General features: G+C 51.2%; 4 protein-coding genes across 6 annotated transcripts; 2 read left to right on the plus strand and 2 right to left on the minus strand.

Annotated features, from left to right (window-relative positions):
* The first annotated feature begins 385 nt into the window (after positions 1-385).
* MBTD1 (mbt domain containing 1) lies at positions 386-22,869 on the plus strand. Of its 2 annotated transcripts, XM_054393677.1 has the most exons (16): positions 386-403; positions 5,612-5,813; positions 6,770-6,909; positions 7,724-7,838; positions 7,929-8,011; positions 12,783-12,900; positions 13,402-13,536; positions 14,006-14,094; positions 15,466-15,700; positions 16,653-16,708; positions 16,944-17,048; positions 17,832-17,979; positions 20,275-20,357; positions 20,782-21,016; positions 21,614-21,691; positions 22,649-22,869. In XM_054393677.1, exons 2-16 carry the CDS (start codon positions 5,660-5,662, stop codon positions 22,765-22,767), a joined length of 1,893 nt encoding a protein of 630 aa, XP_054249652.1. In that variant the 5' UTR covers positions 386-403; positions 5,612-5,659; the 3' UTR covers positions 22,768-22,869. The 2 variants fall into 2 exon arrangements, with proteins under 2 accessions (XP_054249652.1, XP_054249653.1); XM_054393678.1 differs by lacking the exon at positions 386-403 and having other exon boundaries at positions 5,621-5,813; positions 6,770-6,903.
* Positions 22,870-27,151: 4,282 nt separating this feature from the next.
* On the minus strand, positions 27,152-29,528 carry LOC128976506 (nucleoside diphosphate kinase). The gene is made up of 5 exons (XM_054393783.1): positions 29,481-29,528; positions 29,012-29,144; positions 28,473-28,574; positions 27,704-27,816; positions 27,152-27,374 (listed from the first exon to the last, which is right to left on the minus strand). Exons 2-5 carry the CDS (start codon positions 29,138-29,140, stop codon positions 27,257-27,259), a joined length of 462 nt encoding a protein of 153 aa, XP_054249758.1. The 5' UTR covers positions 29,141-29,144; positions 29,481-29,528; the 3' UTR covers positions 27,152-27,256.
* Positions 29,529-31,027: 1,499 nt separating this feature from the next.
* Positions 31,028-32,948, minus strand: LOC128976505 (nucleoside diphosphate kinase-like). The gene is made up of 4 exons (XM_054393782.1): positions 32,820-32,948; positions 32,210-32,311; positions 31,468-31,580; positions 31,028-31,145 (listed from the first exon to the last, which is right to left on the minus strand). Exons 1-4 carry the CDS (start codon positions 32,946-32,948, stop codon positions 31,028-31,030), a joined length of 462 nt encoding a protein of 153 aa, XP_054249757.1.
* A 5,091-nt stretch (positions 32,949-38,039) lies between these two features.
* SPAG9 (sperm associated antigen 9) lies at positions 38,040-89,625 on the plus strand. 2 transcript variants are annotated; one of them, XM_054393839.1, is made up of 29 exons: positions 38,040-38,345; positions 44,366-44,486; positions 52,217-52,287; positions 57,773-57,867; positions 62,287-62,440; positions 65,241-65,451; positions 65,865-65,964; positions 66,989-67,110; positions 69,975-70,032; positions 70,534-70,686; positions 70,767-70,818; positions 71,181-71,311; positions 71,473-71,529; positions 72,388-72,561; positions 73,177-73,306; positions 73,531-73,623; positions 73,921-74,088; positions 74,746-74,917; positions 75,959-76,186; positions 76,736-76,931; positions 77,687-77,809; positions 78,339-78,419; positions 78,878-78,945; positions 80,118-80,266; positions 81,283-81,454; positions 82,376-82,489; positions 85,053-85,223; positions 85,940-86,077; positions 86,228-89,625. In XM_054393839.1, the coding sequence occupies exons 1-29, from the start codon at positions 38,040-38,042 to the stop codon at positions 86,341-86,343; spliced, it is 3,924 nt and encodes a 1,307-aa protein (XP_054249814.1). In that variant the 3' UTR covers positions 86,344-89,625. The 2 variants fall into 2 exon arrangements, with proteins under 2 accessions (XP_054249814.1, XP_054249815.1); XM_054393840.1 differs by lacking the exons at positions 38,040-38,345; positions 44,366-44,486; positions 52,217-52,287; positions 57,773-57,867 and adding exons at positions 58,530-58,690; positions 84,172-84,210.
* The last annotated feature ends 47,791 nt before the right edge of the window (positions 89,626-137,416 follow it).

Genomic DNA, 137,416 nt, shown 5'->3' on the forward strand with positions numbered 1-137,416 from the left:
GTGTTGGAGACTTGGGGTTGGTGGTGTGTTTGGGGGGGTTGTGTTGAACTTGTGGGGGTGTTTGCCTCTTGCAGATGTTCCTGTAGGGGCTTTGTAGAAGCACAATGGAGTTTGTAGCAGATGTTGGTTTTGCTGGGCACTTGGCTGTTTCAGGTGTTAATCATCACCCCCTGTCCAGAACTGCCTGCTAATTTGATATATTTTTTTGTGAAAGAGTCTCCCCTCTTGTGTGAAACCCCCTGGGAAAGAGGCTATGGACAAAACCATTGGCAAACAGCAGAAACTGGCTTCAGACAAAATGCTGTCAGACATAGCAAATGAGGAGACAGGAAAACACGTTTCTGTAATTTTCCAGCAGAAATTTTGCTTCTAATAGGAGTGGAAAGTACATTCCCAGAGAGAGGTGAGTTGCTTCTGTACAAAAGTAAGTGTGGCTGGTTCTGATTTCCAGGAATCCCAAGATGTTTGGCTTTGGGTTTCCCTGTTTGTTTGTTTCTAATGAAAGCTGAAAGCATGTTTTCTTTAAATTGGTACCACCTTTTGAGTTTCTTTTTTTGTCTTGCTCTGAGGCACAATTAGACTGCAGCCCCACAGAGCCAAGCAGGCATTGCTGTACCACATTCTTTTGGCCAGCTTACATTCAGAAGAGTTGCAATAAATTAGTCCCATCCTCTCATTTCCTTAATGCTGACATCCAGAGCTAAAACTGAGCTTGAAGCATTAAACATTAATGAGCTTCTGAAAACAAAAGCTGTGCCTCACATTGAATACCACTTGGAAATGCACAGGCTGTGAGGAGATGTGATTCAAGCTCTTGCCACAGACCCTTGGCTTGGAGGTTGTGCTGACCTCCTTGGTGATCTTGGCCTCCAATACCATCTGCCTGTCCTTCTGTCCTGTTTCAGGGGGTTTCCAGCCTGTCTGTAGAGGTGCTGCTCAGCCTTTGTTAAGCCACAGCTCTTGCACTCTCAGCTCTGAGTGGCTGCCTTTGGAAATTCAGTTGGCTCAGGAGCAACAGCAGCCATTTGGAAGCTTTTCTGTGACTGTTTTGGACCTTCCTGCTTTGGCCGGGGTGGCTTACTTGGGGCCACTTTGTTGCACTTTTGTCACTTAATGGGATATTTTCTGTAGCAAGTTTTCACCTTCAAAATGCTTTCTCATGAGTTTGGCCAACACTTGAGCACAGCCCTCATCAAGACCCTAAAGCAATTTCCTGAGTGAGCATTTGATGTCTAATTAACACGAAATGGTTTTATTTGGTATTTTGGCCCTGCATTGTTCTCTGTTCAGGACCGATTTTTTTATGCTGCAGGAGGAGTTCCTGGTGCTCCCAGACTGCATGCTGTCATGTGCTGACCAGGTTCAAGCAGATATGTCTATGGGGCTATGTTGGGAGCCAGAAATGAGCTCCTCTCCGTCTTTGTTCAGTTGCTTTCCTGCTCTCACCGGTTTCCTTAAGCCTATTCTTTTGTCCTACCATTTGCCTTCTGTAATGGTTAATTAGGAGTATTTCTTCAAAACACATTGTTGCCAAGTATTTGCAGGGAGGAGAGAGGGAGAACAGGAAAATGTGAAGCTGGGCAGCGTAAGAAAGCAGTTCTTAAGAGTTCCTTTCCCCACCCATCCCTTCAATAAAGAAAAGTATGCAAGAAAAGCCCCAAGCAAACCAGCGCAGGGGCTTCTTTGCCAGCCCTGCTTCCCACAGGCTTGGGATTGCTCTGAAGATCTTCCCTGTCAGGAACCAGTAATCTCATTAGGAAAATAAGCCTGAAAGTCTGTCCTGTCCTTTTGTTTGTGCATTGCTCTTGCTTCATGTGCTAGGAGACTCCCTGTTAGTGCTGGAGTTACTTAAGCTGCTGCTCTTGTGGTATGAAGCAGCTGCTAGGTTCTGCCCTTTGTAGTGAGCAGGCTCCTGCTCAAAGCATACTTTGCAGAGAGGCAGGATGCAGTTCCCTCATTTGTTAGCAGGTGAAGAGCACTAATCTGTTTCAGCTTTGAGGACAAGGCAACCTTCTCAGTGTGAATTTTAGTGCTAAATCCAGCTTCTAAGGGTAGGCAAGTTTTTTTCCCTGTGTGCCTGTGTTACAAAACATGGATTGGGTTTTCCAGGGCTGGCATTGTTAGACTGAGGCACTACTGCTGGGAGCCTGAAAGCCCTTTGGAGGGAAGGACTGGGCTCTCATGGACAGTGTCTCAGTGCAGTGGGGACACCTTGCAGGGTGATAAGCTGTTCTTTGAGGCTCCCATCCCATAGCTGCCATGGTTGTGCAGCATGGTTGTGCATGGTTGTGCTTCTCTGTCAGACAAGATTTGCTGGTCAGCTCATGGCACACTGCTGCTCATGGCTGGCAGGAGACTGGCAGGGATTGCAGGCTGCTGCTGTAACTGAGGCAGCTGCTTCATCTTGGTTGTGGCTCTGCTTCAGGCATATCTTGTCCTTTTTGTGAGGATGCCAGTATTGACCTTTGAGTGCAGAGCTGTGCCCTGGGTTTTGTCTGTCTCAAATGCTGGAGGTCCTGTTCTTTTGCAGACTCCATCCAAGCTCTGCAGGAAGGGTTGTTGGAGATTGCCTGTGTTGTTCACTGCTTTCTACAAGTCCTGTGTTTCAACATGGGTTCAAAAGAACCTTTTTGGTGTTTATTATCAAAACATAAATGTTTTGATCTGCTCCAGCAGAATTCCAGCACAGGTATTTGCATACCAATCTTCCCTAATTCCACTGCCTTCTGACACAAGGTGCTTGGTAGAATTTTTGTTGCACCGCTCTTACCTTTTCCACATCTCACAAAACATATTTTGAGCCAGATAAGAACTACAAATTACAGAAAGTCCTGCATAGATTATCTGGCAAAAAGCATCCTCTGGCAAAAGGCTGGAGAAAAATGTTACCAAACCTCCAGAATGCTTTGAAAAGCAGAAGCAAAACATAACCTGAACTGGGACTGCTTGGCCCAAGATGAAGTAAATGCAAAGGTGAGCCCTGACACTCATTTTGACAGTGCAGTTCAACTTAGCAGCAAGTTTGCTTCTTAGGAACTTACACTGTGCTGAAGAAAGATTTTCATAGTAGAGGGCCCAGCTTTCCATCTAGGAAGTAAAAATGTTTTCTTTCTCAGCTCTGGATATTTTGGCAAAGAGGGCTTGGCAGTAATATTGAGGTTCTAAATATATGTGATGCAAAAGAAGAATAAGAGCCAACTGTGCTATTGTGGGAGCTGTGATTGTGATCTTGCTCCATGCTTCAGCCTGCCTGGAGCAGCCTGGCTTCCCTTCTGTGCCACTGAGCCTTCAGCTTGCCTCCACCTACCCTCCCAGTAGGGGCAGTGCTGGGGACAATGCTGGCTGTAGCGTTGCTCTGCCATAGCACCGGGAGCTGGAGGGACTGGCAGTGGGCTGCACATCTGCCCTCTGAGTGCCACAGCGCTTCAGCCCTCAGCCAGCAAAGCCTGGGCAAAGCAGAGCTCTCCCAGGGCTACCTTCTCTTGGCCTCCACTGAAGGTAGAGTCCCCTTTCTGTGGGATGAGGCCTTGATCTCCTGGGGAAATCAGATCAGCTGACTTGGGGAGGATGAGAGAATGAGGAAGGAGATCTGCCCATGTGCTCTGCACTACCACTGAGACCTGCCCAGTGTTCTGGTGGCATTGGTGGCAGTGTTCAGTCCAGTACCACATTTTGTCTTAGCAGAGACTGTCAGGGGCAGGCACAGCTGGGGAGGCAGTGAGGAGCTGCTGAGATCCTGAGGAGTTGACTGCTCTGGGTGTTCTGTTGCTTGCTGGCAGTGTTGGCAGAGCGCTGTATCCATGGCAACGTTGTGCTCAGCTCCTGCCTGGCTCTGCACACACGTGCACACACAAACAAGCACTGCTTGGGCCCCTCCTGCCTGCTGGCACCGGGGGTGGCACACAGGGAAGGCTCAGCAGTGCAGCCAAGGCTCAGGCTCCTCTGAGAGCTGTGCTGTTACCCTGGCTGCTGCAGGCAGATGGCAGTTCCTTCAGGGAGCTGCAAGTTCTGCCCTGTCCTGAGTTTTGATGGGCTTTGAGATAGTTTCAGATTGCTGGCTGAGGAATGAGTGTCTGATGAGTGTCAGCCTGGCTTTGAGGCTGCTTTCTGTCAGAGCTGCTTTAAGGCATTCCCATCTGTTTACCTTCCTGCATTCCCTCTTGTACCGACTGCCTTTTGTTTGTTGGGCTTTTTCTGTTGGATGCTAGGATGGGGTCAGTGTGGAAAGCAGTTTTCCCTTGTAACTGTGAGGAAATCCTTCCGCAATAGGCTTTAGTCAGACTATAAAGGGGATCAGAGGATATTTTAATAAGGGGGTAGCATGGCAGGAAAATGCTCGGATGAAAGCCAGCAGGGAAGATGTTCAGACTCACACTCTCTAGGAAAGGGATTTGGGGAATTACTGTGATGAAATCTTAAAGCCACAACTCCAAATGCAACTTCAGAAGGAAGTCTGATTGTGTCTTGTTGTTATTATTTATTACTGGGTTTCAGTCTGCAATGACTGCAGTAAAATTAGCTCTTGGAGGAGGAAGTAGAGGCAAAGGCTTTATTAATGCTTTCTCTGTGCTTTTGGCTGCACTCCCTTCTCCTAACTTCTGCTTTTGCTAGAGGTTTTTCCTTTGTCCTCTCTCTATCTGCTTTTCCTCTCAAACAGCAGAGACTGTTAAGGGAAATGGAAATACTTGGAAATGATTTAATTTTTGTTGTAGTTCAATGAAGGCAGCTCACGTGGGAGTAGCCTTGTTTCAGCACAGCTGAGCAAGGCATTAGTAAAGTGGAAGTTGTCAGTGCTAAAGCCATGCACTGGGTGTCAGTCAGCCAGCAGCCAGCACTGCATCTGTGCTGGAAGTATAATGGCTTTGGAAACTGCTCCCAAAGTACAGTGATCTGACCTCAGGGCTTTGGTTTTAGGAAAACTTATGTAACAAGTTTGTGTGTGACAGTGGCAAATTAGTCACCTTTCTATCTTTCAGCATTCACACAGCCCCATTGCCATAGTAACTGAGCTCCTCATCACTGCTAATGGATTAATCCTCAGAGCATCCCTGGGAGGTGGAGAGGTGTTCCTGACGCACACGTGGGGCTCTGAATCCCAGCAAGCCAGGGGCTTTATTGATAGCCCCAGGAGTCAAGGAGAGCAGAGGGATGCTGTCAGCTCTGCTGCTCTGCCAGCAGTGCCCTCTTGGCTGAACTGGCTTTTCTCTGCCCAGCTTCCTCAGCTGAATGAATCTCAGTGCAGCTGACTGCATCCATCTGGAATGTGCTCATTTGCATCTAAGATCTGTGGCTGTCGTTACTCAGCACATCAGGTTTAATGAACTCTGGAGGTACCAAGCAAAAGCAGTGCATGGGCTGCTGCTGTGCATTCAGCTGGTCAGGAAAGATTTTGAACTCCTGTGCACCCCAGTATCAAAAATTGACTGCTTGTGGTTGCAGCAAGAGCCAGTGGCAATACCTGGCTCGTGCCTCTGTGCCAATGGAGCAGGCTCTTAGTTCATCTGCTTTGGAGGGCTGACTTTGAAACTTTTTAAGCTTGAGCTTGAAATCCTTGGGTTCAGGATGCTGAGCTGTTCTCTGGGGGTGGTGGTGGTGGTGTTCTTGCTTTCAGAGAGAGCAAACTTCGTGAGCAGAAAGAAGAAGCTGCGACTCGTCCGGGATGTTTGACGGCTATGATAGTTGTAGTGAGGACACCAGCAGCAGCTCCAGCTCAGATGAGAGTGAAGAGGAGGTTGCTCCTTTGCCATCCAGCCTCCCCATTATAAAGAACAATGGACAGGTCTATACGTACCCAGATGGCAAGTCTGGCATGGGTAAGTACCATGGAGCCTGCAGGGGTTGGGCCCTGATGCGCTTCAGCCTGTGCCGTGGGTCCTGAAGGTGGACCAGAACTGCTGAAGGACTGGGGCTGGTTTGTTTGGGAGGGAGCAGCTGTTTAGGTTTTGCTAAACTGAAATGCAAAAGGTTTGAATCCTGCTGTCAGGATTGTGTGGGAGCATCCACCCTCCCTTCAGCTGTGTGCTGTGTAGGTAGCTGTGCAGGTGTCTGTCTGTGTGTTCTCACAGACGTGGTTCTTGTCCCCTGAGGGACATGCAGTGTGTGCTCTGTGCCTGGGCATGTGCTCTTCCTTTCCTGGATTACATAGAAAATGTATTCAGATGTTTCTACCTCTCCGAAGAAAGCTTCATGGGTGCTGCTGTATGAAGTGTGCAAAGCTCTTTGGGTAGAATCTTAGTATTGTCTCATTGACCCAAATTGGTTGCAAGCCCTTATTCCTCATGGAACAGCTCTGTGGGTGATGCTGTCAGCCTCTGCAGCACCTGTTTCCAGCTTAGAAGATCATATTGGTGGGCTGGAGTCCTTTAGGTGTGCTGATGTGTGATTCCAAACGAGATCTGGTGTTATCTCAGGTCAGAAGTATTCCACATATAGGGGAAATGCAGACTGGCAAGCCCAGAGTCAGAGCAGGTTTCCCTGAGAGCCAGGAGCACTCCCAGCTTGGTGTTAGCTGCTGTAGCTGGACCCTTCGCTTCCACCGGGGGTGACATGAGCAGGGAGCAGGGAGCAGAGAGGCAGCCCCATTTCAGCCATGACTTGGAGGTTCTTTGTGTCTCACTGCCACTGGTGCTGATACTTGTCTCCAGGCTCAAGGCCCAAGAAGGTGTTTGGTGGTGCCACATGTGGGAGCTTCCTTACGTAGCCTTTGTTCTGCAGCTTCCCTGAGGTCTCTGTTGCACTCCTGACCCTGGTCCTTCCCTCTCTCCTGCAGCCACCTGTGAGATGTGTGGGATGGTTGGTGTCCGGGACGCCTTCTACTCCAAAACCAAACGCTTCTGCAGCGTCTCCTGCTCCAGGAGCTACTCCTCCAACTCCAAGAAGGCCAGCATTCTGGCCAGGCTTCAGGTAGCGGTACAGACACCTGTTTCTTTATCTACTTCTTGTCTCTGTGTGTCCACCTTGCACGATGCCTTCAGGTAATGTGTGAAGGAACCTTTCACCTAAGGGACTTTGTGAGCCAGAACTCCAGACTGCATCAGTAAGGACCAAACTGCCTTGCTCAGAGAGCAAATCACAGAGTGTGCAAGCTTCTGGTTCAGTTCTGATGCAGTGGCCTCTGCAAGAAGCAGATCGGGGAAATCTCCACTCTCCATCTGTAGTGCCCTGAAATTGCATGGCCTCTCCTGGCAAGGTGCTTCCTGGCTTTAGAGCCTGTCAAAGGTTAGAATTGCTGTGCTGTGGCTTGGTTTGGAAGGGTTTCCTAATTAGAGAGGCTTGCAAAGTGGGGCTTGGTCTGTTCACCTTCAGTATCAGCTCCCAAATCACAAAGGGGCATTTGTGCCATCCAAGCAGAGGTACAGAGAGCTGCACAAGCATCATCACACCTGGCTGAGGTGGACTGCAGCAAAAGCCAGGAGATTGCACTGGTGTGAGTGGGGCCACAAGCTATGAGCTGCTGGTAAAAGCTATCTGTTTTGCAGGTAAAGCACAAAGTCTGTGGTGCTGCTCCAGGTGGAATGCCAGCACAAAAGGCATCTTTCGGACATTCTTTGCTGCTGGTTTTTTACTTTATTTAATATTATGTGTGGGTTTGTGAAACTTGGTCACCCTTGGTGCTGTGGTGGTCTGATTTCAGTCAAATGTGGCAGAGAGATGCTACAGACCTATGGTACTTTCCTGATGGGAGTTTGGGATGACTTTATTTACTGGGGTGTTTGTGTTGTAGGGGAAACCTCCGACCAAGAAAGCTAAAGTCCTGCAGAAACAACCACTGGTGGCTAAGTTAGCAGCTTATGCTCAGTACCAAGCAACCCTGCAAAACCAGGCAAAGACTAAAGCAGGTAATGGCACAGCAACAGACTGAACTCCTTGGTATTCAAGACGTGGGGCTCACTAGCAGCTTCCTAAACCAAATCACTTTCTCTTAGCAGCTGTCCCTGTGGAAGGTTTCAGCTGGGGTAACTACATCAACAGCAATAGCTTCACAGCAGCTCCTGTCACCTGCTTTAGACACGTGAGTACTGCCCAGGACCTGCTCTCCTCTGTGTGTGCAGGACAGAGGCAGTGCTGTGCTGCTGCCTCCGCTCAGCTTGGCCAAGCATTCCAATTCAAATCTGGTTTGTGGCCTGGGTCTATGAAACTTGTCAGCTGTGTGAGTGTGACTGCTATCAGCTGGCTGTGCTTGGGGTTATCTGCCCTGTAAGCTCTTGTGGACACTCAGTTCCTCTCACCATGAATGGTGCCAAACAATGAACAAGGCACAAGGAAGGCTCTGCAGCACTTGGGAAGTTCCCTTTCTCATATTCAAAGGGCAGGATCATCAAAAGCACCAAACCAACCAGCTCAGTATGAGAAGGAGCTCTGAGAGGCTGTTTAGACTGAGCCAGGCTTGCTCCAGAGTGCTGAACCTGTCTCTAGGTTACATGTTTGCATTGAACTGAGGATTCTTTTCCTTAGTGTTCAGTCAGATTCTCCCTGTCAGTAGTGCAGAAATAGAGGAAAAGTGAGGCTTAATCCCAAGAGGTTGTCTTTCTTTGTACCAGGGTTACAAAGCTTTCACAGTCCTCAGTCGCTGCAATGTAATTAGAGTCAGAAAAATATTTACCAGCATGTGTCTTTAATGTGCTTATTCAGTTCCAGTCCTTAGCTCTGGTTAAATTCCCATCACTAGGTCTTGTGTAAGATCCTGTTAGTGCTTTCTGTCTCTTAAGCACAAACTTTGTGACAGAAAGTGCTTTCTCAGCTGTCTCTGTACATGTGGGAAGTGTTCCATCTCCTTACAAAAGCTTTCTTTTGCTTAGAGTTATCTGATGAAAATTGCAATCAAAACAAACATTTGTTTGGTGGGAGTCCTCCCCAAGGGGAAGGAGAAGGCTGTTTTCTGTCCAGCTCTGGGATTCATGCTGAGCCCTGTCAGCTCATAACTCAGCAGGAGCTGAGGGCTGTTGGCAGTTGGCACTCTCTGAATAGCATCCTTCATGCTCACGGGCCTTGAGTGCTGCCCAGACAGAGCCTTGCATCAGCACAGCTTCGTGACTCTGTATGGAACTCCACAGCTAAGGGAGCAAGCTGGCACTCTGCTGTCAGTTCTGTAGGTGCTGGAAGAAGGGATTTCAGGAGTGTGTACCAGAGCTGCTGCTAGGGTGGCTGTGCTGCTCTGACAGCACAAACTGTGGTGCACAGCATCCTTGGCTAGGAAGCAGCTGCAGCAGCCAGCTCACTTGGGAGCTCTGCTGGAACTTCCCATGCCAAGAGGAGCTGCATCTTCTTTCTTGCTGATTCATTCCTAGGGCTGCACTGGACCCCAGGCACCATCCCAACCTTCATCCTTCACCTCAAGCACTCCCACAGGCTGCATGGCAACAGCTCTGCTAAGCCTGAATGTTGCTTCCTTTCTGTCCCCCCTTTTCCTTGTTCAGAGAGGTAAAATTCAACTCCTGCAGTCTCCTGGGGAGACTTCTGCTCCTGGTGGATGTCAGTGTTACAGGAGTGTGATCTGCAGTTAGTGTTGCTGTAGTTATTTCTGAAAAATCCACTGCTTAAATCAGTCAGGCTCTGAAAAGGCCTCAGTGCCCCTGCTAGGTGCTTCCCCCTCTGTCACTCTTAAGAGCAGCACTCTGTGTCTGTCCAGAGAGGTTATTGCTCCTGGGAACTGCACTGCTTTGGTGTGCAGCAGTTTGTGCTGGCTGATGTCTGTCTACTAGCTGTAGTATGGCTGCCACACACACCTGTGAGAAAGAACATCTGAGGCTTGTTCTGGCCAAACAGAAGTGTTGCACTGACAGCAAAATCATGAGACATCTGCCCTTAGGTTTGTCACTAGGTAAAATCTGCATCTGGCTGTGCCGGGTGGGTCTGTGTGGGTATCTGGCAGGGAGCATTGGGACCAATCACAAAGAAACTGAGGGAATGAGAAGGTCTAGGATTTAGCTCTTTGATTGTGTTTTTATAACCTGGCATGCTTCAGTATTCCAGGTCTGATGTGATTTTCTGTCTTCCAGCTGAGTTTTTGTCCTGAACTGTTTTCATTCTCTTGGTCTCTCTTGCTGTTGGCTGCATTGCTGCAGGGAGCGTTCCCAGATGGCACAGGAGGTGGCAGTGCTTGCCTTGGAACTGCTCATTTTAGCCCCTTCTGGACATTGGCTTCTCTGGCATTGCCTTTTGTGGGGGGACTGCTCATGCACTAGGGCTCAGCATAGGAGCTGGTAGCATCACACTGCCATCAAAGTCCTGATTCCAGCTGCAGGTCCTAGGCCCTGGCGGTGTAGCTGCCATCCTGAAGCTGTGGGAGCTGCAGAAGTCAGGAGAGCCCTGAGCTCCTCTAACCCAGGAGGCGTGTGCCCAGCTCAGTGTGGGGACACTTAGCTTATAAGGGCTGCTGTCAAACAGGACCTTCCTGACTGAACCTTACCTTGCAGAGAAGCAGCTGCTGCTCACAGATAACCCTCCCTAGCCATGTCCTGGAGCAGGAAGCAGTGAACCAGCTCTTCCTTGTTGGGGAGTGACATGAAGTGGATCTCTCCGCCCCAGACCCAAGAGGTACATTTGTTCTTACCTGTCCATGATGGTTCTGCTAGTTCTCACTGTGCCAGTCCAGGCTCCAGTTACCCTTCAACCAGCAGCCAAACCAGGCCTAATGCTTGCAGAGTGCTTGCAGGGTTTCCCAGAGCACTGTGCAAATGTTGGGTGATGCAGCAGACGGAGGAGAAGAGCTGAAGGCAGGTGACTGTTACAGCCCTGCTCAACTCAGAACCTCCCCAGGGAGGGTACAAGGAGATGGCTCAATGCTCAGGTGTGCTGGGAGCCCTCAGGACAGCCACCTTCTCTGGCACTGCAGTAGTGATGCTACACAGGATGGCCTCCTTCTGGAGGGTGAGCCATCTGGATTGGTGTAGGAGAACTAGCAGAGCCATTCTTTCCACAGACAAGGACAAATTTACCTTTCTGCTATTTTCCTCTATACCAATCCACATCTGGAATGCAGATTTGGAACATTTCTGCTCCTTGCTGTGAGGAGAGCTGTTGGGATGTACTTTTGTCTCTGAATCCACTGAGATGAGCAGGCAGTAAAGCACTGCAATGGGGTGCAGCTGAGTTATGAAACAATTCAGTGCTGCTGGTCTCTCATCTGTGTCTCTGTGCAAGGTGACAAGGTTCACTCCAGTGTGCGCTTGGGAAGGCTGATTTCTCCAATCAGTTCCCAAAGCCGCAGGTGTCAGTGTGGAGGTGACAGCAAAGGCGGAGCAGGACTTGACTGAGGAGCTGTAGCTGCATATTCTGTGGGTGAAACTAAGCCAGCATATTTCAAGTTGTGTTCTCTGTCTGCCTGATGGGTAGCCAAGAGCTCTGAGACTAGCTGGGTGTAGATGGGACAGAACATGCAGAGCAGGCTTCAGGAGCAGCAAGCTGGCAGCCCTGCAGCAGCTTGGGTTTTCCCTTAATAGTTAAAACTAGTTTTTAAGTTCTGCATGCCCAGCCTCCAAGATTTCTGCTAGTGAAGGGTGTCCCCTGTTAAGATGAGTTTGGCTTTTAGTGCTGCTAGCCAGTTGCCAGCAGAATTCCAGTATTGTGATTTGCAGTCATCCAGGATTCATCCAGATTTCTTCCCTTGTGGCTCTCGGCCAGGGTTCTGTGAAGCTGGAGGCAATGCCTGCTGGATTTGTGTTTGCAGAGAGCTTGGTAAGTGAGAGACAGGCTTAGAGCAATGGCTGCCCACTGCAGGACAGGTCTGGAGGATCTCTTCGTCTGTCCCTGTGGTCTCTGGATGCTCTCTGAACTAAGAATTCCTTATTCTCAGAACACCTTAGAATTGCTCTGGTGGTGTTCTAAAACACCCCAAAGCTGAATCTTCCCTTTCTTGGTAGACCAAAGCTTAGTATGGGCTGTGTCCCTTTTATTTCCTTAGCAGTGTAACTTCAGCTGAGTGACTTGTGAGGCTTTGGCTTCTTCAGCACTGTGCATTTCTGGTGGCTCTGCAGCACCAGCCTTGCCTGCCTGTTCCTGGTGCTCTGCTCAACAAAGTGTTCTCCCTGAGAGAGCAAACTGAAGGTCATTTCTACCTCTGGCTTCCCCAGGCCCCTAGCAGTTCAACAAGCATGGCTTTGATTACCAAGACAGGAGGCTGAGCCTCAGGACAGTGTGGGGCACCTTGCTGTGCACCTCCCTCTGAGAGCCATGAAGAAGGTGCCTCTCAGCCTCCTGTTCCTCCTGCTTGCTTGAAGAAATTCTCCCTTGCAGGCGATGTGCAAGCCTGTTCTTCTGAGGGGCTATGAGCCAGTGGGTGACAGACCCCTTCATGAGTCACAGGAGTAGATCCAAGGCAGAGCTTGGGCATTTTTCAGGAGTGTTTTTAGTTGGTAGAGTTGAGAGGTTTCAGTGTCAGTGGTACAGGGGTGGATTTCCAGGTCCACAATTAATCCTCTTGCAAGTGGAGTTGCAGAGGAATTGCAGCATTCCCACTAAAATCAGAAGCCTGCACCCAACTGAAAGTCAGCAGAGCACAGCTGGCCTGTGAGTGTGTGTGACTGGTGCTTGTGCTTCCCAGAGCATGGGGCTTGGAATCCTACAGCCTGTGGGAGACAGTAACAACTGGGGCCAGAGTAACAACAACAACTGGTGCCCTGCACAGCTGCCTCGGGCCAAAGCCAGGCACAGAGAGAATGCTGATGTCTTGTCATGGGTAGTGATGGGTTTGTCTCTCTAAGTCACTCACAAAACCCAGGTAGGACAAAAAGTAATTCTTGTCTGTGGTGAACTGGTGCTTTTCCCCCCACTTTAAATGCCAGGCACCCATGGGGACCTGCTGGGGTGACATCTCGGAAGGAGTGCGAGTGGAGGTTCCAAACACTGACTGCAGCCTGCCTACCAAAGTCTTCTGGATAGCTGGGATTGTGAAACTAGCAGGTAAAGAGATTCAAGTGGCAGCTCCTGGAAACAACCAAGGGGACTGAAGGGAGCTGGTCATTTAGGCAGTGGGCACCTGGGCAATGTGATGTTGTCAGAGCTGTGCACAGAGGCAATGTTGTAGCACTTCAGTGACAGTTGAGAGTGCCTGAGACACATCACTGATTGTGGGTCAAAGTGAAAATGACAAGGTCACAGTGCCAAGATGTGCAAAGCAGCTGCTATGGATAATCAGTGGTAACCTCCTCCCCAAAGCCTGCAGGGGGTTGTAGTTCAGGAATTTCAGTGGCAGTGTGACCTACCTGGGAGCACACAGACCTTTATCTGAGTGTTCTGTGCTGTAACCACCTGCAGAAATGTGCCCTGAGAATAATGGCCTGTGGAAAATTATGGTCTTGAAAGCCCAGTGGAACCTGCCTCCTGCCTGCTGAAGAAATGGGAATCTGTGGGTTACAATCTTGTTTAATGTTTGTCTTTTCTCCCTGGATTGCTTTCTTTCAGGCTACAATGCCCTGCTGAGATATGAAGGCTTTGAAAATGATTCAAGTCTTGACTTCTGGTGCAACGTTTGTGGGTCTGACATCCACCCAGTTGGTTGGTGTGCAACCAGTGGGAAGCCCCTGGTCCCTCCTCGAAGTATGTAACCGGTGGCCTTGCTGATTGCTATCAAAGTCTGTCTGTATTGAACTGCATCTGATACTTGCCCTGAGAGCAAAGTGGTTTTTACCATAGCAACTCTGTCAGCAGTTAGGAATAAATCCTTTTAGCGTTTGGAAGGATAAGGACTTGACTGGGTGCTGAAAGTGCTTTCGGAGTAGCCCAGCTGGTGCAGCTGTGAGGCAAGGTGGAGGCAGGTGGCTGGTCAGTGCTGTGGACATGCACTGCTTTGGTTTGTAGCTGGTCAGTGCCCTCTCTGCCCTAGCAAACCCCTACCCTTAGCCCCAAGTAGCATTCATTCTCTAAAGAGCTTTTTGTCATTGTTGTCATCCAGGATTTTTAGCAGTCACCTGGGATCTCTGCTTTACGTGTTCCAAACTCTCATACTGTCTCTAATGGACACAATTACAAATCAGAGGCTGATTTTTTTCCCCTTCATTTGCAACAGCCATCCAACACAAATACGCAAACTGGAAAGCTTTTCTAGTGAAACGACTCACTGGTGCCAAAACACTTCCTCCTGACTTTTCTCAGAAGGTAAGGCTGATGCAATGTCAATCATGTTCTTTAAAGCAGGTTGCAGCAGTGTGCAGGGATGAAGTGCCTTGAAGTGGCACACTAGCTCCTCCTGCCCTGGCCATGGTACTGTGGTTTCTCCTCTCAAACAGTTTCCCTTGGAGTCTCTTCTCCATGTATGTGCACTCTTGCCATTGTCTGTGTGGCAGACTCTTTCCTCCAGCAGAGGCATTTTCTGTACAGCTGGCTAATCTGTGTTAATTCTGAAGCACCCCAATTCAGAACAGTCCCAAGAAGCTGCCCTGTGGTATGAAAGAAAAATGAAACCTGATTCTCCTACTGCAGGAAAGGTTTTTTGTCATGCTCTACTTCAAGAAATTGCCACAGAGGTGTTACTGTAGCACAAACCCAGACACAGCAAATAGACCCTCGGGAGCGTTCCTGCTGTGCCTTCCTGCTGCACTAGGGGGTTGTGCTGGGTTTGAGCCTTGTCTTGGTGGCAGCTGCCCCTGCAGCGTGCTGTGGATGTGCTTCCAGCTGCTGTGCCGTGGTGCCTGGCTTCCAGCAGGAACCCGAGGCTTGCTTGTTGGCTTGCACTGCAGCCAGGGGTAGAGAAACCACAAACAATAGAGTTTCTGCAGTCAGTCATTTCTGTCTACAAATCTAGTTTGGCTGGGAGCCAAATTAAACAACCTGGCAAGATCTCAGCTCTTTGGGGAGTTCCTAGTGTCAAGTGAGAGGCAGTGGTGGCAGTGGACTGTCACTAGGCAGAGGTACAGCTCTTCCCATTCTCTTCCTTTCTTTTGGGGATGTTATGAAGAAATAGTTGTGAGTAAACCAGCTTTAATTGTCTTGAAGGTGTTTTTTTTCCCATGCGTTTTATGATAAGCTGTTGTCATCCTGTTCCTCAAGTGTGTTTTGAGTGGATGGCAAAGAACAAACCAATCTTGATCCAACTGAAGAAACTTTCCTTAAGTCAATGGACAGCTGCTGTGAGCTGTGTGAGAATCATGAGGGGCTCTGCTCGATGCGGTTAAAGCATCAGGTTGCTCAGGGAGGTGGTGGAAGCCTCATCCCTGGAGGTTTTTGAGGCCAGGCTGGATGTGGCTCTGAGCAACCTGATCAAGTGTGAGGTGTCCCTGCCCATGGCAGTGGGGTTGGAACTGGGTGATCCTTGAGGTCCCTTCCAGCCTTGACAATTCTATGATTCTAAAGCACTGCAGGACCCCTTCTGCATAGTTCTCTGGACCCCTTCGCTCTCCCCTGCTGTGCTTTGCAGGTTGGTTAAGCAGAGCCTGAGCTCAGAGCGCAGTGAGCTGCGTTGCAGCAGCCAGAAGGTGCCCAAGGGAGGGCAGAGTGTGCTCACAGCAGGCTTTCCCCTGTCGCTCCAAGGTGTCGGAGAGCATGCAGTACCCCTTCAAGACGTCCATGAGGGTGGAGGTGGTGGACAAGACGCACCTGTGCCGCACCAGGGTGGCCGTGGTGGACAGCGTGATCGGGGGCCGCCTGCGGCTGGTGTACGAGGAGAGTGAGGACAAGAGCGACGACTTCTGGTGCCACATGTACAGCCCTCTGATCCACCACGTCGGCTGGTCCCGCGCCATCGGACACCGCTTCAAGCGCGCTGGTGAGCCGCCGGCCTGCAGGGGGTGCTGTGGCCGGCGCCGGGGGCAGCCCTGCTGGCGCCGGGGGCAACTGATGAACTCAGTTACAGGAGTGATCTTTACAGACGCGTGGAGAGGAGCTCAGGCTTGAGAAGGTTCTCCAGCAGTAGGACGAGGGGCAGTGGTTTGGAACTGGACTGGGTGGGTTTAGGTTAGACATCAGGAAGAAGTTCTGCACAGTGAGGGTGGGGAGACGCTGGAACAGGCTGCTCAGGGCTGTGGTGGAGGCCTCATCCCTGGAGACATTCAAAATCAGCCTTGATGTGTCCCTGGGCAGCCTGAGTTAGTGGGAGATGTCCCTGCTGCCTGCAGGGGGGTTGGACAAGATGACCTTTGAGGGTCCCTTCCAACCAATGCAATCTGTGACTTTTACCAATTCTGTAGCATTCAGGAGTTTGTTACCAGTAAAATTTGTGTATTGTGCAGCATTGGAGAAACAAAAATAAATTCTAGATTAATCTGCAGTGTGTCAGTACCTGGGAAGAGTCACTGATGAGCAGTGGCTAACAACCTGCCTAGGCAGGAAGGCCTTGAGCTGCAACACCCAAGCATGGCACTTTTCCTGCTGGTGTCTGGAGTGGCACAGCCCTGCTTCACCAGCTCCTGATTTCTCCCTGTCAGTCTCCTGCACAATGCAGCAGGGACCAGTAGAATCTGTGTTGTATCTCTAACTTGCAAGCTGAATATTTGTATAGTGCCAGATTTCCCCCTTTCAGAGGGAACTGGGAGGTGGGCGGGGAAGGTGAAGTGGCAGAGGTATGTCAGGCAGAAGTCAGTGAGGAAAAGGGATGGGTAATACCCTCCAGATGTGGGTGGTGGTCTTGGGCCTCCCACAGTTCTGCTTGCAGTGTGCTGCTCAGAAGCTGTGGCTGCTTTGTAACACCTGTGAGTAACTTGTGCCATGATCCCTTGCAGACCTGACAAAGAAACAGGATGGACATTTTGATGCTCCCCCCCACTTGTTTCTGAAGGTGAGTTTGCTGGCAGCAGCAGTTGTGTTCTCAGTTTCTGGTGTGTGTAAGCCAGGCCTGAAGCTCTGCTGAAGCCTAACACAAGCATTTTACCTTTCTTACTGAATCATTTAGCTGATTTGGCCTCCCTGGCATGAGCAGAGCTGACAGAGGTGCTCTGGTCTGGTGCTCTGTCAGTGTGGGGCTGTTTTCTTCCAGGCTTGTTAGAGTCTGAGTTCCTGGTGCTGTTCTGTAGGTAAAAGAGGTGGACTTAGCTGGAGAATGGTTTAAAGAAGGAATGAAGTTGGAAGCTATAGACCCCTTAAACCTTTCAGCAATATGTGTGGCAACTATTAGAAAGGTAAGAAAATAAACCTGTGTCTGGGAAGGTAGCTGGGAATCCTCCTGTCCTCCACCTTTATGCAGGCTCAGAACCAAACTAAAGGCCAAGGGGAGCTGCTGGGGAGCATTAACTGCTCACATCGGTGGGCAGCAGTGTACTCAGTTCAGCTTTTCTTTGGGCTTCAGTCTCTGGAAATTCAGTCCTACTTTTAATTGGGATATAATATGTTGGTGAGATTAATTTGTGCTAATTACTCCCAGTGTTTGCAGCTATTCAAAGGCTGTTCAAAGCTCCTCTTGCTTCCTTGCAGAAGCCTGTGAAAAGATTTTAAGGCTGTGCTTCTTTCCTGGCTTGGCTGGAAGGGAGCCCATCCATGTAAAACCTCTTCTAACAGAGGAACAAAATGTACAGAGTAGCTTAGGGGAATTGCTCACCCCAGCAGTGAGCAGGGTGGTGATGAGTTTGAGTCTTACTCGTGATGTGCAGAATGTGCCTGCAAGCCAAAGAACAAACTGAACATAAAGCTGTAGAAGTGGAGCTGATGTTCATGAGAACCGAAGCAGGGCTCCAAGGCAGGAACTGCTCATCTCCTGACTCTGCAGCCTGCAAGGTGCTGTGTGCCAGCAGTGCACACCTGGAGACAGCTGTGATCTGGGGCTTGTTGTGATAACTGAATGTCCTTTCTCTGTGCTTCCATTGTTGTTGAGTCACTGTCACCCTTCCCAACCTGGCATGCTTTCTCTCTAGCCTCCTCACCCAGCTGAAGGTACTTAATGTCCAATTTTGTTTTTCTTTACAAAGGTTTTAGCAGATGGCTATCTTATGATTGGGATTGATGGCTCAGAAGCAGCAGATGGGTCTGATTGGTTTTGTTACCATGCCACTTCCCCTTCTATTTTCCCTGTTGGTTTCTGTGAAATTAACATGATTGAACTAACTCCACCCAGAGGTACATAAAGCATTCTGACCACCTTTTGCTTTCAGTATTTTCAGTGATATTGTATGTGCCATGTGCTTTGTTTCTTAGCTCAGGCTGCAAAAGTCATCTCACTTTTTAGCACTTGAGTCCCAAGTCTGAAGCAAAGACAGCAGCATAACTTCAAAATAACCTAAACCACAACAAATTCTCGTTTAGGAAAAGTCAATTTGATCATCTGAGTGATTCTCTGGCTAAAGCTTGCTTTTGCTGTGAGAACTGAGGATAGCCACCGAGCTGGGAGCTGTGGTAGTCACCCAAAGGCCTGCTGAGAAGGTGGCATTGCCACCAAAAGGGTCAACAAACACTGTCAAAGGGTCTCATGCTGGGATAGGTGTCAGCAGTGCCAGCTGATCTTGTGAGGAATGTGCACAGAGAGCATGAGCTTTGCCCTGGGGGCTGTGGGCTGCTCAGCCCTTCTGTGAGGAGAAGCCCCTGAGCTGCAGCAGTCTGTGCTGCCTTCACCTTCCCCCTGGCTGCTGCTGGGCTGCAGCCAGCTGTGTCCCAGCAGCCAGCCGTGGCTTGCTGTGGATTTTCCCCCGCCCTCATTCTTGCAGGCTTCTGCTTGTATTTATTGAACTCTTTTCCTGGGTGATAACCACAAAGGCAGTGTTATGCCACATGAAGAAAACCATTTCCTACCACTGCCATTATTGCACTCTAATGAGCCTGCAGGCAGTGCAGCTGGGCATGCTTGGTGGTGTTTGCAGTCAGTTCATGTAGTCCATTTATTGCCCGGAGACTCATGAGCATGATCAGCCCTCAAAGGTGCAGAGCAAGAGGGCTTGCAATGGGAAGGGTTTTGTGGGAGGAAGCAGCATGCAGATGAGTGCGCAGCCATCCACTGCCCATGGGGACGTGGAAGTGGTGAGACAGAATGGGGAAAACCTCCCTTCTGGGAGGAAACTTTTCCACTTGGCTCTTCAGAGATCACTTCCACAGCACTGTGTGAGCTCTGGGAACACACTGGTGATGGGCTGTGTTCCTCTGACCCTGGCAGCCTCACTCTCTGTGCGTTCTCCCCCTGATGGCAGTTCCTCCCTGACGCTGCTGTATCATCACTCAGGTCACAAATCCCTCCTGCAGTGGTTCAAAAGCCATTTCAGAGAGGAATTAGCAGGAGTACCACACAGAGCATGATCCAATGGGATCAGAGCTCCTGGGGGGGGTTGTTACTTTCCAAATTGGGGGCTTTCTTTGTTGTGCCTGCTGCAGCAGGGCCCAGGTGTCTGCTGTGTGTGCTGAGGAGCTAAGCAAAGGAGCTGGCTGCAGGTGCAGTGGTGTGGCAGAGCAAAGCAGGGAGACGCAGAGCTGCTGCCCTCATGAGCTGTTAGGTGTGCAGCCCCAGCTGTTGGTGCAGCTGTGATGTACCTGGCCTGAGCACTCTGCCAAAGTACACTGAGACATATGGAAAGCTTTCAGCTGTTGTGAAGTCATTGGATTTTGTGTTCACAAACCCATTCTTTACCAACATCTTCACCTCTTGCTGAAGTCAGCAGAAGATGAAGATGCTCAGATTGAGGATTGCCTTCTGGGCTGTGTTAGTCACCTGAGGCTGGCCCTGCCGTCCTGGCTCCTGGGTGCTCTCTAAGCCTGCTGAGATGAGATCCAGCAGTTCCCATAGCTCTCCAGCACTGTGTGCCACTACAAAGACATCTTCCAAGCTGTTACTGCTCCAGCTAGAAACTGAAGCTTGCTGGTAAAGCAGCTGGAGAAGGTTCCCAGACCAGTCCTGTGTGGTTTATGCATATTCAGTGGATGACCAACAGCTAAATACATTGGAGAGATTTTCTGCCTTTTCTAATAGCTTTTGAAACTGAAAAAGAAAAAAGAAAAATGCCCTCATTTTCCATATTCTTGCTTATTTCAGCCTGATGAAACATCCCTTCTTGTTCCTAACACCTGGAGTGTTGCAGCAGTGGAGCTCTTCCCCACAGGACAGACACTGCTAGTGCTCAATGCCATGATCCATTCTGGGGCTTTGTAGAGACAAAGGATCTGTGCGGGCAGAGCCTCGAGTATGAATGATTGATCTTGGCATGCAGTGGCACTTGCTGTGTCGTCCAGAGCTTCATTCACCTCCTTTGGTGCAAGTGGGCAGTGTCCAGGTGGCTGGCTGCCCCCTTAGACCAAAGCTCAGGGAGTTTCTGATGTTAGTGTTTTGCCCCTTTGTTATCCTCTTGGCCACAACTCAGTGCCAGGAGATTGTTGTTGTTCTTAGCCTGAGGCCTGCAGTCCATGTATGAAAGTGTTGTTTAAACTTCACAGGTTATGCAAAACTCCCTTTTAAATGGTTTGACTACCTCAGGGAAACTGACTCCATAGCAGCACCTGTCAAGCTCTTCAACAAGGTAAGGAAGGGGCAGGTGTTTGTTCCAGCTGGGGCTTGGCCTCGCTCTGCCTCTCTGTCTGCATGCCCCACGGGGAGAGCCATTTCTGCACTGAGAGAGAGAGGCCAGGGCTTGGCACAGGCTGCCCAGGGAGGGGGCAGTTTTCAGGAGAGGTGTGGCCATGGTGACCTTAGGCTGACAGCTGGACTCGATCTTAGAGGTCTCTTCCAACCCAGACAATTGAGTGATGTCATGAACACAGCTGTGCAGATCTGGGAGAGCAGAGGCTGTCAGGAATGAGAACCATTGGAGTGCTTCTGAGGTGCCAAAGCTGCAGGAAGCTTCAGAGATGTTCTCTGATGTCTGCCTGCCTGGCACTGGCCCAAGCACTCATTTCAACCTTCCTGATGAACACTTCCCCTCTGCTGGCTGGCTGCTCCTGCAGGAGGTTCCCAACCACGGGTTCCACGTGGGGATGAAGCTGGAGGCCGTGGACCTGATGGAGCCGCGGCTGGTGTGCGTGGCCACGGTGACACGGATCATCCACCGCCTGCTGCGCATCCACTTCGACGGCTGGGAGGAGGAGTACGATCAGTGGGTGGACTGCGAGTCCCCAGACCTCTACCCGGTGGGCTGGTGCCAGCTAACTGGGTACCAGCTGCAGCCTCCAGCACCACAGTGTGAGTCTTGCTCTGTAAGCCCTTGCTCACTGCTCCCTACTGGTTCCTGGGGCTGATTTTTATCTCCATGTTCAGCTACCAGAACAAATTCCTGCCCGTACTCAGAGGGATGCAGTTCTGCTCTCTTCCACCTCGACCTCTGAAGCACTTCTGGGTGTTTCTGAGGCTGTTTAGCTATTGTAGTACCAGAGGATACTGGTTTAATCCAAGGAGAGCCTGGTGCTTAGCTTGTAGGCTCTGGATGGGATCACTGAGAGCTAGCACTGCCTCACTGGAGCCGAGGGAGCTCAGCCTGTGCATTGCTGGTCATGTGCAGAGGGTGTCTGTGAGAAGAGCTCAGTGCACTGAGGCACTGCCAGACCAGTCTATCATCATTGCTAACTGTGTTTGCAGAGCTGCTGGCTGTGCAGAGGCAGCATTAGTAGCTGCTGCTGGCAGTTCAGTGGGAGGCTTTCCCTGGGAGAGGTGCTCTGCCTTCATCCACTCACTGAGGGGGAATCCTCTGGCTGTGCAGCTGCTCTGACACATCCTGAAGGCTTTTTTCAAAGGACTAAACTTTAGGTTTGAATCCTAATTTGATTTTGTTTGCTTTTGCAGCCTCAAGAGACAGCCAATCAAGTTCATCCAAACAGAAGAAGAAAGCTAAATCACAGCAGTACAAAGGACACAAGAAAAGTGGGTGACAAAGTGGTGCTTGCACTTGTCCTGTTGGTCTGAGTTTGTGGCCTCTCCCTAAGCCCCAGTTCTAGTTGGAGATGTGACATACCCTGAAGAGGAAATTCCCCTTACCTAGTGTCATAAGGAGGAGATTGGTTCTGGTGGAGTGTGTTCTGCTCACTAACCTGAAGGGCACAGAGCAGGACCCTCTGCTGGGTTCTTCTGTTTACTTAGTGCTACGAAATCCATTTCATCATCCAAAGGGGATGAGGGACCAAGGTCAGGAAAAGTTAGAGCTGGCTGCCTCCTACATGCTTATTTGTCATAGATGGTGGCAGCAGAAGTGCTGAGGCACAGGAAATATTGGTAAGGAATTGGCTTCTGGAGCCTCTCATTGTTCAGCACTCCAAAATAAACAGAGCCTTAAAGAAGGGTTCAGTCAGAGCTGAGCAGTGCAGGGCTCTCATGGTAAGGTCACTACAGCTCAGTTACTTACCTTCACCTGGAGTCTTTTCAGCGCAGAGGGGTCTTGGCTCCCTGTGTTCCCACAGCACAATCCAGATGCCTTGGAGTCATTCTGCTGCTGTCAGGGTGCAGATCCCTAACATGGTGCTTTACCTCCTGACTGGCTCTGTTGAGAAGCCAGCAGCAGAACTGTGCAGAGTGAGCCCTGCTGTGATGGGGTCAGGTCAAGAGGAGACAGTCAGGCTCCCTGTGCCACTGCAGAAACTCCTCCAGCAGCAGAGCCCGCAGGGAGCACTGTTTAAGGGGCAGCTTCCCAAGCACTGCACCCAGCCCTGATGGGTTCTCAGCAGCAGAGCCAGCTGGGGTCAGTCTCTCTGGAACAAGTGATAGGACAAGAGGAGACAGCCTTCCCCAGAAGGGTTCTCAAGCCCTGGAACAGGCTGCCCAGTGCAGTGGTGAAGTCCCTGCTTGGGATTTTGCAGCTCTTCAATGTTGATCTTTCCCTTCCAGTGATGTCCCTGCAGCTGAAGGAGGAGTTGCTGGATGGGGAGGAGTATGGCTTCTTCCAGGGAGCATCCGACCAGGAGAGCAACGGCTCTGCCAGTTACTACATCAAGCAGGAGCCCTGAGGCAGCAGGGAGGAGCAGGGGCAGAGTGTTGGTGATGGGAGCAGAGCCTCTCTCCAGGACTGGCTGGCTCTGTCCCTCCTGGGCTGGGGCAGTTGTGCTGCTGTCCCTGGGGCACTCTGCTGACTGCAGCCAGGGCAGGCTCGGTTCAGACTTTTTATGGAAGGGAGGGGAAACTATTTTAGTGAAAAAAGATTTTTTCAATTTATTACAGACAAAAATGGACACTTTTGTGTTGTATTTGAAGCTTTTGAAAGAATTTTGTAATATTTTCCAGTTCAGATTTATTGTGCATTGTTAACTAGAACTGAAATTCTAATTTTTTGGTAAGATTAAAGTTTAATCAGCATGGTGGTGGGAAGCAGCTGGAGGAGGGCAGGGCTGCAACTCCAAATGAAGCTTATGGGTACAAGTTGGGAGACTTCTAGACTCTTGTCAGCTGCACTGGTCATGTCTCTGGTTTTTACTGGCAGAAGGCGGCTTTCAAGCCCTAATTTGGAGGCATCAATTGTTTGTGGCAGATAGTCCTGGACAGCTCTACTCAGTGAGTAGCCCCAGTGGCAGTGGAGCCGTTGCCCAGGGAACGCTGGGACTCTGGGAGATGTTCTTTAGTTTCAAATACTTTGGGTATGTGGGAGATTTTTTTTTTTTTAAAGGTTCCTTAGGGTCTGATTCAGTGCCCATCAACATCAGTAGCCTTGCATCCATTGACCACAGCAGGCAGTGTACTGGGACTGTAAAGCTCTTGTCTGTACATCCATGTCTGTAGTCTTGGAGCACTTCAGCAGATGTTTACAGAGCCCTCTGCCAAACTGGAACTTCAGACACCTCCTCCTTTGGAGGGTCTCAGCTATGACTTTTGACTGAAGAGGAAGCTTAGTAACTCAAGCCTTGGGAGTGGGAAGCAGCTTCTGAGTGTTCTTCTGATTTGTTTTTTTTCCATTCATAAGGACCCAGCTATTCCCTTCCCATCTGAATGACTTACTTGTGAAGGTTCAAAGCTGATGTTCCATGGTTTCAGGTGAGCCAAAAGGAGCCATAGATGGAGGGTTAACACTGAGTTCAGTTCTGCACAGCTGCAGTGGTGCCATGTGTGGAGGCTGAGACTCAAACCAGCCTGTAAGTCACACTAGAGGAGGATTCCTGACCTGGATTTGTTCATTGCCTGGAATCCTTCAGTCTCAGCAGCCCATTAGCCCCACCTGCTTCACTGTCCAGATTTTGGAAGGCCAGGCTGTGTGGAAGGGTACAGTGACTGCCAGGGAAGTGGGAAAGATTTTGGTGTCAGCTCATAGTCACCTGGATGTTCTCTTTCCAAACTTGAAATCTCTGTAGGTGTGTGAATGATCTGGGCCATGGAGTTGCTCAGCAAGAGGGTGAAGGAGCCCTGCAGAGCTGTGACTGAACAACTGCACCAAGAGCTTCAGCTTTTCCCAGTGAGGTTCATTAACTAAACTCTCAGGAATTCACCACGTGTTCTAGAAGTGCTTCTGGGGCTCAGCAGGTCCCCACCAGAGCAGTACAATGAGCAGTGACTCCTGACCATCAGTTAGGGCTTCATCACAGCTGTGACCCTCTGTGTTCCTGCAGCCTGAGACATGCTTTAAGGGCACCACCCCCCAGAGCCCCAGAAGACCTTTTTTGTACATTGTTGTCTGAGCTTCAAACAGTGCATAGAAAGTTGAAAACCAGCAACTTGAGTCTTTTCTAACTCCTGCTCTACCTTTGGGTACGTGGTGTGGGTGATATGCACAGGTTTACCTCATTCTATGCAAGAGGGGTTTGTTGTGTAAGGTTTTGTATTTGCTACTGGAAGTCAGCAGTGTCCTGTGTAGTGTAGGAATGTCTGCAACTCTCTTCTCCCTTATTGCTAAAGTTCCTTAGACAGTGACCCCTTGTTAACAAAAGCTTCTGGTTTTCAGACTGTAGGGATCTGTAATTTCAGGTGGCAAAGACATTGTAGCTCTCTGGAATAGCCATAAAAAGGACTCTTGTCAGGCTTGGGAGACTTCAGATACTTCCTCTGGGATTCTGACCCACCCATGATGTTTCTTCTGAACAGCCTGGATTGGAGAAGTAGGAGTAGAGGCCATTGCAATGGCACTTTGAGCCTTGAGTATTCTTTGTTCTCTGTTCTCAACCTGCTGAAAATTGCAGCTCTGGAGCTTTGGCTGGGTTTGGTAAGTACCTCTCCTTGGTTTGTTCTTAATGCAGCCACTTGCAGGTTGTCCCAGTCAGCTGGAGCAGGGCTGGCACAAGCTTGCTCTCTTCTCTCCTCCACAGCCTCTGGCTCCAGCAGGGGAAGCTTTTGCATTGAGTTGTGTTCTGTGATGTGCAGGCTGGGGCTGGTAACCAGCACATCTCTGAGCCCTCCTCCCTGCAGTCTGAGTTAGTCTTGAGGTGTCAAGAGGAAAGAGGAGCTCTGAACTCCTCCCTTTCTCCAGTGCAGGGAGTTCTGTTTGAGGTCTGTCAGTCCTGGATGTCGTCAAAGCAGCTCTTTCATTCATTAAACACTAAGCTGTGTCAAGTGCCACTGGCACACACCTGGCTCCAGAAGGAGCCCTGGCTCTGAATCCAAAATCCCTGAAGTGTCTGCCAAAGGCAGGGGATCTGGGAATGGCTCCTGCTTAGGAGAGGCTACAGGAACACCTGAGCCACACCAGCAGGCACTGGCAGAGTGGGCAGGCTGCTGGCTGTGGTGCCCACGGGGTGGGCTTCAATGTGCTTGGCACAGCTGTAGAGAGCTTCATCTTCACTCCGAACTCTGTGACTTGGCTAGAGAGCAGCAAAGTGTTTGTTGGACATCTGAAACCTCCCCCGGGGCCAGGCTCCCTGCAGCAGTGGCACAGCAGGTTTGTAGCTGCGGGGAGCGCGGGTTCTGCACCCTGCTTACTGCTGAGAGCCCTTCCCTGGCCTCGGGCTTTTAACTACAACCCTTTAACCCTTTCCTTGCCGCCTGAGGGAAGCGACAGCAGTGACCAGTTCCTTGCCCTACGGCTACTAACACGGGTCTCAGTGTGTGTTTGTTTCTGGTGTCTGTGATGTGAATGCCCTCTCCCATCGGTCTCTGTACCATGGTGCTAATACATTTGGTAACAATCCTCTACTGGGAAGGGATCTTGGAAAAACTGTGATTTCAATGATTTTTTTCTTCCTTTTGCTTTTCATATTTAAAAGAAAAAGCCACAGCCATTTATACAGAGGAGGCATCAGCTCTGGCCCCTGGGGAAGCATAGGGGCAGGAATCAAGGTGAAACAAAAACAAAAAAGGGTTTTTACATCATTTCTGTCTGTATTTGATAGAGATCAGCATCTGTACAAATGGAGTCTCTGATTTCCTTGGTAATTGGTGTGCTGGGTGAGAGGGTGTTCAGAGCTCTCTCATGCAATGTACATAACCAAGTGCAAAATGCTTTTGGAGAAATTAATGTTCCTTTCCTTTTTACAAGACTGCAGATTTTCAGCATGGATGTGGAAAGCATTAAAATTATAACTTTGTGTACAAGATGAAGATAATTCACTAAATCTGCCTTTTTTTACACAAAATAAAAATGATTAAAAGTCTGTCTGAGCCATGGGTGCTTTGGTTAGGTGCTCCTCAACCTCTCACAGACACAGGCTGCAGGTCAACTCTTGAGATTAAAACCTCTGTCTGTGAACCCCAGAGGAAGGCAGCTGGGGCTGCTGGGTTGAGTATGACCACAGCAGGAGGTCTGAGCAGGCCTTGGGTGGAAAGGAGCTTTAGGGAGCCATGGAATCATCCAGGCCACCAAACTGTCCTGAAGTGGCCCAGCTACAGCTTCTTGAGCACTCCTAGGGCTGGTGACAAAGGCTCCTTTGAACACAAGGATCCCCAATGCATGGGGCTGGCTGAGTCACCCCTGGCACCCCCTTTTAGGGGTGCTTACTGCTACTGCATGGAGCAGAAAAGGGGCTCTGCTGCTTGACAAGCTCCTGTCTGCTGCCTTTGCCTCCACCAGTTTTTCATTCCCTGATACTCAACCTTTCCCACCTTTTGCAGCTCTGCCCCCCAGCTGAGCAGATCAATTGAAGCATTCAGAGCATGCTTGGGGCTGTGTCAGTCAGTATTGGGGAGGGAGTTTTGTTATGGGGCAGTGTCCCTTCAGCTCTGTGGTGGAAGGAGCTCAAGCTCAGGTTCAGCTCTCCCTCTGCAACTGGCTTTGCAGCTGTAGCACTTCTGTGGCCTTCAAGGCCTTCTGCCATGACCAAAAGTCCCCAAATACTCATTCTGGATAAACATGGAAGATTATGGCAGAATTGCTGTGGTTGGAAGAGACCTCTGAGGTCTTGTGTGGTGGACTGGGGGCCCATCCCTCTCTCTGTGCAGCTGCTCTACAGTGAAGGCACCACAAAAGATAAGTTCACATCCATTTATTTAACAGAGCTGAAATGACCCTGGGGAGGGCTGCTCCCAGGGCAGCAGCTGGAACGAGATGTGTGGAGAAGGCACAATTCCTTGTGGAGGCTCCTTTCACTCATAGATCCAGTCGTGTGCACAGGACCTGTAGTCAACCAGCTCTGCAGGCTTGAACCAGAGGCTGATCTCCTTCTGCGCACTCTCCACGGAGTCGCTGCCATGGATGATGTTCCTGTGGGAAGCAGAGGCCACACTGCTGCAAGGGCAGACACTCGCAGAAGCACCTACAGATGCAGACTGCCAGGTACCTACCCCCTGGGAACTAAGGGGACCTGGCAGGGTGAGGAGGTCACTGTCAGCAGCTGACCTTACATGGTGCCAGAGGAGCTGCATTTCAAAACAGCTCAGCTCTGGACCAAGCCATTTACTTAAGCAGCACTTGGGGAATGTGACCTGCAAACAAAATGCCATCAGGCTGGGGGCTCTGCCAACACTTCTGACCCTCTAGAGTAAAACATCAACACTGAGGGGCTTCATCTCCATCACAAACTGAGCACGAACCTTCCTACTTGAATGCAGAAGTCACCACGGATGGTGCCAGGCTTGGAGTCTGCAGGGTTTGTTTCCCCCAGCATGACTCTCCCAGTTTTAACTACGTTGAGTCCTTCCCATACCTTAAAGAAAAAAAGACAAATCCTGTTAGGCTGTGCGTAGAAATCAAGGGTTAAGCTTGGCCAGGAATAGACTCTGAAAAGAAGAGGGCTCCAGCACTGAGCTTCATGCAGCCCAGATTCTCCTAGGCCTGGAACAAAGAGTAGGGAAGGGCATGTGAATGGAAAACACTTAAGAAAAGGGCCTTAAGGTCACTCCAGTCAAGCAGATGCTTTACCAGGCCTTGGGAGTCCACTGATGAATGAGGTCAACCTCATACTTCTTCTGCTGAGACAGCTGGGGGCACCCCAGCTGCTGCACAAACAGGGGAGAGGCTACTCAGGCAAGTGACTGTTTTGGAGGGGTACAAAAAAGAATGACTCAGAAAGGGGTTTCTGTGGGACAGCCCTGACCCAGCGCAGCTCAGAAGATTCTTTGGTGCATGAGATTGGCTCTCCGGAGTTCTGCTCAATCCAGGCCAAGCATTTTTATCTGCACTTCACAGATGTACCCTTTCCTTCTTGCTAAGGAACAGTTAACTTGATTTTAGTTTTATTTTGCCACTGTCACAACTGGTTAGTTAGAAAAAAAAATGTTTCTGTTAATCTGAGTATTTTAAATAACTTCCAGAGCAAGACAAATAGTCAGGAAAGTCTTGGGGTAAAATCAAGCCACTTACCATGGCCACAACGGGTCCAGAGTTCATGTATTTAACCAGCCCAGGGTAGAATGGTCGGTCCTTGAGGTCAATGTAGTGTTGTTTGAGAAGGTCTTCAGAGGCCTTTGAAAGGATGGGACAGGAGATGGCACTTTCAAACCACCCTACCCCAAAGGCTGTCGCTGTGCAGCGGGAGCATGGCCGACACCAGTCGAGATCACTGCAGCAGCTGCTGGGAGCGTTCCGGATTTCAGGGGAAGCTCCCAGGGCGCAAGGCACAGCAGCGCTGTACTGGCGCTCAGGGCGAGCCGTACAGCTCCTTCCTTGCAGCAGCCATCCCCAGCAGCACGGGGAGCACAGCTCGGCTGCACGCAGCCACCCGAGCGAACGTCTCCCTAGGGAACCGGAGAGGCCTGCGGCACGGCGCCGCGCTGCCAGCCGCCAGGAAACCCCCGCGCCAGTGCCCACCGCGCTGCGAGAACGCCGCATGGGGAGGGGTCTGCGGATCTATGGACTGGGGACAGAGGGAGCGCGGAGGCCCTGCCCGCGCAGGCACTTACGTGCAGGAACTTCATGGCCACCAGTCTGAAGCCCTTCTGCTCGAAGCGCTTGATGATGTCCCCCACCAGCCCCCGCTGCACGCCGTCGGGCTTGATGGCGATGAAGGTGCGCTCGCAGTTGGCAGCCATCGCGCTGCGGGGCAGAGACAGGCGCAGGGGTCAGGCTCGGCCCCGCCGCCGCCTCAAGGTCGGAGGGAGCCGGCGCCCGCTCCGCCATGGCTGCTGCGGCCCGGCCGGGCCCACGTGGCGCTGGGCCCCCGTTCTGCGCCCCCGCTCCGGGCCCCGCGCCACCGGCCCGGCCGCGCCCAGCCCACGGGGCCCCCCTCTCGCCCCGCCGCGACGAGAACCGCAGCCTGCCGCCGCCGTGCCCGGAGCTGCATTGTCCCCTCCGCCGTGACGAGCCTGGCGCGGCCCTCGGCCTCCTCTCACAGAGCGAACCGGAGCGCAGCGGGCCCGGGCCTAGTCTCACCTCGCCGGAGTCGCCGCTACCACCCCTACCGCAGCCGCCGAAGAGAAAGGAGGAGCAAGCAGGCGGCCGCCGGATCCGCCCTGCGCGGAGGAGGAGCTGCCGCCCCGCTTGCGGCGCTTGGGGGCGGGCCCGGCGGGGCTGGGGGCTCGCTGCGGCGCCCGCCCACCGACACCCGCCAGGGCGGGCCCGGCGGGACTGCTGGGACCAGCGGCGTCTGCGCTCCTGAGGGCCCGGCGGGCGCGGGCCGGCTGTCTCCGGGCCCCTCGGCGCTGGCAGCTGGCCCGGGGCAGCTGTCGGCCGGGCCGCGCCCAGCGGCACCTGTCGTCCTCGCTCCTTCGGCGGCCGCCAGGAAGGGCTCTCGCGGCCGGTGCGGGGCAGCCGCGGCGCGCAGCCCACTCCGCAGGGGTTTTACTTCATTCAGGCGACAGTAAGAGCTGTTTCGTTGGTACCACCTCTTCAGGAGCCTGATACCTTCACACAGCACCACAAGTACTGAGCTCAGCATGTATTGCACAGCTTCCTGTGTGAAACAAGAACTCGCTGCAGGAAAGCAACCCAGGAGTTTGAACAAGCAACTTCATGCAGCTCTTGTCTTTAATGGATTCAGCACTGCACGTAAAGAAGCACAGAACAGATCCCAACACCTTTCTTGCTCCCCGTCCAGTAGAGTTTTCTCTGACAGCAGCAGACACCTCTGCTGAAGTGCTGACACAGCATCATTCTGTATTTCCTTACATCCATTTAAAAGCCAGAGCTAAAGTAACTTCAGAACCACCTTATCCCAGAGCAGCTTGCTTTGGAGTTATCTAGGGAAAGACAGAAACAAGGACCTGGGTGAATTCCCAGCTGCTCAGCAAACAGTGCTCAGTTGCTGCTCTCTGCAGTCAGGACTGCTACAGCCAAGTGGCTGAGGGTGGATCTCCCTCATCCATCCTCACATTAATCTTCTTTTCACATAAAAGGGCATTTCAGAAAGCCTGGCCTAGTAATCCTTCCTTAGAATGCTAAATAAATCCTGTGTGGGGAAAAAAGCAAGCCGAAACAGTGTCAGTCTGGAGGAAGTGCTAGTTGGGCTGAAAGCTGTGCACAGGGGAACACAGAAGCTCTGCTGAAGCCACCTGGGGCTGGCAGCAGGCTCAGGCCCCCACACTTGGGCACACATTCACAAAGCACCAGTCATGTCCTCACCTTTGGACAGAATCAGCCTTGGACACTGTGCCACTTGCAGTTGTTTACCAAATATATTCTTACCATTTTTTTCCTAGTTACCAAAATATCCTCTTTGACTACAGAGTGTTTCAGGAAACTATCTGCATTCTCTGCTCTGTGTTTAGTCTTCTCTCCCTCACCTCCAGAAGTGTGATTCTACCTCTAACCTGGCAGCTCTTCACCCAAGCAGCAGCAGAGGCTGACTGCATTTAACATTCACACCAGAGCCATCTCAGCTTCCTGGGGTAGGTTTCTACCAGTGTGTAGGGAGGGCTTTGCCACAACTAGAGTCTAGCAGCTGTCTACAGGCAGGAGACACCAGAAGGTACAGGGAAGCTTTAGTCATAGATCCATTCATGAGCACAGCTCCTGTAATCAACGAGTTCCTCAGGAGTGAACCACAAATTGATCTCTGTCTCAGCACTTTCTACGGAGTCACTTCCATGGATGATGTTCCTGGGAAAAGAAAAAGTGGACACAGAATGCATACAAGCCTCAGACTGAAAGCAAGGCTGGCTGCTCCTTTTGAGTGTTCTCCTTTTGGAGAGAGGCTCTAAGCAGCTGTGCAGCAGCGGTGGGCACAGAGCAGGCAGCCCCAGCTCTGCTCATGATTCTGTCAGTAGGGAGCCCACAGCTGGATTTCCATCTGCAGATGGCATGGGCACAGCGAATGGCAACTCCCTGCACATGGCAGAGAAGGATGGAGCACAGCTCCTGTGTCCTAACACCTACTGTGACACAGCTCTGGGCACTGGATGTCGTTAGATGGCATCAGTACCTTCCCACTTGAACGCAGAAGTCCCCACGGATCGTGCCAGGCTTGGAGTCAAAGGGATTCGTTTCCCCCAGCATCACTCTTCCAGTCTTCACCACGTTGAGACCCTCCCACACCTGGAAACAAAACCCCACGGAGGTGATTAATTGTTAGTGGTCGATGAAGGAGTGAGCATTGATCACACCTTCCAGGTGGCACAGTGCATCCTGGCACCCATCACCACCCAAGCAGTCACAGGAGCAGGACAGGTTTGATCTCCAGTTCTTCTGTCAGGTCCTGGGAGTGTTTGTTGGAGTTTTCACCTCACCTCACCAGGGAGAGCAACATCACAGGATGTGACCAGCCCCGCTGAGCTGTCTGCTGGCTGAGCAGCTGTACCTCCAGTCAGCTATTTGGTACAGATGCGTTGCCAGGGGAAAGAGGAAATCCCTTCTACTGAAGGCAGAGAGGTCTGCAGTGATTATAGTTTGGAGCACTGCAAACACATCCCCACCACTGCCTTCCAGCTTGCTTAGTGAATGGCATCGCATAGTGGGGGGTTGTGCAGCTTCACTGCTTCCCAAGGTCACAGCTTTGGTTCCCCCATTACCTTCAGCACCCTGATCCTGATTATGGTCATGAACAGCACATCTCCCACTGACAATATTCCAGTCTGGGGCTTTAAGGTCTTTTAAAAGCAAGCTGGAGTTCAGTGAGGAAGAAATTTACTGCAGCCAGAACAATGAATCCTTAGCTGAGAACTCACCATGGCCACAACCGGCCCAGAGTGCATGTACTGCACCAGGCCCTCATAGAAGGGCCGGTCCTGGAGGTCAATGTAGTGTTCTCTCAGCAGGTCTTCAGAGGCCTGTGACAAAAAGCAACCCCAAAAAATCTTACTGTGAGAACTTGAGAGCATGCTGCAACTGCACAGCTTAAGCACAGAGCTATTCACTCTGGAACTTGCACACACTTGGAAATTCAGCATTTCCAGGGCCTTCCTCGGGGCGCTTCTGCTGGATGGGACTTTGAATCCCTGGCTCTCACCTGAGCTGACCTTGAGAGCTGCCTTTTGCCACACTGCCAGCTGGTGCCAGCTGGGCTTCCTACCAGGCATTTAGAGATACCATTAGGTATAAGATGCACCCAAATGAATATTCCCTTCAGACTAAGGACATCAGCTTGCTAAACATAGCATGCTTAGCACGTCTAAAGCAGTTAGCCAGAGCTGGGAACTGGAACTTCTCCAGAAATGGCCAGAAACATTCCAAGGCTTCTCAAAACCTCAGGTTTAATTGTTCTGGAGGCTGCATCCATGCTCACAGCACACTGCTCCGAGGCTGCAGTGTGTAAGAAGTGCAAGAAGGACAGCTCACGTGAATTAATTTCATGGCCACCAGTTTGAAGCCCTTCTGCTCGAAGCGCTTGATGATGTCCCCCACCAGCCCCCGCTGCACCCCGTCGGGCTTGATGGCGATGAAGGTGCGCTCGGCGCTGGAGGCCATGATCCTGCCGGGGAGCAAAGCTGTTACCGCGGAGCGGGCAGCACTGTCACCCGGTGCCACCTGCCGTGCCGGCCGCTGCTGACACCGAAGTGGCTCCGCCTGAGCGGTGCTCGATCGCAGGTTCCGCAGCTGCTGCGGAGTTTACAGCAGTGACTGTGCCCGAGCCGGCGAATGCTTCGATCGGAGACGTTGAAGAGGAGCAGGAGGTGAGCACTGCCCCGGGTGGCCGCCGCCGCAGCTCGGAGCAAAGCAGGCAGGACAGATCCCCGTGGATCACTGCCACCGGCAGCCGGTAGCGCCGCCCGGGCCCCGACCGCGCTCCGCGACGGTGTGTACAGGGACAGGGGCCTGCCGCTACCGCACAGCCGCGAGCAGACGCCAGCGGAAGCCCGCCGAGCGCCGTTTCGGTGCGGCACAGAAGCGCTGAAACGGGCCGGGGTCCCCTCCTGCCGCCCCGTCCCCCGCCAAGGTGGGGGAATCCCCCGCCCAGCAGCGCCCCGCTCCCCCTCACCAGCCCGCTTCGGGACCCCTGGACCGCCCCGAACCCCACCCTCGCCGCCCCGCCTGGGGAGCGCCGAACCGACCGCTCTTCACCGTCCGTCTCACCGGCTGCCGGTCCCCGCTGCTCTGAGACCCGGGCGGCAGCTGCCGGACGAGACCCGGCTTAGCCCGGGCCGCCCCCTCGGGGCGAGTGTTGCCATGGCGACGGCGGAGCCTCCGGGCCGGCAGGGAGCGCCTGGCTGAGCCGCGCTGCCGGTCCCGGTACGGACCCGATACCCGGCTCCGTCTGCCCGGTCCGTCTCCCGCCGCCTCCCGGACCGGCCTCCGGCCGCCTCGCCTTTGTTAAGCGTTTCAGTCTCAGCTGCTGAAGCTTATTTTGTATTTAACAAGAATCTCATCATCATTCTGTCCTGGTGCAGCCTCCTCCTTAACGAAGGCGATTTTCTTTTAATTTTCTTTTCCTTGCTATACAGTTGTAGATCTGTTCGGCCTTGAACATTTTGTTCCCTTAGAGATCTAAAGATAACACAGCTCCCCAGATAACACATCTGTCCAATAACACATCTGTCCAGCAACACACCTGTCCAGTAACACATCTGCATGCCCAGGCTCCTGCATTCTCAGCGTCCCATTTTTCTTTCCCAAACCAGGACGAACTTCCTGGCTCTACTCCTTGACTCCTCCTGCAAGCAAAACACTGTGGCTTTCCCCTTCCTCCAGGCAGGATTTGGCTGCTGTGTAACAGGGCTAAATTCAGCTGTTTGATGCTGTGGGTTTCCTTACTTGGGATCTCTCTTTTCTGCTACAAGCCATCACCCCCCATGTTCTGTTGGGAGAATCTGGATGGGACACAGCATCTCTTCAGCCACCCCCTGCACTAGTGCTCAGGGGTCTGTTTTCCAGGGGGGATCACACTGTGCTATGATGTCCCAGGGTCTCTGATTCAGTGACCACAGAGCACTGCAGGCTGTTGTGAGCCCCCTTGAAGTTATTGCAGACATGGAACCTCTGAGCGCTCTCCTGACGAGGTCAATCCCCTACACTCTGCTGTTTCAGTGCACATTTAAGAGAGAAGGCTTCATGATGTGATGCTGTAATCCCCACTAAGGCAAAATAACATTTAAAAATAGAAAAAACATCTCTAGAAACAGGATGTTTAGGAAAATGCTTAAAAGCAGGCACAGGAGAGCTATTTCCAGCCCTGCTAAGGCTGGCATTTAACGATTAGGCTTAGGATGCACCAGAAGGTGGGCAAGCTCTGTCTGCAGCTTTACCACAGCTCTGCTCTGTGATCTTTGCCAAGTCTTTTAACCTTATTAAATAAGGGTCACCTGTGTCACTTTGGGCATTAATCCATGGCCAGCAGAGCACCTTGTGCCTGATGGAGTCCATGACAAACCACAGCAGCCTGCTTCCTCTTTACTTTTACTGCCTCAGAGGCTTTTCTGCTGGCTGAAAACTACCAGAATCACTAAATTGTGCTGAAAATTAGCAGGGCTACCTGAAGCACAAAGGAGCAGAGTCCAGACAAACAATTCCCTAAAAACAAGCTAATCACAGGAAGAGGAAGTCATGATCTCCAAAGCCCTCAAGTGAGTGAACCAAGTCTGATTACTGAGCCCACGCCATTTGCACATTACTTAAACCCAGCAGAGAGTTTAAACCCAGGCCTGAGGCAAAAGCTTGACAGCAAACATCTCCAACTTTTGGGAGAATTTGAACACAGCTCACAGCTGGGCTGTACCCTGTGTCTGTACCACGCAGAAACTGGAGGGGTTCTCATCAGGACTCACATTTGTGTTGTGCACCTCCTGCCCCTTAGAGCCAGGATCCTAAGGCTGAGATGTTTTGTTTCTGGTGGCCATGCTCCTCCTCACCTAGCCAGATACTGCTATCACTCCTCTGCTTTTACCTTGATTTCTGTTGTGCTTCAAGATATAAAGCACCACATTGCCTTTACAATGATTTCTTCCTCTGGCTAAAGTCCCAGTTAAGCACTTCTCATCCCATACCCATTCCAGGGCTAATTTTCTTCCCTGGTAAACTGCAAATCAATTTCCTTCCAAACAAACTTATTTATAGTAATAGAGAATAGAAGTTTTCTTATTATCCAGATAGCTGATTTCTTGTTTCAGGCAGTTCTTTCCCCAGGAAGCTGAAGTGCATTTTACTCCAGCAGTTAGCACAGCCAGCCACTGCTTCCCAGATACACAGACAACAGTGTCAGGGCTCCTAGTGCTGGGTTCCTGGTGCTGTTTCATGTGCTTGATTAGTCTGCTAAATTGAAAAGCCATCAAGGTCCCTTAAGCCCCTGGCAAGCAACTAGGAAATAATTCCATAATGTGTTCTACTTTTAATCCACCTCTGAATTTCTGATCTCATGCAGACTGCAAGGTGCACACCATCAGATGTGAACACAGTGGTAAGACTGTCAGTAAGGTGCCTTTTTCCACCCCTCAGACTTGGCTCCCAGTTTGTTCTTTGCCTTTTTAAATGTCCATTCCCCAATGTCAGAACCCTGACCAAGCAAACAGAAACAAAGCATGAGCACAAATGGCCTCTTCTACCTGTACCTCCCAGCCTGTCTGTTCACTGCTAGCCCAGCTCCAGCACAGAAGCTCCATCTCTCCATTGTGCTGACAGCAACAGGGCAAGAACAGCCTGTCCTCAGAGACCCCTGCCCTGAGCATCTGTCAGCAGTCACCTTGCCCCACTTTTGCTGTCTGCAGAACGTCTGCCTCTTGAGCTACTCCCTCTACCAGGACAAAGGCAGAACCACAAAACCCTGGGCAGAGGAAGGGCTCTGCTGCAGCTCAGGATGGCTGAGTTTACCCTCACGACCTGCAGCCCCTCCGAGCTGACCCCACACACACAGGGTCACACAGGGATTACCTGCTGAGCTCGGGGTTCAAAGTGCACTGCAAGCAGCCATGGCCTAGCTGTCAGCTACCTCACCCTCTCGCTGCTACAAGCCTCCCTACCACATCTGGTCAGGCTCAGAACCCCCCAGTTCACTACTCCCACCCCACAGGCTCTCAGTGTCCTCTGCCATGCCAGCAACCAAGGCCAATGCATGAGCTGAGGGGAGGGAGAAGTTCTGGAAGACAGCTTCCAGTTTCCCTCAGCAACATGCATCCCCTGAGGATTTTAATCCATGGCCAGCACCAGGCAAACACACAGGGGCTACAGTTCTGCTCAGTGGGCAACTGCTAATGAGAAATATGGAAAAAGAATCTTTTCATGGGAATTGTTTCCAGTAATCTAAACAAAAGATTCACTTGAGGAGATGTGAGCAGTAACGTAGACATTGTGGGCTTTTACAAAGTAGTTTTAGCTACAGTTAAGTCCTTTTTTTGGACATAATTAAAAAGCAAATAGCTTCTATTTCCGTTTGCTGTGTTTGTCATTCAATTTCTACTTTAACTGTGCCCTGGCCACACTAATTAGCTTAGGACGATGAGCTGAAGAGAACTCACACGAAATCCAAATCCAGTGCTCTGGGCTGAAGTCTCCTCCTGTCATCCCTTCACACACAGACCCCAGCAGAGGCTCTCAGAACCAGTGCCACAGGAGCACAGCAGTGCACCCCTGTGCTGCTCTCAGGGGGAGACCACTGCAGCCCTCTGGGAAGCCTGCACCGCCGATCAGCTCCTGCCCTTTCGGCACACTCCTTGGCTGCCTTGTCAGAGACAGCGATTTCCCAGATGTGGTTATGGGTCACACCCACGGAGGGTGGCAGCTCTGAAGCTGTTCGGTCTCAGCTGTGTTCGGATTCCCCACGGATGTCCGCAGCAGCTCAAGTCATTGCCGTGACAAACCCTTGATCCAGAAGGGATTCACTGCTATAGGTCTCAGGGCTCCCGATTCCTCCCCGTGTGAGGGCTGCTTCCCGAGGCTGCTGCAGGCCCGGCGGCCGCTGTCGGTTTATCTGGAGATGTGATGGGAAGCCAAAGGTCTTTCGGCTGCCAGCGATCAGCCAACGCCACACTCGTCGCCAAGCCCCCGGGTCCAGCTGCGGCTCCGCCACTCATCTCTGAACGGCCTAAGCCTGTCCCGGGAGTAGGAGCCGTCTGAGGTGCACTCACGGCCCCTCGCAGAGCCCTTCCTGCCGCCTCCCGTTCAGAATAACGGAGCGCGGCCTCGGCCCCCCGCCCTGGCCCCTCGGCTGGCCTCTGCCCATGGCCCTCAGAGATGCGACTCTCCCGGTGCGACGGGACCCGCTCTTCTCCGGCCCTGCCCCGGTACCGACGCGGTCTGGCCCTGTCCCAGTTCTCGTGAACATCCGCCCGACCTCAGCACTCCACTAGGATCCACACGAGGCGGTGGCCCCACGCTTCCCGGACACACCGGCAGGGGGCACCCGGCCCCCGCCCGACTCCGCCCCTCGCGCCGCCGCCTCGCCCCTACCGCATGACGTGCAGCCCCGCCCCGGCGCGGCGGTGACGTCAGTGCCGCGCGCCAGCGCCGCGCTCCGCCCCGCTGCCCGCGCCGCAGCTGAGGCCCCGCCGCAGAGCGAGGAGGAGGCGCCAGGAGCGCCCTGAGCCGCTGCTGCCGCGTCGGGCCCCCGAGGGAAGACGCACGCCGGCAGCCATGGAGCTGGCGGACGGCGTGGTGTATCAGGAGGACCCGGGCGGCCCCGGCCCCGCCATGATGTCGGAGCGGGTGTCGGGGCTGGCAGGCTCCATCTACCGCGAGTTCGAGCGGCTCATCGGGCGGTACGACGAGGAGGTGGTGGCCGAGCTGATGCCGCTGGTGGTGGCCGTCCTGGAGAACCTGGACTCGGTGTGCGCACACAGCCAGGAGACCAGCGTGGAGCTGGAGCTGCTGCGGGACGACAACGAGCAGCTGCTCACGCAGTACGAGCGGGAGAAGGCACTGCGCAAGCAGGCCGAGGAGGTGAGGCCGGGCGCCGGGCCCTGGGGCTGCGGCGGAGCCGGTGAAGGGCGGAGGCCCGTTCCCGAGGCGGGCGGCGGCTCCGGGCTTCCTCCCGTGGACGTGGGGGGACTTCCTGGCCAAGGTGGCGGCCGGGCCGCCTCCAGCGGAGCCGGCAGGGGCGGGGTGCTTGCGGAACCTGGGCCCGGGGTGCCCGGCGGTGGTTGCTGCCGGCTCCCACGCAGAGGCCCCGGCGAGTGGCCCGGTCTGAAGGGAGCCAGCGGGTGACGAGCTCAGGCAGCGACGTGTGCCTGGGAGGCGGGGAGCGCTCCCCCTCTGCCGGCTCCGCTCTCGGTCTCCAGCGCCTCGGAGGGGCCGGTGCGCGCCTCTCCGGGCAGTGCCGTGCGGTAGCAGAGCCCTGGCGCCGGTGCCCGCCAGCCCGCTGCTCAGCATGACGCTTCCCGGAGGGCTCCGCTTTCGCACCCCAGAGCTCAGGTCTCCCGGGCACCGGCTCCGTAGGGCAAGAGCAGCGCTGCAAACACGGACCCGGGCACTGCCCGTTCCGCGCTGTCGCTGCCCCTCTGGAGTATCGCCGTGTCGGGAGGGGCATTTCCCATCTGGGATCGGTTACCGAGGGTGGTTGCAAACGGGAATGCTTGGTGAAAAACACGAAAATAGGAGCTGTGAGGCTGAGGTTCCTCAGAGCTGGAACATAAAATCTGAACTCAGTAACAGGTGGTGCAGACCATCCATGACACGAGCTCTGACTATGGATGTTGCTACAAAAATTGCAATAAAAACGTCCAAGAGTGGTTTCAGCACAAATCAGCTGGTTGGAGCCTGGTTCCCTATGAGGTTAGAAAGCAGTGCAACAGAGACCAGCTGTGCAGGGCAGCTTCCTTCAGCTCTGTGCCTGGCCAAAGTGCTGTAGGAAATTGGATTGCCAGCATTATCTGTAATGGGACAAGCCATCTTACAGGGCTATTTCCAGACTTTGTGTAGTCTGCTTATGTTTGGGGTGGTGCTTTATCTTCTGAATTTTCTCCAGCCAGAAGAATGGCAGCCCTGAGTGTGGGTCCTGTATTGACAAGGAACACTGGATGGGAAACATGAGCCCGTGACAAATATTTTTATGTTGTGGTTATAAACGACTGCAAAATGTTGTCTCAAAGTTGTTCCAGGACTGGATTCGTTTGTCACAAAGTGCTGTGGTGTGGGAGGTGTCCCCCAGCTCTCACATCATTCATCCTGCTTGTCAGACCTGTCCTTGTTTTATGATGCCCTGTGGACTTTGGCCAGGGGACTGCTGCTGGAAGGACTCAGTCACTCGTTCTGGCACGAGCTGGATGTAGATGATGTAGATGATGTCTTTGGAAGGCAGATTTTATTTTCATTAAGAGACTGAGAGGAAGGGAGTTATAAATATTTTGTGAACTGATTGATGACAAAGTCAGGCTTGAAGCAGCAGCATTTGCCAGACTGGGAGCAGCAGGCCCTGGGCAGCAGAACAGAAACCATAACCAAGTGGTGACACAGGAGGGGCTGTGGCCCTTCAGGAGCTGCTGTGGGCAGGGTACTTCATTGCCATCTCCGTTCCTTGGTGCCATGCTGAACTACCTGGAGAGGCTGAGCATTCTGCAGTCTGAACAGCAGTGCCCATGCTGGCAGGCAGCTTTGGTGGTGCTTTCCAGAGGGCAGTGGGACCTCAGACTGTGATCTGCTTTGGAAGGGCAAAGGGCAGTGTGTTGTGGTGTGCTGGACATGGGTGAAAGTGACTCAGAGCTGCATCTTTGGACCTTCAGCAGAGGCACATGTTGTGCTCAGAGCTGACTGTGACAGCTGATTTTGTCACTGCTGACATAGTCTGATGGGTGCAAATGAAAGGGAACATGAGCAGAGCACTGCCTTGGACAAGTTATTGGCCTGCTGAGTTTCTTTCCCTTTCCTTGTGGAGGTTCAGCTGGTGTCAGCTGATAGCAGAATGGGGAGTTGTGAAGTTTGGTATTCCATGTCTCCTGTTCTGGCTGTCCCAAACAACTATCAGGCTTCTTTTATGAGCTGCTGTTATCAGTGCCCTGATGAGTTTGATAGTTTGCTATTAGAGTTGGAATCTCCTTCCACCATTGTGCTCATTCACCTCTGTTATTTCCTGTGCTTAAAAAATGCAACTAAAGGAACCTCAGGAAGGGTCTTGCCTGTGGACTTCTGTTAAGGTGACTTTGAAAACAAACCATTTGCTTTCAGAAGTTCTGGGCCTCCTCAGTCCTCGAGGTAATTGTGAAGGCCCTTGTGTGACTACTGACACTGTGTTCTGTGACGCAGACACAGGAACCAGCTCTCCTGCTGTGCTGCTTGCAGTTCTGCATAGCTTAGCTCCCTGCTTACGGTGCTGGGAGCCTGCCCTGTCACAGAGAAGTGGAAGAGGAAGAAGGGTTTGGGGTGCCCTGCTGAGTTACACTGCCACAGAAGTACACGGCTCCATACCTGGGCAGTGTGCCTAGCAGAAGGGGCTGGAGGGGACTTGGAAAGAGGACAAAATCTGCTCCTCTTAGCCCTGTCCAGATGCCTGATAAATCTTTCAGCTTTTCTGCTGCTGATGGGATTAAGCTGTTCTTGCAGTCTGATGTTCAGTGCATGGTTGCTACTTGTGCCACCATGAAAAAGGCTTTGCCAGCATGAGAATTAGTTTAAGAAGCAGCATGAGCTTGATGCTTGCTTTTTCCTCCTGTTCCCAGGGTTCTCTTTGTCCTTTGGGACTGTACATTGAGCAGACACTGCAGTCCAAGCTCGGGTGTTCCTGCTTGATGAGAGCAGAACTGGGCTCCATGCTAGAGACCCTTGCTGGAATAGTGTGCCAGGTCCTGGGCTGTTCTCACTCACATGCATTCTTCTCCCCCCTCCCCTCCAGTCCAGCTGATCTGGGAGCTGGCTTGGTTGTTAATTGTCTCTGCCTGCCCCAGGAAGCAGCAGCAGCTGGCTGAGGACCTGGCTCACTGTAATCAAGGTAGTGAGGGCCTGTCAATGGGTGCCACAGGCTGCCAAGTAGGAGGAACTCTGACATCAGATATGCTCAGGGTTGCACCTGGATCGTGTGACAGAAAACAAGTTGGGATAGAAGCAAACAGAGGATGGCATAAACAGAGAAGATGATGTTGGGCTGGCTCTGTGCTGCCAAGGGCTGGGATGGCTTTGTGAGTGAAGGAGGGCCCAGACCTGTCTGCCCTGCTCCTGCCTTGGCTGGGCTGAGATCAGGTTGATTGCTGTAAGCTTTGGGTGGATTCAGAGCTGGTTCCATAAAGACTTCTGGGTGTTACTTGTGAGGTGCCTTTTCATACTTCCCATTGGAGGGCTTTAAGAACAGGTTGGACAGATGGCTGTTGAAATGACAGAGGTGATACTGCCTGGAGAACATAGAAGGATTAAATGGGAGTTGCCAAACATAGTTTGTGGAGGTATCACAGGCTTGGGTTTCAGCAGGAGGCACGGGCAGGAGGTGTGCATCACATCCTGTGCTCTCAGCTCTTCGTGTCCTCAGCAGCACTGGCAGCCAGACAGCAGCACCAAGCACCAGGGCCTTGAAACAAGGTAGCCTTTTAAGGACCACTCTAGCCATATCTAGATGACATTGCATAGCTGGTCCTGGGTCCAGCCCTGTTGGTGTCCTTCAGCTTGTTCTGGAAAAAGAACCAGAGAAGTCTCACTTCTTGCTGGGGGTGTGTGAGGGCTCTGTGGCCTGGACAGGCTGTCACTTCAGGTAAGGAAGGCTTGGCTGTGGTCTGCCTCAGCAGCTCAGGTTGAAATCAGAGGCTGCCTGGTGTCCATGCAGGAAGTGGCCACCATGTTCCTCCTCTTGCTGCTGCACTGAGGTGCAGAACACTCAGGGATGTGCAGTGTTTGAATGTTTCCAGTCAGTTTAATAACTGAAAGGTGTTTTGGTGTGGGTGCTGCTGGGGGAGCTGATCTGGCCAGTCCTGCCACCAGAGCTGTGCAGGCTTAGTCAAGACAAGATCAGCTGCTCCAGCTTTGCCGGTGTCATCAGCAGGAGAGCTGCACCCAACCCAAGTCCAAAGTACTTAGGCCATGGTTTGATCAGGCACAGTTTTCATCAGAGGGGGAAAATGGCCCAGCTCTAATTACAGAAATGCTCTGAAGGATGAAACTTCAATTCAGACCTCACCAAAGTGAGGGCTGAGCAGTGAAGGTAGCACAACCTTGTAATCCAAGCCCAGCTGTAGTGCCTGCAGTAGGAGAACCTGGGAGGGAGCACAGGGTGATGCCTATCTTTAGGCTGATGAGTAGCAATGACATTGATGGCTCTGGACAGCTGTTTGTGCAGAAGCAGGGCTGTCCCTGGCCCCTTGCAAACTGTCAGACACTTCTGACTCAGGGAGATCCTTAGAGGAGCAACTGAACAAAGCTGTTCCAGTCTTGCAGTTCCTCCCTCGTGTGTTGCCATGTTGAATGTAACAAACCATGGTGGTCTTTAGCCCCAGTGCCACATTAGCGTCCAGTTTGGCACCCCCTTTAGAGAAGGAAGCCTGCCAAGAGCAAGCAGGTCATGACTTGAGTCTTTTCAAGGGGCAGGGCTCTGGGCTAATTTACCACAAGGGAGACATGACACAAGTTTGGAGCTCGACTTTCTCAGTGTTACACTGCCCAGTGAATGTTCCCAGAGGCTGAGGGGAGAAGGACTTTCACACATCTGCCTCTGGAGCAGCAGAACTCATTTCAAAGAGTAGGGCCCACAGCAGTGTTACCTGGGCTGGTGTCAGCTGCTTCCCAGTTGTTCCGTGGTGTAGCTCCAAGCACAGTCAGCTGAGCACCATGCCCAGTCCTGTGATAGCCATGGAGAGCCTGGCTGAAAGGAGCTCTTGTTCCACTTCATAGATTTTGATGCTTCTATATCTGAAGTGATTTTTAGTAAAGCTGCTTCTGATGCCTCTGTGAAACTGAAGCTCTTTGTGTAGAGTTGGGAGGTGCTGCTCTTGTAAGAGTTCTGAAACGGTGACCAAAGCTTGCAGTAGCTTGCTAGAAGCTGCTGTGTGAGCATCTGCAGTACTTCCTCCTGAGCTGCCCCAGCAGTACCTAGGGTGCAGTCATGTTCCATCACCTCTAACCATGCTGCTTGGAGGTCGCTGCCTTCTCTGTCACTCTTCCCTGTGGTCCCCAGGTGCAGCTCACTTCCTGGCCCTTGAGTTGTCTTTCAGGGTTTGTTCTGCAAAGGTTTCTGGTGGTTGAGAGCCCTCTGGAGCTTGTGCTGGTGGCCTTGCCCTCTGTCCACAGCAGAGAGCTGTGTGACCAGAGACATCTGTGGCTGTTAGAACTGTCCCTCCTGCTGCCAGCACACACTCCAGTTCTGAAGGGTTTGGTTGAGATAAAAAGCAAACCCCAACCTTTTAAAACTGCTGTGATGCTGAATAGGTAACTTTAATGTTACAAAATGGAACCACTGATCTCTGAACCTCAGAGCTCTGTGAACTGGTAAAGCAGGGCAGCAAGTGATGGTCAGCAGGGTCAGAGTGCCCACAGTGAGTTGTCTGTGCACGTGGCAGCTTGCAGGAGATGGTTGTTGGAGGAAGGCTCTGGAGCATTTGATGGCCTACCAGATGATCACAGCAATGGGGAGGGAATGAAAAGGCAGTGTGGAGCTCTGCTTAGCACTGCTGCAGAGACTGTAGCCCCATGGCTCACAGGGGAGGGAAGGCTGTGAGCTAGGGGAGAGTTCAATCAGTCCCAGGCAGGCTGCTCTGAAGTAGCTGGCACTCAGTGGAGAGTGACTGCACAGAGCAGCCCAGGTAAGTCAGTGAGCTGCTGGACACCAGGCTGCAAGAGTGTCCTTCATGTCCAAGTGTGGGCTGTGGACCTGCTCTGTGTTTTGGGAACTGCCTGCACCCCTCTGTGCTGTGAGGGGCTGCTGCATCCTGCCTATTGCTTGAGCTGAGAGCCTTTTAGAAACATCTCTGGCAGTGGCTATGGGTCTTGCCCAAGGCTTTAGAGACTGATCTGTAAGCCATTGCTGAGTCTAACTTAACTTTTCTCTTCAGAAATTCATCGAGTTTGAAGATTCCCAAGAACAAGAGAAGAAGGACTTGCAGACCAGAGTGGAAGCTTTAGAGTCCCAGACTCGGCAGCTTGAACTGAAAGCCAAGAACTACGCTGACCAAAGTAAGTGCCATGTGTCCCTGAAGTGACACCAGTGCCTCCTGTGCTGTCAGGGACCAGCTCAGCTGTGGCATCTCCTTGCTGTGCTTTGGCAGACAACTGGATTGAACTCTCGTGCAGCTTTGTTTTCTTTGGAATTAGGGCAGACGAGTTACATACAAGCTTGGGACTTGGAGTCTGAGTCTTCTGATGTCTTCCTGGGTTGGTTTACTTTCAGCCCAGGCTGTCCTTGTGCTCAGCAGCTTCTTCAGGAGGCAGTTAGAACTTATTCCCTTGCTAGCAGTCATAAAAGAAGGGAATTTTCTTCTCATTAAACTGTTGTTTGTGCTAAAAATAAATGTCACCTCTGGGGTTAGGAAGCACTGCTGGGATGGGAATGCCATTGGTGCTGCTGCTCATTAGCTCTTGGGTAGTTTTTACTGCTTTGTTTATGAGGCATTTAGTTTTCACAGGAAGAGTTCAGGAAGAGCCCTTCTGCTTCCAGAGGTGTTCTGTGTAATTCCTGAACACTTGGGTGAGTTCTGGAGAAAGAAGAAGACTCAGTTTTCCTGCACTGCTGAGTGACAGCCCTTTTGCTGGCCTCTCCTCCCCAGCTGTGTCCTCATGGAGCGAAACACCAGCTCCAGTGTTTCTGCTTCTGGTGGAACAAAGGGCAGAGGAAACAAAATCCTGAAACCCAAAGAATCATCCCTGCTGATTTCATCCCCCCTGCCTTGCAGTCCTCAGCTGAAGACCCCTCCTGCTGGTGATACATCAGTGGGGGTTTGGCTGTGAACGAAGGTTGTGGTTCCTGCTTTCATTGAACCTTTCTAGCAGAGTGCAGAAGTAATGATAAATATGAATTAATGTGGATGTTTTGCTGAGTTCCTGGCTGCTTGTGCCAGTGAGTGTAAAGCTTTTGTTGCTGGGCCATGCAGCTGTGTAAGGTGAGACTGTCCCCAGCCTGATAAGGCTGAGATAAGATCAGGCTCTCAAAGCAGAGTGCCAGCTGTCAAACAGGTCCTTTTCACTCTGCTTTCTCCCTTTGTTTCTGCTGCCCATAGCACAAGTTAGGGTTCTCTTCTTCAGCTTGCTGTGTAATAATCTGTCAGGTGTGATTTTCAGTGGCACAGGTGAGGCTGTAGCAGGGCAGAAGTGCAGGGCACTGCTGGCAAGATGAACATAAATACATGCAGGGCTGAAACGGTGATGGGTTGGAGTGCTGTTGGCAAATTGTAGGGGCAGGGACTTCCTTGGGCCCATTGCAGGCTCTGCACAGACAGTGATGGAGGAACACCCCAGCCAGGCCCCTAGTGAGAACCAGGCTCACTGCTCCCCAGGAATCCATCTTTATAGATCAGGACAAGCTGCAATGGGTAGTCACAGAGCATGGTGTAGGGACTGGCCTCAGAAATGCTTTGGTCCTTGTGAGTGGAAATGTGTTTAAAAACAGCAGAAGAGGGAAAAGAAAACACTGGAGCAAGAGCTGAGTGCTCTGCTTTGGTAATGATGGGCACTGCTTGCAGAGTGCCTCTGCTCTGAGCCCACAGCCCAAACAGCTGGCACCAAGGGCATGGCACCAGAGTTGCCATTGCTTGTTCTGTTAGTGCAGTGCAGAGTACCAGGGAGCAGCCCACAAAGGAGCCCTGCTGGCTGCTGACATCCCACACAGGCTGCCCCCACCACATCCTCTGGGTGTGCCACCCTTGGTGCTGCCTGTGGGTCTGCTCCTGTGTGACTGGGGCTTTGCTCTGGAGAGTAAGGCTTCTGTAAACTCCCAGTCCCATTGTGTGTCTGTAGATAGAAAAAGAGAAGTGTTTGCACGAGAAACTCAGTTGTTGCAGGAGCACCACCAAGTGTTGTCTGGAGCTGCTGCTTCTGTAAGCAGAGGTGGTGTTGGACCAGTGACTCCTGAGCAGCTCCACAACCTTTTTATTGGAGGAAAACCTCTTGTGATGGCAAAAATGAAACTGTGGAGGAAAAAGGCTGTGTTGGAAACTGAGTTGTGCTGATCTGGGTTGGTGAGTTGTCTGGGGCAACATGAAAGACTGCTGAGAGAGATCCGACGCACTGCTGATGCAGAGCAACATCAAAGGCCACAGGCACAGCTGCTCAACACCTAAGGAATTATGCAAGTGAGCTGTTTAGTGCTTCAGTTCCTGGACTGTGAGAACTGCACTGGTGTGGATACTCCTGAAGCAGCCCAGCTGCTGCACCACATTGCCTTCTGTTCTGTGGTCAAGGGCATTGGTGTGGCTGTGAGCACAGGCACCAAGGTGTCACTGGCTGCAGCTGCAGGTCTATCAGATTCCTTCTTCCATTTCCTGTGCTGCTGCCTGTGCATCCCAGTGAGTCTGTGGGGTTCTGACTGGTACCACACCAGCATTCCAAGCAGTGGGAAAGTTACCACTGAGCATGGCATTGCAGCTGGCCTGCACAGAGCGAGGGAGCAGACAGAACCTGGCTGCTGCTCTGTGTCAGCTGGCAGCAGAAGCTTGTGCCATGGTTAGGAGCTCAGAGCAGAAAACAGGTAAGCCATGGCCCCAGGCAGTATCTGAGCTACAGGACTTCTTGGAGGCTGCTTCCTGTCCCACAGATGTCCTTCCTCAACTAAGGTCTGTGAGGAGAAATTCTGTCCTGAAAGTTCAGCTCGTTCTGCTGAGCTTTCCATGAAGAGCTGGAAGAGGACAGCTCCTGAGTTCCCTGGCAGGCTCAGTGTGTGTGCCTGATCTTGCCTGCCACTGAGAATCTCCTGGGAAGCCATGGTTCATCTCCTGAATTCTGAGTGCTTGGCTATGCAGTCTCAGCAGCCTTCACACTAAAGAGAAAAAGAAATCTTTCCTGGCACTGAGATGTGTGATGCTGGAGGACATCCACAGCCACACACTCAGCTGACTAGGCTGGAGCAGGTCTGCTGTTGGATAGGGAGGGAAATCAGCTCCCACTGTCAGCTAGTCAGGGCAGCTCTGGGGTTCAGTTCTGACTCCCTTGGGTTACAAACTTACGCAGTTGGTGAGTGAGACACCCAGCTCCTGGCTTTGTAAGAGGAGGTGGCAGGGCAGAGAGGTGGCAGCGTGACCTGGTGGCACTGCTGGGGTCGTGAGCCACAGGAGATGATGAAATCCTCAACAGCTGGACAGATGCAGGCTGAGTTTCCACTCCTGCGTTGTGTCCAGCACTCAGCCCTGGTTCTTGGTGGCTTGTGCCCAAAAAATGTTGTGTCCTGGGGTGCTTAAAGGAGAGCAGAGGGGTAAGGACTTGGACTTGTCTGGGTGCAGGACCATGCTGCAGTGGTGTGGCTCCTCTGTCCCTGGTCCATCTCCCAGTCTCCCTTTGCACTGCTGCTCTCTGTCGCTGCCCTGCTTTGCCTCTGCCCTCCTGACTGAGGCCAGGCAGTGCCTGTGCTCACAGTGCCTGGCCTGGGGAGCTCCAGGCAAAGGAAATGTCACAGAGCTCTTGGAGGGCTGTTTAGGGCTGATGTTGGCACAGACAGAGGTTTTAGAAGCTCTTGCTGTTGGTCTTATGAGCAAATGGGAAAATAATGGAACAGATTGTTTTGGGGGCAATCACTGCACACCTGAAGGATGGCCAAGGAATCAGGCCCAGCCAACATGGATTTAGGAAGGGCAGGTCCTGCCTCACCAACCTGATCTCCTTCTATGATCAGGTGGCCAGCCTGGTGGACGTGGGAAAGGCTGTGGATGTAGTCTACCTGGACTTCAGCAAGGCCTTTGACACTGTCCCCCACAGCAAACTCTGGGCCAAACTGGCAGCTTGTGGCTTGGACAGCAGCACTCTGCTGGGTTAGGAACTGGCTGGAGGGCTGAGCCCAGAGAGTGGTGGTGAATGGTGCCACATCCAGCTGGCAGCCTGTCACTAGTGGTGTCCCCCAGGGATCAGTGCTGGGCCCCATCCTGTTCAATATCTTTATTGATGATCTGGATGAGGGGATTGAGTCCATCATCAGTAAATTTGCAGATGACACCAAGCTGGGAGCAGGTGTTGATCTGTTAGAAGGTAGAAGGGCTCTGCAGAGGGCCCTTGCCAGGCTGGACAGATGGGCAGAGTCCAACAGGATGGCATTCAACAAGTCCAAGTGCTGGGTGCTGCACTTCGGCCACAACAACCCCATGCAGAGCTACAGGCTGGGGTCAGAGTGGCTGGAGAGCAGCCAGGTGGAAAGGGACCTGGGGGTACTGGTTGACAGCTGCCTGAACATGAGCCAGCAGTGTGCCCAGGTGGCCAAGAGAGCCAATGGCATCCTGGCCTGCATCAGGCATGGTGTGGCCAGCAGGAGCAGGGAGGTCATTGTACCCCTGTACACAGCACTGGTTAGGCCACACCTTGAGTACTGTGTCCAGTTCTGGGCCCCTCAGTTTAGGAAAGATGTTGAATTGCTGGAGCATGTCCAGAGAAGGGCAACGAGGCTGGGGAGAGGCCTTGAGCACAAGCCCTATGAGGAGAGGCTGAGGGAGCTGGGGGTGTTTCCTCTGGAGAAGAGGAGGCTCAGGGGTGACCTCATTGCTGTCTACAACTACCTGAAGGGAGGTTGTAGCCAGGAGGGGGTTGGTCTCTTCTCCCAGGCAACCAGCAGCAGAACAAGAGGACACAGTCTCAAGCTGCACCAGGGGAGGTTTAGGCTGGAGGTGAGGAGAAAGTTCTTCCCAGAGAGAGTGGTTGGCCATTGGAATGGGCTGCCCAGGGAGGTGGTGGAGTCACCATCCCTGGAGGTGTTCAAGAGGGAATTGGACGTGGCACTTGGTGCCATGGTTTAGATAGTCATGAGGTTTAGGATGACAGGTTGGACTCGATGATCTTTGAGGTCTCTTCCAGCCTTCTTGATTCTATTCTATGATAAATGTTGTGTGGTTCCTGGCTTAACTGCACTTTGCTGGATGGTTTCTTGCATTGCCCAATAGCAGAGGGCACCTCTGGATGCACCAAGTGCGGCCATGCCAGCTCCAGAACAGACATGTTTGGCACTCAGTTCCTGTCTTCTCCTTCCCTTCTACTTCAGTGATGTGTCTGAGGCATACCCCAGCTTTGTGCCCTCTCAGACATCCCTGAGAAGAGCTTGGATGTGTCTCACTGCTGCAGGGCTTGGCTGTGGGGCGACCCCAGCCTCTGTCAGGGATCTGCAGCATCAGAGGGTCTCAGATTTCAGCCTCGAATGTGGACCACCAGACATCTGGAGCTGTGAAACCTGTAGCAGCAGTCTGTAGCTCCCTTGTCCAGCAGAGCTCCAGGAGGGCACATGATGCTGCTCTGGACACTGCCCGCTCTGCGGTTACCTCTGGTGCTGGAGTGATGTCCCCTCTGGAGGGTCCATTCATTGCTCTTCTCCCTCTTTGGCAGTGTCAGTTCTTTTTGTGCACTACAGGCTGGTAATTCATTTTTTTTGGAGCAAAAGGCAGCTGTAGGGTGTCCTGACTTAGGAGGGGAGTGGAGCAGCTTGGGAGGTTGCTCTCTGGAGCAGCCATTCTCAGGGTAACTGATTCAGCATAGCATCTGTGCAACCCTGTCTGGGTGAGGTGCTCTCAGGTGGAGGTGGCAGGCTGTGGGAGTTGGAGAGCTTGGTTGCTTTTCTGGGACTGCCTGGTGCTAGCATACAGCCAAGATAACAGCCAGCTTTGACAGGCCAGCCAGGCACAGGCAGCTCCACACCTCAGGTTATCAAACCTCAGCTGTGTCACTCCTGCTCCAGTCCGATGATGTTTAGAGAGGACTGCACATGGAAATCAACAAGAACCCAAACAGCTCCCACCCTAAACACCAGCCACCAGGAAGGTCCAAACAAACCAGCTAACAGCTCCTGATCTCCAGAGCTGCAAAGGCTGTGCCACAGCTGCTGGCCTGCTCAGGTTTCCCCTGTCAAATGCCATCTGCAGCACCCTGGGTTGTATCTGGGGTATGAGACAAACGCTTTGGCAGATGACCTGAAAACATCCAGGTCTGATTTCCCTGGAAGCCAGCAGAGCTGTCACTGGCCTCAAGAGAAGGTGCCAGAGCAGGCTCTGTTGTGAGCATTCTGCAGATGTTTCTTGATTTCACTTCAGCTCTGTAGATAGCAGCACTGCTGCCCTGTGCAGCCAGGGAGACAATCTCTGGATGGCTCCTCTGAGGCACCCAGCACTGAGATCCAGCTGCACAGAGCTGCAGCAGCAGCTCAGCATGGACCTAGTGGTAAACAGGGAGGCTCTGGTGGGAACTTTCAGCTGTGAAGCTGCAAAGGGGTTTGACATCTGACTTGTAAGTTGTCTGTGCACGTGAGGATGTGAATAACTAAGCTAGCATGCAGTTGGTCCGTTGGTGAAGCTGTTCCTGGGCAGGGCTTGACTATCCTGTTCACTCCAAGGGATACAGGGGAGCTTTGCAGTGCATCCCTGTCACAAGTGGCAAAGTTAAAGCTTGTTCAGTGGGGGCCTGAGAGCAGCAGAACGCATCTGGTGTCAAACAAAGGAGCAGAGCAGCCCAACTTCTTGCTGAGCAGATGTGGAGTTCACTGTTGCCACCTCTCTCTGGGTGAGCTGTTTGTCACCTGTGCTGCTTTGTTTGCATCCCTTGGCTCTCATTGAATCCAAAGCACCTTCCTCCAAGGGCAGCAGGAGCATCAGTGTACCCTAGAGGGAATGTCTGTGTCTGGTAGAGCATCTCTGTTCCTTTCCTGGCTGTGCTGTGGAGTTCAGGAGCAGCTGGTGGTGGGACTCGGTGCCACTAGATGGAGCAGAGGGCACAGCAGCTCTGCAGAGTGCTCCTGCTGCAGGGATCAGTAAAATGGAGTAGAAAAGGAGAGCAGCCCCTGGCCTGCTTCAAACTTGTTTTTTAACAGAGCTGAACAAAAGTGGAGAGGAGGCTGGGATCCACCAGCGCTTCACTAAGTGCTGCTGTAGCTCTTTGAGGCAGTGTGGTGCTGGGGTTTAAGAGGCTGGAGGTGGTTGTTACAGCAATTCTCTTGCTGTGGATGTTGCAGTGATGGAGCAAATAGCTTGAAATGCCTTTTGGAGTCTTACAGTCTTGAGTTGTCTCTGGGTGTCTGCCTTGAAAGCCAAATCCAGTCTGCTGTATCTTCACTGCTCAGGCTGGGTTTTCTCAGGAGGTTCCTTGCCTCAGTGGCCAGGTGGCTGAAGGAAGCATCTCACAGCCCTTCCATCAGAGCTTCTCCTGGTGGCACACTGCTTGGACCAGCCTCTGGGTGAGAAGTTGGTGCTGGGCCCAAAGGATTTTCAGCTGGGTACTGGGTAGAAGCTGGCTGTAAATGGTCATGCTCGTTTGGAGGCCAGCCTGCACAGGATCACAGGGTGTCAGGGGCTGGAAGGGACCTCCAAAGATCATCCAGTCCAACCCCCTGCAGAGCAGCACCACCTACAGCAGAACCCTGGTGGGGTCTTTCCTTGTGTGGCTGTCTGTACACAACAGACATGGCACAAGGCTGAAGGAGATTCTTGATGTCTGACAGAGCTTTGGGATGAATTGCAGTGGGTTTGTGGGTCTGAGACGCATACTCCAGCAGTGCAGGAGTGCCAGGGCTGAGGCCGTGCAGCTGTGTACTATCAGCAGAGCATCCTTGGTAGCTGCATTGCCTGGGCCCAAAGTTGTCTGCTGTGCTGAGGAGCTGAGCTGATCCCTTGCTTTACAAACCACTTTCCTGTGCTGCTGATGTCCATGCCTTGGCTCTTCAGGCTGTATGTGGTAGCCTCAGTGTCTGGCTTCCTTCATTCAGCTTCATTGTTTTTGTAACATTTTTCTTTTTCCAGTTAGCAGACTTGAGGAGAGGGAAGCAGAGCTGAAGAAAGAATACAATGCACTTCATTCAAGACATACAGAGGTAGGTTGTGATGCCAAGCTGTCAAAAGAGAGCTCTTTGGAAAACTGTTGTGAGCAGCTAGGGAAATCTGGGAGATCTTGGGCTGGTGACTGCTGGCTGGGGGTTGTGAGGCTGATGCTAGCTGCAGCCAGGCTTTGGCTTGGGTCTCTGCCCAGCTTGGTTTGCTGACACATTTGTCAACAGGACAGCTTTGCCAGATCTTGGCAAGCTCTGAGAGAGGAGGAATTTGCTTTTTGTTCTTTCAAAGACATCTCTTCAGGGCGCACCAACAAACTAGAAATGGCATTGCAATCTCAGACTCTTTCCAGCAGTTGTCTGTTGGTTTCACTTGTCCCACTGAAGGAACAAATTACTGAGGCTGATGATTAAAAGAAGTCCTGCCATACCCTGATAACTGCTGCAACCAGCATGGGCTGGTGAAGAGGGACCAAGTTTGACTTTGCTAAAGGAAATAAAAGCCCCACTTGTACAGCTGGTTCTAGAGCCTGGGGGCCAGTGCCAGGCTTTGGCTTCTCAGCAGCAGCTCTGTCCTGTGCAGTGTGCTTGGGCTGCTGAGGAAATCACTGGTTCTCTGCACAGTTCTGATTCGTCTGGAGTCCCATCACTGAGTACAGTTCTCCTTCCTCTGATTGCTCTGCCCTTGTTTGAAAGGTCAGACAGTTCATTTTAGCTCACCTCTGACAGAGGGGATGCAGTGCTGCCTGCTCTTCAAGAGACCACACATGGGAAGGGAAGAGCAAACAGAGATGCTGGGTTTGGTTACCTTCCATGCTTCCTTAGCTGTCTGGAGGTGAGGGGTGATACTACTCACAGCTAAAAGCAGCCTGGAAACACAACCAGCATGGAGCTCTGGAGCACTGCATGTGACCAGATTACTGCAGCTCCTGCAAAGGAATGTTGCTGTGCTTGCTGAAATCCTATCTTTAAGGTCCTCTCTGGCACTAGATAGTGACTGGAGAATGCTGCACTGTTGCAAACTGGAAATGGTAGCAAAGTGAGAGGTGACAAAGCTTAATGCTGCCCAGTTCAGTCTTCCATGCTGCTGAAGTGATCCAGAGTGCTGTGTGCTTGCAGAGCTGCAGTCAGTGCTGGTCAGGAGCTCTGGGTGCTGCCACAGGTGGTTCTGTGGTGGGCAGCACTCCCCACTGCCCTGCTAATGTTCTCAATGTCTTTTTGCATAGGTTTTGCTCCAAAATGGACAACAGCCTCTGCTGGTTTGGTTCCAATTTGTTACATGGTTTTGCACCTAAATTCTCTTTCTAGGGAGAGGTGCTTCCTTGGGCTTTCTTGTTGCTGAGGTGACTGTGTCCTTTCTCCATACAGCAACTCACTGCCATGCATTACAGGCTGGTTGAGCCTCTGTGCTGCTGGGGGCAGGTCCCAGCTCTCGTGACCCACCTTCCTTTCAGCAGGGTTTTTCTTGCTTCGTTTCCCAGGCTCAGCATTTTTATTTTTCTCCCTTCTGTGCATTTCACCTCTCTCCCTTTAGGCTACAGAGCTTCATGACATGAAAGCCTTTCCCCCTTCATTCCTTAAGGCACAGCTTGTGTTTCAGACTTGGTTGTCTCTCTTCCAGCTCTTGACTTCTCTGAGGCTCTGTAACTGTGTCCCTGCTGAGTACCTTCCTGGCTGCCTCTGCAGAGATCCTTGCCCAGCAGCTCATGGGCATTGCACCTGACCACTTGCAGCCAGGATTGAAGCCCTATTTAAATTGCCAGGATGGACCAAGCCCCATTTAAATTGCTCAGGCATGGGCAGTAGAGCAGAGAACCAAATCCTGACCCAGCATGTGTTGTGCTGAGCCCTGGAATCTCCTTAGAGTTCAGCCTGCTGGAGCCAGGGCTCTGCATTGCAGCTCCTTCCTGCCCTAGCAACAAGGTGTCTGCAGCTGCAGCTGCAGGGCTGCCTGGCTGTGTGCAGTGCTGGGAGCAAGCTTCAGCCTCCTCACCCTTCTGAGGAATTCTTGGTGCTGCTCTCTGCAGGGTGGGAGATGAGCTCCTGGGTGCAGTGGAATGTTCCTCCCTGAGCTTCCTGCCCCAGTGGGGCTGTGCTCCAGCTAACTGTGATTTTAACTGGATTAGGGCATGGTAACCTGAGCAGCTGAGCTGGCAGGCTGGCTGGTAGAGTGTGGTTGGACACTGGTAGCAGGTACTGAAGAGGATAAAGTGTTCGGTGTGCTGCCTGAAAGTATCCTTATATCCATGTCATCATCTCTGCTCCCTTGTCTTCCCTCCACTTGCAGCCACTTCTGGTCTTGCACTGCTCTGCCTCTGATGCCCAGAGCAGAGTTAAGCACTCTGCTGGAATTCCTGAAGCTGAACTTCTGGAACCTCACCAAGCCAGGTCTCGTTTCCACCTTTCTCTGGCTGTAAAGAACCAGATGCAGGAGTCATACCCATGGCACCGGCTGGTGCCATGTGAGGCCTGGTGAAGGCTGCTTTGCATTTGTTACCCAGCTGGGAAACTGAGGCAAGGCAAAGCAGCACCAGAGCATCAGCATCAGCTCTGCACAGACCTCCCAGGTCACTGGTTTTTGTTCAAGGGTGTGATTCTGTGCTCTGGGAAACACCAGGGCAAAGTATTGGAGATCTCTTTCCCTGACACACCGAATATGGGCTCAGTTTAATGAAGCATAATTGGGCCCTGGCAGCTCCTCAGCACTGTGCACTGATGGGATGTGACAGTAGAGCTCTGGCACTGCCAGGGTGCTTTGGCAGCTTGGGAGAAACAGGCACCCCCAGCATGGCCCCTGCAGGGACAGGGCCACAGAGGGCAAGGTGGAGGTGCCTGGGTGCAGTTGTCCAGGTGGGGAGATGCCTTGGTCCAGCATGATGGGCAGCAGGCACAGAGATTTTGAGGTTACATTTTAGATAATGTTCCAACCAAGAGTTGTTCTACAGCCTTGTGCCATACAGTGACAGCTTGGTGTGTGAAGCTTGGATTGAATCCTTACCTGCTGCTGTGTCTGCCAGCCACAGCACCTGGCATGGGGTAAAGAGACAGCAGCCACAACACCTGGCATGGGCTAAAGAGGCATCAAGGCCAGCAGGGGGAATGCTGCTGTCCCATAGGGGACAAGCTCACTGTGAAAGGTGTTTACAGGGAAGTGTCGGGGGACTTGTGTACTGAATCAAGTTGATTCTGGAAGTGTCTTTTGGGTTAATAAATCTCACTTAGGTGGGACACAGAAGGATCTATATATACCCAGCTGGTCACACGTTCCCGAGGGGAGCAGCCACTCGTGCCACACGGATGGGATCTGGGGATGAGCGCTGAGCCTGCTCCGGACCTGTCTGGGGGAGCTCAAGCTGGGACACAGATGGGGGCAGGAGCAGCAGAGAAGGGGAGGTGTGAGGGAGATGTTCCCAGCCTTGTTAAGGAACAGGTTGGGTAGCAGTACCCACACATGTTGCATACACATCGGTGTGTGACAGAGAAGGGTCAGGCTTGTGTCCCTCAGCAGTGCTCCTCCTGTAAGGGTAGGAGTGGAACTGGTGAGAGGCTTTTGGTTGTGTGTGGGTTTTACTGACCCTGCTCTCTTCATCCCATGTGTCAGTTGCTCCCTGGACAGGTACTGGGTGCTCAGCTGAACAGCTCCACAGATGTATTTAAAATCTTCCTCTGAGGAGCCAGTTGGGGTGCTGCAAACTGGGGTGCTTGCAGGTAGCTCAGCTTCTGCTCCACATTGTCTCCCTTCCGTGATGAGGGCATGGACAGGATAAAGAGTGGTCCAGTGTGCGTTTCAAAGCTGTGAATTATCCTTTTCCTGGGATTTCTGCTTTCATTTTGATTGCAATAAGCTTGCTGTGCAAAGTGAAGCACAGGAGCCCCTGGAACACCGAATTTTGGCTGCTTGGTGCAAACAAAACCCAAGAAATGTGGATGGTTGAAGGTGGAGCTTTCAATTCTTTTGGTTGCTTCTGTGTATGAGCAAGCATTAAACAACTTCAGGAGGCAAATGCCATGGTCGTGGTAGAGTTCTGCATTTGTCAGCTTGGTGGAGGATGGATTTTGTAAGCTTTAGGCAGCAGTTAAAGTGTATTATGTAATGTTGCTCTAAAAATAGCCTGGTTTGGTTTCTTTCTGGTCTGAATTCCATTAATTAGCTCAGGTGAATGCTGGGGAAAGCAGGGCCTGTACAGAACCAGTGCTAACCACATCAGTGAGTGGTGCCTGGAAGATGCAGCAGGCAGGGGGTCTGAAGCCAGGCCACCCCAGTAGAAGGAGCTCAGGCTAAGGATGTGCCCTGATGTGCAGCTGGTGCTGACAGGCAGTGTCTGTGCTGAGGCTGGCACTAACTCAGTGCATCCCAGTGTACCAGCCTGGGACACACAGCCCTGGCTTGGCAGTGCCACGCAGGTGACAATTCCTGACTCCAGTCCTGCTGTGTGCAGCTGCCCCAGAGCACAAGGCCCTGCCCTGCCTGTTAGCAGCACTCCACAGGTGTCTGTGCCCTTCCTAGGGGTTCAGCAGCAGTGGCAGCTTCACAGAACAGGGACTTTTGTCTAGAGGAGGCCTTTGAGATGTGACCTGAATGTATCTGAGAAAAGTGCACTAAATGCTTCTGCAGCACACCTGAGGTTATTCCCTTGTCTTGTGTCCAGAACCCCACTCCTCTGTGCACACAAGGGAAGTGCTAACAGTATCCAGTGTCCTGCACCTTTCTCCTGAGACTTTCCTGGGTTTCACTTCCAACCGAATCTTTTAGAGTACAGTGATCCCTGTTCCTTCTTTCCATGCCTGTCCTGGATCAGTTACATGCTGAGCAGCCCCATCCCTTGCCAGGTGGAGTCAGGATGCATTAAATAAGTCATGAGTGCAAGAGTCACTGCCTTGGCCTGCAGCTGGATCTCTTCAGAGGCACAGAGCAGGGCAGCAGAGCTCCTCCTGAGCACTGGAATCCTCAGGGCATGCAGGCTTTCCAGAGGTGGCAGTCTAGGTAACTGAAAACCAAGCTCCACTCCTGCAAAAGACAGAGAGCTTCAGTGTGTTTGAAGGCACAGCAGAGAGATGTTGCCTTGCTCTGCCTGCAGAAGGATCTGGTTTGTGTTGGACTCTCGAGGTGCACACAGCCTGACCCTTGCTGCCCTTCCCCCCAGGCTGCAGGGACAGGGGTTGTGACACATGAGAAACTCCAACACCTACTGGACATGAGGTCTGAGACAGCCTTCCAAATGGCCTTGAACCTCGTTCCTGAGGCCAGACCTCTGTAATGTCAGGTGCAGCTTGTGTGCCCTTGGGATGTTCCCAGTGCAGGAATGCACAAGGTCTCCAGTTCTGTTTGGTGTGGGCTCCTCTGCTGGGTGCTGGGTTTACACACCATGTGTTGTTTCTCTTTCTTTGTCGGTTTCTTTAATGTTTCTGAAGGCTTTGGCTATTTTTAGCATTCCAGGGGGAAATTATAATGTACTGGCCAAGAATGCTGCAGCTGTAGTAAAAGCAAACATTATTAAATCCTGCTTCTGTTTCTCTGTCCTCTAAACAGATGATTCACAATTACATGGAGCACTTGGAAAGAACCAAACTTCATCAGCTGTCGGGGGGTGATCAGCTAGAATCCACCACGCACAGCAGGATTAGGTAAGCTGTGCATTATCCTCTTGTCCTGAAAGGAAAGAAAGGACAAATCCACTGGTTTGTGTGTGCAAGACTTTGTGCTTTAATCCCACAACAACGGTTCAGCTGAATCCAAAAGATTCACTGAGTGCTTGGAATGTGGCAGGGGAACAGAGTGGGAATCGGCAGAGAGAGGCTGTGCTGAGGCAGACTTGGTGTGGCAGCCTGGCAGGATGTCGTCTCCAGCCTGGGAGGGTCTCAGCTTCCTTGGCTTTGGGTTGGGCAAGGAAATGCCAGCGGCTGTCCCCAGAGCAGGGCTACCTTGCAGTGGTTTTATGCAGGGCTCGTGGAAAGTGTGTAGCTGGACCCCGTTTGTGCTCAGGCTGCTGTGAGTAGATTATGCAGATCGTGAAGCTTCCCAGCCTATGAACGGTGCAGGAGGAGGGAAGATAACTCCGGGGCTGGCCGGGTCCCTGCCTTGCTGCATAGATGCTGCGAGGAGCTCCGGCGAGGGGGAGGAGAGCGGTGATGTCATTGCTCCGGAGCTGCTGCAGGAGCGCGGCAGGCTGCCGCTGCCGGCATTGTGTTTGTGGCAGCGGCCGGATGCCAGGCAGTGCCTCGGCAGCGCCAGGCTGGGCCCCCGCGTAGCCGCCGCGGCCCCGGCGCCACCATGCCCGCGCAGCGCCATGAGCCCCAGCTGCATGCTGCTCTTCGTCTTCGGCTTCGTGGGCGGCGCCGTGGTGGTGAACTCGGCCATCCTGGTGTCGCTCTCGGTGCTGCTGCTCGTCCACTTCTCCATCTCGGCCGGGGTGCCGGTGCTGACGCAGAACCTCCCCAGGATTCTCAGGTACCTGCTGGGCCTGCGCCGCTGTGCTTCCTCGGCCTTGTCCCTCTCGGCAGAGCGAGAGGGAGCTAGGCATGGGCGTCAGAAATTCTGCAGACCTGGCGCCTGTGGGGTGGGAGATGGCAAAATGGGTTTGTGGTGTTTAGCAAGTGCCAGGCAGCTTGTGGCTTGTGCCCAGGCTTCTCTGGAAAGCTGTTGCATTGCTGCATTCTGAGCTGCAAAAGGAGCTGCAGGGACAGTGGGATGGATAAAGCTGGTGGTCAGGGCATAGCCAGGCACCTGCCTGAGCTGTAGGGGCCAGGAGTGTGTGCGGTCTGAGGCCTCACACTACTCGATTTCACTTTCCTGAACCAGGAGAGCTGTGTGGGATGAGTGAATTGATCATCTCCCAGCCACAGCCATTAGCTGTAGCATCATTGGTGAAAAATATGATTATTATTTGGTGGGGGGGGAAACAATCCTCCATGATTTCAGCATTAGAGCTGTTCCAGCCTGTTCACCATTGTTCAGCCCAGTGTTGTCCTCTCCTTTTGCTGTGCTTGTATGGCAAGCTGCCAGCCCTGTCTGACCCCTCCAGCTACCTCTGTGTGTCCTACTTGCCTGGAACAACAGTGGAGATGTTAGAATATTGTGACCAAAAGTAATCTTGACACACTTTGGTACCATAATTACGAGTGGAAAAGAGCTGGAAAAGTTCTGAAGTATAGCTTTCTGACCTGAAAACTTGACACAGTTTGGCTGTGGTTGTAAATGGAATAGTGAAGGATTCGAAAAGGGAAAAAGGCTGGTAAACTGCTCCCTGAGAAAGCTGTGGGACAACGTCTCCTTAATGCGTGGTGGAGGGAGACTCTGGGTAGGACTTGGTAGGGTTTTTAACTGGAGTCTCTGAGCACAGAAGGCAATCCACAGATGAAAGGAGTAGCAGCTCTCAGGAGCTGATGGCAGATGTGAGTTTACAGGAGCAGCCTGAAGTGTAGCTGGAGGCAGAGCTGGTCAGTAAGGCTGTTTCAGCAGGCAGGGAAGAATCAAGCCCGAGCAAATAACCCCCAACTCCAAAACAGCCAAAGTGTCTTCAGGAACTTGTAACAGATTTTGGTATTTATTTGAGCAGTCAGATGGTTGAAGAACAGTTATTTTGTGAAGTGCTTTTGCTGCCCTGCAGAATGTTGCAGGGATTTGAGGGGGTAGGAAGCTTTTTCCCCCCCACAGGAATTTGGTTTAGGATTTACAGGAATTGGAGCTCAGTTCCTTCAATCTTTTATCCATTTATAAAAGATAAAAACACAGGATGGAGCAATCTAACTGGAGAAGAGTTGTTTGTGTTTTCTCACACCAGTTGGGTTTTAGAGCAGAGCATCTACTGCTCATCCTAAAGGTTGCGGAGGATGCTTCTGCAGCGCTTCAGGATGTTGGTTCTGGCTGCTGGAACGTGCACCTGCCCCCTGCTCACTCTGCCCTGCTATTTCTGTGCACTGGGGCAGTCACAGGGGACTCTGCTCAACAGCCAGTGGGGCAAGTTGAGGTTGCTTCAGTCTAGTTGGGTAACTTTAGCTGCAGCCATGCACCCCAGCTGCCCCTGCCCAAACCCGGGGCTGTGCAGGCTTGCAGAGCCCTGAGCTGGGTTTAGCACATCCAAACATGCTCAGGATAAAATGTCTTTAGAACTGTCCTGCCCCAAAGCAAATGTGAACGCTGGTTGGTACTCGGTTTAAGTTCTCCTTCCTGAAGGCTGGAAAGAGCAGCTCTGGGCACCTCCTGCAAGCAGCAGATCTGTGAGTTGGCACCCAGGGGGCGTGGGGCCCCTCACAAAGCTGCTTTATCACCACTGCCCCTTCACCCAGGGCAGCCTCCCTGCCTTTTTTTTTTGCTGGACTCCTTAACCAATAAAACAGGCTCAGTCTGTCTTCTGACATAGTCTGAGCTGATGTGGGCAGCCCTTTGTTCCCCACACAGTGGTGGGAAATCCGAAGCACAGCAGCGTGCGGCATAATAGCAGCAGGCGTGGGACTCAGTCAGTCCGGGGCTCTTTCTCAGGAGGGCTTTGCTGCACATGCTGGGGCAGGATCTGGTGCTTTTTGTTCTGTGACTGATTTTGCTGTGTCTGCCTTGCTGTACTAAACTCTGTCCAAAGTAAGGACCTGCCTGTAATGTTTCTGGCCAGCCAGGCTCCTGCTAGCTAAAGCTGTTTGCTGCTCAGACACTGAGTTTTGGCCATGTAAAATTTACCCAAAGGAATTTACTGTTTCATTGTAAAATACAATCCCTCCTTGACCACCTTTTCTTCTAGGCAAACAAAACCCAGCACCACCCAAACCCACATAGGTGCTTTGATTCTCTTCCTGCTGGTCAACACCCACCGACGCATTTCTCATGTGGCTTAGATGCTGGTGCCTGTTCTCACAGAACTCTGCCTGGCTCCTGCTGAGTTTGTGAACAGCCTTGCAAAAGGAGGGAGACGTGGTTGGACTTCTTATAAAGCCAAAATGTGACATCTCTCCAATCTCCCTGCTCTGTCTGGGCTGTCCCTGCAGGGCTGCTTGCAGGAAGTCTTTGCTCTCACTGAGCCTCACTTTCTGCCTTCTCTTGTGCAGGCTTTTCCCTCCTGCCTGCAGCACCCCTGGAGCTGGGCTAGTTGATTGCAGGACTTTTGCTGCATGTCATTGTTCTGGCTGAACAAATGCTTTGCTTTATCTCAGTTCTATGCCTGGCTGATATTTTTCCTTTTCAGGGCTGGCCGTAGCATCCTGTGAGTTGCATTCTGCAGGAGGTTTTTGTCTCTGGCTAGCAGGAAGAATTGCTCTTTTGTCCCCTGATCACAGCTGATGGCAAGATTGACTTGGGGATTTTGTGTTGGATTGTTTTTTTGGATGTTTTTTGAGGGTCAGTACAGGAAGCTCTGGAATTTTCAAACATTGTTTGCTGTAGGGAAACAACAAAGACAGTGGAGATGGTGAGGAACTGTGATGGAGTAATTTTACCTCACTGGCACAAGCTTTGTGCAGCTTTTGGGTGAATGAAGCAGGGCATTGAACTACTCTTGGTTAAACCTCCCAGATTTTGGCTGGGCTGCTTTCAATGTGGGTAATTCCTTCACCCAGCTGTTTGCAGTTCTCCAAACCCAAGTAATTCCTGGGAGGATCCCATACATTGAGAAGAGTTGGACTGAAGCTGGTTGTTTCAGTGCACCAGTTAATGGTGTGGCTGTTGTAGGAGTTACTCGGAGCTGTACCGTGCAAGATGCTCTTCACAGAGTGGCTGCTGAAGGCTGTGATTTGGTCTGAAATGAGGAAATGTTTTTATCTTGTCCTTCTGTTTGTCTTCTATTTCTGTAAGCATTTTGGTTTTGATGGATTAGCATCAGGGCAATCAATAACTGCTGTCTAAAGCCATGGAGTAGCCTGTTTGCAATAGCGATGTGAGAGGAGGAAATGATGGGATGCTGTACCCCAGACTCTGTGCTGCGGTGTGTTTGGTGGAGCACAGCTACGGACGTGTGGAGCTGCCGCTGTGTGACTTCCCTGCCAAGCTCAGAGGCCTACAGGGAAGCAAACAGTGTGGCAGCTGGCATGGCTGATGGGCCCTGTCTCTCTCCCATGCAGAAAGGAGCGCCCCATATCTCTGGGCATCTTCCCCTTGCCTCCAGGAGATGTCCTGCTGACCCCTGAGGCCCAGCGTGAGGCGGGGGAAACGCCCGGGTCGGAGCACTGGAAGTTCCAGGAGCTGAGCCAGCCACGCTCCCACACCAGCCTGAAGGTGAGCACCCAGCTGGCTGCCCCTGTGCAGGGCAGGCTCCCCTGGCCACAGCAGACCTCCTCGATGGGGAGGAAAGGCAAAGAGAGGAGGCAGAGCCCTCAGTCATCTCTGTGAGCCCAGCGTGGTGCTGACCCTGGATAGCCTTGAGGAACACTGCTGGCTGGCAGAGGCAGAATCTGGGTTGCATTTTCCAGATGAGTGCTGCTCAGGGCAGGAGTGGGGTTTCCTTTCTCACTAAGGACCCTTTGCCAGGTCAGTCACCTGTTCTTTATGCACTGGATATGTAATTGCAGAGTGCAGCAGGACTGCTGGTTTAACAGTGTGAGAGGGGAGCTTTGGGTGCTAGAGGCAGTACTCTGCACACAGCCCCTGCCTGCTCCCGAGCATAGGTGCACGGCAGAGCTGAGCGTGACCCAGGCTGCCCAGATTAGCCTGGGATTGATTTCCCTTGGCTGTAGCTTCTGCCCTTGTTCTGTGCTCCAGCAGTGAGGGTGGCAGAGAGCAAGCTGCAGAGATGGAAAATGGGGGAGTGGTGCCTCTGGCAGCCAGGACTGGGGGGCACTGCCAGGACAGCAGGAGGGACCCAGGGTGCAGAGTTGTGGAGTGGTAAAGTTCCCTGCATGTTTATTCAAATACTTTTAACATCAGCTACAAGGCACAAGCAAGACTCTGGTGCTTTCAGGCATCTGCTGTCCCTTCAGGCATGAACATTTCATGTTGGGCAGAGTTTCCTCTCCAAGGGTCTCAAAGGGCAGATGCTGGGAGAAACCCAGAGCAGAGCCTGGCCGTGATGTACCTTGCCCAGGACTGATGCTGGGTATCATTGCAACACAGCACACAGCTACCTGTCACTCATTCTCTGCCTCCCATTTCTGCAAAGCGTTGCAGATGAGCTGCTACTTCAGGTTTAATTATCTAATCTTCAAACTGAGTTGCCTTTTTTCAGGAAAAGTCTTTTGGCAGCATTTCCAAAAAGTCAAATTTGCCAAGTTAGCATGGCACAGACTTTGAAATGCTCAGGCTCTGAGATCTCAGTTAATTCATCGCCACTTAATGGAACTGCATTTCATTTCCAGCAGCTCCAGAACAAACATTCATGAGAGTTTAATCAGCATAGCCTCCAAGAGCTGTCTGCAGCCAGTACAGGAGATAATCCAGTCAGAAGTGGGATTGCTTGCAGTTCTTGAAGGCAGGGACCGTTCCCATTCCTGCTCTCAAGCTGGATGTGTGAACGTTGGTGCCTGCACCAGCCAGTGGATGCTGCTGGAATACAAAGCTGAGGTTTTATTGCTTGTTTGTGTGACCCCTGGGTTCCCTTGGTGCAGGGCTGCCACTTCCTCCCGTCTGTGTCTGCTCACTGAAGGATGTATCCTTAGCCAGTGGCTGAAACTCCCCAGTTCAAAAGGCAGTTGAGTAAATTGGGCAGCTTTGCTTTGGCCCTTTCCTTTCTTCTTCCATGGAGCACACTGCCGTGCTGGGTCTCTTGCCCAGCATAGCCATGGACACAAGTTCTGTTCCTCTGAGATGGGGCTGGTAGTTGCCTGTGTTGCTGAACAATGTTGCCAGAATATCAACTACTAATAATTGATTCTTCTGGAATTTACTAAAACAGGGTGAAAACTGGAAATAATTGATAGACATTTGCTGACTTTTGTTTCCAGGGTTTGCAAACTCCATGTGGGGATGTCAGTGTAGGATGCAAGCTTGACATTTATGCTGATGTCCATAAGTGTGTTTTCCTCCCTGCCCCCACAAATGGAGACCTTACCTTCCTGGGAAGTGCCAAACATTTGAAATTACAGGTCTGCAGTGGGTACAGAGGAGGAAATGTCTCTGCACGTCTCTTCTGGGTTGCACAAATCCCCTTACGAGGCACCTGCACTCCCTTCTCTAGAAAAGGTGCTGAGCAGTACAAGAATTTTCAGGAGACCCAAGCCAGCTCCATCCCTGACAGGTTTGGCTTTCCTGAGCTAACAGAGCCCTGCTCTGAAATGTCACAGAGCTGGCCTGGAGCCTTGCTTTCACCTTGTAATCCAAACTTCCCCTCCTGCCTTCATTTTGCATGGCCTAGCCTCTGTTTCACCTTGATTTTTCCCAAGGAGAATCCCTTCACACTCAGCTCCAGAAAACACTGGCCTGAGTGGGTCAGTGTTTGATCTGCAGTGAGCTCTTGTGCTCTGCTACCTGCTCTGTGAGTCACAGTTAAAGTACCTGAATGCTGGCACAGCTCTGATCAGAAGTGAGGGGTTGGATGTGCAGGGAATGGGTGCAGTGATGGCCTGGGAGGGTTACCCAGGAGCAGCCTCATCAAACATAGAGTCCCTGCCCTCTGAGACACTGCCTGCTGCAGCCCTGAGTATTGATCATCATCCTGGCTCCAGCAATCCTGTTGGGAGCCAGCCCTGGGCTCTTGGTGTGGTGTCACTGGGAGGTACAGGAGCTGCTGGCTGGTGCTGTGTTAGAGCTCTGAGCTCTAACTGGCCAGGTTCAGTGTCTCACTTCCAGAGTCATCCAGGGCCTGCAGAAAAGCACCCTGGGGTTGTCACTGTAACCATCAGCTGAGATCAGGCATTGGCATTAGAAATAAGGACATGTTTTGGGTAGCTGTGACCTCCTTAAGAGAAGTAAAGCAGCCACAGTCTAAAGCCGGAGTTGGCAGGGGCCTGCAGTGCCATTTCCAGTCCTGTCTGTTTGCCCCTTCAGTACCACGCAGCAGTGTGGGATGGGTCTGTGGTGTGTGCTGAGCTCTTCTGATGCTTCAGTTCCTGCTGATGTTCTTAATGGGAATGTTTAACCTTAGGATGAGCTCTCTGACGTTAGCCAAGCAGGCTCAAAGTCTACCACTCCAGCATCCGCAGCCCCTGCAGACGTCCCTGTGCTGCCTGCCGAGACACCTCCCAGGGAGGATGTTGAAGGGCCTGCAAAGAACACAGAAGTGCTGAGCGAGAGGCTGGACGAAGGCAAGAACATTGAGGTGCAGGTAGCTCAAGAGACAAGGAATGTATCCACGGGTGAGCTGCTTTCCCTTCTCCCTACACACCTCCTGGTTCATCTCTTAGGACGTTTCTTTCATTGTTGAGCAATAAATACGACGCATCATTTAGTTATGATGATCTTTGGGAGTGCAGAACACTGCTAGGAGGTACAAGTCTGGAAGTGCCTCTTGGCCTTGTCTGGAATCAGCATTTGTGACACTTCCTTGTGAACAGAAGTGCCATAGATCACAGGAGGAGCTGGACCGTCTGCTGGGAGTGGGGATCACTGCTGTTGGGTGACTTCAGTTAAAGGCAGGAAAGACTTGCACTAGAGTGTCAGAATCCCTTGGGCTTCTTGGTGCCTTGCCCAGTCTGAGTGCCAATTGTGGGTAGGTGATGCCCTATCCCACAGTGCTGCTTATGCAGATGTGCCACCTGCTCTTCCCTAGGTGGAAATGAAAACGAAGAAAAATCTGAAGTTCAGGCAATCATTGAGTCAACTCCAGAGCTGGATATGGATAAAGACCTCAGTGGGTATAAGGGCTCCAGGTAAGTTGGGTGTTGTGCTTGGAGCAGGCAGAACAGTTTTGGAAGGTACCAGACTTGAGCTCAAGACTTGTCAGGAATTTGACCAGACTGAGCTCATGCATTATGTAATAGATCTTCTACTGCTGTGACCTTGCTCAGGAGGCTTGGACTGCAGCAGCAGTCTTCATTCTGTGTTCAGGGGTCTTCCTGTTATAGCAGATGCAGGAATGCTTAAATATTCTTCCCATGTTTCAAGCAAATGTCTCCATACCCAGAGGCCTTTTCTCCCTAGACCGGGGTTCAAGGTGTTAGCATTTTCCAAGCTGGGCCCTTGTTTTTTCATCCATGTCTTTAAAATGTGGACTTCTGACTGATCTTGCAAGTGTTGCAGCATTTCTTTATTGGCCTCTGCTGGTGGGATCTCAGTGCTAGCAGAAAGCTTTTGCCTGAGTCTGCTTCCTTGCAGGCCTCTGCTTCCAGAAGCTCCAAAGCTCCATAGAAAACTGCTCTGGGAGCAGGAGGAGTGCCTGATCTTCTAGGCAAGCCCTGAAAAACTGAGGGTCTAGCCACAAGTCCTTCAAATATGTTGTGTCTTGGGTTTCATTCTTGGGATGGGATGGAACGAATGACCCTGGATGGTGAACATCAGAGGTGTGAGAGGATCTCCTTTTCTGATCGTTGACTGATTGGTTCTCCTACCTTCTCCTGCTGGTAAATGACTTCCAGTTTGGCTGAGCTCTGTTCTTCAGGGCTGACTGAGTCCTGTCAGGGCTGGTTTCTAAGCACCAAGGCTTGATATGCTTTCATTGTTGCTTTAAATCACACCCAGGTCAGCATCAGTAGCTCCCTCAGGGCTGAGATTTGATGCCAAAATATTATTTGAAGGTAGAATTGAGGACTCTAAGCCAACTGAAAGCTTCTGAAAATTTTAATGTTGGGTTGTTTTGGGTAACAAATGAACTCTGCTAGAGCCATGGAGAACTTTCTCCAGTGTGGGAATGTTGTCCTTCTGCCTTTTCATGCCCTGTTTTAATTCCTTGCCTAGCACTCCTACCAAAGGCATAGAGAACAAAGCCTTTGACCGTAACACAGAGTCACTCTTTGAGGAGCTGTCATCTGCTGGTTCTGGCCTAATTGGAGATGTGGATGAAGGTGCAGATTTACTGGGTAAGAAAGGTCATTTGAAAAGGAACTTTCCTTGTTAGTGGAGTGCTTAATTATCCTTGCTGCATTTACAGTGAGGATTCATTTGCATTTAAATGTTTTAAGTCTCATCCCAAGGTGCTTCTTGGAAAGCAAAACCCAGGAGGAAGTGTTTGCTCTTCCTTTCAACATAAGCATTCATGTTTTGGGGCCCTTATTTCACTCTTCCCTATTCCAGTTTCCCCTGCATGTTCTCTGACACAAAGATTTTTTATTTTGAGCTGTGCCTGGTCTGTGATAGCCTGGCTGTGTCACCTCTGTGCAGCTGCCCATGCAGGAGAGGACTGCAGCAGAATGCAGTGGTTGTAATGTCAGAATCCAATCAGTACCTGGAAGGGGCAGACACGTTTCCCCTAGAGCAGTTTGCTCTTGGTGTGCTGACTGAGCAGAGTGTAGGCTTTGGGAACATGAGTTACCAGGAACAGAAAGGTTGTTAAAAGAAGGATCTTTCTGTAAACAAGGAATATCTTGGTTTGTAACAAGGCATTTGGGGACACAGCAGAGTTCTGGAAGCTGGTGCTGTGGAATGTGTAAAATGCAGCTGAATCTCTGCATGTCTTGGGAATGTTTTGTATCTAGAAACCGTCAGTTTGCTGCTGTCTGGCCTGGAAAAGTGCAGATTGCCAGCAGGATTGGTTAGAGCTGTTGTGAGTGCAGTCTGCAGCTCTGATGTGCTTAGTGTTCCACCAGAGACTTACTTCACCTCCAGCAGGTGACACTACACAGAGTTTTCCTCAGCAAGGCTTACAGGCCTGTCTCCAGTCTGGAACGTGGTTTCTTTGTTGTCACTCTGCTGCTGTGAATCTTGAGCAGTGAGGGCCACCACGTCCCTGCTGGGGATGACTGCATCCCAAAGCCTCGTGCTGTCGTCACAGGGACAGCTGGTGACACATTCTGCATGCAAACAGATACAGGAGAAGTGTCAATACCTGACAGCTCCATCTCTCAGCTGCAATCCATTGGTTAAAGCAATCCAGTTACTGCCAGCAGTCCCTGGGAGCAGCTGCTTTGTTTTCCACTTTGCAGTGTCTTTAGTGTCTCATCAGGGACTTCACTGCCACTGGGTGTGTGCAGGAGGAACACATGGCTCTAACTGAACTGCCTTTGAGTGCAGAAGGTGCTGGGCTGAGGCTTTACCAGGCAATCATCATCTCACTGAGCACAGCCACAGGCCAGGTTGCTCTGTGGTATTTGAAAGCATCCAGTGTGGTGTGGGGTGTTTGAAGCCTTGGGATCTGTTCTCAGCAAGATTGACCTTCAGTGTGGAGTTCTGGCAAAGCAGTTAATTGGGACTCTCTAATCTGTTTTCTCCCGGGCTGCATACGCAGGGGAGTATTCTGGTGTGTATGCTTCTCTTTTACCAACACTGCTTTGAAAGCTGTTGCTGCTGCAGTTGGGTGTTCTTGACTGCTGCTCACATCAAGACATTCTCTGCATTTTTTTTTCCCTGCTTGGTATATTTTGTTCATCTTTGTTGCCTTTGCATTCTTGGCTTTCTGATTTTTTTGTTCTTGCATTACAAAGGATCCTGAAAGCTGTTGGAAGTGTATCTGTGAACCCTGACCATGTATCAAAAGCAGTAGCCCCTTGGGTAAAACCTCTCACTGGCTGCAGTGCAGGGGCTTCTCCAGAGAGTGACAGTGGAACAAGAGCTGCTCTGAGTTCCTTCACTAGCAAACATCCTCTGCTTTTAACCCAACTCCCAGAGAGGAGATTCAAGCCAGGGAGCTTTGCCTTGCATGTCTGGTTTTAGATACTCTTTAATTGCTATCCAGATGTCTTTTAAGTCTTCTGCTACAAAGTTGCTTGGAAGATTGTGCTCATTGATTGTCCTGAAAGGCCTCCACCATTAAGATCTCAGTAACTGGTTGTGCTCCCCCTGGATTAGCATCATGTCTGCCGTTAGTGTGGAATTACCTTGCTGTGCCAGATGAAAAGCAATTATTTTCTGCCTGGAAGATTTCTCTTTCACAAATCAGAGTATCGTAGGCATGCAAACAGTAGGGTGAGAAATTGATTTCCAGAAATGTAAACAGTATTGAAGTAGGGACAGGAAAAGTTAAGTTCACCTTGGTCCAGAGCAGCACATCCATCTGAAAGTTTGCCTGGATGATTTAGTATTTCTTCTAAATCATTCCACAGCAGATGAGATACGTGAGGGTAGTGATTTTCATAGGAGGTCTGACCAACAGAGGTGATTCTCAAACCTTCATAGTAGTCCTGCTCCTGAGGGCATCACATTCCACTTCAGACTGGTGGGTGGTGGCTTGATTTTAATTCATTCTAACTTCATAAGTCTAAATATTTTTATGCTCCTCATTCATACTACACTTCACATGAACTGTTTCTTGTTTTTGTTTTTGCTCTACATGGAATGCATGGGCTTTACAGACCACAATTTCTTTGGTAAGGCACCATTTGCTCTAGGGAGGTCTGCAGGATGCTCGCAGGCTGAGCTTCGTTGCTCACCATGCCTTGTGTGCCTCTGTACCCAACCTGCTGTGCAAGAGCAGTTTCAGCTTTGGACAATATCATCCCCCAGTAGGCTGCCTTTGGATTCTGTCTGAGTGGTGCTGTAACCTGTCCAGAACAGAGCAGGTGGAGGTAGCACCTAGTCAGGACTGCCATTGGGCTTTAATTCCAGTCAGCGTGGGCAGGAGGTGGAGCGGAAAGCTAAATGTCTATAGAAGATAGGTTGGTCCTGAACTTCAGATAGCTCACAGTTTGTCATCCTTAAACTCAGCTGTTCTTAGACCATGGCAGAAGTTGGGTATTGTGAAAGCAGCCATTTCATCTGCTAACTGGGTGTGTTTGTTTGCTTTGGAAAGGAATGGGGCGTGAGGTTGAAAACCTGATCTTGGAGAACACTCAGCTGCTGGAGACAAAGTAAGTGACAATGTTTGTCAAAAATATTTTGTAAGCTCTCCATCCACAGACAACTGTAATGACAAGAGATGTGCTTCCAGTTCTGAGAGCAGCAGTGGTGTGTTTGGAATTCCTAAGGGTGTTTGGCCAAACATAGCTTAGGTGGTGTTCTTCTAGAAATTAGGGCCCTAAGGAGCCAAAGCTGTGTTTTCCCTTGTAAGGCTGCAAAGAGTGTGGTGCTGGGTCCCCAGGAAAGATCAGCTCCCTGCCTTTTCTGTTAGAAACACAGCTGTGCCTGCAGGAGCCAAGCCCTTGGAGCACTGCTGGGGAGCTCAGCCCTTCTGATTGATCGGTATGCAGGGATCTGGCATTTGGGGAGAGAGGGTCAGACCTGCTTGAGAAAGTTACGTCCCCACAGCAGCTCTGTGTAAGGAATTTGTAGACTTCAAGAATCAAATCAGGCTGAGGCCAAGCAGAGCCCACAGTGCCCCTTGTGATGGTGTCCTTCCCATGTCTGTGTAGAAATGCCTTGAATGTTGTGAAGAATGATCTGATAGCAAGGGTGGATGAGCTGACCTGTGAGAAGGACGTGCTGCAGGGTGAGCTGGAGGCTGTGAAACAAGCAAAGCAGAAGCTTGAAGAGAAGAACAAAGAGCTGGAAGAAGAGCTGAGGAAGTAAGTTTAATTTCCTGGCTGTGAAGAAGAAAGAAACCCACTGAGGTCACTAATGCAGCCCTGCTTTATTCTTTGTGTAGGGCTCGTGCAGAAGCAGAGGAAGCAAGGCAGAAGGCCAAGGAGGATGATGATGTAGGTGTCTGTGCTGCTGTCACTCACAGGGGACATTAGAAGTCCACTGCATTTAGTGTGTGCTGCTCAGTTGTGCTATGTGATAGGGAGTGGTCATCTTCTTCCTCATGCAGAAGAGGCAGAAAATTTAAGCAGCCTGCCCATGTCTAGTTCTTTGCCCTCTGCCCATGGTTGTGTGGCACACTGTGGAGAGTTAGCATTCAGATTGCACTAGGTGCCAAGGGTGAGAGGAAGGTAAAGGTGAGGTGGTTTTACAAAGCCCCAAGTGGTTTGGCATCTGTAACTGTGCCCTAAGCCGACTGTTAGTGGAGGCAGAGCCTGTGCTCTGCTGTTCCTCCCATGTTTGCCCTCTGTGTGCCCAGAGCGATGTGCCCACGGCCCAGCGGAAGCGCTTCACCCGTGTGGAGATGGCCAGGGTCCTGATGGAGAGGAACCAGTACAAGGAGAGGCTGATGGAGCTCCAGGAGGCTGTCAGATGGACAGAGATGATAAGGTGAGAGGCTCTATCTTGTGCCCTGGTGAGAAGCGGCACTGTGAAGAGCCAGGCTTTGATACCTGCAGTGTGTTAACCTGGGTGGTAGAATGTGAGCTATCCCCAGCTCCATTGCTTCCCTTCAATACCCACTCAGTCAGGTTGGTATTCCTGTCTTGCAGAGCATCCAGAGAAAACCCAGCCATGCAGGAAAAGAAGAGGTCAAGCATCTGGCAGTTGTGAGTACTGAGATACAACTGAGTGGCAGAAGTCAAGACAAGGCCCTCAGCAATTAGCTGGCACTCTTGTGTGCTGGCTGATCACCTCCTGGCAGATGAGGCCTCACTTGCTGCCCTCTGCCCCCCAGGCCGTGCCCACATGGGAGGCTGCTCTGCCGCTGGCGGCTTGCAAGCTGTGGCTCACGGTGCAGGGCTGGGTACTTGGGCAGCTTCATGCCAAAGTGCTCCCAGGTGTTTCTAGCTCAGTGCATCAGGCCTCTTGCTCTGAGCACTTTTCTGGATTCTTCTTTCTGATGAGAAATAGAAACCTGAACAGCCCCTCTGGGTTGCATTTATTTCAGCTGCTTTTTCCTCACTGCAGCCTGGCTTGCTGGTTGCCAAATGTAGTTGCCAAATGTAGCATTGTTCACAGCAAGATACGTGTCAGAGAACCTCTTGATGCGGTTTTCTGAGAACTATCTTTTAGCCTAGAAAGTGGTGGTGTTTAAGTGCTCTGTGCATGAACTAATACACTTCATAAACTGCCTTCAGGTACGATCTCCATGTCCTAACTTTGTTGGTTTCCCATAGATGTCACTTCAAGGTGAAGATCACAACAAATCTTACAAGCAGCTGGATAATTCTTTAGGATTCCCTTTTCTGACCTGAGTTAATTCTTAATTAATTGATAATTAATTAATTGATAATTCTTTCTGATTTCCCTTTTCTGTGCTTTGAGGGTGTTGTGGAGTGTGTGGTGGCTGCTGCTACACAGTTGTAGTCTGACTGGCCCAAGCAGAGCGTGTGAGAGTCTTGCGTGCAGAGTCACATTTGGATCTCTACAAATCTTAACTTTCAGCTTCTTTCCTTCTCTCCTAGTTTTAGCAGACTCTTCAGTTCCTCAAGCAATACAGCTAAGAAACCAGAACCTCCTGTCAACGTGAAATATAATGCTCCAACCTCCCACATTACTCCATCAGTCAAGAAAAGAAGCAGCACCTTATCTCAGCTCCCAAGTGACAAATCTAAAGCCTTTGAATTCCTCAGTGAAGAGTAAGACATTTTCACTTTGCAGCACCAGTTCTGCTCTAGCAAGTGCTCTGTTGAGCTCAGCAGCATGCTGCTGGGTGAGCTGGCCTGGGTGTGAGGGACCAGCATAGTGCAGGCTGAGCAGGGCAGCTGTGCAAGAGTGCTCTGGGGACCTGGCAGCAGTGTTCTGCCTCTCACAGGAGTGCAGTCAGGCACAGGAGCCAGCTCTGCTGCACAGGTAGTGTAGCTAACAAGAGCTGTGCGGATACTTCAGTGGGAAAACAGAAGAACCTGAGCCAGGCTAACAAGTGTTTGTGCTTTATTTTGCCTCTTGTGCTTCTCTCTGGCAATATCTCCTTTTGGTTTACATCTTCTAGAGCTTCTAGTGGAGATCCACAGCCCAAGTTAATCTTCTCTAAGGAAGCTGGCAGCACTCTCTGGCTTTGCCTGCCTTTCTCAGGTGCCATAGAAGTAGCCCCTAGGAAACCTGTTCTCTGGGTGATGTGTGGAAAATTTTAGTCATGTCTATGGTGAGCCAGTGCTTCCAGAGACCTTGCCAGTTGAGTCAGTAGCAGCTCCCTCCACACCAAGCCTGCTGAGGGGCACAAGTAAGGGTTCTCTCTGCCGGCTCTCTCCCAGGACAGAAGCCAGCCTGGCGTCGCGCCGGGAGCAGAAGCGGGAGCAGTACCGCCAGGTGAAGGCTCATGTGCAGAAGGAGGATGGCAGGGTGCAGGCGTTTGGCTGGAGTCTACCTCAGAAGTACAAACAGGTATGGGGTGCTCAGATGTGGTGCTGACAGCTTCATGTTCTGGGGGGTTTGAACACAGCTTGTCTGAGTGATTCCAGCACTGTTCTTAATGGAGCTGTGGTGGTTAACAGTCGTTCTGAGGAAAGCTCTCAGTGGTGTCTGACACAGTCTGATCAACTCACTGCACAGCTGCAGACCTCTGTGACAGGGGAAGGCTTTGCTGTTTGGTTTTGTTTTTTATCTAGGTGGCAAATGGTGGCCAGGGTGAGAATAAGATGAAGAACTTGCCTGTACCTGTTTACCTGAGACCTTTAGATGAGAAGGATACCTCTATGAAGGTAGGATATCTACAGAGCTTGGAGAGCCTCTAGCTTCAGTAGTTTCATTTCAGATTTTTTCTGTTTGTGGGTTTTTTTTTTTTTTTTCAAATGAAGTTGATAGAGTTTTTAAGTGAAGTTTCACTGAAGTCCTGGAGGCACAGGGGAATCAGAATGTAAGCTTCAGTAAAGTACATGGCTCCAGTGCTCAGGAATTCCTGACAAAGCACCACAGAGAGATGACTCAGCAGGTGTAGCAGTCAGGGTGTCTTTTCTCTGAGCTGAACATTCCAGTGAATCCTTTCTCTTTCTCTCAAGCTGTGGTGTGCTGTAGGGGTGAACCTCTCAGGAGGGAAGACACGAGATGGTGGCTCTGTGGTTGGTGCCAGTGTGTTCTACAATGATGTGACTGGAGCCGACGGGGAGGGGAGCAAGCAGCAGACAGGATCGCAGAGCAGCTTAGACAGACTGGACCAGGAGCTCAAGGTGAGGGCCCTCTGGGGCATGGTTTGTGTAACTGAGCATCTGCCATGTGTCTGTAGATGAACAAATGCTTTGTGATCAGGCTGACTGCTAACAAAGGTTTTTTCTGGGTAGTCACCAACCCCAGATATTTGGATTCTTAAAGCCACCTACCAAACCACTCTGCTCTGCTTTGGAGAGCATCTGCCACAGAGCTGTTCATGTTCTGCCATTCCAGAGAAGAGGTTTAGGTGTCTGTGCCATTGGTTGAATGTGGCTTGGTCTTTGTGTTTCCATGAAGCAGCACTGAATGGAATTCATGTTAAGGGCATAAAACCAAGGGCCTGGCTTAACAGTGCTTTGGGACATCCCATTCCTCTCAGGTGATCCTGGGCATGGTGGCTGGCACTAAGCAGTGCTCTTCTGCAGCTTCATACTTGTCTGACTAACTGGGCAGTGCCATTGTTTCCCACCATTTTCTACAACAGTGTGAAATGAGTGAGTTCCATAACATAAATGCCTAGAGAACAGTCACTGTAGTGTTACAGTGGCACTAAAGGTACGTACTTGTCTGATTCTGTAGTTGGTGCTATAGGAACATCCAGGATCAAAGGTGATGGCTCCATGCTCAATCCTCTTCCTGTTGTTATTCATTTCTGTTCTGCCTTTATTCTGCCTCAGGACCAGCAGAAGGAGATGAAAAATCAGGAGGAGTTATCCAGCCTGGTTTGGATCTGTACTAGCACACATTCTGCCACAAAAGTGATCATCATAGATGCCAACCAACCAGGGAACATCCTGGACAGTTTCATTGTCTGCAACTCTCACGTGCTTTGCATTGCCAGTGTCCCAGGTAAGCACCTGGCATGCTTTACCTCCTGCTTTTTCAGCTGCATCTTGTGCAGGTTTTTTTCTGCAGTGGAGAGCCCAAGCTTTGTTGGTCAGTGTGACCAGATGTTACTGTAGCACAGTCACAAAGTGCTTGGTTCTAAAGAAGAATGTTGGATCTCTGCTCTGCTGCTTCACTGCTCAGTTAGCTCCTGGCCTACATTAACTCAAAGGTCAGGAGATGTCAGCAGCCACCACTGAGGATATGAATGTGCAGCAGTGCCAATGTTTTGTGGAACTGAACATCACAGAAGGAAAATATGTTGGGTTTTTAGACCTCTTCAGTCTCTTGAAGATAAGCAGCAAGTCTTGGAGCTTCCTGTAGAGGGAATCCTTGTGTCGAGGACAGTGAGCTGAGGGACACCAACAGAGGCCAGGATGGCTCTGGAAAGGAGCTAAGTGTGCTGTTGGGATTCTTGTTTCTTGGCTTACAGGAGTCTGTAGCACCAATTCCAGTGAAGTAGTTTTGTTTGGTACACTCAGAAATGTCTTTCCAAGGAAGCTGGAGGCTTTGCTCCATGGAATCTCTGTGTAACTTCTAAAATCAAACCAGCATAGAAGAGAGTCAAATACAAGCCACACTCTCAGAAACAAGGGTGATATTCTGAGCCTGAAAAGTATTTGGGAGCATTGTACATGTGAACAGCAGCTTCTCTTCAAGAACAAAGGCTCTGTGGCAGTTTGGTTCTTCACAGGGTGGGTGCCCCTACACAAAGGCAGTGATGAGAGCTGCTGTTAGTGGAGAATCCATTTGAAATGGAAATGGAGTGGTTGAAGGAGTCTGCAGGTGGCAACATGGTTTGTGACATCCAGAGATGCAGAGTGTGGGGGTGCTGCTGTTGCTGTTAGTGACAGTGTCTTTAGTACCTGCTGACCATGTCCAGACAGGCTTGTAGCTGAGATCTGTGTTCCACCTTGGGGGATGCAGAGTTTGCTCAGCTCGTTGCAAGGTAGGAGAGGGATTCACCTTTACCCCCACAACAAACCCCAGCTGGATCTCTTCCAGGGGCTAGGGAAACAGACTATCCTGCAGGAGAAGAAGGGTCTCAAGAAGCAGACTCCGGTCAAGTGGACAAGTCCTCTCTGTGTGGGAGCATGACCAGCAACAGCTCTGCAGACACAGACAGCTTGCTGGGAGGGATCACAGTGGTTGGCTGCACTGCAGAGGGTGTCGCAGGAGCACCTGTAGCTCATGATGCCAATGGGGGCTCACCAGTGACAGACAAACAGCCAGGTAGGACAATCTGCCAGGGGCAGGCAGACCCCATCAGGTGTGACTGAGAGGTGAGTGGTGTGAGTGCTTCATGGACAGCCTGGCTGGGAAGGTGTTCTGTGGGGCATGCCTGGAAGGCTGAAGTGCTTGCAGTGGGTGCCTGTAGCTGAGAGCTTTGTGGAGGGGTTCTGTGGGCAGCTGCTGCTCTCAGCTGCTTTGGGAGAGCTGTCTTTTGCACAGACTGAAGAGAGCTTTGAAGTGGTTCAGTATTTGATATGCAGCTGTTGCTGCTGTGACTAGAGGGAATGTGGATACAGGCTTTAAATCTTGTGAAGGCTTACCAGAGGTTGAAGTGAAGATGTTTGCTTCCCAGGCCTTCTCAGCACTTCCTGCTGCAGGCACTTCACAGCTGTGTGGGGATGTGGCTGCTGCTGGAGCTCTGGATTCTGGATTTGTTTCCTGCTGATCACTTGAAGGGCAATCTATGTCCTCAGTCACTAGCTCGATACTTTGGACAACTGAGAGTTCTTCTGCAGCTGTTAAAGGCTTATTTCAATTCTTCTCCCATAGAAACTGCAACTGAAAATAATGTAGTAGAGGAGAACATTCCAACAGCAGAGGAGGCAACAGAAGCAACAGAGGTCAGTGCAGGAACAGGAGAAGATGCAGCTGATATTGCACAAAGTGGAGTCTACACAGAGCATGTCTTCACAGACCCTCTGGGAGTGCAGAACACAGCTGAGGCCTCTCCAGTCTACCAGCCTAGGTAGAGAGTCTCCATCCTCACACCTCTAACAGAGCAAAAGCAGAGTGTTTGTACAAGCACAGCAGGGGGTGAGATCACTCCTCTCTTGTCCTGTGAAGAATATAAAATCTTGATTTAAGACGCTACACTTTGGTGACCTGTGTGCAGCCTTTTGTCTGAACTCTCTCCCTGGAGTACAGACACCTCCAGAATGGAGCACTGAGTGTCTGCCTACCTGGCACCAAGTCTTCTCTCAGACATGTAACCAGGTGCCTGTGTAAGTTCCCTGTTTGAATGGCAAAGCAAATAAGGATTGCACTGCTGCCTTCCAGGCAGCTGGTGGCTCAAGTGAAGTTTCTTTTCTCAGAATAGTCACTCTGTAGTTGGAGGAGAGAAGCAGCTTGGAAGTCATCAGTATTTCAGACCCTCAGGACTCTTCCCTCTCTGCACCCAAGCACAGAAGGGTCATACAGCTTTGTTTAGAAGTACTTCTCTTAACAGGTGCCTCATGTGACACTCTCCTGCCAGTCCATTGACTGGAACCTAAGGGTTTCTGTACAAGTCAGTGTCCACTTGAAGAAATTCTTTGTTATTGATGTTTTTATCTCTCTCATGTCCTGCACAGTCCCTGGGTTTTAGATACCTTCTGTACTTCAGCAATGCAGTGTAGAAACTGGCAGCAGTGAAGCAACCCCCTGGGTTCTAATTAGAGCAGCCTGTGCATTTTGTTCTCTGTCTGTTTTAACTGCTTTTCTGTTTTGTTTGTTGGTTCTCAGTACTGAGTCAGAGCTGTACAAAGATGTTGCAGTCTTGCCAAACGAGCAGGATCTGGTGAGAGAAGAAGCGCAGAAGATGAGCAGCCTTCTGCCCACCATGTGGCTTGGGGCACAGAACGGATGGTAAGGAGATGCTCGCCTTGGTCTTTGGAAAGATGTTAAACTTGCTTCTTGTGCCTGCAGGCTGAAAACTGTCTGGAGTCAAGATTAAGTGCAAGAACTCAGGAGAGCCAAACTTGCACACTTTGCTGCACTTAGGTATTGCAGAACTCACTGCACACAATGTAGGTGATCAGAACGCACTTCTTGGCAGTCAACACCTATTGCAGAAAGGTTTTGGTTGGTTTGGGTGCTTTTGTAGTCGTAGGAATTGTTCTGGTCTGATAATTCCATAACTCTCACTATTATGATACAAAAGCGTTGTCCTTTTTCCTGTAGACATATCTGCAAAGGAGTTGGTTTAGGCCTCTGAAAAATCACTCTGCTGCTCAGGGAGTTCTTCCTTGCAGTCCATACATGGTTTTCAGTGAAAGATGCAAACTACCTTCTCTCTTTGATGGGGGATTTCAGTTACAGGGGATTTGCTTGGGTGTTTTTCCTGTCTGCTAGACCTTTCCTAGTGCTTTTAATCCCTCCTGATTTGTCTTTGCAGCCTGTATGTTCATTCATCAGTGGCCCAGTGGAGGAAATGTGTTCATGCCATTAAACTTAAAGATTCTATTCTCAGTATTGTGTAAGTCCTGAAAGAATGTCATGTAAATCATAATGAACTTTTCTTAAAGTACTTGCAAAGTAGTTTGGTGTTTCCTCCTCAGCTGTTGGGGATGGCAGTTGCCATAAATGCATGCATGTTCTCTGAGGGGCAGTGGATAACCTTTGGGGAGGAAGGAAGATGAAAGGAGTCCTGTAACTGTTGTTAATCAGCTCAGATGCTGAGCTGTAGCTGTGTGCTCAAAGCAGTTCCAGGTTGTTAGCCTTGGTGTTTTCTGCAGGATTGTGTCTAGATACAGCTGAAGCTTTCTGAGCTGGGTTTTGATGCCTCGGTGCTGTCCCTTTTCCTGAGCTATAGCGCAGGACCCCCAGCAGCAGGGCCAGTACTGTGTGCTGAAACAGAGAATGTTGATAGCTTGCTTTGTTCTATGAGAGGTGCAGCCTAACAGTGTGTGTTCTTGTGCCTCCTTCTCTCCCCAGACATGTCAAAGGAATAGTTTTAGTTGCACTAGCTGATGGAACTCTAGCAATATTCCACCGTGGAGTCGGTAAGCATTCCATCAGCTCTGGGAGCCAGGGGAGCTGCAACAGCACTGGGAGGAAATGTGACATTTGGGAAGGGTGTTTGGAAAGGATTTCCCAGGGGCCTTTTCCAGATTGTCCTGAGAAATCTTTCACCTGCAGCTCCAGGTACCATTTCTGCATTGCCTGGTGCATCCCTGGAATTTTCTGTCTTCCGAAGAGGGAGAATGGGATATATCTGAGCTAAACAGTCAAAAGCCAGTGATAAAGTCTGCTTTGATCATCATCTTTTGCTATTTCATCATGCTCAATAGTCATGCCTTCTGTTATTACTGTTAGTCCATGGCCAAGCCCTTCAAGGAGAATTTGTAAGCATTCCCTTCAGAATTCCCGCCCAAACCACTCTTCACCAAGCTCCATTCTTCAGTCACCAAAATAAAGCCTTGGCAGGGAAGGTCTTGCAGTGAGCTCTTGGAAGTTAACTGCTGGCTTGTTTCCACAGACTCCCTGTTCATTTGCTCTTGGGGAATTTAACCCCCTGTGCTCAGCAGTTAGAAGTGTTAAAGAGGTTGCATGGCACTAATGCAGATACTGGGAAGATGCATCTGGGGTGAGGTCATTATGGCTTTGGTGAGGTTTTTGGGTGCTGTGAAACTCAGACTCTAGTGGCTTCAGATCCTTAACAATCTCAGGTGAATGTCAGTGATGATCTGTGGCCTAGCTCAGTCTACAGAAAAATTTTGCTTGGTCATGAGGCTGCTTTGGGCAGGTTTCAGGTGCCCTTTGTAAGGTCTCACACTATTTTAAAGCAGCCTTGCTGCAGTGGCCAGCATCTGCCCAGTCAAGCAGCCAGTGCCTGCCATTCTGGAGGTAGCTGCTTCTTGTAAGGTAGCCTGGTGCCTACCCAAGTAAAGCTTTGAGCACTGGGTAACATCTGTCTTCAAAGTGTTTTGCTGTGTTTTGAATGTGAGTCACTGCAGCCTGACTGTGTTAGCAGCAGAGCAGCGTTGAGGCTGTTTGCAGTTCAGAGCCAGTGGTTGCTTCCCTGGGGAGGAGCCCAGCCATGCATTTGTACTGATTTAGCCAGGTTACCACAGTGCAGTTACACTGCTGAGGTATTCACGTGCATTTTGGGATGGTTTCTAACCCCAGAGGAACTCACATCCTACTTTGTGTCTCTCTTCCCTCGCTTTCCAAGATGGTCAGTGGGATCTGAGCAACTACCACCTGCTGGACCTGGGTCGGCCGCATCACTCCATACGCTGCATGACCGTGGTGCACGACAAGGTCTGGTGTGGCTACAGGAACAAAATCTATGTCGTTCAGCCAAAGGCCATGAAGATAGAGGCAAGTTACAGTGCTTTAGTTCCCATCTAGCTGGCCAAGAACTGGAAAGCCTCCTTGTGCAGAGCCTGTAGGGCTGGCTCCCAGCTCATTCTCTCTGGGAACACCTCATTGTTCTACTTCCATCTGTAACCTGCTCCCTAATCTGTCTCTGCATGCTTCAGAGGCTTGTAAGTGTTAATCTGAAGGTGCCCTCCTGCAGTTACAGAAGAGTTTGTTTATAGAAGGTGTGAGCTGGTGTTTCTGCAGCACTGTCTATGTGACATGGCAAGCACAGAGGGTGGCCAGGGCTTCTGAAAGCCATTAGCAGCATTAATGCTTCAGCTTCTGCTAATTAGCCTGAGATGTGGGTAGACCTGGTGGGGGTGACAGCTCAGCCCTTTTGAAATTACCAAGCAGCCAGCTTAATCACTTGGGCTTGTGCAGGAGACTATATGAACTCTGAAAGGAAGGATCTCATCCACCAGTGCAGCTCTGCTGGTGGCTGCTACTGTGGGCTTGCAGACAGGAACAAGGCGGCACAGCCAGGAGGAAGACCTCTTTGTACAACCCCCTGGTGCTTGGACAGGAGGAGCTAGTACCAGAGAGGGAAAATGGAGGTGGAAGGCAGAGTAGGCTGGGGTGTGGTATGCTGCCCAGGGAGGTGGTGGAGTCGCCATCGCTGGAGACATTCAAGAGGAGACTGGATGAGGCACTTGGTGCCATGGTCTAGTTGATTGCTTAGGGCTGGGTGATAGGTTGGACTGGATGAGCTTGGAGGTCTCTTCCAACCTGGTTGATTCTATGATTCTATGCAAATAAAGACGTGGTAGGACAATGTGGCTGAGCTCCCAGCCCAGGGAGGCAGTAAGCATTGGGACTGGTACTTCACCAGCTCCCTGCAGCAGCTGTAGCCAAGCACAGCCCTGGCTGCTGCTGGCCTGCAAAGTTGTCAATCCTGTCAGTGCAAGAGGAACAGAGAAGCCTTTCTTACTCTTACTTTTGTCTCATCTTCTAATTTCAAATCCCCTCTTTCACAGAAGTCCTTCGATGCACACCCAAGGAGAGAGAGCCAAGTGAGGCAGCTGGCCTGGGTGGGGGATGGGGTGTGGGTGTCCATTCGCCTGGACTCCACCCTGCGCCTCTACCACGCACACACCTACCAGCACCTGCAGGATGTGGACATTGAGCCTTATGTCAGCAAAATGCTAGGTAAGGGGGTGAGAAAAGCTGCTGTGTCCTTGTACCTCTGGCTGCCCAGAGCTTGCTTCTGTTCTGGATCAGGAACTCTCCCTGCAGATGAGGGACAGGGCGGGTAGAAGGCCATTCGCATAGCAGCCCAAGGCCGTCTAATACAGGATGAGCAGGGCAGCTCTTCTGGTAGTCTGATCCTGCCTGATGCCTAAGGTGTCCCTGAAAGCTCAGAACTGAGGAAAAGGGTGGTTGGGCTGGGCAGGCAGCAAGAGAGTCACTAAAATATCTCTTTTTTTTTTTTTTTTTTTTTTTTTTTTTTTTTTTTTTTTGCTGCTCTGATGCCTTTCTTTAAAGCTGAGTGAGAAGAATCCTTTGCTTGCCTGGAAAAATGCCTCCAAGCAAATGCAGATGCAGAATGGGAAATGCTGGTTGGGTTTGAGGCTAAACAAGCATTCTGATGGTGCATTAATGTTTATGTGAGAGCAGTCTGACCACCTACAGAACATAGAGGTCACTGGGCCATGGGAAATCCTTCCCAAGCAGCTGTTGTGCTGTTGGCTGGCAGCCTTCTTCACTCCCTCCATGGTGCTGATGGATGGGAAATTGATGTAAATGGATGAGAAGCCATTGCCTTACCCCTGTAAATTACCTTCTAGTTTGAAAAGCTGCCCTGGTGCTGCAAGCCTCAGAATGGAGCCGTTAACAGCTTCTGTGCTTTCTCACAGCCAATTATAGTCTCCCATTTAGGTTCATAGCTTGTACCTAAGAGCCTTTTAGGTTATCTTTACGACTTCAGTGTGCTCCTCTACCTTGTTTCTGTTTGAAGTGGGAGGGAGATTTTTGTCTGCATGGTTGGGGAGCTGGAGTTAAGATTCTCTGTTATGGAACTAAAATTATTCTTGCTCATAATTTTTGATGAAAAGCATCTCTTGTTTTTAGGTACTGGTAAACTGGGATTCTCTTTTGTGAGAATCACAGCTCTTATGGTGTCTTGTAATCGTTTATGGGTAGGAACAGGAAATGGTGTCATCATCTCCATTCCATTAACAGAAAGTAAGTAAAATATCAATTAATAGCTCTGTGCTCTATGCTGTCGACATACACAGGCTGCTCTCCCTGCTGGGCAGGTGCTTGCTGATGGGTAGAAAGCTTCACCCCTAGGTGTGAGTCGTTCAGGATTGTGACAGACTGGCCCTGGGTGGTGTTTAGCAACTGATCTGTGAACATGGTTACAGCCAGACCCCACAGCTCCAGGATTTCCTGCATTTCAGTTTGAGCAGGGTGGCTGTGATTGGAATGGAAAGGATTCTCTGAAGCCTGAAAGGTGTCCAGAGCTCCAGCAGCATTCTCAGAAGTGTTGCTGCAGGAGATGGCTTCAGCATTCCAATTTATGTTAATTTTGATTGTCACATGATTACCAAAATGTACTTTTGTTTGATTTGAGCAGGTTGGTATTGCTGCTAACACCATTTGACTGGCTTGAGTTCTTTAGAATTCATCACCAGGCTGGCAGAAAGGACTGGAACAGCTTTAAAGGGCATGTTCACAGTTACAGGAGCTGTAAACATTCTGCAGGTGGGGCTCTGCCTGCTAGGGATCCAGCTCTGCTTAGTGACAGACCCCAGACTCTTGTCATAGGCTGAGCAGTTTGGGCATGGCAGAGAAAGTATTCAGACATGGGCATTTAAACCTGGGGAGAAGGGAAGGGCCCAGTTTGGGCAAACCAAATCTTAACCTAGGAAAAGCTTGGGAAGAATCTGTGTGGAAATTGACTGCATTGGGAACAACAAAAACCCAGAACCCCCCACACTTGTGCCTGAAACTCCTGCCCTTGGGTTTTAGTATTAGTCTGAGAATGAAATGCAGCACTTGGGCAGTCCCCATTGCACTGCTTTGTGGAAAGCATGGTGCCAGAGGTGAAGGCTTAGGGTGACTGCAGAGTGAAGCCCTCCTGTTGTCCCTGCTTTGTTGGGCAGCTCACAGTGCACTGTTCCCATGCTGTTCCATTGCATTCTCCATCCATCCAGTGAGTGTCTTTTTTTGCATTGCATGAGTGTCCTAAGGAAGGACAGACTTCCTGTCATGAAGTTGAGGTGGTGTAAGTCATGCTTTCAAAAATTAGAGCTCTTAATTTGCATAAAGCTTAACTTAAATGTTTCCAGAGGAGTTTGGTTTCAAACAGTAGTGAACAGGCAAAAATCCCTCTGAAAGCTGCTTGCTTCCATTTCAGTTTTGCCAGCTGCTGATGAGCCAGAAGAGCTCTGTGGGTAGCCTGGTAGTGGGTTTTGAGAGCCTTTGTTGCAGAAATTGATGGTTTTCAAACCATCCTTATATTAGCAGCTGCCCATCTCAGTGCCCTGGATCTCAGCAGCAGGGCAGCCTCAGGTCTGCAGGTGATTGCTCAAGGGGTACCTGAAGGCAAGAGCTGTTCTGCAGAGGCTGGGGAGCCTCCTGCCAAGCAAAGAGAGAAAGGGGAAATGTTGCTAATCAATAATCTACCTGGTGGCCACAGAGCACAGGGATGTGGCAGTGCCTCCCATGTCCATTTGGTGCTGAAACTTTGATAACAAGATGCTGGTTTGGGACCTGTGATCTCCTGTAATGAGATGTTTGCTGTTCTTGTGAGCCACAGCGTTGAGCTCTCAAACCGCCCTAGGCGGGTGGTGGGTTCTCATTAATCCTTCTCCTCTGCTGTCACACCTATCCATTTCCCCTCTCCTCCTTTCTCACTTTAGCTGTAATCCTCCACCAGGGACGTTTACTGGGGCTGAGGGGTAAGTGCAGATCCTGAACCAAAATCTATTTCCAGGCTTCTAATAGCCGCTCTGAGGCTGTTTCCCACTCCTTATAGATTTACCCTCTGTATGTTCCTAAATGTTTTTCTACTTGCAGTTACTGCATTGCAGCAGTTTTATGTTTGCTAAACACCCACCAGTCTGCTCAGCAGTTAGTATTTCATCCTGTGTTGCAGCTGAACTTTCATCCGGACTTTGTTTTTCTTGCAGCTAGTGTGATCCCATCCCTTGTAACTGTCATTAATCCACACCATTTGCTGTCTCGTCACCAATCACCGTTTCTGTCACTCCTTGGTAGTCTCTGGAATGGAGATGGCTTGTCTGTCTAGCATGAGTACTCCTCTGCTTGAGTGGGTTTCGAAACCTCTCCTTAAAGCCCAGCTGCAGGGTTACAGGAGGATAGCTCCTTTGTGCCCACAGGTGGCTGGCAAGGGGATACCCTGTGGCGAGCTGGAATGAAGGTGTCCTTAATTCTGGGTCAAAGTACATAGATCTGCTAATGCTGAAGGGCATCAGAGGTGCTCATTTGCAGCAAAAGATGCAGTCCTGGCACAAATTGTGTTCTGCCAAAGCAGGGTGATGAGAAGCTGGTGTTGATGCTAGACTGGTAAGAGCCCTGCTCCATTTTCCGACGTACTTCAAATAACGACGCATGCGACCTTTTTCCTTTCCAGCTCTGTCTTGAACTGGCATTGCTGCCCTCCTGTCTCATTGTTCTCTAAGTTGGCTTTAGCTTGTAGATGGTACCATAAGGCTCCCTAACAGCTGGCCAGGCCTGTAGCTGTGTGTGCAGGCAGCGTCACCCTGTCCCTCTCCCACAGCCAACAAGGTGGCGGCTGGCGGCCGGCCGGGCAGCGTCATCCGCGTCTACGGCGATGAGAACAGTGACAAGGTCACCCCTGGCACCTTCATCCCCTACTGCTCCATGGCACATGCCCAGCTCTGCTTCCATGGGCACCGTGACGCTGTCAAGTTCTTCGTGGCAGTGCCTGGTGAGCCTCCCCTGCCGCTCCCACAGGAGGCTTCTCTTGCACCTTCCTCTGCTCAGCCCAACGCAGCTTTTGGGCAGCGAAAGCAAGTACCAAGTGGTACAGGCCGGAGGGATCTGTGCCACTGCCAGGGCTGCTCTGAGGGCACTGCTGGTCAGTGTGAGGGAAAGGGATGTCACAAAGTGCTTTGCTTCCTCCTGGTGCCTCCTGGAGTGAGTGAGTACTCGTTCAGAAGGGCCACTCTGGGAGTCTGCCATCCTGTGGGAAGGGTGGAGGTACAAAGGGAGAAGCCCCCAAAGGGGAGACCCTGTTGGGGAAGCTGAGTTCCCTGGAAGCTGCTGTGCTGGCTGGAGTCACCCTCCAAGGGCCCCTGTGCAGCTCAGATGCAGGAAGTAAAAGGCAGGGCTGTGCCTGGGGGGCTGACGTGCCCTGAGTCGCCTTGAAGTCTGTTCCAGTGTCATTCTCAGTCTGCATGTCTTTGCTGGAGAATCCTCCAAGGGGCATTGAATTTTCCTGATTTCCTTGAACTGCCCTGACCAGATTCTTTGAGGGCAGATCTGAGCCGAGCCATGCCAGCTCTGCCCCTTGCTGAAGAGATGCTGGATACACAGGGATACACAGCTAGGTGTATCCCTGGGCATTGTCTGTCACCCAGTGACCAAAAGCAGGGGAAACCATTGTGAGATGTGGCATAAAACTGTATTCTGTTTCTAATCTAGGTCAAGTTGTTTGCCCACAAAGTAGTGGTGGAACAGAGCTGACAGCTGATAAACCAGCCCAAGAGTCCTTCAACCAGAGTCCCTTAAAATCAATGTTGGTGATCAGTGGTGGAGAAGGGTACATCGACTTCAGAATGGGTAAGAAATAGAGTTTGAAATCCGATGTCACCTCAGGCTGCCAGGTAACCAACCAAGCTTCAGAGAGCTTTGCTTCCCAGCCTCGCTGTCACTGCTTGGCTCTGCTGGGTGTTCCTTCTGGGATTTATTGTCTGCCTGATTGTTTTGCAGGTGATGAAGGTGGAGAATCTGAACTCCTTGGAGAAGCTCTACAACTTGAACCTTCTGTAGCCAAAGCTGAGAGAAGTCACTTGATAGTGTGGCAAGTCCTGTGTGGCAGTGAGTGAGCCTGTAGGATGCAGCTGGAGAGCTTACAAAAGACAAAAAAGCTTCTGCATGTTTTTTAATTTGTGAACCCTGTTTCACTCCATAATGTTGGAGCCTTTCTTTGCTGTTTAACTCTCTATTGCAAACCTGTCATACCTTTAACTGCAGGAATTAGCTTTGTGCTGTTTTACTGCACCTGTGTTCCATGGACGGTGTCAGGAGGCCAGACCTGGCCCACACCTTGGTGAGCAGCTGAGACCTGTGTTGTGCTGTGCCATGGCAGCCAGTGGAGTGCACTTGAGTCCAGCTTTGTTGCAGCTGCATTCCACTGGTCAATGCTTAGAGTAAAACAGCAAAGTTGTTCCCAGAGCAGTAGGAAATGGGCACATTCTGAGATGGATTGTTAAGGCTCATCCAAACACTGGGTGAGGGCTGAAGTAAGCTGTGAGCTGCAGCTTGCCCACTGTCTGCAGGCTCATTGGTTACATCAGCAGCAGCTGGGGGACAGAGGGAGTTGTACAGGACTGGCAATGTTTAAATAAAACCAGAGATTTTCACTATGGACCTTTGCAGCCCAGAACTGCTGCCCTCAGCACTGAGCAGTGGGTTTCCATGTGCCTGACATGGAGCAACATGGTTCCCAAGGGTTATTCTTGGATGGTTTAAATGGAAGCCAACTGTTAAATTCTTGACTAGGGGATGCCTTTTGTTCTGTTCTTGTCTGAGCTCCCTTTGTCCTGAGCACCAGAATTATCTTCTCTGCCTAGCTGGTCAAACTCATGAGGCACTGCATGTGTGAAGGTTGGAGACCTTGATTAGAGCATGAGAAAAGACCAAGAGTGTACAGGAGAAACACATTCTGCCCAAGTGAGGTTGTAAAGGAGCTTGAGTGCCAGGGAATTAGGTACCAAATGTATTTTTTTGTAGCCCCATACCCCAGTTGAGTGTAAAAGGGAGGAAAAAAAAAGGAAAAAAGAAACAAATGTCCAGGAGTGTGAGCAGGTAGCAGAGTCCCTTGGTGCAGCTGGGGAGGCTCTGCTGTCAGGCTGCCCATCCCTACTCACCAGCTATTTTTGTACCCACGAGTGTGAGCTGGAGGCTGTCTTCCTTTTGGGTTTACATCAGCATCACACAGCACTAAGCACTTCTTGCTTTCTGTGCTTCAGGAGGTTTTAAACCCTGGATCTGCTCACTCATTTCTCTCTGGAAGGTGGAAGCTTTGGGGTGCTGTAAGGAACATCTGGCACTTACCCCCAAAGGGTGGGACTGCTCTGCTCAGAGCAGAGAGGGGCAGGAGGAAGGGAGCAGTTAGAGAGCAGTGAGGAGAGAGAGACTTTTAAACCTGCCTAACCATTTTTATGCAATAGGAGCAGTTCTGGTCTATCAGGCAAACAGTTCTATATTTTCTTAATTTTTTTAACTGAACACATTGAGCTGAGGTCTGTTGTGTAAATACCTCTTTAGGCAGCTTTCTCAGATGCATATCATAGCTGATAAACCAGAAGAGCTCCAGTCAGGTCTATTGGTTAGATTTCTATGTATAAAGACTTTTTAAGCGATGTATTTTGTACACAGCTGTTCCTCTCGTAAATATGTATCTAGGACATGAACTTCTGTAGTAAAAATCCTTATTAAAGATGTCTGACACCTTGGGAGGATTCTTCTCTTCAGATGCCAGGAGCGATGGGCGCATGGGCCTCAGCATTTGCTTTCCAAATCCATCTGTAGTGGCACTCCCAAAGTGTTTTGGCTTAGCTGGAAGGTCTGGGAGCTTTGGAAGGAGCTGGGTGAGCACTGCTGGAGAGCCTTGCTGAGGGCTGAGCCAGGCCTGAGGCACATCTGGGCTAGCAACCTGCTTGGCCCTCTCAGAACGGTGCTGTCTAACCTGCTGCTGCTGTGAGGAACCTTCACTGTGAGTGGGGCAGTTTCATTGCTTCTCCTGCTGTTTTCTGTTGGCTTTCGTTTTGGAAAGGCAGTCTGCAAAGCTTTTCCCCCCTGGCTGGCTGTCCACTCTCATGCTCTCAGGAGAGAAGCGCACAATCCCCTTCCTGTCCTAGCCCTGGCTGGGCTCTGCTCTCCCAGTGAGTGGCTGCTGGCAGACCCAGTGGCCCCAGCTGGCACCTGTGTACCTGCTCTTTGCCAAATGGATCTGGCCCACTGTGCCATCTTAGTGCCCTCAGCAGGGCAGCTCCTGCAGAGGCTTCGGAGAGTGTTTCAGTCCCAGAGTGGAAGGGTTTGCAGATGCCAGCAGTCAGCTATGCACCGCAGGTGTGGATCAGAGGCACTTCCCCCTGCTCCTCAGTGAAAAGCTTCCTCCCTGTCCTAGGGTACAGCACAGTAAATGTGTCCCTTCTGTCATCTCAGTGCTCTGGGACTCACCAGCTCTGCTTAGGCTGCCTTTGGGTGCTGAATGAGGCTCCTGCCCCCATCACTGAGATGCCAGCACTCCTGCAGCCCCCTCTGAGGAATGCTTACACAACCACTCATGTGATTAAAGCATCTGCACAGGAGCTGCTCTCTTGACAGCCACAGCTTGTCCAGGGTTTGGGAACGTTCTGAGCACAAACTGTAGCACCTCTTGTGCCCGGGTAAGGATCTTTGCATGGTCCAGGTGACACTTGTGAGCTGCTGCATCTCCATCTCTTGTCCAGGTCCTGCTGTGCTGGCAGAGCGCAGACATTTCCATCACAGCTGCCTTGGCCATGGGCAGCTGTGAGCCTGAGCTGCTCTGAGGGAGGTGTGCCTGGGGGTGCTGCCTGGCTCAGTGTTTATCCAGCTGAGTATTACCCAAGGTACCAAAGGAGTCAGCCTGACTGAGCACTCTTGAGTGGCCCTGTGGAGGCAGGGTCTGTGGAGGCCCTACCCTGCCAGACACCACAGGGTGAGCTACAGGCGGTTCTGGGGGCAGAGGGAAGGTTCCTTGAGCAGGGTTCAGCCACAGCCCATCCTGCACCCCAGAGCAGCACTTCTCTGTACACTAAATGTCTGTTCTGCCCTCTAACAAGGTTAAGTTTCCTTTCTTGATTTCGTTGCTGCACATTTCTGAACCTTTTAAGCATATTTTAAACATTTTTATGTCTGTATCTGGACAGGTTTGTCTGTTGGACACTTTACGCTGCGTTTTACTTGCCTCTCTAATCCCAGATGGGTCCCACAGCCTCGGACTTGCTGTCACAACTTGAGGCTTCTTTTCTGTGAGCAGAAAGCTCGGATAGCAGTGTAGTTATCTCAGTATTTATTTCTATTATTGAATCCATGGGGTTCAGAATGTAACTTTGTACATGAAATCTATATAAATATGTATATGAAACACACCCTGCCTGCTGTCTTCTGTCTGCTCTTGCCTCTGCTCCAGAGCGTCTAGGGGGTATTGCACAGGCAGCAGTGTGCTAGGTCAGCCCTTCCCTGCTGCCTCAGACCGGGCCTGAGCAAAAGCCCTGAACCCAAGCTTCTCCCTGCCTGGTGCCCACGTGCTCTCCTCACCCCCACATGGCCACAAACCAAGCCAAGAGTCCAGAGATATCAGAACTGAACTCAGCTCAGTAGGGGCTGTCCCTGCAGTTTAGTGTCAGGCCCAAAGCGCCCAGCAAAGGCAGAGGGGTGCTCAGAGTGCGGAGGGTGAGCATCTGGGGCTGAGTTCATTGCCTCTGCAGAAGCAGAACCCTGGCCTGGAGTCAGCTCTTTGTTCTTTCCTGGCTCTTCTGCCACTTCCTCACCACCCTTGTCCCAGCAGTTTATCCTGAGCTGTATGTGAGGAGTGGCTGTGACACTGAAAACCCTGGGGTGACCTCTGCTGTTAGGAAGTGCCCTAACCCACCCTCTGGGGGCTGGGGCCATGGTGCTGTGCCCTCACTGTTGGGCAGCAGTGAAGGGCTCAGGTGAAGCTGTTGCTGTGACACCTCTGGGCTGCCAACTCTCCCTGTTTGCACCTGCAGCCAGAGGAACCACACACTGTCCTGCTGCCAGGGTTGTACCAGCCTGAAATTTGATAATCTTGGTGCTTAAACAGAAAAAAAACAAAAAAACAAAAAACTTTTTCCTCATTTCCTAGAGTCTCCTCACAAGGGTACAAGTCCTTTCCATGCTTCTCCAAGCACTCCAGGAGGTGGTGGTGGGAACGAGCTGCTGAGAAGTGCCGTGGGTTGGTGGTTGTCTGCTTGTGGTGGTGAGCAGGGTGGGCACCGGGAGTGGGCAGGTTCCAAGGTGTGGTTGAACACAAGGTGGTGCTCTTGGAATTCAGAGGCGACGTGGAGGCCTGGAGGGAAAGCACCGGAGCCTTTTCCCTGCCTTTCCACATCCACCTTTCAACTGGCAGATCTCCAAGGGGAAGCTGTTGTCAAAGCAGCGGTCAAAGAGCAGCTGACCTCCAGCGGGTGGGAAATGGTGCAAAGGACTGCTGGGGGAGGCTGAATCCAGCAGAGGACTTTTTTGGCTTTTAACTGATGTGTTTAAGAGAGGGGGGGGGAAATAGGGAAAATTGAGCTCTTGTCAAAATTGCCCAAAAGTCCCCAGGATGAGAGGGGAGAGTTGTGTGGCTGCCGTGGAGTCCCTCGCAGCAAGCTCTGTGTGGCTGCTCCGCAGCTGCAGCCCATCCTCCCTCCAGGCAAAGGGGAAGGATGCTGCAGCTGGCTCCCCATGCCCAGCCAGACCCTGGAGGTGGTTGGGCCTGGCATGGCAACCCTCCAGGAGCACCAAGGGGGTCCACAAGGTCTCAAAGCCATTTTTCTTCTGTTGGTTACCTGGTGGTTGGGGAGCAGCTCAAGAACAGAGCCTCTAACAGGCTGTTCAGCATCCATCCTCCACAGCTGCCCTGCAGCAGACCGTGACAAACTCTGCCTGTTAGCATGGAGCACTTCAATCTGGAAGCTGCAAATGGTTCACCTGCTCCCCAGCCCTGCTGAAGGACCAGCATGAAGCAAATGAGCATTTCTTAACTTGTTGGTTCCTTTTTTCCTCCAGTTGCTTTCCCCAGGAATCAGGTCCTGGCTTGCTCTGCCTGGGCACCGCTGCAGGGCTGGGCTTGGGTCGCTTCAGCAGAAGACAGGATGCAAGCAGCAGCAGCTGAAGGGCCTTAGTGTCTGCTGGAGCAGAACTGGGCTGGAAGAGGGACCCAGAGAGGCTGTGGAGGGATCTGTGCCATGCCTGAGGCAGGTGACTCTTTGACCACTGACCTGGGAGCAGACCTGGGCACAGACAGGGCCCCCCTGCAGCTGGGGCTGTTCAGGAGGCCAGCTCCATCCTCGTCCTCGCACAGGCAGTGTGGGTGGCAGCTTTGTTATTCTCTTGTGTTCAGCTTCTGGAGACTAACACCAGAGCTCCCTTGGTCTCCTCCCACAGCCTACAAATGTCTTTCTCTCTCCTCCCAGCCCCTGCTTGTTGACTATTTACATCTCTCTCAGGGCTTTGCCTCCTTGATTGCTCAGCCTGAGCTGAATTTAGAGACATCCAATATCTGGCAGTCCCCATGAGGTTCCCTGAACCATGCAGCACAGGGGACGCCACTGACCCTGCCATCTTCTCTTGCTCCCTGGTCCTCTCCTGAGGCTCTCTGCCCACCTGCCTGCTCCTTGGCTGTTATTTTTGCTGAGAGGCTTTGCTCTGCATCTGTGCTAACTTTCAGCTCATGCTGTGCTTTGACTCATTTTAATACTGTTACTATCTCAAACCTACTCCCTGTCATGGATTTGGGGAGTAGGCAGGAGACATCCAAGAATCTGATACCAAAAATAGAATGAGAGAAAATAAAATGATGGCTTTCGAGCTCTTCTGACTGAAGCCAGTCTGGCTCTGCAGCCCCAGCAGGTCTCCTGGGCACCCAGGGGGATGCCTGCAGAGGGATGCAGCCCTAGCCATAGTCATGCAGCCAGGTCCCAGCTGCTTCCCTGGCATGGCAGCTGCACAGGCGAGGCTGGGTGCAGGTCTTGGGGTGCAGCTCAGGTGCAGGTTGCTTTAGCAGAGCAGATCTCACCTCATTGAGTTACTCACAGTAGCAGCAAGGTGTTTGTCCCCAGAGCTTCTGCTGCCTCAGATGACTGCAGCTCATCTAGGGGCTGCCATGAAGATAAGCTGGAAGCAGCCCAGCCCTGGCTGCTGTCACTGGGAGGAGCTGGGGACTGGGTTCACTCAGCTCTGCTCAGCCAAACCAAAACCTTGGATCCAGCTCCCCATGAATGGTGGTGAACTCCAGATCCCAGCTCCTGCAAGAAGTAGTTGTTTGTCTTGGCTGGTGGCTCAAGACTCTGCAGAGATGTTTCTAGGTATGATATCTGACCAGAGAATGGCAGCTGAGAGGAGGACCTTGTCCAGCTCATGAGTCCAGCTTCTTGGCTTCCCAGGGGAAGTGAGTAACCAGCATGATACAATGACAGAGACAAACAGCATTAAACTGGTGCTGGAATGAACCTCCAGCACTCTGCCTCTGTGGACACCCTGCAAATTATCTCCATTGCCATTCTTGGAGCTTTTAAAGGAGGCTGTGAGTGCTTCACCAAATCCCCTGAAACAGCAACAAATTCCCAGTGGCCTCATGGGAAAAATCCCAACCCCATCTCTACAGGGAGCAGAGCTGCAGGTTAGACACACCAGGAAGAGGCTTGGGTTTGTGTGGGGTGGCAGCATGGGGAGGATAATTACTGTCTCCCATTACAGCCCATCAGCCCAGGAAGCCAGGAGGTTTGCTTACTGGTTCCTGGAGAGCTGGGAGGTTCATCTGGCCACAGCAGAGGTGGATTTTGGAGGAGCTGAGAGCTGCCTGGCTGCTGCTACCAGCAGTCAACAGCAGGCTGGGAGGGGAGGACATGAAGGTAACAGAAGAACCTGGCAAAGGCTCCCCATGATCCCTGGGGGGCAAGCTGAGGATGTGCACACTGCAGGGACCAAGAGTGTGCCCCAAGCCATATCTGGCCTAGCCATCAGCCATGGTGCAGCTGGGTGGGTGAGCCATCCCCTCAGCTCCTGGCTGAGGCCTCCCTCTGACTGGCATCCCAACTCTGCCCCAGCCACAATGCCCTCTGTGCTGCACAGCGCCTTCAGAGGACCTAAGGTGGGGGTCCTTAGAGGGATGAGAGGGTGAAGTCCTCACCACAGGATCAGGAGGTGTTGTCATGATTGCAAACACAGCTGCAAGCTGAAGCTGCCTGCAGACATGGGGCATTTGTCAGCAAAGGGAGGCTGCTGACCTGTGCAGGAGGAAGGAAAAGGGCCACAAAAGTCATAGCCAAGACATAGCCCAGAACTTGACAGGTCTACAAATAGAGTTCCCCAGACTCAAGGACTTTCCTTGCCTGAGGAACAGCACAATTCCCTCCCCTGCCATGCCAGGCTCTGTGTTGTGTGCCTGGGGTTTGCTGAAGATGAATTTATGCTTCTGCTGTACAGCAGAGCTTACAGCCAGCTGTGGGTTTCCAGGAGGAGAGGTTGTGTGCCTTATTTCCTAAGGCATCACATAGGGCTCAGAACAATCCAGTCAATAAGGTGATGGTTCCCCTGGCTCTGCTCCTCAGGGCATTTCTTGAAGGGCAGCCTTGGAGCTCCCTGTTCTTAAATCAAAGCATAATAATAACCAAAGCAGGAGCTGACAGAATGGAGGCAATAAAAAAAGTTAAAGCAGCCTAGTAGAAATACCCTGCTCCTGGAGGAAGAGAAGCTGTGTCCTGTGCTGCTGGGGCTCCAGAGCTCTGCTGGGACAAGGCTCTGCCTGCCCCAAAAAGGAAAGGCAGAGCAAAGGCAGCTGCAGCGCAGCCTGAACGCTGAGGGGGGGAGGGTGACAACACTGAGCAAGTATCTCCAGCCCAAAGCTGGAGCTGGTGACCCTTACAGTGCAGGACCCTGTGTCTGGTTAGGATATCATGACACATGACAGGCTTCCCCCAGCTGAGCAGAGTGTGGAAGGACTGGGAGCAGTTTGAAGAGGGAGATTCCAGACTGGGTAGATAATGAACCTGGAAAAGCCACGGGTGGATGAGGGACCTGGTGCACAGAGTTAGTTGGGCTAAGAGCTCTTCACCTTCCAGTACGTGAGCTCAGTGCCATGACATGCCTAGTGCAGGGCATGGTCCTGTGCCAGGTCCCTTGGTCCCAGTGGTGGTGTGCTAGACAACCGAGGGATGTGAATTCCTTCAAGGCAAATTCAGATCAGCTGGGATAGTCCTCAGGGTGCTGGGAGGAGTCCTTTAGCTCCTGGTGAGTGGATGGCTGCGTGAGCACTGCCAGCTTTGCAGCTCTGGGAGGGAGGGATTGCAGGAACCCCTGGTGCTCAGCCCAAGGCTCAGTGCTCTGCAGCCAAGGGTGGTGCTATTGTGTGGCCAGGTGAGTTGTGAGTGGCATGTGGAAGCCACTCTCTAGAGCAGAATGCTGAGGGAAAGCACTGGGAGAAAGTAGCTGGGAGACTGACGTTAATTACCCAGTAATTTCCTAGCTGTGATCCAGGAGGTACTTGTTGCTGGTTTTCAGCCAGATGGCTACTCACACAGGATGGGCTTCTCCTCTCCATTTCCATCTGCTAGATTTCATTAAGACAGCTAAAAATAAAAACATCCCTAATGTTATTTTTCCATGTAAGTTACTGCTGGAGTGATTTGATGTGACTGTGAAGAGAAGTTTCCAAGCAACGAGATTTTCTTAATTAATTTGTGAACCTTGGCATGAGAAGCGACTGCAACCCTCCCACCCCTTCCCCCCACCTCTGCCCAGCAGGCTCTGAGTGCTGTTGAGCTACAAGGCTTAATGACAACAGCCAAAGAAACAGAAAGCCACCATGCATTGCACTGGAAGCCTCTGCTTTCAAAGTCTGGCATATTTGGTTCAGATCATATAAAAATTCCAGTGGTTGAGGGTGGAGAAAATTGAATGAGGAATGAAGACTTTTGTTTTCCTCAGCAGAGCTGAAACGAAGAAGGGTCTGGGTTCTGACGATCAGGTTTCTCCTGCAGGTCAGAAGTTCAATGGATCATCAGATTTCATGTCATGAGGCTGACCTGTTCCAAACCGCAAGCAGCCTCTGCACACCCGTGGGCTGTTGCTCTGGGCCCCTTCTGTGAGGTCTGTGCTGTAGCCAGAGCTTAACTCTCGTTCAGATCAGACTTTTGAGAGTGAGCGATGGGTGCCCAGCAGCAAAGGGAGTCAGGACCTGGCTGAAGCTGATGTGAAACCCAAGCCTCAGCAGCTCACAGGACTGTTGCTGCAGCCAGGATCTTTTGCACAGGCATTCAGCTGTCAGCCTCTGGTAGCTGTGATCTAGAAGCTGGCTGGAGCCTCACAGGGACCAAGGAGCCTACACCCTGAGAAACATGGTCCAAGGGCCCAGGCTGACCCCAAAGGTCAGCTGTGGAGGAGAGGGCTGAGCTGAGCTGAGTTGGTGCTGCAGGTATGATGGGATCTGCACAAGCAGTGCTCTGCAGCATGGGTCCTGAGATCCTGCTTCATAACCAGGTGAATTATTTATGCCTCTCAGGGAGAGAAGCTGTAGCCACAGCTCAAGCTGAAATAAGCAAACCCAACAGCTTAGCACTTAGCTGCTGACTGACTTGGTGAATAATTCAGACTCATCAGAGACATCCATGGTGGCCTCATGTGACCTCCTATGGCCTCCCATTCATCTGCAGAGCTAAAGGAAACACAGAGCCACAGCACAGCTCTGACAGAGGAACCCCAGCTGGTATGCAAGGGTGGTGTGGGGCAAGGACTGAGAACCAGGTTCGGCATCTCCTATTACCCCAATAACTAATGAAGCGTAACCCGCCCTAAACCAGCTTTACACTGCCTGTTTCTTCTGCAGAGCATCCTTCAGCACACCTCTGCTTTAGGAAACCTCTGTCTCATGTGGAGGTTAACTCTCAGAGGAGCTTTATTCTTCCTACACCCAGGACTGACCACCCTGTGACCTTAATAAAGCATCTCCTGAACATTTCCAGACTGAACCCAGGGCTCTCCCAGTTTTCAGCATGCTCTGCTTCCCCAAGCTAGGGAGCATGAGGCCTTTGCTGTAGGAAAGCTTTGAGCTGTAGCTCTGGAGAAGAGTGCAGCCAGGAGGAGCAGGACTGCACAGAAGCCACGTCTGTGTTCCTGGGCTATGAAAGCCTCTGAGAGCCAAGAACCCGACACGGCAGCGGCAGGCAGACTTCCTCCAGAGCTGTAGCCGAGCAAAGCTAATTTTAGCCACCAGGCACTATGCAAATTGCCCTTCTGTGCCGAGTTTGTTTGCTGAAGTGCCAACTGCCAAACCCGCTGCAGGGCAAAGGCTCTACGGATGGGTCCTAAAGAGGTCTGAAAACAGCTCCCTGGTTACTGCTGCTGCATTTCAGCTGGGGGGGGGGCTCAAAGGGGCCCTGCTAGGAAGCAGCCTTTCAATGGGGAAGGTCAGATACTGGTTTATAGCTGTCCAGAACTAGCTGCTCGTGGGGCTTTGGAGTGTGCTTTGCTTCTGCATGGATGTTTTCCTTTCCCCTAGGCACTGCCCTGGTAAGCTGCACACTCCGGGCCCACAGGAGAGGATGAGGGTCCTAGTGCCTGGATCACAGCCAGCAGAAGCAGCTCACTGTGAGGGTTTGGGTTTCCTCTCCAAACATTCCATGCATCCACAGAGCTCCCTTCACGAAGGACTGCTCTGACTTCCTAGGACAGAAGTAACTCTCACAGGGTGGTGACTGGGCTGTGCCCCATGGCGCTTGTTTGAAAGACAGAGGCAGGCACGGGGGATGTGGAGCAGCAGAAGCAGGATGCACTTAGCCCAGGCTTATCTTGAACAGGAGATTGCTACATTTCTCTTCAGTATTAACAAGATTTAGCATGCAGGCTCTCATCTGATAACTGCCCTGGTGTCTCTGTCATGAGTCCTGGCGGGACTGAACTGTTCTTTGTATTTTAAGGAACAATTCTCCATTTTTCCATATCGACCGTTCATGGATGGCTTCAGACATTCCCTTTCTTGACATCAAGAATAACCACTTCCAGGTTTGAGGTCTTACCCATAACCTTCAAGGCAGTTACCCATCACACAGGTCTGCCTGGAGCTGAGTTTGGAAAGGCACTTTGAGTCCTGTACTCAAAAATGAAGCAGGAGAGTAGAAGCAGGATCTGAATGTGGTATGATGCACAGGGATCAGCTCCAGTGAGTGACAGAGGATGGAGGGGCAGCTGCAGCAAATTCAAGGGTAGAGCTCTCCCCCAACTGGGGGTCTGAAATCTCTTAATTAAGGTGAAGAAAATGACTTGGGGTCACAGCCTCTACTGATTTCCCTCCTGTTGGAGCTGTAGTTAATGCTGAGGTGATTAAAGAATGAGCTGACTTGATGCAGAAGCATCATCTAAGGAAAACAAAGGCAGTTCAGCTGAAATTGGTTTGAAAATGCTCATTAATTAAGCTAATGGAAATTTGCATAGATGTGGGCTTGCTAACCCTCTTTTCTCCTTCTTCCTACCTAAATGGGACTAATTATTTCTCTAATTGGGATGTGATTGTGTGGCTTTGGGATCATTGATTACAGAGGCACTTCCTGGTTCGCCTGGATCCAAGCAGGGGAAGGATGCTCTCCTGGGACCAGCTGCTGCTCCTTCTGCCTGCAGTCTTGACCTTAAAAAAGAGGAGAGGCAAAAAGTGAGTAAGCTGAGCTATTTATAGTCCAGCTAATTATTTTGACGTGGTGTGACAGCAGCGGAGTCTGTTTTCTCTTCACTCAATTAATGCCAATGGGGAAGGCGTTGTATGCTCTTTTTGCAGCGCTCCCTGGCTGCGGTGCCAGCCTCCGCTGTGGTGCTGGGAGCTGCAGGACTCTAGCAGCGGTGGGGGCAGGGTGCTGCACTGTCCTTCTGTGGGGGTGCTGGTGAGGAGCTGAGGGGAGGTTGTTGTTGTTATGGTTAAAGAAAATATCCACTGTCTGGAGGGAAGGCAGCGTGCAGCAAGTCTGCACAAAGCACCACATAAAGTCGTGCAGGTCACGGCTCAGGTGGCTTCTAGGATGCTTGGGCACTGAGGAGCTGGAGCTGGTCAAAGACTGACTGGTCACAGGTGGGGAAACTGAGGCAGAAGCAAGGTAATAAGCTGGCAAAGGCTGCAAAGCAAGAGAATAGCCAGAGAGTGCCAGTCTTGGTCCATGGCCTCTGGTCTGCCCGGAGAAGCTGGATTTACACTCTGCTTTTGCTGTCCCCTACATGCCTTTGTGCTGTTCCCACACACAGGCTCTGGGGGTGAGCCCTGCTGGGCAGCAAACAGAGCATGGGAGGTGCAGGAGGGATGTCTTGGTTGAATTTTTTGGTGCCTGTTATTAAAGATTCTGCAATGAATAACACCCCTGGAGCCCTGCAGCGTGTTTTCTGGGTCTCTGGGGTGGGTGATAATAGCAGGTACCCCTGAGCACTGCTTTGGAGATGGACAAGGAGCTCAGCTGTTATTCTTTGAAATTCTGGGATCAAAAAATAATCCTGGTGGAGTGAGTGGGTCCTTGTCTTTAGCCAAGACAGAATCTGAACTTCTGAACTGTTGTGAGTTATTCCTGGTGGAAAAGCACTTGACTGCTGAGGCCTGGGTCTTGTTCTGCTTCCCAGGCTCATAAAACCACATTTCCTCCTTGCCACCCTCAGGGGAGCTCTGCAGCTTGTCTCTCTCCATGACCATGACACCCTTGCCAGAGGATTTGCTGTGGATTACAGGGATTGCTCTGCTCTTGCAAGAGCAGAAAGCAATGAGCTTTCTTCTCTGTTTAAAGCCTTGCCCAGGCCCCTGCAATCTGTGTGCTTCTCAGGTGGCTTTTGGTAGCCTTTCAGGCTTCCCAGGGGTGGGGGCTGTTTGCAAAGCCTTTGCCTGAGTGTTGCTTTGGGTTTGCTTCTCTCTCACTGTTTTAAGCATGTGGGTCAGGCAGCTGCAGGTACAGCAGTGCACTGACAGCAGGCCATGCAGGGAGTGTAGGGCACTGGCTGCTATCTGCAGGTTTAATTTGTTCTATGACCAAAGCACAAAGCCAGCTCCTCCAGTATGTGATTCCTGAGAGCCTCATTCATGGCAGTTTTAAAGGACCTCTGTATCTCTGCCCTGTGAAGCCACAGCACTGAAGGATGGGGCCAGCAGCCTGCCCAGCCCTTGCCAGCTGAATGTACCCACATGAAACTAAGGCTGTGGCAGAGAGGCTGGCACCCAGGTGTCCTCTGCATGCAGAGTTCAGGCACTCCTGCAGGATTTGTTCCCTTCTCCGAGTTACAGCAAAACAAACTGAAACACTTGGGAGTTTTGCCTCCAAGTCAAACCCAACCCTGCCTTTCCCAGCAGGGCCTTATATGCACTGCAGTGCTGGGGCTACCTCCAGGGTTCCTGGCAGCTGCTGCAGTGTACCCTTGGTACCAGAGGGCATTTGTGGCAAGTTCAGACATCTTCTGGCTACTCTGAGGTCCACTTCTGTGGTCTGTGCCAACACAGCTTGCTCCTGCTCTGACTCTGGCACTTTGTGCCCAACCTTCAGCTCTTTCTCCTGAGGAGGAGCCTCTTGGCTCGCAGGAGGAGCAGGGTTTGGGTGCCTGGCAGCTCACCGGCCTCTGCCGACCACCTGGGGTGTGCCCTGTGGGTCACAAGCAGCCTGGCACAAACTCAAGGTACTGAACATGGCCCCAGATCAGGACATGCCTGGCTGAGGCAGTGAATCTTCCAGCCCCCTCCTCCTCCAAGCCTTGCCCCTCGAGCTGCAGGTTCCTGCATCCCATAGGGCAGTTTCTGGGCAGAGGGATGCTGCTTTGGAAAGCCACCAAAGACTGTGCAGAGGAACTGCAGCCACCAGCACGTGCAGCAGTGGAGCTCCTAACCATTGGTCTGGCAGCCTGGGACTGCCTCCAGCCCCAGAGTCCCTGGGGAAGGGCAAAGAGGACTTGCTCCAGGCTCCATTAGCATAGTGAGAAGTCATTTCCAAGCCTGACATCTGGGAGCAAGGCTTATACCATGCTTGCACAAGCGGAAAGCAGAGCTGTCTGCTGCAGCCAGTGCCATTAGCTTCTGCTCCTGCAGGAAGGGAGCTCTCCTTTCCATTTTCCCTCCCTGCCAGGCCACCCAGGAACACAAAAAGCACTACTAACATCTGCTCTTTTCTCCTCCTCCGTGCAGACTCTTTCTGGGCTCTCTATTAAGCCCCATCCCACATAGGCGTGGCAGGCTCAGGCACACTTGGCAGTGTGCAATCCTGCCTGTCCCTGGGGAGCAGCAGGGACTGCTCAGGGGTATTTTTTTTTTCACTGCAAGGGCTTTGGTGAAGGGACCTCTTAGGCTCCAAGTCCAGAAATCAGCTTGTGAGACAGGTAGGGGCAGGGTTGGGACGGAAGCTCATGGAGGCACCAGGAGTGGGTGGGAATGGATGCAGCAGCCTGTGGCCAGGCACTTCCCATGGATAAGCTATGCTCAGGTGCAGTCACTTCTACCAGGAGGGTTACTAAGGAAACAAGGAGACAGTTTTGGGGGGAACCAGATGTGTAATGAGCAACAAAAGCCACTCTGGTCCCTAAGCTTTGGAGTCTGTTCTTTGGCCTCCTGTAACAGACAAGTGCCTGATTTCCAGCCCTGCCAGCACTCTGGTCCAGTCCTGTCACTGGGGCTGTGGCAGGGTGCTGAGCCTTTGCCATCAAACACTGGCTCTGAGTCACTCCTGCTGGAAAGGGAAACAGCAGAATCCATCTGGGCTGGTTCCATCCTGACCAACTTGCCATGCTCTGCCATTTCCGTGTTTTCTCCTCTGATGGGAAGGGTCTGGCTTCTCCTGAGACTGCAAGGAGAATCCCCATCCACACAAACCCTGCAGAGCAGTTTCATCTTGAGCTCAACAAGGCTGCTTCAGGGAGAGCTCTGCAGAGGGTGCTCAGCTTCCTCCCACAGCCCCAGCTGAACCCCACACCTAGCAGCCCTCGGGGGGTGTCCCCTGCACCCAGCTGAGGCTGTGGAGGGGGACAGTGGTGATGTCAGCAGGCATGGGATGAGGAGGTGGTGCCCAAAGGCAGAGGTCTGAAGGCACTGGAAGAGGCCAAACGTGCTGCTCTGGTTCCTTGGTGCCAGGCTTGGAGGCAGGATTTGCAGTGCTGGGGTTCAGACTGGGTAGAGGGCAGGGAGAACAGTGACCTCCAGCCAACCCAAGCCCATACAGCAACAAACCCAGGTGACCCATGAGAGAGAGCCCTCTCCTGGAGAGCACAGCACCATGATCAGCTGCAGCAGGAGGCACTGATGGGGCCTTCAGGAGAGCCTGCTGCATGGCATCATAAAATCAATATTTTGCTGGTTTTAATAAGGTGAATGCTCCCAAAGGGTCACACTGGACAGTGCTGGGCTTGGGCTTTTAACATTAGGGTGCTGATTTAGAAAGGTGACAGCTGGGCTGGAGAGCATGGTCGTGGCTGCTGATTTTGCAGCCTGGGTGTCAAAGTTCCCCTAAGCAGCCCTATGTGACACCTGAGCTCTGCGTGGGCACTGCTGCTGCCCTCTGCTCTGGCACAAGCTCCAAACCCTGCTGGACCTGCTAGCCCTCCTGGGGTCAGTGGGTGGTCAGGGCGAGCAGGCAATGGGAATATTTTTGGGATGAGTTGGGATTCCCTCTGAGATCCCAAACAGCACAAGCAGTCTGGCTATTTGCTGCAACCCCAGGGCACAGCTCTGGGCCATCCAGCCCTGAGGGCAGCTGATAGCCAGGACTGGAGCTTCCAGTGACAGAAACTCAGAGCCCCACACAGAACAGCGTGAGCCCAAAATGCAGCCAAGGTCTGCCCAGCCCCAGCTGATGTCGCTGCCAGCAGTGGGCACAGGTGACACCAATGCAGCATCAGTCCCAGGCTGATGGGGATGAAGAGCTGTGGAATCCTTGGGCTTACCCAAATAAGGGGTGAGCATCCCAGAGCCACCTGAGCCCTGCCTGGGAACAAGCAGCTCCTGCACTGTGTGCTTAGAGCATCTGATTGAAAACAGCAAGGAAAATGTTGTGGATATTGCTTCTTCATTGAGGAATTGCTGCTGGTGCAGGGAGTTCAAACCAGTGAAGGAAACTTCTGCCCTTTGCTTTCAGCTACTGAAAGCCAGGTTTGAAAGTGAATGTTTTTGGTTGGTTAATTAAAAAAAAAAAAAAAAAAGGTGCCTGGGCATTGAGAGTGCTGAAAGAAGCATTTTGAAAACAAAGCCAAGCTTTTTTCAAGAACTGCTGGCAGGGAGAAGATGCTGCCTTCTGCTCCTACTCCTGCCCTGAGGGTGAGGGCTTTAACCTCAGCCCTATTGAGTGACTCCTGCAAGCCCATCCTGCCCATCTGGAGCCATCTTCATCTCAGCCTGAGTCTGAAGGCACAAAGCCAGAAGTCCATGAGTTTTTCACAGCTAGTTTTTGGATATTTCACTTTTCCACATGCTCAGAAGTTCATTATCTAGCCCTCGTGATTGGGTCTGGAGGCTATGAGGGGTGACAGCTGTGGGGTTTGCTTGGTGTCAAAGCCAATGTCCTGTATAGAAAGGGTCACTGAGAGATGGCTCTTGTATCCCAAAAACTCTCCTGTGAGGCCCCCCTGAGACTTCCAACCAGGATTTTCCTGCAGCAGCAAAAGTGCAAACTCACCCAAGAGTTCTGCTCTGCTGCTCCTAGAGCTGCCCAGCGCTGCCAGTAAGCAGTAACTGAGTCCTGGGAGTGCTCCAGCCAGGGCCAGAACAGGGCTCCCTTTCACTTGCCCTCTGCAAGTTTGCCTTTCCCCAGGCATCTGTGCAAACAAACAAAAATAAAAAATGAATAGAAAAAGGATAGATTTCTGCCACTGTAGCATGGGGCAGGAGCAAGGCTCAGCAGCCAACAGGAACTCTGATATATTATCTTTTTTCAAAGCCTTTAAATATTCACCAAGGTTTCTCAGGAAGCAGGGAGAGGCTGTTCATGTTCATCACTGTCCTGATCCAATTTCCAGAGCAGATTTTGAGGAAAATGCCTGGTGGAAGACACTTCATGGCAAGCAAAGGAAACCGGATCAGCTGCACTGGCACTTGGAATTTATTCTGGCAATGCCAGGCAGCAGGAGATGCAGCTCTACTAAAGAAAGAATATTTTCCTCTTGAGCTCCTGAAGAGCACTGCAGGGACCTTGGATGATAATCAGGTGGTGCCCAGGCAGGTGTTTGGCCATGAGATGGTTTTTGGGGTGCCCTCTCCCCAGGTGCAGGCTCCCCACACTCACCTGGCAGCAGGGTCATCAGCTTTAGGTTCAGAGCTAACACAGGGGCAGCCACAGTCCCTTGGTCTGGCTCACTGAGTTTGTGCATCCAGGCTCCAAACCAGCCCAAACTGACTTGAGATGCTGCCAAGCTGGCCTGAGAGTTGAAAGGCAAAGTCCGACCAGGAAATCTCCTTATGAATGTGGGGAGAGGGGAGAGGGTAGGGGGCACTGTCTGTGCTGTGTGCCAGTCACTTTCTCTGCCGTGAGTTTAGCCTTCAGGAGACTCACAGAGAGCCCAGAGGTTCACAAACTTGGCTCCATTCCATGTAAGCTCTCCCTAACCTTTACTGCTTTGGGCTGAGATCCTAGAACACACAAACCCTGCTGAGCCAAGCTGCTCCAGGGGTAAAACCCTCTGGGGTGCCACATCTCCCAGCAGACCACCCCCATGGCACTGGAGCTGATCGATCCTTCCCCATCCTGTTCAATATCTTTATTGATGATCTGGATGAGGGGATTGAGTCCATCATCAGTAAATTTGCAGATGACACCAAGCTGGGAGCAGGTGTTGATCTGTTAGAAGGTAGAAGGGCTCTGCAGAGGGACCTTGACAGGCTGGACAGATGGGCAGAGTCCAACAGGATGGCATTCAACAAATCCAAGTGCCAGGTGCTCCACTTTGGCCACAACAACCCCATGCAGAGCTACAGGCTGGGGTCAGAGTGGCTGGAGAGCAGCCAGGTGGAAAGGGACCTGGGGGTACTGGTTGACAGGCGCCTGAACATGAGCCAGCAGTGTGCCCAGGTGGCCAAGAGAGCCAATGGCATCCTGGCCTGCATCAGGCATAGTGTGGCCAGCAGGAGCAGGGAGGTCATTGTACCCCTGTACACAGCACTGGTTAGGCCACACCTTGAGTACTGTGTCCAGTTCTGGGCCCCTCAGTTTAGGAAAGATGTTGAATTGCTGGAGCATGTCCAGAGAAGGGCAACGAGGCTGGGGAGAGGCCTCGAGCACAAGCCCTATGAGGAGAGGCTGAGGGAGTTGGGACTGTTTAGCCTGGAGAAGAGGAGGCTCAGGGGAGACCTCATTGCTGTCTACAGCTACCTGAAGGGAGGTTGTAGCCAGGAGGGGTTTGGTCTCTTCTCCCAGGCAACCAGCAGCAGAACAAGAGGACACAGTCTCAAGCTGCGCCAGGGGAGGTTTAGGCTGGAGGTGAGGAGAAAGTTCTTCCCAGAGAGAGTGGTTGGCCATTGGAATGGGCTGCCCAGGGAGGTGGTGGAGTCACCATCCCTGGAGGTGTTCAAGAGGGGATTGGACATGGCACTTGGTGCCATGGTTTAGATAGGCATGAGGTTTAGGATGACAGGTTGGACTCTGTGTCGGTGTGAGCTGAAATTCCCCCCCCACCAACAATAACCAGGCTAGCTCAGTCTGGAAGCAAATGAAAAGCTGTATTTACAAGCAAAGTCTAAAATCTACAATGAAATGCAATGAATATGTACAAATATACAAAATTCACAACATTCACAAATATATACAATCAACAGAAAAGCACAACCGATCTCCCTTTGCTTCCCCCCAAGGGGACCCTCCCAAAGGAGCCTCTCTCTCTCTCAGGAGCTTCCCCCCAAGGGGACCCCCCTGGACAGAGAAGCAGAGTTAGTTAAGCAGAAAGTTGTTAACTTAGCTGCCAAGGTCAGTACGTGTTATCTTCAGCCAGAAGAGAAGAAGAAACAGCAGCCAGACAGCCCAGCAACTGCCCCCACTGCCGAACACAGAATGTGCAGAGTGCCCACTTTGTTTTGGGTAATAGTTCTTAAACATTTCTATCTATCCAATGGAAGTGTTTAGAACAATCGTTATTTTGCTTTCTTACACCCAATAGTGACTTATTTACATTCTTTCACTTTCTCTGTTCTGAACTTTGCAAGGAAAAATTAAAAAGACAGTTTCAAACCATCACAGACTCGATGATCTTTGAGGTCTCTTCCAGCCTTCTTGATTCTATGATACTGCCACATGGATGCTTTGGGGGGGGTTGGTCACTACTGGGGGGCATCACCATCACCCCATGCCATGATGGGAGCCCAGATCCCACAGGGATGTTTGCCTGGGCCTGAGGTGTGCATAGGCTGAGTCTGGCTTTGCAGACAGCCGGTTTGGCAGGGCTGAGAAGGGAAGGTCACCAGTAAGGGGATTTGGAGTTATTTATAGGCAGGACACTGGCTGCTGAGAGCAGCAACATTTGATCGGGGACCCCCCCCGGTGGAACCCTGTGGCAGGGGCAGCCTGCCCCGGGGTGCGTCAGTTGCTGGCAGGGCTCCCCCCTGGTTTGCACAATCACCACTTTGGGGCTGGGCTGAAGGGCAAACGTGTGGGGCTAAACCTCTCTGCGCTGGGAGCAGCGTTGGTGGCATGAGCTGGGGGAAAAACCCATCCCGGGTCAGGTCCCTGGGGCAGAAGCCTTTTTCATTGGTATGCAAATGCTGAACTAGCACAACGTAAAGGTTCTGGGTTTAAAGCCCACTGCTGGTTCGTGCGGTTTAATGATTTCCTCAGATATTTTTTGGTTTTTCATTCCCATTCTCCAGAGGCTCCTGGCCCTTTAGCTTTTTTTAATGGTATTTTGTGAGCATGTTTTCAAATTAAATGTTGATGAAATACTCCTTGCTTGAGAGGAGGGGGGATGTGGGAGCATGCAGGCCAGGGTCAGCACAAGCACTTCATTATCTTCAGTTTAATTTCATCAAGCAGTTAAGCACATGCCCAGAGCCAGGTATGTCCTTAGGTCCACCTCTGCTCAGCAGAGTATGCAAAATCGTGCTGCACTCAGCCGGGGCTGGGGCTGTTTAGCAAATGCCTGGACATCCCCGGACATGCACCCTGATGGCTCTGCCGGATGATTTTCTGCCTGGCTTTAATGCTGGTGGAGCTGTCATCCTGCTGAAAACACTTTTAAAATTCCTTTAAATACCCCATTTCTGGTCAAAGCAGGAGCAGCTCCTCTGTAGTGGCACAGGCTGCCCTGTGCCATTCCCAGGCAGGGGCAGGAGGGATGCCTGCCCAGTGAGGGAAGCTCTGTGGCTGTGCCCACTGCTGTCCTGCTCTATATTTGGATGTTGTTGGACACAGTGCAGGTCCCTGCCTGAAGCTTGTGAGTGTTGCTGGAATACAGATGATAAATGGCTCCTGTGATTCCCCTGGAGCCACTCTGCTGAGCACATTTCCTTCACTGGCTGTCCGTGCTGTGGTGCTTTCTACAACTCCCTTTCTCTTTTAAGGTTCCCAGCATGTTTCTGTGTTTAAGACTAGACCTAACTGGAGGGAAAGCTCAGCCCATATATGTCCTGGGTAGAATCTGGTGGTTTGTCAAAGCAGATTCCAGCACCACCAGGCAGGCAGGGATCAGTGTGGCTTCCCCAGAGGTCACCCAGTCAGAGCCTGGGCATCTCCTGTGCTGAGCTGCTCTGAAACCTGGGAGATTGGCAGCGCCTGGACTCTCAAATCAAATTATCCTGGAAGGCAGAAAGGCTCAAAGCCCTGAGCCAGAAATTGGTATTTTCTGGGATTCAGCAACAGCCTCAAATCGCAGCTCCTGTAATCCAACTTTGGATCCAGAACTGCAGCACGATGCAGTGCCCTCACAGCTGCCATCAGCACCATGCCCTGGTCAGCAGGGGTGACACCATGCCATGAGCTACCTGGTGCAGTGGGCACCAAGCAAGAAGGGCTGGGCAGCAGGGTCAGGAAGGATTTTGTTGCTGTGTTTGAAATGAAGTCTAAGAGCAGTGCTCCTGATACAAGTGGCACAAGCATCCTTCCCACCACCTGCTCCTGTGCCCCAGCACAGAGGGCGCAGGCACTGCGGGTGAGCCTTTGGGTGCTGGCTTGCATCCTGTGCCAGGAGCCAAAGGGACATTGAAAAGCAAGAGTGGCAGTGGTGCTTTGGGTCCATTTGCTGCTGTTTTGGGTAAAATGCTTTGCTCTCCAGCCTGAGGAACCTGCTTCTCCCTCAGACAAAGCCTGCTGCTGACCACCTCATTCTAGCACCAGGTGGAGGGCTGGGGACTGGGAAGGCAGAGAAAATGGATAACAAAAATCAGTGCCATCACTCAGGTGGAGATGATTCAAACACCACAGGAAAGATCAGATCTATTTCCAGCTGAAGCTCATGGATGGGACAAAGCTAAAGTCCAGATCCAAAGAGCTCTCAAGTGTTTTGGACTCAGGTATCTGCCCTGGTTGTAAGTCTGAAGTTGCCTCCCTCCCTGCCTGCCTGGTGCACAGTGTCTGCCTTGTCTGTGCAGCTCAACCACTGCAGACTCCCTGCTTTCATCTGCTGAGGCCCAGGAGATGTTTAACAAATCCCATCTTTGTCAGAGAAGATCCCTGCTCTGGAAAGCTCTTGGCTATTCCTAGCTTTTAAAAAGTCTTTTAAAAAAAGAAACAAACAAACAAAAAAAGTTGTTTGTGGTGCTGAGGGTCTGGAATGAGCTAAAGCTTGGTGCCATTTTTAGCACTTTTGGAACAGAGAGAACTGGAGGAACTGAAAATATATCTCTGCTTAATCGCCCCCAGGAAAGGCTGCCATAATATTTTGGGTTGCATAAGCAGACTAAATTGGAAATCTGGAATCTATTCAAGACCTTTTGATCAGGGAGCTTTGCAAGTGCAGAAAAGTGAAAACACAGACAGATGGGGATTAGAGTTGAGCATCAGGAGAATAATTTCCTCTTTTAATTTCAGTTCCGCCAACACATAAAAAGCTTTCCCAATCCCCTTACGTAACCACCAGCGCCCGCAGCAGCTCCTGCCCTCAGCAGCTCCTGCCCTCAGCAGCTCCTGCCCTCAGCAGCTCCTGCCCTCAGCCCCTGTGCAGCCTGCCCTGCTGCATTCAGGTGAGAGGCACTAAGCAGAGCAAACGACCCCCCCCTTCAGAAACCTGGCCAAGTGTTCTGGACAGAATCTGAACCAGCTATGGAGGCTGAAGGGGGCTGCAGGAGCTTGGGGAGCAGGAGCCTGCTCTGAGACACTGCTGGGTGACAAACCCAACCCATGGCCTCTGGCAAGCCCCAGCCCTCCCCTGTTCTCTCTTTGTTACTAAGTCATCTTCTGTGGGAGCACAGGGATTAGGCTGAGGAGGAAGTGGAGAGATCTTTGCTGATTGTTTGATGTTGGGAAGGGTAACCCATGGCACATCTGGAGTTACTCTAACAGTAGGATCACCAGGAGCAGGCACTGCCACCTTCAGAGGCTGGCAAGATCCCCACAGATCTGATGCTGGCAGAACTGATTGGATTTCTGCTCCTGCCTGTTTTCTGCCTCCCAGGGGAGACCTCTACACGCAGTGGCTGATGCACAGTGATGCAAGGAAACACTGAGAGGAGAGTCTGAACAGGACCACTTACCTCTTGGCATTAGCCAAGCATCCATGGCTGCTGAGCAGGTTTTGAGCAGTCTCTGGTGCCCCAGAATAGCCACACTTTGCCCACTGGGATCTCCTCCCTGGACTGCTGATGTCTTCAGCCTGTAGATAAAGGCCACTTCTCCCAAGTAGCTGATGGGTTTTGCAAGCACCTCGAGCAGGCACCCACTGACCATGGGGACTGTGCTTATTTTTGGATCACAAAAAGACCACAACCAGAAGAGTTCATTGAGTGTGTGTGAGTGGTGCTTTCCAGGCTGAGTTGCCACCATAAATAAATAAAAATAAGAGAGGAGCATTAAGAATTCAGTTTCACACATGACTGGCACGTCATTCCCATTCATATGGGTTTCTCTGTAGGTGCTCATGAGATCACAGGCTGCTATTTAGGGAGGAAACCTCTCCTTACATAAATGTCTGATTATGCAACTGCCATGGAAACCAGAGATGACAAAGATGTATCAGCCCAGCTTGGCCCTTCCCTCTGAGCGCAGGATTGTTCCTTCTGCTTTATTTTTTGCTCAAGATTTTAAGAAGTGATGGGTGGCTGCTGGATGCCTGGCTGGGGAAGAGACAATTTATAGCAGGAGCTATATATATCACCTGGAGGTGATTTGCTTTGGGAACTCAGGAATAGAAGTGCTCTAAGTCGCCAGTTGCATCCCACCAGCCTCACAGCAGCCTCTAGCCCAGCCCTGAGCTTGTGCCTTTGGAGGCCCTTTCCTTTCCTCCTCAGAGCACAGCCCAGAGCCTTATAAATATTCTTCTAGCACTCTGCCTGCCCAGACTCTCTTGTCTTTCCAAGGGATACTCCTTTTCCCTGGGTTTGCATCCAGCCACTGTGTCCCTTGATGCTTAGCCAAGTTGGACAAATTTAGCTCTTCTTGATCTTTCCTCCCAGGTCAGCTTTCCAGCCATACTCATTTTGTGCTACACAGGGAAACCAGTGGTGATTGGCACTTTAGCCTCCTGTGCCTGGTTAAAGGAACCCCACGAGCCGTATGCAGAGAATGGCTTTCCTGTAACTTCAATGTATTTGTATATGCTGCTCTCAACTTCCACCTGCCTCTCCTGGCACTGAGCTGTCTGCCCTTCTGCCTTACTAGCAAATGCCTTTGTTTGCCTTTTTGGCTTACTTTGGTCTGGATATTTTTAATAAGCAGATTAATTTGCAGTTTGGTTTCTTACCATAAGCAGGGTAAAACTGTTCTGTCATCAGCTGTATGGTTTTAGTGTGACCCATGCCAGTTCTGCAGAATTAACCTGAACTGGGCTTAGACCAAACCCTTTGGGCTGTCTGGTCCCATGGCACCTGGGGTTTTGGGCAGACTGGAGGATTAAAGCTGCCAGTGGTGGCTGCCCTCAGCTGTGTGAATTGGTTCCTCTTGACTTGTGTTTTCTGCTGGCTCATGATATATTTGGTTGCTCTTTGCCCTGAAGGTGGTCTCCCTGCTCCATCTCAATCCTAATGCTTGCTGAACTCTCTTGCCCCCTTCATGTCCAACTCAGACAGTGACAGACAACTGCAGTGTGCATCTTGGATTTTTAGGACCCATTTAGGACCGTGTTTGAAGAGCTTTAAGCAGTAAATGCTTTTTGCCTGTAGCTGGGTTTTGTCCTGGCTCATAGACCAAATTAAATTTCGGCTCTATCAGATCCTAGCAAGGAAACAAACTGCAGAGCTTCTCCTCTGGCAGGAGGTCCCCCACCCCGCATGTAGCCATTCATTGGTGCCAAGGGAAAGCTGCCAGCTGCTGGAGAACAGGGGGAGAAGCCAGTACCTGATGAGCAGGAACTCAGAAGACAAAAGGGCTTCACACTGAGCTGTTGGATCAGGCTGATGAGCAAATTTTCACTGAAGTAATTTGAAAAACTCTTTCAGCATCAGCATGGCTCCTGCTGGCAGCCCTGCCAAGCCCCTGGGCACTGGCCCAGACCACCTATCCCAGCCTGACCAGCACCAGGGCTGTCAGATGGGCTGAACTGGTCTGTGGTGGTTTTGTGATGTGGACAAGTGTTCAGGAGGGATCACTCTGACTGAGAGGAGAGTTGTGGAGTCTCCAGGACCAAGTCAGTCGCTGGTTATTTTCTTTATTTATGATTGGATTTGTTTTTTTCCTGAGGCACTGATACAAGGAGCTGTTGTGGTGGGGATCTTTCTGCGACACAGGTCTCAGGTGACCATCAGTGGAGGGACAGTGCTTATTTCACATAAAACCCAGGGCAATGCCTTCCAGACCTCACTGAACTGAGACAGATTTGACTCCAGAGATGAAAATTCAGACCTCAATCTCACCCTGTTTACCTTTCACCAGCAAGAAGCCAGTGAACATGGTGCTTATGGGATAGTTTATAAGACTCGTCTTAAATCACAGCAATTGCACTATGTATAAGCAGACTTCTATTTGGAGCGGATTAGGTGAGTTCCAGCCTCCTCTTCAAGTATTTAAGAGAAGCCCTTAAAAGCAAAAACCTCCTTGGCTGCACTTCTCCAAAGAAGAAGCTGCCCCTGGGAGAACTTGCTGGGTCCCCTCCCCGCTGCTGCTATCTTCTCCTCTTCCACCAGCAGACACATCCCCTCAGGAATGATCCCTGAACTCCATCTGCAAGAGCCTTCTAAATAATTCCAGCAGGAGCTATCCTTAGGAAGCTAAAATCAAAGGCATGAGGACCAGCGTATTTAATAGGATGGAGAAGGCAAAATGAGAACCACATTGAAGGATTTGGGAGTTTCTCTCTGCATGGATTCCGAAAGGGGTCAGGGGTTGGCGGTGCACTGGCAGGCGCAGGGATGCTGTGCACCCAGCACAGGCAGTAATTACATCTCCTCTGTCTAAATGATGTTATCAGGAAACATCTATATTGTGAGCATGGCTCTAGATTACACTCTGAGAATAAAATGTTCCCTGCATCGAGAGCAGGGCTGCAGTAAATCAATGAGGATGCACTCAGGAGCATCAATTAAAGGCAATGTGAGTCTTTAGCGCAGTGTCAGGGAGCCAGCAGAGGCTGACATTCCTGTTTGACCAGCCCTGCCTCTCTGCCTAGGAAAGCAACAAAGCAGAACCACTCAGAAATTCATAAGGTTTAAAAATAAAATACTTGTCTCCTCTTGTTTGTGCTCAGTGCCATCTCCCAGCGTCGCAGACGAGCAGCACATTTGCCTTCAAGAGATCTCCGGCTGCTGCTGGGGGAAGGAGCTGCCCTCTGCAAGTGCCACCAGTTGAGTCCCTTGGGTTTGGGGCATCTGCTGCAGGACACCTGCAAGCTGATTTCCTGAGATGCCAAGAGCCTTCCAGCAGGAGGGAGTTCAGCTTTCCCAGCCCTGCTGAAAATCAGGTCCCAGGCTCCTTCAGACCAGCACCTGGAAAAGTCAGACTCTGAAATCTCACAGTTGCCTTTGAATATAAAATGAAATTTGCAACAAAAGTGAGAGCAAAATCCAGACCTTCTGCCTTCCTAGCATGTACTGCCCAGTGCTCATTAGCAGATCTGGCCACCTTTGGACACAATTAGCAAGGAGATGTACGTAACTGCTATCAGCACCTTCTCCACTGGTCCCAGCAATTTCCTGTTGTTGAGGAACACAGGAAATTAATGCAAAGCCTCCTCCAGCCTATTGATTCTGTGCCCCTTTCACAGACGTTAATTCAAACGTGAAATCTGAGCCTGGGTTTGAATCTCCTCTGTGCTCAGTGTGGTTCATGCACGGCGTTCCTGCTCAGGCCCGCTTGTTACCTCCATGACACTCATCCATCATCATGATTGTAACAGTGAGAGGTGGAAACTTTTCCCCTAGCTGCTCAGAAGAACCTTAGCAGAATTTATAAGTGCCTTCAGATGAGCTAATTATTCAGGCAGGAGGATTTTTCATTGCATGAGGCACAGGCGAGCAGATTCCATTCATAACTCAAATGCCAAACAGCTTTAGCACCTTTGGGTTTCGTGACTTATTTTATTAATATTCAGGTGGGGGGTGTTAATTTTGGGGGGTTTTGGTGTTGGGTTTTTTTTAATGCTTTTTCTCTCTGGGAAAAAGCTGCTCCCTTTTCGTCAGAGCCCCGATAATGAATTGCCGTTCACAAAGCCGGTCATACAATACGCAGCGGCAGCAGCGCCAGCGAGAATCTTTGGGAAGGGTTTCCATAGAAACATTGACGTCCTCCTGGCGAACAGGACACCGAGTTCCTTCAATGGGAGCTGTGGGGTTTTAAAGGAGCAGCGAGCTGGCAAAAAGCCAAGCCGGCAGAGCTATGACTCTGCATCTCCCAGCAGAACAGGGCGGGTTGAACCGATGGGAGGAAAGAAAAAAAACCACCAACCCATAACCCAATTACCGCGGCGTTATCAGGGTGTCGGCTTGATGGCTGCTGCTGGGACTGTGCTGAATGCAGCCTGGTAAATAATTAAAGTGCTGACCACAGAGCAAGCGAGAGCTGGCAGCCAGAAATCATAAATACTCAGGGCTGGGAACTAGCAGCTTCTAAAAAATCCTGTCACATTTTGTCACAGGCTCCCCAGCAGCCTTAAATTCAGCACAAATCGGCGTGACGCAGGCACAAACCTCCCAGGGACAGGCAAGGTTGCATCCCGGCGATGCGCAGCCTCCCCTGCCCTGCCTGTCTTGGATGAGACAAGCGTTTGCCAATGTCCCGGCACCGGGTTTTAAATAGCCTCCTGTCTGCCGGGCTGCACGGCACAGAGAGCTCCGTCTGCAGGAGGCTGCTTCTAGAAGGAAAACAGGCAGGGGAAATATTTGTGCCAGAAACGCTGGAAATGGTACAAGCCAAAAGGGAGCCTGCAAAGGCTCCGCCGCCCTGCGCTCCCCCGTGGGTTTGTGGGGGCTCACCAAACGCTGCGTTTCAGAGCAGCCCCCAGATCAGATGGATGAAGTGGACAGAGGTCCCTTCTTGGAGGGTGTCACCACGCCCCGTCCGACGCCCGGGGACACCAGCTGGAGTCTTGCCACAGGCTGTGGGGACCTTGGATCCAGGCCAGGTGACAACGTGCCTGAGCCCTCAGCCCGGACACGTGAGAAGCCGTCGGGCACAGCCTGCTGCTTCCAGCCCTCACGGCTTCCCCAGCTCCCTGCCTCCAAGCTGATGTCTCTGTCACAACTCAGAGAGCTCCCTGGTGTGGTCCCATGCATCCCAGTCTGCCTCCCCTGTGCATCACCCTCCCAAACACCTGAGCATCCTCCCATGGCTAGAGACACCAGGTAGGGAGCACCTTTGGGGCTCTTTCCCTCTTGTTTTCCAGTGCTGATCTTGCAAAGGTGATTCGTTGTTTACACAGCAAACCCCTGTGGTGTGTGGTTTGCTTTGTGAAGCTGGAGGCTTGCAGTGGGAGGTTGTGTTCCCTCAGGACATCTGGGATGGAGATTTGCTACCTGCTGTGTGGGTGCTGTGGTCTTGAACCAGCTGCGCCCTCTCTGCAAGATACCTTCTGCTGCTGAAATTATCTTGCAGTTTTGCATACTTGGGGTTTTGTGTGCACAACTTAAAACCTCTCTCAGGTGAGCACTAGGAAATACGAAGCATCCACAGCTCCATCACAGTTTATCAGGAGCCTCAGGTACCCTGTACCTATTGCAGTCTGCGCCAGATACACTTCAGTTAGGCTCCAAGGGCAAGTAGCTCTTGTGTGGATGCTGACCCTCTACTTGCCCTTCCCAGTGCTCAACAAGAGGGCCCTTTCACTGCTGTTGTTACAGGGCTGCAAACTCTACCCTCAAAGTTATTCGATTCCAGATCTCTACAACTGTGATGCTGCTTGCAGCTTTGGTTAGCTTCATAGCAAAGACATCCAATTGTTCAGTGGGCTCCCAGCAGGGTGTTAGCTACAGGGCATGGGGTGGATCTATCTGCAGAATGTTTGCATGGAGGTTATGTTGGTTAAGCCCTTTCAGCAAGGTTCATTGCAGGCATGGGAAGATGGAGAAGTCAGCAAGTCAGGGGATCTCAGGAGGTGTCCTGAGTTTTAGAGACCTATCCAGATTGTTTCCAAGGATGATGGAGGGAATTACTTTCAAAGGAAAGGGTTGAGAGGGTAAAAAAGATCTGCACCTTGCTAAGTGGTGCCTAGCTCTTTTCGTCCACTATCCTCAAAGGGATTTGCGCTTCAGCTTCAGAAATCAGGCCCAATTTTGATTGAGAGCCTTTTCCGCTTGAGCCCTCTGTCCTTACTCATGGCTCACTCAAGGTGAATGTGGAGGCTCATTGCTCTTGCAAGGTGCTCAGCTAGCACAGTGATGAACTGGATTAGATACCAGGTAGCTAGATTTGCATGCACCAGGAAGGGCAGAAGACAAACTTGACTCACACCCCCACCACAAGGCAGCTGGGGCAGAGGTGGGGCAGAGGACAACCCCTGGTGCTGCTCTCTGGAGAGGCAGGGACTAAGGTGTGCCCAGCACAGGGCTGAGCCACCCACAGTGCATGAGGCTTGTGCCCTGGGAAGGAACCTTTGTGCTTGCAGAACAGAGAGTGCTTAAAGACACTGAGCTGGGAAGAGCCACAGTAAAAGCAGGACACAGGCTGGTGTGGTTGCAGCTGCACCCTCCATGCACTTTGCTGTGGTGTTTCTGCAAGAGAGAGCAATAAGGAGAATTATCTCCTTGACCACTGTTAAACTGCCACACTCCAGCAGCCCTGAACTTCTAAACCAAATCTTACTACAGATCCTCCAGATCACCCACAGAACAGCAGTGCTGGCTGTGTGCTCCTTTCTGCTGTCCTGCTTTTAGCCAAGGCAGGGGCACTGCTCCACATGAGCTGCTTGAGGCCCTGGCCGAGCAAACCCCCTCTACACCCTGAATTGAGAGGCTGTCAGACTTCTAAGATGTTTGTATTCAGGCAGCTCTGTTTAGATGCAACACTGGGATCCTGCTCACTAGCTGCACCAGGAACACCTTGCTCTGCACCTGAGCCTACATGGCTGTTCCCTTTAGGTGGAGCTCCTGGAGAGCTGCAGCCACGGGGATCCAGCAGCCACCATGCAGACCCACTAGGCAGAGCCAACCGTTGGACTAGAGCCTGTGCCAACAGCAGGGACATTGCATTCTCTGTGCTTGTGTGCTTGAGCTCTCCTTCCAGCAGATCCTGCTGCTTTTCCACATCAGCTCCCCTGCTGAATCTGGGACGTGGGAGATGCTCGATCCTGCCTTCTGGGCTCTCACCCATCAGATCTGCTGCAGTTTTCTGACACAGCAGCAATCATCAGCTGCTTGCATTCAGTGGCACACCATGGGAAAAGCCTTTCTAAGGCTCTTAGTCCTTCTATTAGCAGAAAACAAAATATTTATTTCAGTAATGAAAAATTAATTCCCACTTTACCCTTCAAAATGGTGGCACTTGGTGCCTCAGTGCTGTTACCAACCCATAGCAGCAGCCCTTTTGAACACCTCCGTTCTCTGTAAACAGCTGAAATCAGTCCAGTGAGGAGCCCATGGCTCCCAGCACTGTGCTGGAGATCCAGAGCTTGTATCACAGAACAGCAAGAAAGGCCCAGAGGCTCTGTTAAAGATGAGAATGTGATAGCAGCAATTAACCATGGCCGCACCAATTGCAGCCATCTAGTGGGCAAAAGCTTAACAAAATAATTATTAATCCTCAATGTCAACAGTAAAACACTTGGGCACCAAGTAACCCAGGCAGGGAGCTTGCACTGGTTTCCTACTGCCCTTCAGGAGCACATAAAACCCTTCATCGTTTCCCTTCGTGCATTGTACTCTGCAGATGTGAGGAGAGTCAGACCTCACCTGGTGCCACCGCCGGAATGAGGACCTTGCTGAGGAGATCCAGGGGAGCCTGTGGCTGCTCACACTGCAGCGAGGGCAAAGGACTGACTTTTCCAGCAGGGATTTCCTTTATCCAAACGGTTCATTAAATTTTAAAGTTAAATATAAGGCAACAGGAACTTTAAGTTAAGTAGATGGCAGCAAACCAACAGGCTTCACAGAGTGATTAGGGAGCTCTTCCTTTGGAAGCTTTGCACATATTCTTTTGGCTCTTGATGTCACCCATCCTTTTAGGAGCTCCTCAGGCTTCACAGGGTTCGAGAGCATTTCCAGTGAATTCCCACTGAAAGAGCAAATTGGAAAGCAAGCATTCATCTAAATCTTTGCATATCAAAGGGAGAAAAAGCTCATCCCCTTCTTCATCTTATTTTGACATGGAGCATATGGGCTGCAATGGTGAACTGAAGACCTGAATTCCAAAAGCTCCAAAGCATTTTGATTTAGGCCACAGTAAAATCTGCACTGGGATTTCATAACAATGCTGCTTGATCTGCCTTGGAGGAGGGAAAAGATCCCCTGGGAGAGGGTTTGCTCTGTCAGAAGTTTTTGGGTGATTGATATTTTTTTTTTTTTTTACTGAATCATCTGTATTCGAGATTTTAAAAGCATATTTACAGCCCAAACAAACCTCCCCAGAGAATCTCTGCGGGCTTTTGATTGCATGCCTTGGAGTGGAAGAAGAGGATGCAGGATTTTTTAACCCTCTGACAGGAAATAACTGGCTGTGAATTTTGGAACTCCTCCTTGGCGTGCGCTCAGGCTGGTGTTAAGGCAAACTGCCCCATGCCAGGCCCCTGACTCATCCCAAACAGCAGCTTCTGACACTCATCAATCCCTCACCACCTTCCCTGGGAAGAAAACAAAGCAGCTGCTCCCTTCCTTCCTGAGGGCTCAAGTGCTCAACCTGCTTCATCTTCTGTACCTCCAAGTGTCTAACGTGGGGTCTGCTCTGGGGCCGCGGAGCAGGCAGGGAGTTTACGACTCATCTCCATTCCCCAGTCCAGGTCCCCAAGCAGCTCATGGTGTCCTCCTGCCAGCCCCACTGTCACCTTCAGGGCTTGAGAAACTCTTTGTAGCCAGCATGTGAAATTCTCTTTGCACCTCTGGTGCAAACCTCTTTGAAGACAGCTCCATGCCAAATGCAGCATGATGCTGCTTCTCAGTCCTGAATGTATTTATAGGACTCTATCCTTACTGGGTCCCTTCCAGCTCGATACATTCTCTGGTACACATAATTTATATGTGATCCACATGGTGTATAAATAGCCAAGTGGCCATTACCCAGAGGCAGGCAATGTTTGCAGGGCAAAATGCTGTTCAGACATGGAGGTCGTGCAGAATTTCCTGTGTTGGGTTCAGTCTTGGCCCAGGTTCATTTGTGCTGATCATGGCAGGGCTCTATCCTTGTCCTATGGTGTGGCAGTTTGGGCTGGGTGCCCCCTGCCACTGCTGCATGAGACACACCTCTGATGTCCTGGGTGCTCGCCCAATAGGGGTGGACACAGGAAACGGCGCATTTCTACCTATAAATCCTGCACCCTATAAGGCCATCTGCAGAGTCATTCTCTTCCTCTTTCTTCCCTCTCCGCTCCCATGGGAGATGTCCTCTCTTATCAGGTAATGCCGGGGGGTATCTCAGGCCTCTTAGGCCTGACTAGGCCTAATGCCAGGAGGAGAATGGAGGGGGGGAGGGCAGTCTCAGACCTGGCCAGCCTGAGACTTGCCTAGCAGTGGGAAGGGGGGGGGGGGGGAAGGAAGAGCCCTGAGGGGTTGGGTAGACCCTCAGGTGGGAGGAAGGGAGGATTGGGAAGCTTTTGGGAATTCTGTGAGGGGGTTCTGTATGCTTTAGGATGTTCTTTTTCCACTATGCTTTGTAGTTTGTAGTTCTTTGTAGCTTCACCAATTGCTTTTCCATTTAAACTTTCCATCACTCTCCAATCCGTTTGTGTGAGTCTCATTCTTTTGTCCCTTTCAGGGACAAGAGATGTTCTGGCTGGCCTCAAACCAGCACATATGGCCAGGAGGTGAGGAGTGAGGGGCAGGGGCTCAGCTGCTCCAGATGTGCATTCCTCGGCCCCTGACAATTTGTTTTGTTCAGTCACAGCCTTTTCCAGGCACAGGCTGTGCAGCAGGACGTGCCTCATGAAATCTCTGCTAGGTAGAAAGCAAGATTTGTGATGCAGTTCCTGGTATTTCATTAACCTTTATCTTGACAAGTGGAAATAACATGCTATGATTCAGGGGAAATTTTCACTTGCAGAGAAAAATGGTGCCAAAAGAAAGGAAAAGGGCTGGAAATTAATAAATACAAATCCTGATAGCAAAAATAAACTTCCAGCTGGCCTTGACCCCTTGAGCATGTTTCAGACGCCTTGGGCTGTCCTGATGATGCTCTGCAGGGCACAGCAGAGCCGCAGCTTGCACTGTGCTCAGCAGCCCATGGGTGGCCACAGTCAGCAACCAGGCGCAGGGGTACTCCCCCCCCCCAGCTACTTCTCCTGGTTCTCCCACCCAGGATAAGACATGGGCCTCAAGGACTGTCCAACTGCTCTCGGGCTGTGGCCCCCCCGCCCCCACCATGCTGGGTCTTCAGCCCCATGTTCCCACTGGGCAAATGGCTCCTTGCCCTGCTCACGGGCACCCACAGTCCTGCTGATGTGGGGCTGCAGCTGCTGACCCACCAGAACCCCAGAGAAGCACATTTCTGGGAGGGCCTGAGCTAAAAACAGCCTCTCTTATCCTGCAGCCTCACCAGTGGCCAGCAGAGTCCCCCAGAGGAGATGCCAGTGCTGATGAGCAGTCAGGGTCACTGCTGTTTTCCCCAGCCCAAAGCAGCCTGAGTCACCACTGGTTTGTTTCTTTTATTGTTATTTTCTTGCCCTGATGCCACGCAGCAGATCTCGGTTATTGAGCACAAGGTTTATTGCCACGAAACAGGAGAAAGTGGCCTCTGAAATGCTTCCAGGCTAAAGCAGTAGGAGGGAAAAACAAAGCCAAGCTGCCTGCTCACTGCTGCCCTGACATTGGGGGCTGCAAAGCTCCAATGTTGTGCCTGAACTCAGAACCTTCACTCACTTCCACCTGGCCTTGTCTGGCTCTGAGCTGAGCTTTATAAATAGTCAATGCCCTCCAGCTTTCCAGACATGAGATACGCTCCCAGACCCCTCCTGCTCTGGGGAGCTCTCGCTGCTGGCAGAGGCTGCTCAGACCTACAGCTCTCTGTGGAGACACTCACGTGAGAGCACAGGAGAGCAGAATGTGCCAGGTAGGCAGGAGAAGGCAGAGACACTACAGGTATGGCACAGGCCACCCTGCCCCATTCGCTCTGTGCCATTCTCCAGCAAATGGCACAACCTTGTACAGCCAGCTCCTGATCCTCTCTTAGGTGAAGTCAGGATCTATTCCTGGGCAGGGCTTCCAAGGAAAATGTCTCTCTGAAGCTGGTATCTGTCAGGGATAAGGTCTCTCTCAGGCCAGCATCTAGCACTGGACAAGATTCCTACTGTTCATGGTACATTTCAGCATCCTGAAATTTTTGCTGTGCCCTGGGTGTTGTCAGGGCAGGGACCAGCCCTACTCACCACCATATCTGCAAAGGAGGAGTTGCACATCTGTCCCTTGAAAGCCACGACCCTTACTCTGACGAGTTTGATAAAATATATGGGCCTGGATCCGGCAACATGAATAGAAGCAGAATTGTTCCCAGACCCAGAGAGAAAAGTACAAACAAAGAGAACGTGGATGCCAAGGAGCCAAAGGCTAGTTAGGAGATCAGTGCAGAGCAGCTCTCTGAAAGGTCTGGGCCTTAATGAGAAATGAGTAGGATGGGACTTGGCATGGACAGAAGCTATTACGAATGGTAGAACATGAGGTGCAGATAGCGAGAGAAGAGAGAGAACAGCTGGAAGGAGAGGCTGTGAGGAAGGCAGGTAGAAGGGGGTACATTTTGGCTTATGTGCACCAGTGCAACAGCTACAGGCTGCAGGCCAGACACTGGAAAAGTCTGATGGTTATAGAGGAGCTGTGCAGAAAGCATCCCTCCTGCCCTCAGGCTCTGTGCTGGCCCAAGCACTGCAGGCAGCTTCTCTGGTTTTGTGAAGCAGAGCCCAGATGGGTTCAGCAGCAGCCCTCTAACCTCTGCCTGAGGCTCCCTGTGGCCTCTGAGCACCCCAGCATCTGATGAGAATGACCCTAGATTGGAGCTGAGTGCGAGCTGAGTGCCACCTCTGTGGCAGCAGGTTGGAGACATCGTGGCAGAGGTTTTGGGGATGCTCTGCTGATCTCATGCCTCACAGATGAGGTCTCCCAGGCTGGCACTGCACCCAGAGTGGCCGAGGTGCCCTCATGCAGCAGGCAGGCAGAGGGCTGAGGGTTCCATCGACCCAGGCTCAGCTCACATGCTAGCCTGGGAAGATATGTCTGGTGTTCTTGTCACTGGTGTCTCTTGAAATAAATCATCAACCCTTCTGGAGAGCCCTGCCCACGTGGTGGGACAATTATTGCTTTCTCCCAGCTTCGGCTGTGTGAAAATGCACAGCGTCTCCTGATGAGGAATACGCATCTCCTCCTGTCAGTCAGCTTGTCTCAACAGGGACAAAAATTCTCTGAGCCCTGTCATATCAGAAAATGAGAAAATTATCAATATCTAAATTGTCTGTGGAAAACAGAGCTGCTTCTCAGGCTGGGAGAGCAGATCTTGGGGGTAAAGTCCTGTAAATGTGAGCAGCTCCTCAGATGTTCAGAAGTGTGAATGATCCCAAGGCTCACTCTGGAGCACTGCCTGCTACAAACACTGCCTGGCCCTCTGCAGCCACCCAGAAGACTCCACCATCCCAGAGATAAATGATCCTACACAACACTATATTCAGAAGCAGCCAGGATTAGCTGGTAATGTGGACACAACAAGCTCTGACAGTTGCCCTTGTGTCGGGAGTTAGGGTCGAGCTTTGGTGCCTGAGATCAGCTCCATAAACACCTCAGGCACTCCTCAGCTTCCTCCTACCCAGTGCAGGAATAGACGAAAGCCTGCCCATGGCTGCAACTTTGAACAGGAGCCCTTGAGCACAGTGAATCTCTGCTGCAGATTTCCACTGGCCTCGTTACACTGCCCCGGGGAGTGGGACGGAACTCGGGCGAGGACAGCAGCAAGCCCCGCAGGTAGGACACACAGGAGGGTGAGTGGGCTCAGCCCCCTGCCCTCCCCTCCTAGAGTGAGGCACAGCTCCCGTGCTGTGGTTGCCCTTAAAACAATTGATTTTGGAGTCAGCTTGCGGTGGGCAGCCTGGGAGCGGCTCCTGCCCTCCCTCAGGCTGTCCGCAGGCTCCAGCAGCCCTCACCTCCGGCTGCAGGCAGCTCCTGCTCCGCACTTTGGGCTGGGATCCACGGATGTGCATCTCCAGATGCTTTAGCACCGCCTGAAGCAGCCGAAGCTGCTGCACACCGCAGGAGCGGAGGTGTGAATTACATCCCCAGGCATGCAGAAGAGTCGTTTAATTCAGATCTAAACCTCATTAATGCTCCTGGGATCACAAGTTGGAGCCTTGGCAGCCGTGACGGCGGCTGGCCTGGGGCGCAAGGGGAAGGGAGTGGAGGAGCTCACTGCTCCTACTGCACTTCTGCAGCAGGACTCCCAATTACATCTGAGCCTGCTCTGCTTTCCTCCATTTCCAATATCTGTCCCTTTTGCTTTCATGAGCCATCCGTTGTTTTATTTCCCTATCAGATTAGTTTGTTCCTTTTATTGTAGCTTTGAGCTTTTGTGGCTGAATGGAACCCAGGGGGCGTGAGCATCAGGACTGAAGATAAGGTACAACACAAAAGGGCAGCTGGTGCTCAGCAGATACCACAAACCACTTTAAATATCTGCTGTTTATCAGCTGTTGTGGAGTTCAGTTCGGTACCAGCAAAGCTGGGCATGCCAATGGGCTGGCACCAAGATGAGCCCAAGGGCAGGGTACAGCAGATCTGCCCCCAGGAGAGGTCCAGGGTACTCCAGGTGGGCCACCCACATTGGGCTTCTCTTCCTCTCAGACCAAGGTGTGCTAGGCCTCAAACCTTTGCTGAGCCAAGTAGGGTATTGTTGATGCTCAACCTGGGAGCAAGGGTCCTGCTGCCCTGCTTGTGGATGGATCCCTAGCGACCTGCATGGACCCCAATCCATTCCAGCTGGATGCTACACGGTGTCCACTGAGCTCTTCAGCTGCCTACAGACACCAAAGTTTCTCTGCAAGCATGCTGGTGTTCAGGCTTCTGGCTGCAGTGAGTGTTCAAGCCTGGCACTTGGTGTGGAGGGTGAAGGAGACACCTGTGTCAGGTGTGACCAGGTGAATTTTCTCATAAATTTGGTAGCTGAGCTGAAAGATGAAGTGGCTGAGCTGAAAGCAGAAGTAGCAAGGCTCAGGACCATACGAGAATGTGAAAGGGAGTTGGATATGTGGGAACAGGCTTTGAAACCCTCTCCAGTTGAGGGGAGCAGTGGAGGGTGGATACGGGTCCCTGTCAGGGGAAGCAAAGGGAATGCACCCCGACCCTCTTCCCCTCCCCCGCTGCCCTTGAGCAATAACTATGAGACTCTGCAGGCTGAGGGCAATGTGGATGAGAGTATTGTAGAGGAACCGATCAAGGAGATACCAAAGACGAAGCAGCCCCCCCAAACCTTAAGGACCAGTGCTACAAAGAAAAAGAGAAAGGCTATAGTTATTGGAGACTCTCTCTTGAGGGGAACAGAGGGACCCATATGCCGTCCTGACCCATCCCATAGGGAGGTGTGCTGCCTACCTGGGGCCCAGGTGAAGGACATCACCCAAAGGTTACCTAAACTAATCCAGCCCTCTGACTATTACCCATTGCTGGTAATTCAGGCTGGAAGTGAAGAAATTGAAAAGAGCAGCACCAGGAAGATTAAAAAGGAAATTAAGGCCCTTGGGAAATCAATTGACGGGGCAGGAGCTCAAGTGGTGTTCTGCTCAGTTCCCTCAGCAGCTGTGGTGTACACTGAGAGGAACAGGAAAACTCACACCATCAACAGCTGGCTTAGGAGGTGGTGCCAGCAGCGGAATTTTGGCTTCTTTGATCACGGGGCAACTCTTACTGCACCTGACCTGCTGGACCAAGATGGGTTGAATTTATCTAGAAAGGGTAAGAGGGTGCTGGCACTGGGGTTGGCAGGACTCATTGGGAGGGCTTTAAACTAGGTCTGAAGGGGGTGGGTGTGGAAACCAGTCTCCCTGGAGAGGAGGGAGGACCACACAAACTGGTGAAATCAGCAGCCCAGCTGAAGTGCATGTACACCAATGCACGCAGTATGGGCAACAAACAAGAGGAACTGGAATTCTTGGTTCACCAGGAGAACTATGATGTAGTTGCCATTACAGAAACATGGTGGGACGATTCTCACAATTGGAGTACTGCACTGGGGGGTTATAAGCTCTTTAGGAGAGACAGGCAAGGGAGAAGAGGAGGAGGGGTGGCCCTGTATATTAGGGAATCTTTTGATGCCTCAGAACTCGAGGTTGCAGATGAAAGGATTGAATGCTTATGGGTTAAAATCAGAGGGAGGCCACACAAAACTGACATCCTGGTTGGAGTCTGTTATAGACCACCCAACCAGGATGAGGAGGCCAATGAGATATTCTATAAGCAGCTGGAAGCTGTCTCAAGATCATCAGACCTTGTCCTTGTGGGGGACTTTAACCTACCAGACATCTGCTGGGAACTTAATTCAGCAGAGAGGAGACAGTCCAGAAGGTTCCTAGAGTGCATGGATGACAACTTCCTGATGCAGCTCTTAGGTGAACCTACCAGGGGCAAGGCTCTGCTTGATCTGCTGTTCTCAAATAGAGAAGGGCTGGTGGGAGATGTGATGGTTGGAGGCTGTCTAGGGTGCAGCGACCATGAGATAGTGGAGTTTTCAATATGCAGGGAAATAGGGAGGAGCAGTAACAGAAATCTCACTTTGGACTTTCGGAGGGCAAACTTCAGGTTGTTCAGGCAACTTATTCAGAAAGTTCCCTGGGTAACAACCCTTAAGAACAAAGGGGTCCAGGATGGTTGGACCTACTTCAAACAGGAGCTCCTAAAGGCACAGGAACTGGCAGTTCCCACATGCCGTAAGACGAGCCGGCGGGGAAGACGACCGGCCTGGATGAGCAAGGAGCTCCTGAAGGATTTAAGGGAAAAAAAGAGGGTTTATCGCCTTTGGAAAGGGGGGGAGGCAACTAGTGATATGTTTAAGGATGTTGTTAGATCATGTAGAAGAAAAATTAGAGAGGCAAAAGCACAGTTAGAAATTAAACTGGCCGCTTCTGTGAAAGACAACAAAAAGCATTTTTATAAATATATTAATGCTAAAAAGAGGGGCAAGAGGAGCCTCCACTCTTTATTGGACGTGGAGGGTAACATTGTAACTAAGGATGAGGAGAAGGCTGAGATTCTAAATACCTTCTTTGCCTCCATTTTCAACAGTAAGGCAGGAGGACTTCAGGATAACTGGCCTCCTGAGCTGGTTGATGGGGTCAAGGAGCAGTGTTGTACTCCTGAAATCCATGTGGAATTAGTTCGAGACTTGTTGAGTCACTTGGATATTCACAAGTCCACGGGACCTGATGGGATTCATCCTAGGGTGCTGAAAGAGCTGGCAGATGAGCTGGCCAAGCCTCTGTCCATCATTTTCCACCAGTCCTGGCTCACTGGAGAGGTCCCAGAAGACTGGAAACTGGCCAATGCGACGCCCATCCACAAGAAGGGACGAACAGAAGAACCTGGGAACTACAGGCCTGTCAGCCTGACCTCAGTGCCAGGGAAAATCATGGAGCAGATTGTCTTGGGGGCAATCGCTGCATACCTGAAGGATAGCCAAGGAATCAGGCCCAGCCAACATGGATTTAGGAAGGGCAGGTCCTGCCTCACCAACCTGATCTCCTTCTATGATCAGGTGACCAGCCTGGTAGACGTGGGAAAGGCTGTGGATGTAGTCTGCCTGGACTTCAGCAAGGCCTTTGACACTGTCCCCCACAGCAAACTCTTGGCCAAACTGGCAGCTTGTGGCTTGGACAGCAGCACTGTGCGCTGGGTTAGGAACTGGCTGGAGGGCCGAGCCCAGAGAGTGGTGGTGAATGGTGCCACATCCAGCTGGCAGCCTGTCACTAGTGGTGTCCCTCAGGGATCAGTGCTGGGCCCCATCCTGTTCAATATCTTTATTGATGATCTGGATGAGGGGATTGAGTCCATCATCAGTAAATTTGCAGATGACACCAAGCTGGGAGCAGGTGTTGATCTGTTAGAAGGTAGAAGGGCTCTGCAGAGGGACCTTGACAGGCTGGACAGATGGGCAGAGTCCAACAGGATGGCATTCAACAAGTCCAAGTGCTGGGTGCTGCACTTCGGCCACAACAACCCCATGCAGAGCTACAGGCTGGGGTCAGAGTGGCTGGAGAGCAGCCAGGTGGAAAGGGACCTGGGGGTACTGGTTGACAGCTGCCTGAACACGAGCCAGCAGTGTGCCCAGGTGGCCAAGAGAGCCAATGGCATCCTGGCCTGCATCAGGAATAGTGTGGCCAGCAGGAGCAGGGAGGTCATTGTACCCCTGTACACAGCACTGGTTAGGCCACACCTTGAGTACTGTGTCCAGTTCTGGGCCCCTCAGTTTAGGAAAGATGTTGAATTGCTGGAGCACGTCCAGAGAAGGGCAACGAGGATGGTGAGAGGCCTTGAGCACAGCCCTATGAGGAGAGGCTGAGGGAGCTGGGACTGTTTAGCCTGGAGAAGAGGAGGCTCAGGGGAGACCTCATTGCTGTCTACAACTACCTGAAGGGAGGTTGTAGCCAGGTGGGGTTTGGTCTCTTCTCCCAGGCAACCAGCAGCAGAACAAGAGGACACAGTCTCAAGCTGCACCAGGGGAGGTTTAGGCTGGAGGTGAGGAGAAAGTTCTTCCCAGAGAGAGTGGTTGGCCATTGGAATGGGCTGCCCAGGGAGGTGGTGGAGTCACCATCCCTGGAGGTGTTCAAGAGGGGATTGGACATGGCACTTGGTGCCATGGTTTAGATAGGCATGAGGTGTAGGGTGGCAGGTTGGACTCGATGATCCTTGAGGTCTCTTCCAACCTTCTTGATTCTATTCTATTCTATTCAAACAGGGCGTTTTCAGACACTTCAGCAAGAGCTTTCTCCAAAGGTGTGGTGGGACTCCGAAGAGAGTTGCTGTTTGCATGAATCCCTGCAGGGCTGCTTGGCTACCCCAAGTGAACACAATGTGACTTGCCCCTGCTTCCACCCAGCCCCTCTGTTCTGCAGCTGAACCAAGGTTTCTAATCTAATTAGCCCTCCTCCCCCAGACAAACAGAGTGGCTTGAGGAACTTGCTCATGTTTTTATACACCCAGCATTTGGATCTGGTAAAAACCCGGAAACGTGGAGACTGCTTATGGTCTGGAGGAAGGGAAGGTGATGTTCAGTAGATGATCTTTGCCCTCATTTTTCAGAATAAACCCCAAAGCATCAGCTGTGCTGCTGGCAGAGAGAAAGCAGCTGGGCTGAACTGGCTCTTAAGTGAACAAACACTCCTGCCTCTATTTATACCTGCCCCGAAGCAGACAGCTGTAGGTGGAAACACCGTAATTATTTCCTGCCCCTGCTCCCAGTGTCCTGTAAAGATCTCTTAGAGCAGATTGTGAACAAGTTACTGCCGTAGATGGTGCAATTAACATCGAGCTCACATTAACAGCCAATCTAATTTGACTAGAAATGCCTCAAAGTGGTTGTGACAAAGGCAAGCATGAGGGCTGCTACCAGAGAGCTCTGTTGCTTAACTCCATCTATCTAAGGAGGCTGAGAACTACAGAGGGTGAGAGTGGCTGGCAGCTGAGGGCAGACAGGGACCTGATCCACAGCGATGGGGAGATGCAACAAGGTACTTTTTCCTTTTTCGTTTTTCCACCGGTGCACTTTCAATTTAATTCCCCTCCCTAAGGAGTTCCTCTTCTCTGCTACCTTCCTGCTTTCCTCCTTTCCCCTTGTCCCTTGGTTTACTTCTCAGAGCAGATGATCTCCACTCACCACCCAGCTCAACTCTAGTTTCAGTATCAAAGATCATTTAAGCTGAAAATAGCTTTTAGTGAGTCCTTGTCACAGCCCAGGAGTGTCTGCTCAGCAGGCAGGAGCTGCAGCTGCCTCCAACAGGGTTAGCTGCGTGCTGGTGCTCTCAGCACCACGGCCACAACTTGGGAGGGTCCTAACCTCCATTAGAGGTGGTTAGGGACCATAGAAGGCGATGATGAAACAGGGCAAAAAGATTCGTTGAGGCTAGGCAGAGCAGCCTGCTCCTGGAAGAGGCTGAACTTTGCTTGGCATGGAGAAGGATTATCCATTTGCTTTGACGTGACCATAAATTCTTAGTGCTTTGTGCTGCTGCAGATTTTAGGAGTGGCTTGGGGCAGGATTCACCAGGATACAGCATCCACACTGCTCAGTGATGAGAACAAGCTCTGTACTGGTTAGGAGTGCAAACTGCTGCCTGTCAGTGCCAAGCATGGAGTAAGGATGCTCCTGGAGCAAGAGGGTGAATGCTGAACTCCTTCCTCCCTGGAAGCAGGAGGGAATGGCCCTTGTGAATCAGGAGCAGCCTGAGCAGGGGCAGGTGTGCTCAGTCTTACAGTGACCCCTAAACATCCCAGAGCACCTTGATTTGAGAGGTTGCATAGACAGGGCAGACTGGTGCAGGGGGAGGAACATGAATTTTGCTGTGGCTGTAAGGAGTCCTGAAGGAGAGTCCTAGCAGAGATTTCAAAATCCTCATTGCACCTCAAAAACAAATCACCTGTGGTGATAGCAGGATGTGCAAGGAAAGGCAGAGTTCAGTCAGGTTTTACTGCAATCCACTGTGGAAGATTTGCCAGATGGCTGGCAGAGATGCTTTGCAAGTGGCTTTTATTCCCAGCCAGCCATAGCCTCATCCATCAGGCATCCACTCTGGGTTACACTGCAGAGTGCTGCTATCTCCTCCACCTTCCCCTGCTCCTGTTGATTTCCAGCTGATTTATTTATATCTGGAACGGATACCAATGGCACAATTTCTTTGTTTCATTAAAAGATTCCTTGATCTAAAGTTTAAAAGATTTGTCTTCAGAGAGATCAAAGTCAGCCACGTGTATATCTGGCATCCCTGGGTTCCTCTGACACCAGGTGACTCTGGAAAAGACACTTTGTTGCAGAGCAGTAAGTGGTGGTGCCTGGATTACAGCTGGCCGCTGAGTTCTTGGGTGCTAACACCTACCCAGGCTTCTCAATTGCTATTTTCTCAGCGGTGAGACAATGCTAGCAGAGCTCAGGCTGTCAAATGCAAGTCAGGATAAACCTGAGCACCAACTGCAAACATGGAAAATTACATCCCACTGCCCAGCAACTCACAGCCAAGCAAGCAAAATGCGATTTGCACAGCTGAGCAGAGGCATTGTCAGGGTGCTAACCTAGAAGCCAAGCACTCCCAAACCCCATCTGTCACAACCTGCTGCTTACTCCTGGGAACACTGCAGAGAGCCAGCTCTCTGGAAGAGTACTGGGTACCTTATTTATTCACCTTGGGGGTGAGAAGCTCCATGTCCTCTGATCTCTAGACCAACGGTGGCATGCTCTGACCAGGACAGAGCTGCCTCACTCCTTCCTGCTGCTGAGGGACAGTGGAAGCCCCTTCTCCCCAGCGCAGCTTCAGCACCCCAAGAATTAGCAGGTCTCCAGCACATTTCAAGGCCTGCTGGCTGTGCCCTGCCAGCAGCAGTGAGAAGCCAGGGTGCTTGAGGTGCTCTGAAGATGTAAAACTGTACAGATCTGCTGAGCATTAGTGGGGATGCTTGGGAGTGTGTCCTGGATATGAATCATCCTGCTCCTTCTGACCTACTATCCTAATTGAGAGTCATTTATTCTTCAGAAGCTCATCACTGGCTGGGCTCTACCTTTCTGCAATGAAGCAGCAGCCTGGAACTGCAAGTGTGTGCCTGACTCCCTCGTTACATGACAGATGAGAGGAGATGAGCAACCTGACCTGCTGAATCATGGATCCTCCCCAAACGTGACCCCAGACTCCTGCCCCTTTGTTTTGCTGTTTTCTATGGCAGGGTCAGGGCAGGATATGGCTTTCCCATTGCCTATGTGAATTTTACTGCTGTGCATGTTCCAGTAAAATCAAAGGCCTTAGAAAAGGGATTCTGTGGAAGCTTTTTTTTTTTTTTTGTCAGTGCCTCTGCACTCATTAGTTGTGGTTTAGAGCACAAGTCTCGGGGCAGGACCATCACAGTTTCTCCTCTTTGATTAGGTGGGTGCTGCTGCTGCTTCAAACAACTCTGCTGCCTTCTGGATGGGACACCAGAGCTGCTTCAGCCTTGCTCCTCCAGCATGTTTAAGAAGTGTCCTTCCCTGGCCATCTTCTGTCTTACTGTTTATTAAAGAGGGGACTGCCTGCCTGCCTGCCTGCTTCCAGACCCCCGTGGTGACAGTCTGTCTGGTCACCTCCCTTTGAAGAATTTCTGGCTGAGGGCTTCTCTTCCTTGTGGAATTAGCTCAGGCTTTCAGCTGAGGGTGCCCTGTCTCCCTGCTTTGCCCACACTCCTCCATGCAGCCTGCTGGTGAATCCCAGCGGTGCTGTGGACCAGACGAGTCTGAGTGCTGGAGTCACTGCTGTGCCTGCTGCCATGCAGACCTTGGGGTACATCCCCCCACCACTCAAAGCCCCATCACCTCTCTCGGGGTGGCCCAGTGATGCTCTTCACCCAGGCACTGCCCTGATTCAGCTGCACCGGGGACATTTCTTCTGTCCCCATGTGGGTGTCACTTGGACAGGCTGCTGTCACACACTTAGCAACAGCAGTCTGGACAGGAATCAATATCCCTGCTTGAGCAGTTGCATTCCCCCCAGCAAGAAAGGAGGTGTTCATAGCTAGCTGGAAACTAAACCAAGTCCCAACACTTCCATCAATGGCTTCAATTCCAGACCCTCCAACTCAGGGCTGCTATCTTCTGCACATCCCTGTGAGTGGTCTGGCTGGTTAGTAGTTGCTGTTCCCCCGATTATTGAGGTCATGGCCCTTCTTCTGCTCCTTCTTGCCACCACCTGAGTGACAGGGAGCAAAGATCACCAAAGGCATAAGTGCTGGTTTGTCTTCTTGTCCCAGTCAGCTAAATTTGAACTCTCTGCCCAGTACCCATGGCTGGGTTCACCTCAGATCCTGGGCACTGCTTCTTGAAATTGCTCTTCCTCCAACTGCACTTCAGAAACTGAGACTGCTCTGTGTTTAAGGACAGTCACACAGTTCTGCCTCCAAGGGGAGTTTTTGAGATGAGCCCAGTTTCAAGAAAAAGAAGATTCCCATTTCAAATACCTGGGGCTGTATTTTCCTGCTGGGGTATGCAGGTGCAAGAGCCTGCTCCAAGCAGTCTCAGATGTGTGCAGCCTCAGACCTGGAAGTGTGGGAATTTATGGGAAGATACTCACAGCTATGCAGCCTCAGAAAGCAGAGTGTGACAGCTGGAGCTCAGAGAGTGGCTATGAATATGGAGAGCCCAGAGCTGCAATAATCACAAGGGAGGCAACTGCACCAGCCAGGATGAAAGATGAGAGTTCCAGCAGAAAACTGATCAAGATAATGAAGCAGGGGGAAGATGTCTTGTGACAGCAGCTGGATTTGTAGCATGCAGACTCAAATAGGAGCATGAAACATAACTTTGCTTGGAGGGGAGAAAAATCGATCAGAAGAGTTCCCATAGGCTTGTGAGACTCTAGAAAGCTCCAAGATGCCCTGGGAGGCTGCAGCACTTACCCTGATGGGAGGGTGAGTCAGCACTCCATTGTACTCAGGCAATTTGATATTCAGTTTGCCGAGCGTTGGCGATGAGGCAGCTTAGCTAATGTGGCCATGCAGCAGCATCACCTCCTCACACATCTGAGCTGCAGCAGCTGCAATACAAAGTATGGCACTGCCAGTGCTCCTGTGCCACCATTTGAGACAGCCGTCACATGTGATCAAGAAGAAATCTCTTCTTCCAATTCCAAACCCGGAGCAGTTGTGCTAGGTGGCTATTTCCTGCCTTCTCTTGGAGCTGCTGTGGCTTGCAGAGAGAACGCTGCCAGGGCAGAGTGTGCTGTGTCCATGCAGGTGTGGCAAGGCTGCTCAGTCTGTCCATCCCACGGCAAAGACCTGTGGAAGAGAAGAATCTGTGCCCTTTGCCTGCTGCTGCTTTACTGGCCAGCCCCAAGGCTCCTGGCCTGGGAGATGTCCAGGTGTGGCTCCAGGCTCCCACAGCCTCTTGCCATCAGTGGGAAAGATGTTGTGCTAATCTGACCTGCTGCACCTTTTAAGGCATATATTAGGTTATTTTGGAGCAATTATACCTTTAGGATTCAGAAGCTGGAGAGGAAAAGGGTGATTTACTATGCTTTGAATTGGGGATTTAAACTGAATGATCATTTCAGTGTCAGTGCCAGGTTCAGTCTCCCATGACCTCCTCCTTAGATGACCAGGGGCCATGAGCCATGCTAAGCACAGGCTGTGCTGCAAGCCACTCTGTGTGTCTCAGGAGCGAACACAGCTTGAATCTTCATTCCCCTCCATTGCTTCTGTGGCCACGACTCAATGGACTTTAATAAGAGTTGAATAAGGGCCAGATCTGGGACACAGCAAACTCAAAGAGAAATTTCCATTGGCTTTTTCTTTTTTTTTTTACCATGGATAATACCCTTAAAATGCAGGGTCAAACCTTCAGCTGTCACAAGCTGGCATCGTTCCACTCCTCCAGCCCTTCATGTCTGCACAAATGCAGAGGGACCAGGTTTCTATTCATCTCAAAAGAGGCAGCCTTGGGGGTTTATTAATATGAAGATAGTTTTCAATGCTCTTCCTCTCATGAGAATGATTTTCAGATGGATTCATCAAGACACTGACACCTGAACTCCTTTCACTTGAAGTCGCCATCACTCACATTGTCACAGCTTGTCAGCACAGCAGGTTCACTTGGTGCTTCTCAAATGAACGCTCTCTGACCCAGTATCAATAATTGCAACCTTTCTCTTCCCTGTGATACTCTGCATGTCAGCCAGGAGTCACTAACTAGTCCTAGCAAGTGCTGGACTCTGCACAGAACACTAACTGATAGCAACAGGCATAGGAAGCTCAGTCTGGAGAAATAAATGGAGACATCTTCCAACCGCTTCTTCAGGATAAACTGACAAGGTGGGGAACATCCTTCCTCCCCTTCTCACTCAAGACCTGTCTGCCTTGTTCTCCTGAAAGTCTGGAGAACAATGTTGTCCACAGTGGGGATCATCTGATCCTTCCTAAGTGAAAATAGACACTGCTGGGAGAGCCAAAGGGTGCAGCTCTGGAGCAGTGGCTTAGAGGACACCATGGCTAGCAAGCAAAGTAGCCTTGGCTGGATCTTTGCCTAAGGAAAGCTGAGTTTCCATTTATTTCAAAGGGATTCCCCTGGTAATTTTCAGACCATCTTTTTATATCCTAACTGAAGATAATTAGAATGCCAAAACATCAGCAGTGTTTGTCAGACATTTTTGGTAAATGGATGCCCCTCCATTGCTCCTTCTTCCAGTTTAAGCAGCTTGAGGCAAAATTGCTTCACCATGCTCTGTTTTTTCACCTCCAGGGCCTCTTCTTTCCTGTTCAGTATCTACTGAACAGCTTTTCTGGATTTCCCTTCTCAGGAAAGAGATTTATTCATGTTCCAAGAAATGCTAAGTACACAAAATTCTTGAGTTCTTAATTAAACTTTTCAAGCTGCCTTCTTCTATCGTAAATTGAGAGGGCAAAAGATCAGACCATCATCTTCAGTGGCCATTTCTGATCCTCATTAAACGATTAAGGTGAACAGTCCTTACAGTTTAAAAGCAGCTTCCAATTTCTGTAAAACTGTTTGTGAATCATGGTTTGGAATGAGCACAGTAAGGCATTTGGGGCTGATTCTCTAAGGAGTGACATAGTTATCAGCTAGGACAGCCCTAACCTCATCATTTTATCCTCTAGGTTCTGCAGAGCCACCTGGCATTAACCTGGCAGGATCCCAGCAAAAAGGGAAACTCGAGGGAAAAATTATATTGGATTTTAATAAAACTTTCCTCAAAGGTCAACCTCTCTAAAGTATAAAATCAATCATTTTTCCTCCTCCTTCCTCAGCCCGTTTATCCACAGCTATGGAAAGTCCTGATCCCCATCAAGCAGTTCTCACTTTCTGCCCACAATACCCTATCTACCTACCTGCTGCTGTCAATTTTCTCAGCGTTTTCACTCTGATTCCTCACCCCTCATTTCACTCTTTTTACCTGACTTCCTCAGGACCTGTAACCCCATCTCTTACCAGGCTCCTCTTCAAGAACAGATCCTGCCTCATTCAGGACAAAAAAAAAAGAAAATTAAAAAATCCTTTTTATTGCATCTTTGAAGGTGGCTGAAACTTTGGGAAGAGCAAAGTCTTCAGTAAAGCGTATCAGGTTTCTCCTCCTTTTATTCTTCCTTCTCACCCCGCAGCTGCCTTCTGTGTCTCACTCAGGACTCCAGTAACTTCTGCCAAGTGAGCTGTGACATTAGCAGCATGTCACCTGGGAGAGAATGGTGTCCCTGCATGGTCTAAGCCCCTGCAGATCAGTCCCTTTATGGGTACAGGAAAATAACACTTTTTGTTTTCCCTTTTCTTGCATTTGAGTCACCAATACCTAAGGAAGTACCAGCTCAGAAGGGGTTTTTGCCAGAGTATACAGAGCCTGCACAAAGCTGGAGATACCCAGATCTGGAAGCTGCCTCTTGATCCTTGGCAGCCAAGCTCCAGCTCTTGACAGATTTCCAAACCTTTGGCATCACTGGAGCTACCAACACCCTCCAGCAGGGCAGAGGAAGGGATGCTGCTGGTCTCTGCTTTGCCTGTCCAGCTGAGCTGTGTGGGGCAGGCCAGCCCCAGCACACCTCCTGAGATCCATTAGGAACCATTAGGGCCTCCAAGGTAGGGTGCAGGATGCTGGGCTGTACTCACTGCCTCTGCTGCACCTCATTCTCCCCCTTTCACCACAGTATCTCCCTCCCTTCACAGGCTATTGCTCCTGCTCCTTGCCAACACTAACTGCACCTGTCAGGACCCACAGACCTTTATCCAGGTTCTCCTCCTCCCATCCTGTCCTTGCATGCTCCCACACCCCCACGACTATAATCCCATGCCTCAGAATTCCTCAGCCCCTGCACCGCAGAGGAACAAGCCTGGGCAGAGCCTGGGCTCTGTGGAGCCAGCGGGCAGTGCTGAGCCTGGCACTCATCCTGCACAGGCTGCACAGCTCCTGCCCGAGGAGCGGCTCTCGGTCGGAGGGAGCCAACCAGTGCCCCTTTGTGTAACCAGAGATGGCCTCGGGGCTCTCCTAGAAGGTGACCTGGCTGGGACAATGCCCCACGAGCTTCTGTGCTCTGGCTGAATCATGTTCTCAGTTATTCCTTACCCTATTAAAACATTTCAAATGAATTTTGTGGATCCTTTCTAAAAAAGTATCTTTGTGATCAGAGCTCCTGAAACTGGGGAATATCTGATAGGTACAGCCTCATTTATGGAAAAATCAGGGCTAGGACTGGTACAGAAAAGAGAATCTACACATCAAAATCACTGCTAAGGTGTACACCGGAGGGCAGCCAGGCTTGGGTGCTCACTCTGATAGAGAATGGGGAAAAGAACATGACTTAAAATCAGCAAATGGATAAAACTGGGTGAGAGGAGGAACACAATGGGAAAAAGCTTTTTTTTTTTTTTTTTTTTTTTTGTTTCAGAATCAAAGCCCAGGCTCCCCCACTAAAACTGTGACCCTATATAGGAAAATGTTAAAAAAGGACCCTGTGCTACATCCAGCAATGTGCTTTACAGAGCTGTATGGCCACTGTCAGGATAAATCTGTAAGGAGCAGCAACACGCAATGAGCAGAGGAGAAGGAAAGGACAAAGATGGTAATGGAAATTCTGAACCTTGCTTGCTACAGCTTTTAAATTCTTCTCCATGTTGGTATAAGTTAGGAACAATTTTCTTAGATATTTTTGTTTAAACAACCTCTTAAATAAACTGTATTTTGGCCTCTGTATTGAGCAATCCATCACACTGATCGAGACTTTTAAAGAGCACTCTTAATTATTGCAGGAACCAAACTTCAGTGCTTTAGTGGAAACAAGGTGGTCCCTTTGTAGAGCTAATGTAGTCTCTGCAAGGGTTGTGGAAAAGTAGATCCTTGACAGCGCAGAGATCTTGGCTCTGGAGATAAGACTGCAGAGCCCCAGACTGTAGCAAGTGTAGCTCTTGCTGGTGGTGGCTGGCTGGCCAGCAGCATAGAATGTTGCTACCAACAGGGAATGAGATCAAAACCCTTCTCCTTAATAGAGATTAAGAAAGTCTTCTTACTTCTAATATCCTCCTGCCTCCCTGCCTTGCTCTGCTGGGGAGAAAAATTATCAGGGTTTGTCAGAAAAGATGAGATTTTTTTTTTCCTTTTCTTTTAAGATTAATCTTTCAGCTGACTTGAATTGGCAACATGAGTAAAACTGTGCTACTGGAGTTGTTATTTCATATTGATTGCATTGTTAAAGATTATTCTAGCAGGGTGAGGTAGACATTTTGTTATTGCTGTGTATTAATCACAAGGACTGAAAAATACTGTGGCTTCTGACCTCTCTGTGGATCAAAAAGCCAGCTGGGGTTTTAAGAATCCTGGATCTGACTTGGGGTTTAAGTGCTAATAATTTAACATTGCTACAGTTTGGCCAGCTGGGGTTTTAAGAATCCTGGATCTGACTTGGGGTTTAAGTGCTAATAATTTAACATTGCTACAGTTTGGCCACCTGCTTGTGGATGGCACAATGATCACAGCTGACTAAAGGTCAGATTTCGTTTCAGAGATTAGCTGCAACTTTCCCTGGGCCACAGGAGGTGGGCTTGGTTCTGCTGACCCAAAGAGGCCATTCTTAGGGCAGTCACCTGTCTCTAACACCTCACACCAGATCTGTTCAATACCATGCATCTGAGCACTGACTCCTTCAGATACTTTCTTTGCATAAGCCCCAGAAAGTACATCCCCATTTCCACAGCTCTGAAGGATCCTGCAGCTGCCTTGATTATAAATGTATTAGCCTCTCGATATTTAATGCACTTCCTAATGCCTCTCATGTACTGTTAAACCCATTTAAAAGCAACCCCCTGCTTTTACAACTCTTTTTTTTTTTTTTTAAGCAACTCAGCAGCAGAGTTACTGGGTTTGTGAAGCTCCTTACGAAACCCCACCTGCAAACGCTGATCTACGCAGCCATGCAGGTTTCCCCACTTCAAAGACAGCCTGCTGCTGCCCCCTCCCCAGCGGCAGGACCCCGCGCAGGACCCAGCGCTCAAGGCGGCCAGCGCTCCCTGGCCCCGCGGCTCCTCGCCACCAGTCTGCTCAGTGTTTTCGGGCCCAGGGCGATTTCCCAATTCTAACCCAACCCCCCTGTACTTGCCTTTTCACCTTAGCCGTTTGGGTAGTTACTTCACGCTGTCTCTTCACTTTCATAGGACAGCTTGTTCAAAACAAAACATCCAGGACGTTCACCTGGAACCCTGGCTGTGCCACATCACTTCCCAGGAGTTTCCCAGCTGCCAAGGCTTATAATTTGATCATTTTCATACTTTATTTTCCATTTCGGGTGCAGAGTGATGGCAGATGACCCCGTTTTAATTTGACGGTCCATGC

Source organism: Indicator indicator, chromosome 29, assembly GCF_027791375.1.
Source record: "Indicator indicator isolate 239-I01 chromosome 29, UM_Iind_1.1, whole genome shotgun sequence".
Taxonomy (NCBI): domain Eukaryota; kingdom Metazoa; phylum Chordata; class Aves; order Piciformes; family Indicatoridae; genus Indicator; species Indicator indicator.

Bases quoted from the DNA above. Each gene is read 5' to 3' on its own strand.
- MBTD1 (XM_054393677.1), top strand. From the start codon at position 5,660: ATGTTTGACGGCTATGATAGTTGTAGTGAGGACACCAGCAGCAGCTCC. The intron at 5,814-6,769 runs GTAAGTACCATG...TCTCTCCTGCAG, and splicing joins AGATGGCAAGTCTGGCATGG to CCACCTGTGAGATGTGTGGG. The intron at 17,980-20,274 runs GTACATAAAGCA...TAAACTTCACAG, and splicing joins TGAACTAACTCCACCCAGAG to GTTATGCAAAACTCCCTTTT.
- LOC128976506 (XM_054393783.1), bottom strand. From the start codon at position 29,140: ATGGCTGCCAACTGCGAGCGCACCTTCATCGCCATCAAGCCCGACGGC. The intron at 28,575-29,011 runs GTAAGTGCCTGC...ATCCTTTCAAAG, and splicing joins TGGCCATGAAGTTCCTGCAC to GCCTCTGAAGACCTTCTCAA. The intron at 27,817-28,472 runs GTAAGTGGCTTG...TTTTTCTTTAAG, and splicing joins CTGGACCCGTTGTGGCCATG to GTATGGGAAGGACTCAACGT.
- LOC128976505 (XM_054393782.1), bottom strand. From the start codon at position 32,948: ATGGCCTCCAGCGCCGAGCGCACCTTCATCGCCATCAAGCCCGACGGG. The intron at 32,312-32,819 runs GTGAGCTGTCCT...TTTTTGTCACAG, and splicing joins TGGCCATGAAATTAATTCAC to GCCTCTGAAGACCTGCTGAG. The intron at 31,581-32,209 runs GTGAGTTCTCAG...TTTTGTTTCCAG, and splicing joins CTGGGCCGGTTGTGGCCATG to GTGTGGGAGGGTCTCAACGT.
- SPAG9 (XM_054393839.1), top strand. From the start codon at position 38,040: ATGGAGCTGGCGGACGGCGTGGTGTATCAGGAGGACCCGGGCGGCCCC. The intron at 76,932-77,686 runs GTAGAGAGTCTC...GTTGGTTCTCAG, and splicing joins TCTCCAGTCTACCAGCCTAG to TACTGAGTCAGAGCTGTACA. The intron at 85,224-85,939 runs GTGAGCCTCCCC...TTTCTAATCTAG, and splicing joins GTTCTTCGTGGCAGTGCCTG to GTCAAGTTGTTTGCCCACAA.